At 38.0% G+C, this 121,902-nt stretch overlaps 17 protein-coding genes across 44 annotated transcripts; 6 read left to right on the top strand and 11 right to left on the bottom strand.

Moving 5' to 3' along the window:
* Window positions 1-1,531: 1,531 nt before the first annotated feature.
* LOC103996289 (endoglucanase 11) lies at window positions 1,532-4,666 on the top strand. The gene is made up of 5 exons (XM_018830891.2): window positions 1,532-2,213; window positions 2,296-2,508; window positions 2,593-2,793; window positions 2,887-3,141; window positions 4,025-4,666. Exons 1-5 carry the CDS (start codon window positions 1,977-1,979, stop codon window positions 4,664-4,666), a joined length of 1,548 nt encoding a protein of 515 aa, XP_018686436.2. The 5' UTR covers window positions 1,532-1,976.
* Window positions 4,667-4,713: 47 nt separating this feature from the next.
* Window positions 4,714-7,356, bottom strand: LOC135619863 (protein EDS1L-like). 2 transcript variants are annotated; one of them, XM_065122283.1, is made up of 3 exons: window positions 6,942-7,356; window positions 5,834-6,625; window positions 4,714-5,690 (listed from the first exon to the last, which is right to left on the bottom strand). In XM_065122283.1, the coding sequence occupies exons 1-3, from the start codon at window positions 7,257-7,259 to the stop codon at window positions 4,923-4,925; spliced, it is 1,878 nt and encodes a 625-aa protein (XP_064978355.1). In that variant the 5' UTR covers window positions 7,260-7,356; the 3' UTR covers window positions 4,714-4,922. The 2 variants fall into 2 exon arrangements, with proteins under 2 accessions (XP_064978355.1, XP_064978356.1); XM_065122284.1 differs by having other exon boundaries at window positions 4,714-5,672; window positions 6,942-7,355.
* A 5,578-nt stretch (window positions 7,357-12,934) lies between these two features.
* LOC135619865 (H/ACA ribonucleoprotein complex subunit 2-like protein) lies at window positions 12,935-17,415 on the top strand. Its single transcript, XM_065122287.1, has 4 exons — window positions 12,935-13,189; window positions 13,817-13,886; window positions 15,638-15,743; window positions 16,845-17,415. The coding sequence occupies exons 1-4, from the start codon at window positions 13,063-13,065 to the stop codon at window positions 17,004-17,006; spliced, it is 465 nt and encodes a 154-aa protein (XP_064978359.1). The 5' UTR covers window positions 12,935-13,062; the 3' UTR covers window positions 17,007-17,415.
* Window positions 17,416-18,579: 1,164 nt separating this feature from the next.
* Window positions 18,580-24,504, top strand: LOC135619866 (uncharacterized). The gene is made up of 6 exons (XM_065122288.1): window positions 18,580-18,882; window positions 19,255-19,397; window positions 20,709-20,852; window positions 22,183-22,368; window positions 22,869-22,993; window positions 24,109-24,504. Exons 1-6 carry the CDS (start codon window positions 18,678-18,680, stop codon window positions 24,332-24,334), a joined length of 1,029 nt encoding a protein of 342 aa, XP_064978360.1. The 5' UTR covers window positions 18,580-18,677; the 3' UTR covers window positions 24,335-24,504.
* Window positions 24,505-24,994: 490 nt separating this feature from the next.
* On the top strand, window positions 24,995-36,101 carry LOC135619868 (biogenesis of lysosome-related organelles complex 1 subunit 2-like). Of its 19 annotated transcripts, none has more exons than XM_065122305.1 (6): window positions 24,995-25,184; window positions 27,492-27,725; window positions 30,222-30,354; window positions 30,800-34,019; window positions 35,120-35,239; window positions 35,867-36,101. In XM_065122305.1, exons 1-3 carry the CDS (start codon window positions 25,047-25,049, stop codon window positions 30,252-30,254), a joined length of 405 nt encoding a protein of 134 aa, XP_064978377.1. In that variant the 5' UTR covers window positions 24,995-25,046; the 3' UTR covers window positions 30,255-30,354; window positions 30,800-34,019; window positions 35,120-35,239; window positions 35,867-36,101. The 19 variants fall into 19 exon arrangements, with proteins under 19 accessions (XP_064978377.1, XP_064978378.1, XP_064978374.1 ...); XM_065122306.1 differs by having other exon boundaries at window positions 31,571-34,019; XM_065122302.1 differs by lacking the exon at window positions 30,222-30,354 and having other exon boundaries at window positions 31,571-31,692; window positions 31,773-34,019.
* LOC135620426 (proline-rich receptor-like protein kinase PERK2) lies at window positions 31,951-33,399 on the bottom strand. The gene is made up of 2 exons (XM_065123352.1): window positions 32,365-33,399; window positions 31,951-32,070 (listed from the first exon to the last, which is right to left on the bottom strand). The coding sequence occupies exons 1-2, from the start codon at window positions 33,397-33,399 to the stop codon at window positions 31,951-31,953; spliced, it is 1,155 nt and encodes a 384-aa protein (XP_064979424.1).
* Window positions 36,102-36,421: 320 nt separating the features above from the next.
* On the bottom strand, window positions 36,422-37,976 carry LOC135619867 (fasciclin-like arabinogalactan protein 2). Its single transcript, XM_065122289.1, has one exon. It carries the CDS (start codon window positions 37,781-37,783, stop codon window positions 36,560-36,562), a length of 1,224 nt encoding a protein of 407 aa, XP_064978361.1. The 5' UTR covers window positions 37,784-37,976; the 3' UTR covers window positions 36,422-36,559.
* A 3,726-nt stretch (window positions 37,977-41,702) lies between these two features.
* LOC135619870 (serine/threonine-protein phosphatase 2A 65 kDa regulatory subunit A beta isoform-like) lies at window positions 41,703-51,105 on the bottom strand. 2 transcript variants are annotated; one of them, XM_065122309.1, is made up of 13 exons: window positions 50,951-51,105; window positions 48,625-49,035; window positions 47,367-47,613; window positions 46,880-46,992; window positions 46,645-46,724; window positions 46,265-46,406; window positions 46,072-46,152; window positions 44,886-44,990; window positions 43,658-43,840; window positions 43,396-43,488; window positions 42,333-42,472; window positions 42,190-42,256; window positions 41,703-42,085 (listed from the first exon to the last, which is right to left on the bottom strand). In XM_065122309.1, the coding sequence occupies exons 2-13, from the start codon at window positions 49,015-49,017 to the stop codon at window positions 41,966-41,968; spliced, it is 1,764 nt and encodes a 587-aa protein (XP_064978381.1). In that variant the 5' UTR covers window positions 49,018-49,035; window positions 50,951-51,105; the 3' UTR covers window positions 41,703-41,965. The 2 variants fall into 2 exon arrangements, 1 of the variants encoding a protein (XP_064978381.1); XR_010489514.1 differs by lacking the exons at window positions 41,703-42,085; window positions 42,190-42,256 and having other exon boundaries at window positions 42,348-42,472; window positions 43,329-43,488; window positions 50,951-51,089.
* An 837-nt stretch (window positions 51,106-51,942) lies between these two features.
* LOC135620427 (putative UDP-rhamnose:rhamnosyltransferase 1) lies at window positions 51,943-54,048 on the top strand. The gene has a single exon (XM_065123353.1). The coding sequence runs from the start codon at window positions 52,129-52,131 to the stop codon at window positions 53,509-53,511; it is 1,383 nt and encodes a 460-aa protein (XP_064979425.1). The 5' UTR covers window positions 51,943-52,128; the 3' UTR covers window positions 53,512-54,048.
* Window positions 53,807-60,714, bottom strand: LOC103996282 (serine/threonine-protein kinase D6PK). Its single transcript, XM_009417170.3, has 3 exons — window positions 60,392-60,714; window positions 58,598-59,707; window positions 53,807-54,857 (listed from the first exon to the last, which is right to left on the bottom strand). Exons 2-3 carry the CDS (start codon window positions 59,593-59,595, stop codon window positions 53,990-53,992), a joined length of 1,866 nt encoding a protein of 621 aa, XP_009415445.1. The 5' UTR covers window positions 59,596-59,707; window positions 60,392-60,714; the 3' UTR covers window positions 53,807-53,989.
* Window positions 60,715-62,393: 1,679 nt separating this feature from the next.
* LOC135619872 (uncharacterized) lies at window positions 62,394-68,595 on the bottom strand. Of its 7 annotated transcripts, none has more exons than XR_010489518.1 (14): window positions 68,437-68,595; window positions 68,196-68,297; window positions 67,970-68,056; window positions 67,322-67,455; window positions 66,902-66,960; window positions 66,774-66,828; window positions 66,603-66,650; window positions 66,148-66,187; window positions 65,894-65,940; window positions 65,712-65,825; window positions 65,575-65,622; window positions 65,346-65,465; window positions 64,640-64,763; window positions 62,394-62,412 (listed from the first exon to the last, which is right to left on the bottom strand). XR_010489518.1 is itself a non-coding variant. In XM_065122313.1 (13 exons), the coding sequence occupies exons 2-13, from the start codon at window positions 68,242-68,244 to the stop codon at window positions 64,701-64,703; spliced, it is 864 nt and encodes a 287-aa protein (XP_064978385.1). In that variant the 5' UTR covers window positions 68,245-68,297; window positions 68,437-68,595; the 3' UTR covers window positions 64,073-64,700. The 7 variants fall into 7 exon arrangements, 3 of the variants coding, with proteins under 3 accessions (XP_064978385.1, XP_064978386.1, XP_064978387.1); XR_010489517.1 differs by lacking the exon at window positions 62,394-62,412 and adding an exon at window positions 63,220-63,470; XR_010489515.1 differs by lacking the exon at window positions 62,394-62,412 and adding an exon at window positions 63,220-63,478.
* A 495-nt stretch (window positions 68,596-69,090) lies between these two features.
* On the bottom strand, window positions 69,091-73,749 carry LOC135619871 (uncharacterized). Its single transcript, XM_065122312.1, has 6 exons — window positions 73,583-73,749; window positions 73,422-73,462; window positions 70,934-71,097; window positions 70,344-70,443; window positions 70,077-70,249; window positions 69,091-69,855 (listed from the first exon to the last, which is right to left on the bottom strand). Exons 1-6 carry the CDS (start codon window positions 73,741-73,743, stop codon window positions 69,346-69,348), a joined length of 1,149 nt encoding a protein of 382 aa, XP_064978384.1. The 5' UTR covers window positions 73,744-73,749; the 3' UTR covers window positions 69,091-69,345.
* Window positions 73,750-74,816: 1,067 nt separating this feature from the next.
* Window positions 74,817-79,186, bottom strand: LOC135619873 (uncharacterized protein At3g52155, chloroplastic-like). The gene is made up of 5 exons (XM_065122316.1): window positions 78,868-79,186; window positions 78,284-78,383; window positions 76,887-77,066; window positions 76,642-76,759; window positions 74,817-75,104 (listed from the first exon to the last, which is right to left on the bottom strand). Exons 1-5 carry the CDS (start codon window positions 79,127-79,129, stop codon window positions 75,048-75,050), a joined length of 717 nt encoding a protein of 238 aa, XP_064978388.1. The 5' UTR covers window positions 79,130-79,186; the 3' UTR covers window positions 74,817-75,047.
* A 1,435-nt stretch (window positions 79,187-80,621) lies between these two features.
* LOC135585446 (cytochrome P450 93A3-like) lies at window positions 80,622-82,853 on the bottom strand. The gene is made up of 2 exons (XM_065119133.1): window positions 81,940-82,853; window positions 80,622-81,398 (listed from the first exon to the last, which is right to left on the bottom strand). Exons 1-2 carry the CDS (start codon window positions 82,843-82,845, stop codon window positions 80,739-80,741), a joined length of 1,566 nt encoding a protein of 521 aa, XP_064975205.1. The 5' UTR covers window positions 82,846-82,853; the 3' UTR covers window positions 80,622-80,738.
* A 10,510-nt stretch (window positions 82,854-93,363) lies between these two features.
* LOC135620428 (uncharacterized) lies at window positions 93,364-93,822 on the bottom strand. The gene has a single exon (XM_065123354.1). The coding sequence runs from the start codon at window positions 93,820-93,822 to the stop codon at window positions 93,364-93,366; it is 459 nt and encodes a 152-aa protein (XP_064979426.1).
* A 2,951-nt stretch (window positions 93,823-96,773) lies between these two features.
* LOC135619874 (chaperone protein dnaJ 10-like) lies at window positions 96,774-111,923 on the top strand. The gene is made up of 10 exons (XM_065122318.1): window positions 96,774-97,138; window positions 99,946-100,005; window positions 102,956-103,038; window positions 103,245-103,404; window positions 104,592-104,721; window positions 106,353-106,511; window positions 106,666-106,844; window positions 106,937-107,017; window positions 111,085-111,246; window positions 111,462-111,923. Exons 1-10 carry the CDS (start codon window positions 97,052-97,054, stop codon window positions 111,549-111,551), a joined length of 1,191 nt encoding a protein of 396 aa, XP_064978390.1. The 5' UTR covers window positions 96,774-97,051; the 3' UTR covers window positions 111,552-111,923.
* Window positions 111,924-113,173: 1,250 nt separating this feature from the next.
* Window positions 113,174-121,380, bottom strand: LOC135619875 (chloride channel protein CLC-e-like). 2 transcript variants are annotated; one of them, XM_065122320.1, is made up of 8 exons: window positions 120,770-121,380; window positions 118,140-118,527; window positions 116,936-117,136; window positions 116,161-116,627; window positions 115,651-115,675; window positions 115,121-115,560; window positions 113,619-113,833; window positions 113,174-113,467 (listed from the first exon to the last, which is right to left on the bottom strand). In XM_065122320.1, exons 1-8 carry the CDS (start codon window positions 121,214-121,216, stop codon window positions 113,407-113,409), a joined length of 2,244 nt encoding a protein of 747 aa, XP_064978392.1. In that variant the 5' UTR covers window positions 121,217-121,380; the 3' UTR covers window positions 113,174-113,406. The 2 variants fall into 2 exon arrangements, with proteins under 2 accessions (XP_064978392.1, XP_064978391.1); XM_065122319.1 differs by having other exon boundaries at window positions 115,121-115,675.
* Between the last annotated feature and the right edge of the window lie 522 nt (window positions 121,381-121,902).

A 121,902-nucleotide genomic window follows, 5' to 3' on the forward strand; every position in this document is an offset into this window, starting at 1 on the left:
ATCTAATTAATTTTTTTTATAATGATATGTCATTAGCCAATTAAATTCTTAAGAATATTGAACCCGATGCTTCATCAACCATACAAATATAAAATTGCTTTTATCTCCACCATAAAAGTGATTCATACTGGAGCTAATCATGTTATTCTCTTTCTACACCAACTTTGCCCTGTCTCGTTTGACTTGCATGCTGTTCCTTGTGGGCTCCAATCAAGCACCGTTGACTATTCTCAAAAAGACCAGGTTTGTTCACCAACTACTCTATACAACAACATCCGATATCTTAGTTTCTTATGCAGCTCTCGATTCACCTTTTACCGCTGCATCTTTCACTCTCTTCCATCAGTCACTTGAAGTGAGAAAGTCCACGACAAGTCCAGAGAGGCCAAACTTCAATTCTCCTTGCTACATCTTTTTCTTTGCAGACAAGTATTTCTCCGTCTTTTTTGGGATATCTCTTGCAACAACAGCTCTTGACAGTAGCCGTGTGATCAACAACTGGTGCGCCCATCTCCAATAAAGACAAAGAGGATATTGCCCAGCTATGGAGATGCTTTTAGCCCCACTCGAACGATCAGGTAAAGTCAACTCAGCCGAAGAAGTTTGTTTCTTGGGTGCGTCAACAGATGGTGCAAAGTCGTATTTTATTTCTTTTCAGGAACATAGCTCCATTATTCAATGTGGTTTTCTAATCTTGACTCCAAGAACCAGAAAGAAGACAAGATCGCAAGCTTGGAACTGCTGTCGCCGACGCAGCAGAGGCGCAAAGTAGTCGCTACCATGGTTGACGAGAGAGCTCGGGTTAGTTCCATGTCGAGCAGAATTCCATGCGTGTTTGTGTCAGGGCAAGCAGTCGCTTCTTAACCAATCAGACAAGTTGCCGAGCAAGAGTCAAAGAAGGAATCACTCTGGAATTCCTATTTTATTGTTCTGCGTCCTGCTCTAAGAACAGTGCCGATAGATCTATCTACCAAGGACTTTTCTCATAGACCTCACCGGTTACAATAGCATGTCCCAAGGAACAGTTCATTTTCAATCCAAGAGTTTGATCTGGTTCGACACTCTGTTCCAGTTATTATGATGGATTCATATTGGTTTTGAGAAGTGAGAAATCTACTTATTCTTCTAAGATAATTAGGGATGAGATGATGTCTTGATGCAGTTTGTACTGCCATTTTAATTACCTGCACAAGAAAATTACAGCCAAAGCAGACATAATGTACCCCAAAACAGAGCTGGGAATGAAATTAGAAGATTAAGACTACAGGAAAGCAGCATACATGAAAGATATTACATGATTGCAGTTTACGTAAGGAAATTTTGTGATGACCGATGATAGATCGGTAATGGAACAACGCAGCTTCTAAGAAGTTGTCATGTGCTCGGATTCCTTCTTATTATGTAGATCGCATGCAAGATCTTCCTAACCACTCTGTGGAAGTGAAATAGACTAAAGGGAAGATGAACTAATTCACCGACTGACCGATCCAATGATCACAAAGTTGCATGCCAATAAAATGTGGGTTCGGTGTGTCAAGGGATTCTCATTTGGAGTCAAGAAAGAATCGTCGATAGTGCATTTTGTCTGAGGACACTGTAGATGATTTCTCTGAGCATGCAAACACCTAGTTGACGTTCCTTTTGATACTGTAACAGAGACTTCTCTGCTTTCTCGGTGAGTCGCCCTCTCTCACTTGCCAGAGAAAGAGGCACCAACTCGAGACTTGGAAGGGTTCTCGGAAGGCAGCGCAGGGTGGGTGGCTCCCTCATTTCCGGATGCATCATCCTCATGATTGCAAAGATTAATGCACTGATATGTAGTTGTTCACCTTCTTAGATTCATAAACCGTGTCAAGGAAGGTGAGACTGGCTTTCCATTGACTGCCGCATGTGTATTAGTAGCAGGTCTTTCTAAGCTCCCAAATGAACCAACAGTACCCTCTCTCTCTCTCTCTCTCTCTCTCTCTCTCTCTCATATGTTTGTAGGAATGGAGAGAGACGAGGACAGAAGGAAGATCCTGGAAAGCTTGATCCCGCTGATTTCATTCATCTTTCTCCTGCTTCCTACCTTCAACCAGGCTGCATTCGACTACGGGGACGCCCTTTCAAAGAGTTTGCTTTACCTCGAGGCGCAGCGATCCGGCCACCTTCCTCATGGCCAGCGCATCACCTGGCGGGGACACTCCGGCCTCACCGATGGGCTCGAACAAGGGGTCAGCCCTTCAACTTCTGCATCCATTAATGACGCAGACATGATTCTTTCTTCATAATCTCATCGAGTTTGTGATGTTGCAGGTTGATCTGGTCGGAGGGTACTACGACGCCGGAGATCACGTAAAGTTCGGCCTACCCATGGCTTTTACCGTGACTATGTTGTCATGGAGCGTTGTCGAATACGGGCATGCGATCGCATCGGCCGGGGAGCTCGAGCACGCACTGGAGGCGATAAAGTGGGGGACTGATTACTTCATCAAAGCCCACACTCACCACGATGTTCTGTGGGCTGAGGTATACTGATTGCCATTAATCCTGCATGGCATAGCTGCTCAATGTATGTAGACCATCGATTACCCTTTCTTCTTCTTGGATTAGGTTGGAGACGGTGACACCGATCACTACTGTTGGCAGAGACCGGAGGACATGACGACATCGAGGAAAGCGTATAAGATCGACCCGGATCGACCGGGTTCGGAGGTAGCAGGAGAGACAGCAGCAGCAATGGCAGCCGCGTCTCTTGTGTTCAGGGAGACCAACCCGCACTACTCTCACCTCCTCCTGCATCACGCTCAACAGGTTGCGACCTCTGACACAAGCATACACACATCGCAACGTCTACCGTGCACTCTTGCATTCCTAAACAGGACCATCATTTGTTTGGGGATGCAGTTGTTTGCGTTCGGGGACAAGTACAGAGGCAAATACGATACCAGCATCCCGGCGGTGAAGAGCTACTACCCGTCGTTGAGCGGCTACGGCGACGAGCTGCTGTGGGCGGCTCTGTGGCTTCACCGTGCGACGGGGAGGGAGGATTACTTGCGGTACGCGATCGATAACGCTCATGAGTTGGGTGGGACGGGATGGGACGTCTCAGAGTTCAGCTGGGACATCAAATATGCCGGCGTCCAAATTCTCGCTTCCAAGGTAGACTTCCACTTCTTCTTCTTCTTCTTCTTCTTTGTCTTCTTACTTACGTTACTGCTGACAACAGTATGGATGATAAAGATGAAATGATTTGTAGATTAACAAATGTCTAGATGCTAATATATCGATAAATTATAGCACTTTTTTGCGATATTATATGAGATCTGATCGTCTTGAACTAAAATCTTCGGAAAAAAAGGGAAGGGGCAGAAGTCAGAACAGTGTTTCCGATGTGGTCCACGGTGTTTGACTCAGTTGCATGCACAAAGAGAATTAAACTGGGAGACTTGTAAGCTATGTATAAATGGTAGGAAGGGGTGGCAGCCTACAACTGACTTGTACTTTGACTTTGGCAACCCCATCCTAGTGGTAGTTTGGTAGGATATGGGGCCTCTGATGTAGAACATGTGGACTTCGGTTGGTCAGAACTCGAAGCATAAGTAGGTTTGAATCTATCGTTATTATGATTCTTAGCTCACCAATATATAGACTTGAGGTGATGACAGAGAACGAGAGATTGGTATGCTTCAATCTTCCAATGGACGCAGTTCTTCTCGAACCGTGCGTTGACTTATCATCATCATCATTCATGATCGCTTGGAATGTACCCTTTAATTGCTTGGGCTTGCTTTCCGACGTAGAAAGTGATGGAGTTGTGTGGAAAGATTAGGCACAACAAGACTTGAAATCTTCTCCTTGTTAGAATTGACCCCAGCAAACTTCGTTTGGCCCGTGCCGAGTTAGGTCTAGATCGAGTCCGACCACGCCAAACTCCAAACTGAGTCATGACAGTACGTGAACAGTCCATGCCGTCCTCGGGAGAACTTGCTCTTACTGTTGATAATTTAGGTCATGGTGACAAATGTTTAGGGTTTTTTGTCAGCTGTTGATGGAAGGGGGAAGACATCAACTACAAGACGAGCAAATCAGCATATTAGAGCAGTACAGATCGAGAGGCCAACACTACGTGTGCTCCTGCCTCGGCCTGAACACCAACGGCAGCAACGTCCGCCGCACCCCCGGCGGCCTCCTCTTCGTCCGGCAGTGGAACAACATGCAGTACGTGGCCAGCGCCAGCTTCCTCCTCACCGTCTTCGCCGACCACCTAGCCATGTCCTCCGGCGAGCCGGAGCTCCACTGCCCCCGGGGATCATTGAGCCCCCAAGACATGTTATCCTTCGTGAAGGCTCAGGTGGACTACATTCTGGGGTCCAACCCATTGCGGTTTAGCTACCTGGTGGGGTTTGGGCCCAAGTATCCCACCAGGGTGCACCACAGGGCGGCTTCCACCGTCTCCTACAAGGTGGACAGGTCCTTCATCGGCTGTGCCCAGGGCTACGACAAGTGGTTCGGCCGGCGGAGGAAGAACCCGAACGTGCTCGTCGGCGCCCTCGTCGGCGGCCCGGACGCCAAGGACGAGTTCAGGGACGTGAGAGGGAATTACATGCAGACGGAGGCGTGCACGTACAACACGGCGCCTATGGTCGGAGTATTCGCAAGGTTTTATCGGCCGATACACAAGTAATTTTGTTTCTATGACTTGTTTTTGTCCTCGGTCGTACACCTTCGGGGTCAAGATACATTCTGTAAGATACAAAAGAAATGGGAAACAGTGGAGAAAAGAAAGAAAGCTACAAGTACAAATCGAACCACTTAAAGATGTGGTCGTGTCGAATGGTTTGAGTGATGATAATAGCTGTTAGATTTCTGCGCATCCAATATGGAGTTCGTGCTGATTCAGGTTTGACTTGAGCTTTTTTTGATGTTACTGAATCCTGCAATCATATGGAAGCTTCCATCGTCTCCAACATGTCTTCGCCATTCACGAACCTAGCAATGCAGGAGTCTGCTCTGTGCTGCCTCGGAAGCGTCACCCACCACCTCGCGAAGGTAGACTCGCTAACAAACACATCTCTTCCCAGGCTCCCCTTGGTTACCCACCGCAGCACCTCCCTTTCGAGGTCCACCACCCTGGATCTCACTTCCAGGAAGGGCTTGCCATCGCCGGTGTCGATGCAGAGCTCCTCCACCAACGCCCAGAAACATGACTCCGTGCAGGAACCCGCAGGCGATCGCTCGGCGTGCTCAAGCCACCTCTGCGTGTATCTGTACCGCCTGGGTCTGCCCTTCACCATGTACGGCCCCGTGTCCTCGTTCTTGGAGTGCCGGTAGTAGTTGGCGATGTCCAGCGGCTCCACCAACCAGCGGTACTGCGTGCCCAGCTTCACCCACTCTTGCTTTCCCTCGAAGCCATCAGGGAGCTCGTACCGGCTCAGCATCTCGACTATCTCGTCCCACAGCCCTGCAAGCTCCAGTCTCTTCACGTTGGCGTTGAAGTCTTCCACGTCCTTTTGGAGCTTGAAGGTGTCGTAGTAACCGAGTCCTCGCACCTCGCATGTCGCCCGGTAGTCGCTGAGAAAGCTGAGGGCTTCTTTTATCTTGCTGTAGTTGTCGTCGATCTTGGCCTGGTTCCTCAGTCTCTGCTTCTCCCACTCTGCTGCTGCTCGTAGACATAGCCTAGCTTCCAGGCTCTGAAATGCCAATGGACACTGTGCTCATTTAGACGAAGAAGATGAGGCTCAAAATCGAATGATCACGCTGATCTGAAACTAAATTGCTTGTCCGACAGCAAACAATTTGGAATACTAGGAGACAATAACACGTTCAAAGAACTACATCGATAAGAGCTTACCAAATCAAGATCTTTCAACAGAGTTTTGACTGGTTGCGCCTTGTCGTCAAATCCATTGGTGAAGGTGAGAGGGATTGAATCTGAAGAATCCACTGACACTATGTTCTGCACATTCAAATGATCTCTTGTCATTGCTTCATAAAGACGGTGCGCCTCTAAACTTCTGTGAGCAACCTCCTCTACATCGGCACCACGAACATCTTGGAATAAGTAGAACAGCATATGCAAGATGGAATTCGAGTTTCTGAGACAGAGCAGCCTGCCATCGCGGCTACAGAGAACATATGCTCCGACTGGTCTGTAAGGAGTCAGCTTCACAAAGCCAGTTAGAACTTCCAGCAATGGGTTTGTGCATCCCATGAGCAAACAGGCTTGGTGGTTCGATACGGAAAGAGCATGCCCAAGCACTTTCCTGTAGAAGGTGACCGGAGAGCTCATGACGGTGTTGGGACTGAAAAGTAGCGGCTTTGGACATAAGAAACCGAGAGTGGCCTCGAGTTCATCCTTGAAAGATGACAGAGGTGCCAGCAAACAGCGGGGGATGATGTCGGCCGCCATGACAAAATGTAGGAAGCAGCGAGCCCAGTTTTCTCGCTGGAGAGCGTGAACAAAGACACCGTCTCCCACAAGAGGAGACCCAAAAGTGACACAGAAAGGATCGACCTGACCACCCCTGCCTTCAAAGTTCTGGCGTTGTTCGAGGAACCAGATGGCAGCAAGGACCGCGATTGAGCCTCCCGACGAGTGCCCGGTGAACACGATTTGCTTCTTGTCTGCTACAGCTGCATGCACCTGTAAATTGAAAGATCATTTGTGGGTTACCAATTCTACGAAGTTACAGTAACATTCTCGATGTTCCAGCTGAAAATCGCGATTGAACCACAAAACGCTAATTTTCTGATGCAAACACATCTAATCGGGGGTTTTAACTTCGTAAGATGGAGTCCAACCATCTACGTGATTGATCCTAAGAGATATAACATGATTCCCCATTCTTTATCCGTTCTTCGATCTATATACTGTCACTCTGAAAAGCACAGAATAACAAGAAAGTGATCGAAAGAGAGCCAAAGAAGGAACAGAAGCAAGAATTTGATGTATCGCCTACCTCAGCTTGAAGCCGAGAAGTGTCGAGCACTTTCTTGAAGGAACGGAGGAAGGCCCCGTTGACTGCAGCAGTGGTGTCATTGCCGACGCTCTTGATCCAGGGGAAGAGGGCGGCATCGATCTCCCGCTCGCCGAACGGTGACCCAGCGCCGGCGAGCAGCCAATCGTCGGCGGACCAGGAGGCGCGGAAGGCGAAGATGGCCGCGGAAGGGGCAGAGTTGTCGTGGCGGAGGAAAGGGGATGAAGGGGAAAGGTGGGCTGCCATGGAGAGGGAGCAGCAGAGGGGGATGAGAGCCATCCTTCCGTCGTCACACAACATGGCTCAGATGAACGCTACTATCACCACTCCTCTTCCCCTAATCAGTTTCTTCTTGATCTGTTACAGCTGGAGGCCGTCACGGAGTGGCCAAGACGAGGGCGTGGGCGGCGTCCAGAGAGAGGAGGAGTTGGTAATCTAAGCATGGGGCCCGCAGGATGTTGACTTTGACGTCTCGGCCATTGACGGACTGCTCGCCCGCCACAGACTTGAGATGGGTTCTCACAAAATTACCCATGCCCAATACCCGCCTCGTGTTTGGATGGAGGCCACGAGGTTCTCGTGGGACCCATGACTCCTTCCGTGCTCCCAGTCAGGAGGCATCGAACGTGAGGAAAACGATACGGTGAACTCCACCTAGTACAAGATGCATCCAAGGATGACAGGTTTGGATTTCCCCGAATCTTATTGCAGCAAGATTTGGTGGAGGATCCCCTCCACTTATCCTCTCATTTGGACCCAGTCAACTGGCCATTCTGGTCAACATTTATCAAGTTCTTCATCATTTATCAATGAAACATTTTGGCGAGATAGGGATGGTAAATTCGTCTTCCAATTATAATTTATGTCTCAGCTATAAGACAGAACCCTTCAGATGATTAGTCCCAACACAATCTTTCACTAGACTTGTCATTTTGTTCCGATTACATTGCACGGAAACTTCTCTTACAAAACTTCTGCTTGGATCTTTATTCCCTCTATATCCAGCTCGAGAGGGTATCAGATCTCAATGTAGGGTTCCACCAGGCACTCCCCAGTGGCAGATCGACACTGATCCAGATCGCGTACTTGTACTGACAGAATAATTTGATGGCCATAAGCATAGGCCTCGCCTAACAAGCAAAATCTCCTTTCATGATTAAGATTCTGCATCTGTGAATATAATAAACAATGTGATTACAGCAATCAACATTAAAGATATGTTGCTGTGATTTTTTCTGCTAGTTGGGTAAGCCAAACAAGGACTGCATGCAGACGAATAGAAGCCAGACAGCTTCCAGCACTTGAACGAAACAAGGAAGATGATGTCGTGACCACTCTTCTTTTACTTGGAATCACAGCAGGCAATGCCACTAATATTGCAGCTAATTATGCCAATCCAACAACAGAGTGGCGAAGCTAATATCTCCTGATCGTGACAGCTTATTATATTGATTAGCGGAGCACTTTGACTTGGTTTATGGGTTCTTCATGGTGGTGGAATCAACTCAGAACCATTCCAGATCTTGTATTCTCTATACACATACCTATTCATATATGGCTTTTCGGATTCGCAGCTGCTATAGTCGTCTCAGCTTCTATTGCTTTATCTTCTCTTGATCAAAGCATCTAATGCTTTATCTTATTGACTCGAGAAGAAGTATACGCTATCCTTCATCTAGAGGTTGGAAGATAATTCTTTTCTCTGTAAAACTAAACTGGAGTGCAGACGAGGAGAGAAATGAGTTTTCTGGACTACTTTTAAGGCCAAATCATTGCTAACCAATCTCCTAAGTGCAGAATAGTTTCTCAAAAAATATTATATTGTCATTATGGATGATAGTTTCACGGAAAGGTTCATGCGCCAGCGACTAATTCCAGCTGAGTGGTTGTCAGAGAAAGCAAGTATTTGACAGAGTAGGAGAAGATAGTGAATCATATCGGTGTCTCTCTCAAATGTGAAGCACACATAGTGCGGCCAACTTGCACCGTTCATCTGGTTATCATCGCCACTGGAGTCCTTCAAAGGTTCCCATCGCCACCATTAGCTCAAGGCCTCCCAACCCTATATAAATGGAGGCAGCTCTCTTCTCCCGAGCTAAGAAGCTCCCGTTACCTTTACCTCACAGTGTTCCTCCAAGGAGTAGTGTGCGGTAGCAAGGTATAGAGAGAGAGAGAGAGAGAGAGAGAGATGGGGGGAAGTCAGTCATCCTCCAAATCCTCTTCTTGTCTCTTCTTCAAACCAAAGTACATGGTGGAAGAGGCCGAACATGAGCCCAGGTACGTCTCCAGGAAGATCCGACCCAGCGATGAAGACCGGACGAGATGGGTCGGTGATCCAGACGTCGACAGCAAGGCTTCTGCATTCATAGCCAACTTCAAAAAGAGCCGTTTCATGGATCCTCAAAGTCATACGAGCAGCGTCGTGAATCCTCAAAGCCATACGAGCAGCGTCGTGAATCCTCAAAGCTATGAATGAGACCTGCTTCACCGATGCTGAAGGGCAAAAGGCTGCCGTGTAGCTTCTTTGTACCCATCCGTTATTCAGCCTAGTAGTTGATCTTCCCTTTGGTATGTGCTTTCTTGTCCCGTTATATTTCCCCGGTAGCTTGTCGTGCGTGTGCCTTGGAGTTTGTAATCAGCAATCGTACATTCTAGTGTAAGGATCATGAGAATAAGTTGCTATCCATCCTTGTGTTGTTGAGTTAAAAGCATTTGCTGTCAAAGTTTGTATGAAGTATGGCCTCATTAATGACCCTAGCAGTGAGATGATTCATCAGGGAAGTGAACACATCAAATGCTATCGAGTAATGTCTTATCTGCAGCATCTTTCATTTGATTTCACAGTCGAGTAGTCAGAACCAAGCAGATTTGGTTCATCAGCTACATCTTTCAGCAATATTTTAGATTCAATATTTCAACAGAAACCAAGTTGGCTAAATCCAAGTTACACAATAGTGGAGATATGTGAAGATTAATACTGACTGTACAACACACATCACTCTATGCCATACAACATATATTACAGTGTGATTTGTAGAGATAGGACTTGGCCAAAGAAAAGCTCGGGGAACACTTCACATCTTATTCTTCCCTCTAAGTTCATTCTTATCATGATTCACTGCTTCATTAGCTAAGAGCCAATAGCCAATGACAATTAAGCTATGGTTTAACTGCAAGCATGCATGGGTGGTGCATACAGCAGAAGTTCCTTCCCAGTTTCTCTTGCATCACAATCATGATCTCTGTCATCTGAATGCATGCATGATTCAGCAGTGCCAACACAACTCTGGACGTGATGTCTCAAAACAGTTTCTTTTCTGTACCATTCAGATTTTTTATGGAGCGAGCACTGGGATCATCTCCAGCTTCTTTTAGAAAAGATCGCATCAACGCTATGATGCTGATATGTTGGAGTCCAAAGGTAGAGACTGTGGCGAAAAAGATCGGCCATCTTTATATCTTCGGACCATCTCGGAAAAATTTTCACCATTGATTAACCGCAGAGACTCTCAGTGCTGTCTCTTCCACTTTCTTTCGTAGGCCTAACTCAGGGTTTCACCTGTCTCCATGGCTGCCACTGTAATGTAGATGGAGGATGCTCTCTTTCTTTAGTGGCCCAAGCACTTCTTCTTCTACTTCTCTCTTTTTGCCGGCTATCGGAAGCTACACCATGTGCGGCTTAAACCCACCTATGCTCTTATGTTTCACCTAAATATAAATATATATATAAATATATATTCCATATTCCTTGTAATTTGTATTTGCTTTGCTTGCAATGTAAACTAAATATCAGCTGTGATGACCAAAGAGACATAGCCACTGAGACAAGGAATGGATACACCACCACAGCTTAAGAGGTCAAACTGTTGCATTTGTAGGCTATGTCGAAGAATAACGTAGGAAATAAAGCATTCATTGAACTGGCTCTTTTGCAGAATCTAGGCTAGTTTGAAAGAACAGAATTCCCCATTTGTTTATTCTATCTAATCAAATGTACATAAGGAGCATCACCTTCAATGAGCTCTTAGTTGGGAAGAAACCATAGATTTGATGGAAGAAAGAAATATTTTATTGCATTGAACAATACTGTCAATAGCCAATTATAATCAAATTAGAGTTATTTAAATATCTCTTTTATTATTTTTAGTAATGTGCTTACAGTGTTTGCTATCTTTTCTAGCACCACTAATCTTCAATATATAAATGATTTTTATGCTTAACTTTGCGATATATTTTACCATATCTAAACATAGATATAATGTATTGATACTAGATAATCACGATCTACTCCATCCTTTTTACCTTATGTCTCAACAAGAATAATTTAAATTTATACTCATGAGATCTAACGAATTTTTTCATCCGTATTCATGATGATACCGAGAGTGACATGATAAATCCATAAAAGTATTATAGTACTTAACTATTATTATAATCAATCAAATGATTTGGTTATCTTTGGAAGAAATATGTGGCTGTTTCATCCTTATCACTCTAAAATCTCTCCACTTTTAGTAGCATCAGCATCCAATTCAGAGCGAAGATATTGTTAGTGCCAGAAACTGGCACTTTGATGTGAAGATATGATGCTTAGGCTTAGCCACAACCATAGCTATTTAGCTTGACATACAAAAAAGAAGTAGACTAGATAAGCATTCGAGTTTATCTCAATCTCCTCTTTGGGTGTCACTGCAGCCATTCATTCTCTCCATCATTTTACCTGCAGATCAACTGAACCTTCTTTTCAAAAGGTAACAATGATATTTCCTTGATGGGACATATTTACATTCGTAGTAATCCCTCCTCCTTTATGACATAGTTAATCTGCTACGGTTCTCTCTTTTCAGAACCTACATGCATCCTCTAGACCTTTATCAAGCCACCAAAGAAGGATCACAATGTAATCAAATCACTCTTACTGTTGAGTTAACATGTAATTCTGAAATTAGATTATTTCTACTATAAGAACTTCAAATATACGAAGACTTGTAGGGTTTGATTGTTTGATGAAAATCCTATGTATTCAGAGGTTTTAATGGAGGAATTTTAAGTTTCTTTTAGAGAGGATGAATTCTTCAATGTTTATAATAAGAAACTTGAAGTTAGATTAACTCAAGGAAACTTATAGTTTATTGTCATATGAAAAATGATTTGACTTTTTCACTATAAATATAAATAAGAACTGCAGAATCATATAAACTACAGCTTTTTTACAATAGAAAGAGCCTTTTTTAATCTACTAAAAGCATATGATATGACCTGTGAAGGTGATCATAAAAAAATGGACTCGACAATCCTTTGGAAAGCAGCCTTTCTCAAAAAAATATATTGGACTGAGAAACTCTTCCACTCTCAGCAGCAGCACAGATAAATACGGTAATCAAGTCTCGAATGTCCTTTATAATGTCCCAAATCTCTCACGATGGTGTTGATCTCGAGTTTACAGCTTCATTAATGATCATTTAGTCTGTTTCCAGCTTGATATGTGTAATGCCTTATTTCTAGCTATCTGCAATGCCTCCTTAATAGTCATAGCCATAGTTTAATAGTTGTCTTCTTAATTTTCTCTCTAACGGATTTAAAGAGGATGAAAGTAAAAAGAAATATATATAAAAAATTATTTAAGATTTATGTGATAGAATATATGAGAGATTTATGTCTATTTTGTATCTAACTCAAGCGAACTTATAATTATTTTTAATGATAAAAAATTAATTAATTTTTATTGATTTCGATAACTATTAATTTGAGTCCAAATTTTCGATTAATTTAAGCTTTCTTATGTTTTACGCATTTTATTTAAAGAATAAATTTAGTCATACTCGTTGACTTTTCCTTCCGTCAACTCAGAGTTGGGTTTGATGCCAAACTCGGAGATTTCGGGACCGAGTCATGTCCGAGTCAATGACCAGGTCAGGTTTGATTGAGGCTGTGACCCGATGGAGCCACAGCACAACGGCAATATAAAACCCTTGCGCTCTCTCGCTCCTAAAACCTTAGCCGCCCCACCTCCTCCTCTGCCTCTCCCGTCTCCGCCGTCCGTTGTTCTTCTTCGCTCCGCTCGATCTTTTACGAACCCGTCGGTAGACCGAGAGCGAGAGGGATGGGGAGCGACAGCGAGGTTGAAAAGTCTGTGAAAGAGAGGAAGAAGATGATGGCCGTTGCCCCCATCGCCAAACCCCTCGCCGGCAAGAAGCTCTGCAAACGCACCCTCAAGCTCGTCCGACGAGGTACTGGCCTTCGTAACCTTCTACTGGGCTTGCCTATGTGCTTGCAGGACTCTCTTTTGATCGAGAAAGACGGTTCCTTTTCTTTTGGTGTGTTGGATTTTTAGGGGTTTTTAATGTAAAGGCGGTTCATTTTCTTTCTTCTTTGCGAAGATCATTACTTTGTTGCTGTCTAGAAAGAGGTACAATCGTAACAGCTTTAATCGTTTGATTGATGTAGTGTTTGCTTAAGTGATGTGGTTTCTGATGTCGTTCTCTTCATTTCACCTTGTTTCTCTGTAATTTATAGTTTCCTTTGTGGGGAGCTTAGCTTCTTTCATGGTGGGTTGGTTTCCGTTGGTCCTTGTATTCTCTCAAGTGAAGATATTTTTACTTGTCATGTATGGATGTTTCCTCCATTCTACAGGCAATATTTTTATTTTTTGTATTTATATTTCGAGCATAAATCACTTTAGTTGATTATGATTGTTCAGAACATAAGGAAGAAATGGAATTGTCTGTTCTAACAAAAGAATTCTTTTCCCCATCAAACCTAGATTGAACCAAGATTTGTTCCTTTCTTGCTCTTATTTGGTTTTAATATCTTGTGTTATTATTCATCAACATTTTATCTTTCTATTCAAATACCAGCTGCTGAGGCGAAGTGCTTGAAACGGGGAGTGAAGGAAGTAGTAAAGAGTGTCCGCCGTGGCCAGAAAGGGTTTGCTTTCTTCTGGATCTACTCTTGGCTTTAGCTAACAGTGAATCTCTAGTTGGTAGAAAAAGTTCATGTTTTGAAGATTTCCCAATTAACTCACGCATATTAAAGATGAAAAGTAGCATGAAAAGCCGTGTATTCATGGCTTCAATGCCTTTGACGGTGATGTAGTGAGGAGGCTCTAGATTCTTGTCGATAATTTCTTATTTCCCTCTTTTGTTGTTTTCTTTGGAGATATCTTCATGAAATGTTAAGAAATTCCATATTCTAGATAACTTGGATTAGTATTAAACAAAGATTGTTTAGTATACTACACTCTGACTATTTTTCTGCCATACAATTATTCGCATTAATCAATAAAGTTTTCCTTTCAATTTATTTTTCTTCTTTGCTTTCCCAGTGTGTAATTCTTCTTGTATTTTCTATCTGATGAGCCTTTATAACTATCTTTTTAAACATTCTTTTGCCACTTTTTTTTCTTCCAAAAGGTCTTTTTGATGCTGTTTCTTTCTTAAGTATTTAATTTGCTTTTAAATAGTATGACAGGCAAAGGATTCAAAGCTGTTCATGGATGATCTCAGACATTTATTAAGCAGTGCATGAAAGAGTTAATGCACCCCGAACCTGTTAAAGTTTTAGCTGAAATTGTGTTTTTTTTTCTTTCAGCTAACTGGTGCCCCATAATAAGTGGAAAGCCACTAATATTCTCAATGATGCATATAAACTTTTTAAGGGGCATTTTGTTTTTGATATGTTCCATTTAAAGTTATATTTCATATATGCACTTTGAACCTCTAAAAGAACTTTGACCTGTTGAGTTGGACCTGAAGCAGTGTTTTTTTTTTAGTTCATTGGTGCCTCATAGTTAGAGAAAGTAGTATTTTGTTAAAGTTATTAATTGTAGTTTGCTTTGGATATTTGGATGTACTTGGCTTCTACTTACAGTGTGACTGGAAGTTATGCCAAATTTTACTAAAGATCAATATTTTAGTTGAATTAAAATGTGAATCAAATCAGATCAGTTGGATTGAACGATACGGATCAGAGGGCGTGGTTTTAAGAAAATCTTTTTAATTTTATAGTTCAACTGTTTATTATTGATCAATTTATAATTGATGTTTTTTTTACTATTCTGTGTTATTGATGGTGTGGTTGCTACATAAATTTGATCTATTTATATATGTGGTATCTCATGATTTTGTTATATGCAATGAATCATCCTATTTATCGTTTGTATTTTACAACTTGTATTAGTTATCATATGCAGTCTTATATATGTACTATTTCTTTTTATCATATGCTATGAATAATGCTATTTATCACTTGTATTTTACAATCTATATTAGTTATTATGTACAATTGTGTAGTGTACATTTGTTACTGTTAGTATTGTGTTACCATACATACTTTTATGTAATATTCAGTTTGTCTTGCACAATGTTATGTATCATAATTTAATAGCTGATAAAAAATTGGTGACTTGAGGCTTATTTCACTTTTTACCCTGGTTGATCGCATATCTGATTAGATGATATTTAAAACCACGCTGATATCTGATGCACACTGTATTCCTTACTGCACATGTTCTGCAATTGCCTTCTAATTGTTATCATCAAAATGCATAGCAATCTTTCTTTTGTTACCCTTACAAAATAAATCATGGTTTTATCCAGAGTATAAATTTATCAGTGGAGAATTTCTTCGTTAATTCTGGAAGCAAGATATCTTTCATGATTTGAATTTGTTGGATGCAGATTGTGTGTTATTGCTGGTAACATTTCCCCTATTGATGTGATTACTCATGTGCCCATCTTATTGGAGGAAGCTGATATTCCCTACATATATGTTCCTTCGAAGGAGGTTTGTTGGACTCATCTTTGTCCTTTTATCTCTGTTAAACTTCATTCTTAGGATGTCCATTCGGGGGAGAAACATGTCGAATTAGAATTATTAAGTAATTTGAATATGCAAGGTTGTTATCCCAGCCTTTTCAAGCTGTCTTCATTTGTCTAAGCACTGTCTTGATCTTTTAGTCTTCATATTTGTGCATCCTCTTTTGAAATATTCCAGTGGGATTGTTTGGATAAAATAGTAATATTTTTAGCTTTGGAATTAATGAAACCAAGATTTACTGATGTTGAAATTTCTTCTTCTTAGCTATAAACAGCTAATCTGGTGTCCTTTGTAAATTACCCTGTTTTACTTGGCTGCAATTATGTAGCCTCAGTCAATGATGATATGCAATTATGCAGTTCTTCCATGTAATCTCTTGTAACATACTCTTAGTTCATTCTTATTAATCACCCTGTATGCCATTTGCTGATTAAAAAAGGGTTTTCGTCCTCTATCGAGAAATTGTTTGACTCCTATGTGGACATTGAATTGCTTTCAATGCTCTGGTTAGTTCTACAATTAGAAGTTGCTTTCCTAAATAAGTAGATATTCACAAAATCAATGGAGGTGTCTCTGGAGGCCCATTAACTTGCAAGTGTGGCACATAAGTCTTCACTGATCTTTAGTTCATCTTATTAATCACTCTGTATTGCATTTGCTGATTAAAAAAGGGTTTTCGTCCTCTATCGAGGAATTGTTTGACTCCTATGTAGACATTGAATTGCTTTCAATGCTCTGGTTAGTTCTACAATTAGAGGTTGCTTTTCTAAATAAGTAGATATTCACAAAATCAATGGAGGTGTCTCTGGAGGCCCATTAACTTGCAAGTGTGGCACATAAGTCTTCACTGATCTTTACTTTCACATTTGTTCCCAGCTATAGTTACTTGTTTACATGTTAGTAGAGTCTAAACAAGAAAAGGTCATATACTCATAAATCAAGCAACTGCTTGGTATAGTGTGAAGTTTTCGGCAATGTTCTGAAAGAAAGAAATAGATTCTCCGGACGATGCTTATTTTTCATTCTTTTTTAGCCTTATATTTCTTCTTTTTCCTCTCCTATTCTTAGGATCTTGCAGTTGCTGGGGTCACCAAGAGGCCAACATGCTGTGTACTGGTCATGACCAAGCCAACCAAAGGGGAGCTGGCCCAGGAGGTGCAAGAGAAGTTGCAGGGAGACTTCAACCAGGTCGCAGCAGATGTGAAAGAGATGGCATCCTCCCTCTTCTGAGATCGGGGAACGTTTAAGCTCACCTTACGAGCCATCTATGCTTCTTGGTTGTTCCGTATAATCTGACTTGCCAACATGCTCAGTGTTGTGTTTATGAGTCACCATCACATAATGGTGGTGTATCATTAGCAGTGTTTTAAATATTTGCAGTAGTCGATCTAAATACCTGTGCATGAGCTTTATCTACCCCTTTCGTTACTAGTCTTACTCTTCCCTCAGCTGTGCAGTGATTGTAGAAGCTTGATGTTGCGGATACAGATGGAGAAATGGGTCGATTGCTATGCAGGGTAGTTGAAAGTGGTGGAATTCTGGTTCATTGTCAGGTTTTGTTGTTAGTCTATTGACTGGTAACGTCATGTCAGTCCAAGAATTCGAGATATCAATCTAAAGTTTGCCTTCGTTTAGAACACTTACTGAATGGTTGTCTGATTTGATTTGATCCTAACGAACAAGTGTATGTCCACAAGTTATGATCATTATTCTTCACCTTATGAAGATTTGATTATGCGCAGGGCAACTTATCAAAATGCCAAAAAATTATTCTTCTAGTCGAGGATAATTTGATGAAATTAAAATAATTCTGAGTTGGATAATTCTGAAGATAGTTTCATGTTAAAAATAAGGGTTAGGGTTCCTCTTGGTATGGTTTAGTTTTTCTTTTCTATTCCAATTTTTTAAACATTTTATCTTGATCATTTATCCACCTTTAACGATAGTTATTTGGATTAATGAAGGATTTGTGTCTTGTTTATCGAAGGAAATGAGTTGATTAACGAAGGAATTGTGTCGACAAAAAATCGATACGAACGATACATTAGTATATTGGTCAAATTGATATGTATCGTTCATATCGATTTTTTGTCGGATTAATATATATCATCCGATGAATATCTCTTATAAGATTTTTTTTGTCAGATTAATATATATCGTACGATGAATATTGCTTATAAGATTTTTTTTGTTAGCATCATCTTCTTATAATTTGTGTTATTAATTTTAATTTTAACTCACGGTGAGATTTGAAAGATAGCTCATAATAGATTGTCTCCATATATATATATATATATATATATATATATATATATATATATGTATATATATATATATATATAGTATACCAATTTTCTTCACCAAATATATGGAATATTCGAAAAGTAGTTGTTGATCATTGAAGATTTCATGATGCAAAGTCACTCATCAGGAGCTGTACAGTGTCCTCATTGACGTGGCACACTTTTGTCAGGCTTTACGTATGACATGGCATGATAGATGGGGGCCACATGGGATCGGTGGGGTTCATCGACAAATCAAGTAGAGTTTACTGAATGAACCCTGTCCAACTCAAGAGAGCATCACGCGCCGCGTTTAATAGCTGCTTGTGGCTCAAGGGAATGAAGTCGGATGTTTTCCGAAACAAATGCTTGAAAACATGTCCGATTTGATTCTCTTAACAAAAACTTGGGAGTTAATTTCACTACCATGTTTTACGTTGACCTAATAACATCTGCTTTCGAGGACAGATCTGTTTCCGCAAACCACAACATTTTCTCCATTAAAGATTCCAAGATTCGAGACTGGTAGAAGGAGACGCTTCTCCCCCATTAGTAGCCAACGCGAGGACCGACGCACAAGTTTCATAAGGGAATAGGCAGGGGAGAGAGAAAGAAAGAGATGGGGTGCTCGTTCTCGGGGCTGAACTCCTTCTATGACGCCGTCAACGGGGCCGGGGACGTTTGGATCAACGAGAATCGTTTCCGGATCGTGAGGCAGCTCGGAGAGGGGGGTTTCGCCTTCGTGTTCCTCGTTAAAGAGGTGGTCGCCGATGGCGCCGCTGGCCTCGCCCGCAAGAAGTCCATCAATCCTTCCCACGTCTCAGGTAATCGCCCTCTATATGCGATCTGGCTGCTCTAACTAAATCGCGATTCTGACGTAGTGCAATTGGTCTTCAGATTCTGATTTTTTTTTGGATCTATGTTGATGAATTGCATTGCTAATGTCTTGCTTTGTGTAAAAAAAAAAGAAGAGTTCTTTTTGCAAACGTATCTATTGATCAGGTGCAAGCGTGAAGCCGTGATGGCTCAACAAATAAATTGGAAGGCACTCCATTGAAATTTCTGATAATATTTCTCCAGTAGTGCTTTTTTGACCAATTTATACTGCTAAAAAACCCGAGAGAAAAAGTTATTTGTTTTTATGCTATTTGAGGTTAGTATTGACTAATGTTATATGATTTACTGCATATCTTTAGATGATGGAACTTATGCCATGAAGAAAGTCATCATTCAAACAGAGGAGCAGCTGGAGATGGTTAAGCAGGAGATCCGTGTCTCGTCCCTCTTCAGTCATCCTAATCTGCTTCCCCTACTCGATCATGCGATCATTCCCGTAAAGGTACTTCTTTTGTATTTAGGTTGAACTTCTTGTTCAAATTTCTAGGTGTTCTTTGGTGTTAGGAAATCAGTATGCTTGGTTATAACTTTATCTAGATATCTAAACTGCCTTGGGACTAGGGACAGATGAAGTCGTTCATAATCGGTCTTTACCTTCATAACTCTGGGTGTGAACTCGTTCTACAAATTGCATTAATGGGAACTGTTATTGTAAGACATATACTGAAAATTAATATGCTCGGTGAACTCAACTAATTACTTCAAAATTAGACATGATATAATTAATTTATTTTGTAGATGTCGGAAAAGATTCAGAAATAGAGAATGGAACTAATTTGCCATTATATATCCAACAAGATGATGATCGTTTTTGCACTATATATATATATTGTTCTATCATTTTTTGGGGCTTTAGACACACATGTTTGGTCAACATATAAGGTTAATAACCGTGACTTTGACCAGTGAATTCCACCCCTATTTGAGCATTTTAGGATCCTAGTTTCTATTCTGCTGATAACTAAAAGCAATCTGCAAATTTTTTTTGTCAAGTCTTTCTTAAGCATGTTTACTGGATGGTTCCTTGAAGTTGTACCGATTTCTGAGACTTGTACCAAGGTCTTTTATAAAAGTGGACAAATTGATCTATTTAATGGTGCGACTACGTGTTCACCTTGTTTTTGGATCATTTATGTGGGGACACTTCTACACTGCTTGCACTGCTGTTGACCACAATTATTGGCCATGCTGTCAAGAAAAGTTTATTAGTATTGTCATCATTATCTAATCTTTCTTTGCAACACGGCTTTTAGTTATTGGTTTAGTCTTGAGTCTTGACGCTAAATTGACAAGTTCTGGATGAAGGTAATTTAGTGTAGTATCACTACATTGTGAACATATAGCTTCTAAGATTCTTGAGTTAAAGAAATGATTTTGGATCATTTGAGAAATGACTTATGGCTGGGTCATGATGAAGTTCCACTGTTCTGTCAGAAAAACATCGATGCCATTATCTGCTTACGTAATGCACAAAAATGCGTACTTTTCTGATTGTCAGGTAAAGTGCTGAGTGTTCACGTACTTGAAATTTTAACTTGTTTTTGAAGCCAAAACATGAGTCACATATGGTGTTGGAAATATAGTTTTAGTTGTAAATTATTTTTTTTTCAAATATTATCATTGAAACCTCATAGGATCCCATATATTTGTGGTTCAGGAAAGACAATTGTTGCTGTTTTAGATGGTATCATCGCAAAATAGGAGAGGTGATTTGTCTTCAACAAGTTGTAATAGTTCAGTGATCTGTTTGTAGGGCACACATGATATATCACGGAAGCATGAAGCCTACTTATTGTTCCCGGTTCACTTGGATGGAACTTTACTTGACATTGCTACCATTATGCAATCAAAGAAGGAAAGCTTTACAACAACAACTGTTCTTCAGATTTTCAGACAGGTACTATTACATCTTCCTGTCTTCTTTTTGTATTTTGTTCTTTGATTCTGACTTTATGTAACTTGCAGAGACTATTAACACTATGGCAGAATTGATTTTCAATTAGCATTATCTTGATCAGATATCTTAATCTTGGTGCAGTCTTAAATTCTTAGATGTCTATCTTGTTCCTTCTATATTGTTTCTATTATGATTTGATTTATAATGGGTTGAAGTATCCCAATTCCCCAGATCATTTAGCCAGTGAAAACCATATGGAAACAGGGGCTGTTGCCTCCTTTCTATTCATGCTTAGTAGTATTGACAGTAAAAAATAGGACTTCATCATGCTTTAGAATTATTTAATTTCACAATAATAAAAATAGGAAATTTTAAAAGTTTAAGGAGAGCCATGGGATAGTAATTATGAGAACAAAATTGAAACAAATGAAAATTATTTAAGTTGCCCAAGGAAGGGTTTTTTTTTTCCATCTGCACCGACTGCTGTCAAAAAAGAAAGGTCGAAATCATGATGGATATGTTTCATAAGATAGAAGAGTTAATAAGAACTATTTGTATGTTTGATATTTACAAACTATTCAAATGTAACATCAGCTTGAAAGGAAGTAGTGTTAGAAAATCACTCGTCCTCTGGTACTGACTTGCTTTGATTGAGATTCAAATTATATTCACAGACCCACAAGGACTTACCAATTTCTTCTACAAGCTGGTTTTCAAGTTTTTGCACTTCTTTATCTTCCTTTCTCTTATGTTATAAGAAAGCATTCAGTTTGTTGAAGTGGACACATTGGCTTGCAATCATTTGAGGCTGTTTCTACCTCATATATTCTAATTATAATATAGTGTCATAACTGCCACCAAGTGGACCTTTATTTGTCCCTACACCCACCTGGATTGTCTTGATACTGTGGTTGAAAGGGAGAAATTGATGTTCTATGATTCTACATTATTAACTCCGCATTTGCTCCCAGCTATATGTTCAGTGAAACATAGTACAACAATTTCTTTTGACTGGAATGTCATTCCCGACAAAGCATTTTAGTATCTACTGCAAAAGATCTGTAATCACTTGTTCTGCATTGAAAAACTGTTGTCATTCTTGTAAATTTACACAGATTTATGTTAAGAGAACTATTGGTCGATTTATCGTTGTAATGTTTGTCTGGTTTCATTTAAAGTATGGTGTCCAGGAGTTAAATTTGTTGTCATTTAAACATGCCTATATTGTCTCTTATGTTCAGTTCCTCTTCAGTCTCTATTTCTTGATAAATTTACCATTCACATCATATTTAATTACGACACTGACATCCTGCATTCTGTTTGCATACAGCTTTGTGCTGGTCTGAAGCACATGCACAGCTTTGATCCTCCATATGCTCATAATGATGTGAAACCTGGTAATGTTCTCATAACTCACAGGAAGGGACAACCTCCTCTTGCTATTTTAATGGATTTTGGAAGTGCACGCCCTGCAAGGAAAGAAATTCGTTCGAGATCAGAGGCTTTACAGTTACAGGTATGGGTCTCTTCTATAGAAAATTTTGGTAAATAAAAAAAGATATATTGTTATATATGTACTGATTGTCGTAGTCTCAAAAAGGTTTGAATCATCAAGATCATAAGAGAGACACTAGACTGATTTCAAACTGAATTTTCTTTTGCTTCTGTAGTTTATCAATTATGTTTGAAGAGCTAAGTTGGAATTGAACCACTGAAATATCCAAAAGGAAACTACAAAGTATTGAGAATGGGAACAGTTTCGAAATTAAAAAAAGCACACTGTATCGTTTTATGTGTTGGTGCCTTCCTTGATAATTCTTCAAATTTTCTCAAATTGTTCTAGTAATCTAGCAGCAATATACACAGGCCTTTACCAACTACTTTTGGCAGTCACAGTATCTACTTCCATCTTCTACTACATTAACCTGGTTAACATAAAAAGAAATGTTGCCGTTCAACAAGCTGATGGAGTCTTTAACATGCTTCCACCGGTTTATTTAATGAATTTCTGTATAGGAATGGGCCAGTGAGCACTGTTCTGCACCCTTCCGTGCTCCTGAGCTGTGGGACTGTCCAAGCCATGCTGATATTGATGAGAGGACAGATATCTGGTCGCTCGGTTGTACCCTGTATGCGATAATGTGAGTATTTATATGCCTTGTATTATATGCTTGAACGGTATGCAATTTTCTTGTTGATTATTATGTCATCCTTGTATTTTGCTCGCATTTAGTGTCATTTTCATTCTGTTGTGTTTTACATATGTTATTTGTTGTACTTCATTCTTCAAAATTTGTACATGCAAAATGACCAGATAATCACTTTCGCTTAACAAGATAGACCGCTTTAAACCAAAAAATAGTATTGCATTGGCAAATATGGATGATGGATGCTGGCTATCTATGTGTTCTAAGTTAATGTCAAACTAAGTTTTTTTTTTTTTGAAATTTACTCTTTCCATTCAGACAATACATAACACGCGCACATGATGTTCATTGGACTTAAAACACGACTTTCTCACTGCACACACACTGTGCCTTAACCATATATCCTCAGTGATAATATCAATTCTAAAGTGAATCCACTACTTTTCATCTAGAAGTAACTATTCTCTGCTATTATCACTTGAATCCCTTGATGTTTGGAGTTAAATATTCACATCAGTGTGAAAAGAGAACAATACAGCACGATGCTGCTGATATAATTGAATGCCAAGATGAAGTCAAAAGTCGTACAACTAATATGATACTTTGGTACCGTACAGGTTGCAATGTGAAAATTCACGATTTAAAATCATAAAACATTCCACGGTCAGTAATATATATTGTAGGATTTCTGATGCCTGACATTTGTATCGTACTATATTCTCTATATAGTTAAAATGACCTTTTCTTCACTTTGTTCATTTTCCCTTACAGAACACATAGGGAGTACAGTATTGTTGATTATATTTACGAGGAACCTTAATCATTGTTATAGGAAAAATGTTTTAACTGAAAAATGTTGCTGAGGGTGGAGATTGTAGGACGCAGAACAGCTGCTTCATTTTGGTGAAAACAACACGGGGCTGATGGGCATATTAGTATTTCGATTTTTCCCTATGGAGAGATCAATTAAGTTTGGTGATTCTCATTGGTAGAAACATTCAAATCCTTCACAAACTAGTCTTTCACCAAATTCCACTGATCGAGCAGAATAATTTCTTCTTACTGATACCCTTGACATCTCTCCTGTTATCTTTTGTTGGATCTTGCAGGTACGGAACATCACCATTTGAGTATGCACTCGGTGAATCCGGAGGAAGCTTACAGTTAGCTGTCATGAATGCACAGATTAAATGGCCATCTGGACACAACCCTCCTTATCCTGAGAACCTCCACCAGTTTGTGCTCTGGATGTTACAGCCCCAACCTGCGATGCGGCCGAACATCGATGATATAATCATTCATGTCGACAAGCTCATATTGAAATTCTCATCTTAAATACGAAAAAAAATTGTTAAAAGGATTGTTCTTTGTAACTTACTGTTAGTTGTTTTCTATGCCATAAGATAGACAATATATTCGTTGACAGCCGGTAAGTGATGTTGTAATTTCAAGATACATTGTTAATTCTGGTGTTTGTGAAAATTCCTTGTGGTATGTTCTTTTAAGCATTTGGCAAGCATTCACGAGTACCTCTCGGTGGATTCAGTTCTGTACCTGTTGAAGCCAATAGACACTGAGAAATAAATAAATCTTTTTTTTTCTTTTGGCAAAGGTAAATATATACCAATGTTTTTCTATGTAAAAAAGATTGACAGGTGATGTTTTAAATCCTCAATTGGATGAATTAATATTTTAAATATAAAATTTATCGAATGAAATTGCATAATGAAAGCAATTGTTTATTGGAATAATGAAATTGCATAAATATTTCAAATAGAGTGGCTCAGCCATTACATATTTACTGGGAACAGTTCTTACTGATCCTTCGTGTACTTACACAAAAGCACGGACGTATGCACGTCACTTTGACACTTGTACAAAAATACGTATACGAGAAGACTCGATACTCTTATGGCCGATGGTTTCGGATCCGGACCGGCTATCCTGAACCGACCCGGAAAGAACACCGGTTATTGGGTCTAGTTTGGCGTCCCCCGAACCGGACGACGCATAGGGATTTCTGGAGTCGATCGAAGGGAGGGCGGTGATGGCGGAGGCGGAGAAGAAGAGGGAGGCGGTGATGGCGGAGGAGGAGAAGAGGAGGGAGGCGGGGAGACACGAGCTTGCGGAATCCTTGGCCGATCTCTTCACCAGTATATCCGCCATGATCAAAGGCGAACTCGAGGTCCACCATTGAATCTTCTCTTCGATTCGTTTCCGTGATTTCATATGTTGTTATCTTGTGACAAGTAGTTACCTAATTTTATTGAAAATTGTGGATTGTTGTCATTTATTTCTATCAAAATTGCTTCGTTCGGACTCGTCTTCAGGATTTAGAGGTTCTTCTGCAGAGTCATTTTGGGAATTCGGTTTATTGTGACAGAAGGGTATATTTTGTGTTGCTTGTCCTATTGGTATGAACTCGCATCGACTATGAAAGAGTTCAAACAAAAATCTCTTCAGATCAAACTATGTACAGTTTTTTAATTGCTTGCAGACCAAAACTGTTGATCCTCAAATCATGCTCTCACCTTAATTTGTTTCTTTTTATTACCTTTATGATGATTACTCTTTATCAAGATTATTAACTTCCATCATTATAGTTCAGTTATCTGTTCTCGTCAGTCATGCTTTAACATTGTTCCTCTTCTCTCCGTGTCTGAAAGAAATTCTTGTGAGTGAAGACATTTGGTTGTCACACCATTCCTGAATTGGCACCTAGTTGACATGTTTAGTTAACTTCCACAAAGAGTAAAATAAACTTATCATTATTTTGGACAACCATACAATAGTGGTGTACTTATTCTGCATCTTGTGGCAAAAGGCCTAGCCCATTCGGTCTGAATGTAGTTCATATGAAATAACCTTATGTTAACAATAAGCGCTATTGTCTCCGTTGAGATATCTGAGTTTGTTAGTGCATTGTTGCATTAGTGATAGGTCTCAAGTTTGAATCTACGTGTAAGCGTCATGTATGCCATTTGATGTAATGGAATATACAAAACAAAAGAAGCACTATTAGAGCCAACAATAGCATACTTTTTAGAAATTACAGAAGAGAGGTAGGCTGCATTAATGCAAGATGGAGGTAACACCTCTCGAGAGTAACATCATAGATTGCATACGAGATATTGGCATTCAACACAATAGTGCCAACTGTCTCTGTTTAGCAGGAAATAACCCTCAATAGGGTAAGCGATGTGAAGGATTAATTCGGACATAAACTAGTTGGGATTTGAAAGACCTATGGGCTCCTCCTTTTTCTTTAGCTATGTGTTCGAACATAATTTTTCTTGTAGCGCTTTCTACTCTTCTCTTTTTATGATTAGGTATGTTATTCATATCATTTGTGAATGCAGAAGATCAATGACGACGACGCCTGAGTTGCCAGTATTGGCACTTAATGATGTGTATGATGGCAGAGTAGCATCAAATGCTATCACATTCATGATTAATTAATTGCTATATTTTTACAAGGGAAAGCCCCATTCTATCTACAATAATGTTGAACCGACCAAGAGGGCCTTGCTCATGCATTGGCTACAGTTATGATTATTGAACTGATGACACTGGGGAAACCAAGCATTTCTGAGTATTTTCCCTTCTGTTTACAATATCTGATTTGGACTTGAATCTTAAATTGTATTAAATGGATCTTAATTTCTAAATTTAGTAGGAAAATTTTGAAGAATGTCCTGATATTAAGCATTTTGGTACTGGAAACACAGGTTCCTTTTCTAGCTATATTCCATTGTAAATTTAGGAAGCACCTCTAAGATGTTTGCATGTGTGTGATGCAAAAGAACTATCCAGTAGATTGTTAAAAAAAAATGTTATTATTATCTTCTATTACAGTTTGCCTAAATGCAATTCTCGTGTCAATCTATATATCAACAACAACAACAACAAGAAGCTGCAGTGTCCCCTATGTGTTCATTCAGTTAATGGAGCAACATTTTTTCACTCATATACTCCTAGTGGAATATGTTCTAAAAAATGAGTCAACACGCTAGGCATTATAATTGTTTACTTTTCCTTTATCCACCAAACAGGGAAAGAAATTTATGTTCATGATTCATGATAAATTATGATAGAGGGTAAAATGAGGAAGAATCCTTTATGTTATTGATATATGCTCAAGATATCTACTGTAAGAAGAGGTGGAATAATTATTATAGTGGTATGAGGAGAGGTAGAGGGACATGAAAAAAGATTTTAATAGAAACTAGACTCTTAACTGATGTTGTTGTTGATTCATGATGAATTTGTTAGCACTTTACGACCTTGTTGTTGATTCATGACGAATTTGTTTTGTAAATGATCCATATGTTTCCTGCCTAAAAAATGTGTGTATGCTAGATGATGCAAGCATGATCCCATTTCATCTTTTTCTGCCTGTGAACTTTTATTATAAATAAATTTCTATCCATCTGATACTTCTGTGGGAACAACCACAATTTTCTCATTATAATGAAGATTTTTTCCATTTCAGGGAACAAATAATCAACTATTGCTTCTGGAAAAAATGAACCAGAGAGTAGCTGAGGAATACAATGGATATGGAGATGTCGCAGCTGGCCTGAGAGTCTTTGTTGAGCAACTATGTGAGAAAAATCATGGATTTGAAGAGTATGTCCAGCAAATTGAGAAGATAGACCAGCAACTTACTGAATTTGAAGCTGTTGTATCAATGCTTGATAAATATGTTTCTTTACTTGAAAAGAAGGTACAATCTACACATCATAATATTCCTACTTAAACTTTGATTTGCAAGTTTAAGTAATCATATTTTTCCTTTCTGAATCAGTCATTAAAATTGATGCTTGTTTGGAGCCTTTGGGCTGTCTCTTGTTTACCAGTGGTAATACTAATGACAAAGAACGTTTTCTTTTTGCTGTAACATATTGTGTTTTAGATGGTTGACAAAGTGTATCACACTAATTATATATAACCTTTTTGACCTTTAATCAGAGAAGGGAAGGTTTGTGAACTTATGGTGATGTGAACCAGAAATTTAGTTTTTCATTCTCAGCTAGCAAGTCTTCAAGCAGTCTATTGAGAAAGCACATAAGAACATTAGAATGGAGTGGATCTTTTTTTCGTTGGAGCTACTGTAATAATATGATACTGTTGTGAAATTCTGCATCAATCGAAATAGAAAATATTTTTCGTATCAATAATAATTATAAAAATATTTTTAATCATAAGTAGCTAATAAAAGTTCAGTTTATTGTCTTTTTCTTCGCTATTGCTACTTGAATTATCCTACTTATTTTTGAGCATCGAAGGATCAAAATTAAGTAGACACGGTTTAAATTAAACTTAATCTTATGAATAAAGAGTTTAATTTTTTTATGAATAAAATAGATATCATCTAAAAAGTTAAAAAGACTTGTTAATTTTTATCTTTCTTTTATGAATATAATATTATATTCTTATTTTCTATAATTTGACCAGAAAATATAGATCAGAGTGATTGAGTGGTAAACGAATGCTAACGAAAAAGTATTTGGATAAAAGGTAATGTGTATATAAGTAGTATCTTAGCTGGAAAACGTTGTTATATTGATATACTTCCTATACCAAATACATCACATAGTTACCTCATCAGCCTCCTCGTCGATATGTAACTCTTCCGTGTATCATAGCATACATCCTTGTCGATATATAGCAACCCGAAGAGGAGAGGACTCCAACTAATATGGAATGTAGCTACTACTTCGCTAAATTACTTATCGATGGAGGAGGAAGGCGATTAAATGGAGTCGGCCTCAAGATCTAACGGGGACGAAGACGAGCCTGGGAGATCTCTGGGATCATCTCAAAGAGGTTTGCTTGAGACAAAAATAGTCTATTCACGGCTCAAATCTATTCTGCTAAACAGTTCTAAAGAGGGAAGATGGGGGAAGGAGAGGGCGGCGGACTAAACTGCAGCTGCTAACGGATGAAACTACAGCAGCAGACGACGTTGTCGACGGCGACAAACGGAGCTGTAACATCGGACGGAACGAACGACGGCGGTGGGCGGAGCGAACGAAGGCGACGACGTAGGGTTTCATTTTCACCTCTGCTTTCTTTCAGTGGGTCGGGTTGGGGCTGTCAGGTCACAGCGTTAGTTGGTTCCATTGAACCAACTTATCAAGTCCAATCGAACGCTCGAGGCGCCGAACGCCTGGGTTCAGGCGAGCGCCGGAGCAGCACTTCAAGGGGTTGCGCGAGGCGCTCAGGCCTCACCTCACCTTGCCCGACATAATTGGCAAAGGTTGACGAAGCATGTGATTTCAGAGACTTGAGCTTCACAATTCCAACAAAAGGTGTGAAAGAGAATAATCCATCAGCATTTCAATCAGAGAGAGGAGAAACTTTTTACTGCCTGACGATTTAGCCTTTAGTGTCTTTCCTACCAATAGCATCTCCAGGTGATTGTGCAGGTGTATGTAAGTTTTAGAGACAGAGGTGATTGTGCACAATAAATTACCTGTGATCTCTGACATAGATGGCATTGATGGAAGTAGACCTTGTTCCCCCCTTGGTTTGAAGAAGTAACTGTAACATAAGCCGAGACGTAGAATCGGGATATGTCTGAACAAGTGACTGAGAATCAGAGACATACACATGAGTAATTGTAAATTGTATGTCTGGATAAGTTTAGAGTTTAAATGCTAGTCTTAGATACAGCTATGGATTGACCCAGTGGCCGGAGCTATTGGTACTTTGAATGCCACCTTCAGTTCTGCATGAAAATTACTTGGCAAGGGCCTCAGGCATTCCGACTGTAAACAGGTTGATAAACGTTGAAAGGCCTATGGATCCTTTGATCATTTTGTCGCTTTTGTTCTCTGTTGTTGTAGGGTGATGATTTGGGTGATTGAAGTTAGCGTCATCTTTTTCTGATTTATTTTCTGATTTTTTTAAAATGTGATTGCCAATTTACATGTTAAGTTAGCGTCATCTTTTCTTATTGACCTATGTAAGTGCATACAAGACGAATGTCCAGTTGTTGTCTGGGAACCCCTCACAATTTCCTGCCAAGGTGCATAGGTCATGTAAATTTGCATTTAGTTATTTTGGATCTTCAAGTTAATACTCCCCAGATCATATCTGGCTTGACTTTTTGAGAAAGCTATAGTCAATTTTGGTTGTTGTCAAGGCCTTCTTCGTGGGTAGATTATATCTTGTTCCTAAATGTGGAATTAGCTCCTTATGTGTTACCTGCAAACAGGTTTCTGACCATAATTTCACAAGTAGTAGCTAGTATGGGATTAGATCAGTATGAAGCTAGCATTTCTGTGCAAATTAGCCTCAGTAGACGTGCAATCAGAAGACCTACCGGTACTAACATGCTGAACACAAAGGTATGTTTTAATCTACTTGTTCTTTGTCATTTGTCTAGAAACTGAATTAGAGAACACGATCACGAAATATGCTGAACGTGCATATATGTGACTCTCTTCTAATTTTCCATGGTATTCAATGCTACTGGGCAAATGCACCACAGATTTACGTGTTCTATATGTAAATTATTTTTCATATTTTTAATGGATTATAATTGTTGACTTTGGATGAATAATATCATACAGAATAATTGGCTTGTGTTAGATGAATAATTGGCTTATGTTCATTAAATAATTAACTTCATTTATTATTTTGAATGGAAATGGTTTTACTATTTTACACCAAGACTCCTCGTGATAACAAATTGGGTTTAGAGCACTCCTAAGTCCGCTTAAATGTCTGGGACCTCACTTTTTTTCCATCCACCATTGATCACCGTGATGAAAGATCCTATCTGGCAATCAGGTGGCAGAAAATTGCTTAGTCAGCTTCAAGGTAGCACAGGAGATGACATGTCTGACAAGTTATCCAAGAAAATTGGAAGGATACCTCTTGTGTGTTGATTCTTTTGCACGATGACTCCTTGCAAGTTACTCCTGAAGAACTCCTGGTTCATTGGAATTTCCTCTGACCTCTTTGTGTTCATCCACCATGATCGTAGACTCATGTAAGATCAGTTAATTGCATCATAATGTTTATGGCCTGAAAACCTATAACTGATTGACGTGATATATTTTAGTTTCTCACTATAATTTGTTAATCAATATTTAGTATCATACTGCAAGTATTATTATTGATAGATATAACAAGACAATAATTACAGTCATGTATTTTACTGCATTGTTAGCTTCCTGGAGAATTATCTGAGATATCATTGTTACTTGTGCTCTTGGTGTTGTTACCTCTCATTTAGAGACACGGAGATAACAAGATGAAACCTAAGCTTTTCTTGTTCAACCCCACCCGTTTCTCCTGGACATTGTTGCTTTCCCTAAATTTAGTTGAGATGTGTTAGGTTTCTGGCCTAATTAGTTTCATATTGGACCTACCATGTTAGGTTTTGTGTAAAAGGTCGAAAGGTAAGTGATGAAAGTAGGATTCGAGCCTAGAACTTTTGCGATATATTGTTGAAGTCTTGCACTTTCTATTATGTCAAATGTTGCTAAAAGAAACATGCTTGGGTGTACAAGAAAGAATCTATGCTTGTTTAATCACTAGTTCCTCATCTCATTGTAGGATTACATTGTCCAGTCACCTGTGCTGAGAGAGCAAAACTGGGGAGTCTGAACAAGCTGGAAAGAGGTGAAAGGTCGATACCAGCTATGCCGGTGATGCTCTAAGAGCCTCTTTGTTCTTTGGTATTTGCATATTCCTTAAAGAGTTTTATAATGACATGTCTGAGTTCTTGTAGCCTTTCACCATGAATCTTTTGTCGTAGGTGGAAGTCTGTGGGTGTGAATTGCACTCATCAAGACACGGCAACGGTTTTCATTTTTTTCTTCGTGATATGTTTGCCGAAGCTGTAAATTAGCCAATTGTGGTAGAACTCGATGTCATGGAATGGAGTGAAATGCTAGCTGGCCAAGATAGAGGGATAAGTAAGAGGGGTAATGTCTTCACAATCTTCCAGTAATTTTCCAGTATGTTGTTAACCTCAGTCCGTACTGTGTTATAACAGCAAAACTAGTGTGTTTCAGGATCACCATCTCCACTCCATCGTGTCCGTCTGACCAATCCTGCAAATGTACACAATATATTCAGCTCAAATGTCTCTTAAAATTACCAAATAAAAGAGCGTCTATATGTACTACACTAAATTATAGTGGAATAAATATGACATGTGCAGCATAAAGTAATAAAAGTATTTATTGTAGCTTAACTTGTTTTCCGGTGGAAGGATTGTCTCACTTTGCTGAGGGTGAGAGGGTTCCCGATCCCTTTCGGGCATCTTCTCGTCATCCTTCTTCCCATGGCTACCTTCTCCCTGCTGCAGACCAACCCGATGACTGTGACGGTCGGCATGCCTGTACCCAGCGCCGTGCCGATCCCTTTCGGGCATCTTCTCGCCTTCCCCCGTCGCTCTCCTCCCTACGTCTCTCCCGCGGCGTTTCGTCCCTCTCCACTTCCCGGCTCCTGCTCTGCCCCGTTTCTGTATCACGCTGTGTCTCCCGATCTGTTTCCGGCTTCGCCCTACCCTTCTTCTCGTTGCTCGCTTCTCCCTGCTGCACAGAATCTTCCCCTTTGCTCGGCTGCTCTTCAACTCCCCACCGCGCCCCAATTCCAGGATTTGGCCACATCTCAGCCGCTCCAGCAGACGTCGTTTCCGACCCGAGGAAAGCCGGGTTCACAGTAGGAAGCATCGATACAAAGAAACCCGGGTTCACAGTAAGAGGAGCAGCCGAAACCGGGGGGCATGGAGCAGCCGGGTTCACAGTAGGAGGGGAAAGAGGAGCCGCAGACGAAACTGAGGGCCATTGAAGCATCGATCCAAAGAATGCCGGGTTCACAGTAGGAGAAAGAGGAGCAGCCCAAACTGGGGGACATGTAGTAGCCGGGTTCACAATAGGAGAAAGAAGAGGAGCAGCCGAGAATGGGGGACATTGAAGCATCGATCCAAAGAAAGACGGGTTCACAGGAGGAGGAAGAGCCACAACTGGGGAACATGGAAGCATCGACCCAAAGGAAGCCTGGTTCATAGAAGGAGGAGGAGGAAGAGGAGCCGCAAGTGGGGGAGATGGAGGAGGAGCCGTAACTAGGAGACCTGGAAGCATCGAAGCCAGGTTCACAGGAGGAGGGGGAGTTCCAAAGAAAACCAGGTTCACAGGAGCCGCCGCAGGTGGAGGAGGAGCCGCGGCGGGACGAGGAGGAGGAGGAGGAGGACGAGGAGGAGCCGCCGCAACTCGGGGACAGGGAAGCATCGACCCATCTCCTCCTCCGCTCCCTCGTGGTTGTGCCGGCATTGCCAACGTCCGGGGAACTATAGGCGGCGGCGCCCACTCAACGACGCACGGTCGGTCGTTAAAAACGTGCCCGTTCATGCCATCCCTGCAGGCAGCCGCGGCCATGGGGTCGTAGAAATCGACGATGCACATGCCATTCGATTTCCCGTTGTCCCACACATCGAATTTTATTTCCTTCACACGCCCATACTTGCAGAGCTCCGCCTCTATTTCGGCATCGGTGGTCCACCAATGGAGTTCGCCGACTAACAGAGACGTATCGCCGGGTTGTTCGCCGCCTTCATCAAGAAGCCCTCCGGTTTCTTCACTACCTCCGGCGCTACCAGCACCTCGGCTTGGGGAACCCAAACGCTCATTTCCCTGAGGCGGCGTCGGCGGCACCGTGGAGGGGTCGGTCCGCCTCACATTTCCGTCCCGGATACCCACGGCTTCTTCGCTCCGGTTGAAGTCCTCGCCGATGTTGAGGTCGCCGTAATGTTCGTCGTACTCCACCGAACGGGACTGGTCGTGCGGAGACGTAAGGGATGGCGGTGGCGTGGAGGGGTCGACCCGCCTCTCATTGCCGTCGCGGGGACGTACGGCTTCTTCGCTCCGCTGGAAGTCATCGCCATGCGGTTGGTCGTCACCGTTGGCGGTACTTTCCCTCCGGTGCATTGTGGCTTATTCCGGGGGACGAGTATTTCCGGCAAAGATTCTCAAGAAAGAAGGCGGCAGAGTCTTGAACGGTAAGTTGTCTTTTCTCTCTTTTTATTTTGTGGTTTGGTACATATATATAGTCCCTAACTATTTATAAGATGCCCTTAATCCTCTTCTTATAATGATTATGACTTTAATCCTCTTGGTTTAATTATCATTAAGCCAATAGCGCCTAAGATTAGGATTTAGGACCAAGATTAGAAGTTAAACTATAAAAACAAGAATGGTAATTATTTTCTCTCTGCAAGTTGAGTATCACTAGATGGGTTAATCTCGAGTCTATAGAGAATAAATTCTTAATTACTGTAGCTGCACTGATTTTTAATTATGTTTATTTTAGCTCTCAAAGTGATAATCTTTGCAATTTTTAATGTCAAATGTAATTTGACCACTCGACATGCTTAATGCTGTAATGTAATCTTGGACTTTTTCTGTGCACGAAAACCTAATATATGATTGTGGAAAGATCATTTTAATGGATGGTAGGAGTATCTTTTGGATTGTTTTTAGAGTTAGTATTGTTAGGAGGATAAGAAATTTAAGTTGTATAAAAATAGTTAAAATATCTTGTAAATTGTATAAAAATTAGCATATCAGAATATGCTATAATGTCTCGAGTAGCTTTCCATTTTGATAGGGAAGGATGCGAAAGAACACTAATAAGTGAGAGAAAAAAAAAGTAAGAAATTTTTTGACATATTTATATGTATATATATATATATATATATATATATATATATATATATATATATATATATATATATATATGAGAGAATGTACAATAGTATGATCTCATATAATGAAAACTTTAATTTTTTTAATGGAAAATAACACTTAAAAGTGATATTATGTTTTTTATTAATCTTTAATTTTTTTAAAAAATATTTTTTTAAAAAATATTTTATATTTAAATATTTAAATATTTTATAAATATCACATATATATCTTTAAGTATAGGGTGGAAAGATGTGATAAAACATTTGAGTTCTTCTACATTTTTTTCTCTAGTGGATGATTATGTGAAAGTATATTAAAAAAAAGAAGCTTGAATTGGGGTTTATTTTAAAAAATTTATGTTTTGAGTTTTATTCTTTCTTAATGGGATACTGTTAAAGTCACTATGCTGTAGGTGCTCTAACGAGACGAGACGGGACTCGACCACTTCAACTATGCATAGATCAAGCATCATCGAGCGAAAGCTTTCGGATTACTATCGTTGGACAGTAAGAAAAAGGAAGTCTTGCTCAAGGTAAGATCACTCTAATATCATGATAGATTTTTAAAACGTGATGAGAAAGACTAATTAAGTTTAACATGAACCTTTTGTCATTTTCTTATCTTCGAAAACAACAATCTTTGCCCATAATTATCTCTCGATTCCAATAACCACAACATGATGCAAGAATGCTAATATTAATACCAACTAGACTACACCTAACAAAGATGAAAAGCGTAGAGAGAGAGTCTCGTATTCACAAAAGCTAAGCCACCAGCAATATGACAACAAGAGGAGATAAAAGGCTACGGAACAAATCAGAAAAAGATACCACCATTTAATAGAAAAAGAATCATAAATGTTGTGTTAATACTGTCATATTTAGTTTCACGTTAAAAGTTCAAAAACTGTAGGAAAAAAGAAATGTCATATTTTTTAAGTCGCTGTCATTTTGGTGCCTTCACAATATTTATTTACCCAAATTGCCCTCTTTTTACATAAACCCATTAGTACTTTAGTCAACTAATAATTATAATAATATCTACAAAGAGAGGAGTCTGTTTAACTTTTGTTCCGCGGCGGAGAAACCGCCAACACAACAGCTGTCTGTCTTCTGCGTACCATCTCATCTTCTATTATTTGTCTGTCTTGTTGGCACAGTGGACGCCACCAAACGCAGCAGAACCGACCGTCCGAGACTGAGTGCGGTCGTCGAAAGAAGGGAGGGAATTCTTTGAGAAAAGATAGGAGCTGCGTCGGTGGAGAATAATGTGCAATCACCGGCAGCGACGCAAACTCATCTCTTCGTCATGTCCGATTGGATAGTGACTTCCATTTGTATTCTCGTTAGGCTACGGAAATGTTACCATGGGAGTTGTGTGAGGTTCGACGAGCACACCACGTGCCCTTCTCATCGCTTTGTCATGTGTCTCTCACAGCACAGCTCAGCTACAGCTGGCATCGAGCATCCACTCAATTTTTTTACTTTTGCGTTGGGGGGGGGGGGGGATATAATTAAAGTGCATTTCTCCTTTATTATTAATATAAGATGGAAGACAAGAAGAATATAAACCATGTGATGTGGTCTCAAAAATTAGATTGTGCTGCAGTCTAAGAGACTAGTGAAATCATCACTCAAAGCACACATCTTACAGCGTATATTTACCCACCAAAGAGAAAGAGAAAGAGAGAGAGAGAGAGAGACTCCGTGGAATATGTGATCGAATATACATCTCACTCCTTAATTATTACCCTCTCACGAATCATCAAATTACAACAGAAACGGAAGAAATGCAAAACAACTGTAACGGACTGAAAGAGAGAGAGAGAGAGAGAGAGAGAGAGCTTCGTTCACTAGACGACGACTATGACCGCCGCCGCCAGAGAAGCTGCGGCTGTGACGAGCCACCGTCCTGCAGAGCCGGCCCTGAAGGCGGCGTTGTCAGCCGCCGCCTGATCCGCGGGGGCTTCCTCGGGACCGGCAGGGGCGGGCGGCGACGCGTGCTTGGCCCCGTGCTTGGCCTTCTTGGATCCGGCGGGGGCCGGGGAGGGGGCGTCGACGACCTCAGCGAGCTTGAACAGCTCCCGGGGCTGGAGCACCTTGTCGATGGCGTAGACGGCGTCGGGGTCCTGATCGATGAGAGTAGAGGTGATGGTGGCAGTGACGATGCGGGTCTTCAGCGTGATGTCCGTGCCGTCGGTCTGCACGGTGTAGTTGAAGTTCTTGTTGGAGCCGTCGGTGGCGAGGGTGTTGACGACGCCGTTGTTGGCCTTGAGGAGCTGCGGGGAGTAGTACACCGGCATGCCGTGGTAGAGAAGGAGGGAGGCCTTGCCGTCGGCGGTGAGGTTCTTGTACTTGGGAGCGAACGCCTTGACGGCAGCGTCGTCGGGGCAGAAGACGGTGAGCCCGCTGTCGAGGTTGTCCTGGAAGATCTGGAGGACGTCCGGGCGGGCGAGCAGCAGGTCGGCGAAGGCCTTGCAGCCCTTCTTAGCCATGAGCGCGGTGAGGTTGACAGGGGCGGGGGCCGCCACGGGGGCCTCCGCCTCGGGGGAGCTAAGGATGGTGCTCACCTGCAGCACGGAAATGTTGTAGGGCATCTCCTTCACGGCCTTGACGAAGGAGACCGGAGGTGCGCCACCGGAGTCCTCGGCGGCAAAGGTGACCTTGCCGGCGCGGTGGTCGGTAATGTTGATGTAGCCGGTGGTTCCGGGGGCGTGGCCGGAGGACTGGAAGACGGAGGAGGCCAGGGTGGAGCCGCCAGTGAGCTGGTGGAGCTTCTTGGCGCCGTAATAGTCAGTGAGGATGTGGAGGGCGAGGACGTTGCGGAGTGTGAGGACGGAGAGGTGCTTGGCGAGGAGGACGGCCATGCCAGAGTTGTCGACCGCAAGCACGGTGATGGTGAGGCGGCGGTTGATCTCGGACGCCAGGTGGGTGACGGTAAGGTAGTGGTTGAAAGTGGAGAACTCAGGGTTCGCCGCCAGAATCTTGGTTATGTTGTAGCCTTGCGCCACCGGGGCGCTGGCGGCCGCCAACAACAGGAGAAGCGAAGCGGCGAGAAGAGGAAAAACTCGCCGCATTGCGAATGCTAGTTAGTGGCGGAACAGTGAGGAGGGGGGAGAGAGAGCGATGAGGAAGGAAGGAGTAGGGCGATAAAGGTCTAAAGTAGCGGTGGAGATAGCCACGGTGGGGGTATAAATGCCTTCGGCATTGCATTTATCTACAAGCAATGCCACGATGTGGGCAGTGTCAGAAGCGTGGTTAAAGGAAAAGCGGAGGGGTACAAGTACAAGGGCGAATGAAACGGGCGCCAGGCTGTCATGAACTGTCGCTGGCAGTCTCGCCACGTTTGCGGTGCAGGCAGAGGTGAAGGAAAAGGAGTTGCCGCTGCGTCCACCGACGACGCTTCTCGTGGCGAGACGGGGAGGCGCCGTATTATTCGTTCGTCCGTTTCTGTTCCGTGACGGTGGCGGACACCGCAGAGCCGTTCATTGTCGCTGATTGGAGTGGGTGTTCGGTCAGCCGTCCCCATAACCCCGCGTCTGATCTATTCTTCCATTTCGCCTCCCTCCTGTTTTCTTATATCTATTTGACAGCGTAATTCTAACTTGCTATGTGATATATATATATATATATATATATATATATATATATATATATATATATATATATATATATATATATATATATATATATATATATATATATTGATGAGGGCAATAATGATGATGGGACGCGGGTTAACGTCAGATGCGCTCGGATGACGCCTCGCGCCTCGGTTGACCTAACAGTGCCGGGCCAAAACAAACTGGAACGCCGACCGAGGCACATTAACATCTTGCACGAGCAAGGTCCTTCACGCCACGCCAACATCGGTGTCAGATGTTACCAAGAGTACAATCCTACTCCCTATAAACGAGCACATCAGGCAACGGTAACCTTCCCTATAAAAACCCTCGCGCTCAGAAAGAGGGGGGGAGAAAAACAAAGATAAAAACCCCCTGTGACTATCAACTGACTTGATCGTCGGAGGGGTCGGGTCAAACCTCCCGACCCGACCTGTGTGCAAGGACGAAGACGGAGCGTCTCCCATCGCGTGCCCAGGCGAGGAGTTCCCTTCCAGAGGAAACGACTGTCCTGTCACGATCGAACCATCGCAGTCGGCCACCTCAATAATCTCAAGGGTCGATCAGGAAGATCCGAACCCAACACGCGACACCAACATATATAATCCCCACATGTCAGTATTTATGTCGGCATGAGTCAATATATTACAATGATATTCCAACAGAGATCAACGTTCCTTGTTGATTGCCATCATCATTATCATCATCATCACCATCAACCACATCTCTCGGGCCACGGATTTCTTCCGGTGCTGTTGTCTTGTCCCCCTCGATTCGATCCTGATAGACTTCATCTCCATCGTCATTGTCATGATCTCCGCTTCTTCTTGTGGCGTCCAACTCTATTACACCTAACCACTTGTGTTTCATGTTGCATGCCAACAAGATGCAATGGTGAGGGTATGGTATGAGAGAATTAGAAATTAGACATGCACTTGACTGCGGCTGCAGTCCAGTGAGGATGAGATGGAGGTATTATTGGTCGATGACAGATTTCCTCCATGTAGAAAAGGTCAAGGTGCAAAGAAGTGAGGTTGGTGACTGCATGTCCATCGATGGCTGTGGCTGTCCTTTATTTGCTAGTGAGAAGCAATGGTATGACAAGGCGGAGGAAACATGACTAATTGGCAGCTCCCTAACAAGTGGCCTTACCAACCCTAATAAATGCAGGGGTGGAAGGTTGTAGCATCATATATTTTTCACTTGATCTATCATACGAGAAGAGTATTCATATAATATATTAAAGATTTAGGTGTGTGTGTAATGATGCATACACTTTATCTTGCATCATATAATAATGCATCCGCATCCACTTGTGGATTAGTAGGTGTGCACATTTATCTTTTCCGATTGATCAATCAGTGGGATGATGATTAAAATATCAGAATTTTCTTTAGTATAGGTTTGTTTTTATATGAACGTTAGGAAGAACAAATGGAGGAGATTCTCACGTTTGTAGTTGACACTTCACCTTCCTTCCAAACAATCTAAATAAGTTGTATATTAACAAGGTTTTGTTCGATATGCTTGATTGAGATAAATCATTTTAAAACCTAATATTACAATTTAATTTGTTACATATATAATATTTTTTTTTCCTTTTAACCTGAATGTTACACGATGTAGTGGTTAGCTCATTCTTTATCGTCCCTCGGAAGTCCTTGCCCTACTTTTATTCCATTGAGCGATAGAAAATAATAGCATAGACGATTGAAATAATGATTTTTTGGTCTCAAATTTATGAAGATAATTTTATTATTAATCATGTAGTAATCGAAGAGGGCCTTTCATATTGGGATAATAATAATTATTTTGAGTTCATTTAAGAAAGTTACGATGATTTCATTATGATAGGTCAAATCACTCCCGTGCAATCTAATGTCTATTCATCCGAAACAACTTAAGAAGGATTAAAAAAAGCAACCCACATTCTATCCAAGTCTATTTGTGATGTGCACTCAGGTATCAGACGATAATTTTAACTTAGTTGCGATCATACTAGTACTACATATGAGTCTATTATCCATTTTGATACATTATTTCTTCCTCCCTCTTTTTTTATCCAATAATAAAGATCATGGTGCATTATGATTTACTAAAATAAGGTATGTCAGAATGAACCAGATCGGAATTGATCTAAGTCATGGATCCATTGATCATTGAATTATTGCTTGCGTATTGAACATATATTTTATATGTAATCCGATATGATGAATAGAGACAATTATAGAAGTATATATATATATTTTTTGAAAATATCAATTAATTTAGTTGGTAAAAACTTAAATAATATATTGTAAAGTCCTGAGTTCAAACGTCGCATTCGTCATATCACATGTGAAACGACATCGGATGCCTTTCCACGGCTTAACATTCTGTCATCTTTGAGTTTAGAATTCAGAGACATTTTTTCTTATTAAATAAAAATGAATTTATCGATTGCAATTAAAATTATCCTTTTTCGTTAGATGCGAGGAAAGACTAAATTCATAAAGAAAAGGAAATCTAAGTGAAAACAGGCTGGCAATCATTTTTCTAACATGCTCTCTGATGAATGCTTTTATGACTTTGAACTGAACGATGTGGACAGTGATATCTTCTAACATGTTTCTTTAAATATATGCATGCCGTGGGTGATTCCACGTTGTGTGCCCTCTTTCCAAGATAAAAAGAACAGAAGCCACGAAGTTTGTGCTGCACTTGTATTCTTCTTCTTCTTCTTCTTCTTCTTCTTAATTCATGTGTTACGTAGTAGACAGAGTAACTTCTTCTGGCAATACTTCCTCTGAAGCAAAACGTCAAACACCGGACAGGGATGGCGTACCAAAGCCTCAAGAGGAGTTGAGTGTGAAAGATTTGGTTTGCTACACTCATCTCACACCCAAAAGGTCTTCCGAGTCCTTTTTAATGACTGACTTTGATGATGTTCGACTATTTTTGTCATAAGAAAATGTATACTGACTGAGGTCTAAGAAACAAAGCAGGTTGCTCTACTCGCAGCAATAGATGGTCGGTCTTTCGGGACTCGAGAAGGTCTCCAAAGACTGCATGCATCACCAACAACCATGCCTGCCCGCTGCGATTCCAAACAGCTTCTGCAATTCTTGTACCACCCAAACATGATCGATCCCACAGATACTCACCAACTTAGAACTGCAACACCAGACATGATCCTATGGAGACACCCACCGACGACTACCAAAAAACACATACCAAATATGTATGACTTTTGTGGATTAGTGTGATCCCCATGAAGGCCTGAAAGGAGGTGACAGCCCCCACGAGGGTTAAAATTTGACGTACGTATAGCAATCATAATCATTTTTATTTAGGATGCTGCACTATAGTTAGTATATAAGCATAAAACAAGGCATCAAAATTTTCAATCATAGACTGGTTTGCTTATTCGTTTTCAACAGAAACAAGAAACTAACAAGAAGCTTGCTTGAAGAAAAATAAAAAACAAAACACAAAATCTCCATCTATAACAAGTAAAGCAGAGACTGGTAAAAATAATAGTAGTAATTTTCCTATGGTCACAATTGAGAACTAAGGGAACCTAGACAGAGAATAAGTTGCCAGGTAATGATGTGGATATAAAAGATCCAGGTGTATCAGGAGGCATCAAATGCAATCCTAGCCTGATACCATAACCTGGTCGCACGCCTGTAGTGCTTGGCCTGCGAAGTATCTGACATCCACATCTGGATCCTCACTGAGCTCGACCAGACACGGACGAATTGTTGCCTCCACCCCCTGCAGGAGGATTTTGAGCACAACTCAAATAAATCACGACAGCAGCAGAACAGTGAAGATTGACTTTTAAGATAATAGAACCACATGAATCTACTACTACTCACAGATTGGCCAACGATGGGTACAAGTGACTGCAAAACCTTTGCGACATTGAACTTGATGTTGGGCACCCTGTCAATTGGAATTTCCCAACAGATTCTTAGATGGTTGTACATGATAAATGAACCGAATGCAATTGCCAATTTACCTGTCCTTCGATAAAGAAATTACTACGGGCAATAGCTTTTGGCATGTGATGTCGGCACCCATGACAGGGGCCAGCAGAGAAATCGCTTGTAGAATGGTCATACGATACAAGTAATGTGGATTATTGATCTTCTCCAGCACCTGCAAAGCAAACAATCATGCTTTTCAAATCACAGATTTACAGTGCTTCAGAACCTGATGAACCTCTGTCTCCTCCACAAAAATTATAAGAAAATTTCAATTTCATAAATTACAAATGCTGAAAGCCTCTGAACTTTGCATTAGCGGCCAACATAGACCAATTACTTTGCATTAGTCGGTGACATGCCTCAGACAAGATCACAATGTTTATGTTGGACAAAGATCAAGTATCATAACACTCGGAGACAATGATAAGCTAGTGCTGTAACATTCTAGTAATGAAGCATGGTCTAATGTAGCTTTGTAGAGATATAGGTTCCACAAAGACCAATTAATTATAGAAATGAGAAGATACTCGAAACTTCAAATCAGTTTAAAGCATCTTTTCAGTGGTTCAATAATAAATACAATGCCATTCTTGCCAAGGGACAAGGAAAGAGAACTTATGCCTCCAGTCATTGTTCAGTCTTTTTTTTTCATTCAATATGCTGTGTATGACTTGTTTAGAAAGATCTTAAAATTAGTTGTCTTTTGCAAAGTGGAGCATCACCAGCAAGCAACTCTTTTTGTATAAATTCTCAAATATGCCTGACAAGGCCATTGATTTTTACCTTTGCAAAATTATAATGGAATGATGCATTGGTGGAATGCATAAGCAAGGGGGATGATTGTAGATGCACAAAACCTTGATTACATCAAGATCAAGGAGTAATTATATCATATAACAGAAGCTTTTAATTTTCCAACATTTTCGGCTGCTGTAATATATCAGCCAATTACCAGAAGCAATTCATATGCCCAGTGCCACATAAGCACATTGCCATACAATACTGGTTTGATGAAATAAGTAACAAACCATGCCAAACTGCACAGTAGGCTGGCACATGCAGTCCTCGTATATAAACTGACTTTCAAAAGCAAACCTGTGGAATTATGTGCTGCATTGCCCATTCTGGGCCAAACTCTTCTGCAAGGCGTTTCAAGTTGTTAGCAGCTGCTTCTCTTATGGAGAAGACCTGCAGCATGATTAAAGTTCATGTAAACCAATTCATAAATAATACCTTTCTAGTCAGATCTACCTTGCAGATAGTATAGAATGATAAAGAATCATTGCACTATGAAGAAAGAGTTTGCAATAAGATAGATTACGTCTCAATGTAAGTTAATAAAATAAAACTTGCATACCTTATCTTCCAACCATTGCATGCAAAGAGAACCAAGTTTATCATCAAAAAATCCAACACCTAATTGACTTGCCAGCAAAGGGATATATTCAATTATGGCGAGCCGAACTCGCCAATGTCTATCCTCTGCAAGCTCAACAATGGCAGGTAACAGAGATTGCGACAGCAAATCAATTCCAATAACCTGCAAACCAATTTGACCACAATTTCTAGGACAATCCCAAAAATGAAATAGTATCTGGTGATATTACACAGCTTAAATTTGGCCAACGCCACTCATTATATAAATTATGTGCCATAGCTTCAATAGGGACTAGAAATCATGTCATTTGTCAGTTGCACCAATGTATAAAGGAGTAACCACATCAATATATCAATATAAGTAAGAAATCAACTTTTTTTTATGTTTAAGCAATAGAATTTTTTTTCTCCTTATAGTAATAAACAAGAACCTCAAAAAATCGATTAAGTAAAATTACATGGTCACAAGTGTCTTTATCCTTTAACAACTATTGATCAGCTTTAGTGGTTGTGAGTCCAAAAATGATGTTTTAAAAGGGTACCAACATGCTCCATGGTGACCTGTGCTACCGGTACTGACATGGACTTTAGAATCAACATGCTTATTGGCAATCCTTGACTCTTTTATCATAGTAAATGGTTATTTGTTCAAAAAATAAGCAACTCCATTTGAACACATCGTTCATTCTAAAATTGATGTTGTCAGATATGGATCTGTATTTGGTTGATGCTGAATTTTAGTGACCCTGGCCTTTCATCAATGAACAGAAATTTGCACGCAAAAAGAAATTGGTATGAGAAAGGATGCCCTGGTTCATATCAGATCTGACCTCTCTTGTTTATCAGTTAAGTTGGGAAAAATCAATATTATTACAAGCACCTAACAATGCATGTAGGCCTGTGAAGAGTAGCTAAAAGCACAATTGTGCATTTGTTTTTGTCTTGCTGCACATCGACATCAAAAGAAAAACACAAAAAGGCAACTAAAGTAAAATCGAAAAGCAAAGGCTATGCAAGTTCTTTACCCCAATACCATAAAAGAGATTTGTGGTATATATTAACAAAAATATCTCAGAAGAATGCAGTGTTGTACTATGTACAGTAAACAAATAGGTTGACATAAAAAAACCAAGGCATATAAAACTGTGTGAAAAATAAACAATGGCAGGAGGATGTACTTGCAAACAGATTACCACGGAAAAGTTTACCTGATTTACTTGATCTAGTTTGCTGATTATATTGAGCCGGACATCTGGAAACTCATCTTTTAAAAGGGAAAGAAAAATTGGAAGAAGTTGTTCAATAGTTGCATCCTACAGAGAAAATAAAGCGCTGGTAAGCTTGCCAATAAGCCACAATAAGGGTGATAATGAACCTCATCCTGTACTATCAGACACATAATACAACACCAGATGTCAGACATGGTACCCTAATAATAGATAGATACATATATTTGAACTAGCTGAGATGCTTGGAACATTTACATATATATGTCGACACACAAAACCTTATTATTCACTTGTGAAACATAGGAACTCAAGCATAATGCAATGCTTGAAGACTTGAAGTATCATACACAGAAAGTAATTAAAAGGAAGCTACTTAAAGGACTGATATTTGGAAATTTAAGAGCTACAAAATAAATGGTGTACAGGTGTAGAAATAATCAAATATTTGGGTCATCCTTACACTCCATGACCAGCATATATATGAATAATACTAACACCAGGAAAAACAACAAAAGAACTAATATAATGTAAAACCAACAGACGATGTATAACTTCTAACTTCATGACTTTCCATGACCATCCAATAAATAAGGTCATCAACCTAGTAAACAGAGCATCAGCAAAACTTGTAGAAAAATCAAAACACTTAAAAAACAAATAAATGCAGGAAATAATCTAATATGGTAACAGAATATATATATTTTTTAATATGCAAACACAGGTGACAAGTAAATCGACCGTAACTTGTGAAGTAAGCGTATTTCTAATGGTTGTGATCATTTATGGTACAAACAAATCATGCTTTCTAAGGCATACATTTGCATTGCCCTCATACACTATAGCAACAGGACAGCAAAAATGATATTCGCAACACCAAATCACTATTTAAGACAGAATAATTTAGCACAATCTATAGCAAAGTAAGAAAAAAAATTGTAAAATGCAAAAATAAAGTCAGAAAACTATATTATTGTGTGGAAAAAATTATAGCTGGTGGAAAACCACATGGAAAATCAAGCTCCAGAGAACAATTTCCAAGGTTTGTAACTGCTATGGAGTAACTCACTATCATGATCTACTAACTTGCAAAACATATGAAATTAAAAGATCCTGCTTATGGTTGTTTGTTAAAGAACAAGCCATAAAGGTCGCATTGTTGCCATACCTTTCCTAAGATCGGTGCCATCCCCATAATTACTGAAGCTAAAGCTGAGCGAACATGCTGTGAAGAATCTGATGACAATTCCTGGGGACATCACATTGTTAAATTAAAGTTCATATCAGGGAAAGAAGTACATAAGACATATAAGAGATTCATTGCAGCAGTCAGTTATAACCAATAGGTAAATAAAGTGCACCTTTACACATGGAATAATATGCTGAATTGCAAGTTCTGGACTTAAAATCTGACAAAATTTTGTCACCTTCCCGGCAGCTGCTATGCGCACTTCAGCCTCATTATCACGAAGAAGCCGAACATATGCTGGTACAAGATCAATCCTTATTTAAGGGGAGGAAAAATTAGTCAGGTAACAAAATATCTCCAATAAGTTCAATGTATGTGAAAAAATTGCAGTTTAGGAAAAACCACAGTTTCAGACTTAAATGCTAGAGATGGGTTTTGACTAGGAAAACTGATCATAATTACTATAACATTATGCTAACCTTGACAGACTAACTTTAAGCAGAAGTCCACATCAAGAAACAGAAAACTAATACATTATAACAAAGGTATCACCTGGTAGCTTCAGGGCCAACAGCCTCACAAAGCTCATATAATTGATTCGCAACCATATAGCGGACACGCCATGATTTATCCTGGTCAAGAAAATTAGGCACATAAATCATATACCAGAATACATAAAAAGAAAAGCATAGATTTTTTTTCTGTACCTCTGTGTATATACTACAATGACAAAATTACAATGATCAGAAGATTTTCTTGTTATAGAAGTAGCATGCAGCTTGCTTACCTGTGAGAAATTGACAATGACTGGAAGGATATGTGCAATGCATTCCTGGGATTCCAGCAATTTTCCAAGTGCTGCACAACCCTCAACAGCCAACAGGCGCACAGAATCTTGATCTGAATCATAAAAGTTCAGTGGGAGTAGCTCTTTAGAAGCAGAATAAAGACTAGGAGAAAAATTATGAAAAAGAAAGAGGGTTAATTTATAAAACTTCATACTGTAGGACAAATCATGAGATTTAGGAATGAATGATAATAATGATATCCAATCATGATTCCCAAATGAAAAAACAATTGTTGTTATGAATGTTTTGTCACTACAAAAAGTATAAAGATGACAAAGCAGCCAACTTACATCATCTAATCATTTCAAGTGCCAATAAAAGTCAACAAAATGCAGGTCCTTCGGTGTAGAAACTAGTGACAGGTAAAAATAGACCTCATGGAAGAATGATAATAGATTATAGAATATATTGGTCGGAAAAGATTACCATCTTGTGTTAGATCCTCAAACATTGACATGATGTCAGTCTTCAAATGGCTTGGTTCAACAGTAGCAGCAAATTTGCCTAAATTTGATGCAGCAGCTCTTCTCACCATAGGCGTGTCGTCTTGGCACAGCTGACCATATATGGACCTTAGTTCAACCTTCAACTGATCTGGTGCACTCGGGTAAGCAATATGAAAGAGACCACACGAGGAAACCCGAGAAGTAAACCACTCACCAGTTGCTAGCCTCTGGAAATAGAAGGCACAGCATCACAACCCAAACAAGATATACAAACATATTAAACTGGTGAAACAAAATTAGGAGTTTCCAAATCTACACAAAGCATAAGTTGGCAGTACCAGGATCTGTCATTAGCATGAGATCCTACAATATGGTGGGCATGTTTATTTAATACCCCTGTTGCTTAGTGACAAAGTGCTTCACATGATCTTAAATATATTCAGCCCAAGATGTTTAAGCACATGCATATGTTATCCACAAGCAAATCTTAAAGTTAGATATCCAATTTACCTTTTTTATCTCTGCATTTTTATCAACTGAAGAGTGCTTTTTAGCATTAAAGTTGCTATAGCTTTTATTTACCATTTAAATATGATACAGCAACAACATAAATCAAATTATCTCTGGATAAAATGAGATTTTATGCCTTGTAGAAAGATTTTATGCTCGTATTTTAACTAGAGATACCACCTTGTGGAGAGCTCCATGATGGGAAAAGATCCATATGGTCAACCCATATAGCTTGGACATTACGGTGTATTATTGTTGTTGTTCTTGTAAACTATGTGAAAAGTAGATAATGGTTGCACAATATAAAGATATTCATTTGTACCGTAGATGATCTCAGTGAGGATCTTAACAGACTTCTCTAAGCAATAAGCTAGTTGCCAATAAATCTGTAAATTCTAGCAAGCACTAAAATGAATTTCCTCGAAAGAGGCACAACTGTAGTATATATCAGTTTTATGAATCTTTTAGTATCAAGTTCTCTGCAACTTCTATGATCCTATAGATCCAAAACAAAAAACAGAAGGAATGAAAATCCTTGCTAGACATTTGATGAAGAAAGAGCTTTCCTTGCTTGACAACATCTCATGAATGCTGAAAATATGCCAACAGAAGAATATGGTACCACACTTAGAAAAATAGTTGACATCAAAGGCGATATTGGGAGCAGGCACTTATCAAATATAGGAAGAAAATCAGTAGTCTCACAAAAGTTAATTAAATTATCTTACCTTTACCAAAGGGGCAAACCAACCCACCAAATCGCTTTCCTTCATTTGCGCTCCAATACGACAAAGTGACTCAACAGCCTTGTCTCTAACACAAGTTTCCTCTACAGTACACAATGTCTCTAGTGGAGGAAGCAAAACATGAGCATAGCCCACACCACCAACATATGGAATGAACACACCCAACTCTTCTGCCATTGCGAGAAGAACTTCATCATCATCATCATTGTTTTCACTAAGAAATGGAATTAATTCTTTTCTGGTCCTCTCCTCGCCAAGTGCCCGTGCAATAGTAGAAAGTTTCCGGATAGAGTTTAGCCGTAGTTGAATATCTTCATTCTTTAATTCATCTATCAGCACAGCTATTGGGTACAGCGGCTCATCAGTTGCAGCCATCAGAATAAACTAAATTCCCTGTAACTCCCAAAAACCAGAAAAGAAAAACGTAATTATAAGGATATATTACTAAGAGAAATAGAGTAAAATGTGGGCACAAATAGGCTGAATATTACTGAGAACAACATCTGCATGCGTACAGTGAGCATTTAAGTTGGCTCCCTGAATTAAAAACTGGTATAACCAATGTATCATTTGCTAAATGTTTCTCCTGAAGTCCATACTCTAGTATTTATCCTATTATGATGTTTAAATTAGTAAGAGTCACACTGTGCAAGGAAATGAACCCATATTAACCCCTTTGTCAGACCAACTCATCAGATAGATTGAATTCAAAACATCACCACAATAAAGAAAAACACCTAGCTGACACCGCAAATTTAAACGATCAACCAACATCTGTCAAAAATTACAATGCAGCACTTTGTCTAGTGAATTAGATTGTCACATTCTAATCCGCTGACCTCTTTTTATGTTATACAGCAACATCCACTGTGACGAATTTTTACCTAAAACCATTAATAGCCAGTGGAAAAAAAATCTTAACCTGTTGCCTACTGCCTAATGTCACTTCTCCTTTATAACAAACTTCACTTTCCCCGCTCCTAGTCTCCTAAGAACCAATTCATAAAATTATTAGCAAGTGTTTATTTGAGAAATTAACTGGAATTACTATACAATTTGTCATCTCCTTTCTTGTTCTGGACAAGTGGCTTGGTTCACCTAATACACCGTTTTATTTTCCTTTACAAACAATATGCAATGAAAGAAGCAAGATAAGTATTTCACAAAAGTGATGTAATCACAGGGTTGATTTATCAGAGAAATGTGTGACTGATCCTTTACCCAGATGCATGCATTTATCTGGTCTAGCATTAACTTGTTGGTGCTCCGATGATCTTTTTGGACCACCAGAGCACCATATGGCAGATATAACACAATTTTCCATCAAGATCTATGTTTCATATGTAGAATATATAGGTGGCCCATATTATCGACATGCATAATTCTCTTATATTACCTCAACCAACAAAGCATCAGCTGAAAATTTTTCAATTTATACTGCATAGGCCTAGTTTGACACTTGGTCCCTTGCTTAGCATTCAATTGAGTATAAAACTTATCAGGTCTGACATACCAAGTTTACCAGGTCTGACTAATGAAAAACCCATATAATGCAGCGATACATCTTGAAAAATCTAAAATCAGAATACATTTAAAAGACACCATCTTGGCCAACTAACTTGGTCGGTGAATTAGACCTCTTTTAAAAGGATCAATGACAGAAGACCTACCTCTGGCTGCAGGTTCCATTATATATACTCACGATTGTGTTTCCCCTCTATAGTTGCATCTATCAGGATCCAATTTTATCAGTCTTATCACATTCCAGAAAAAGCTTATACTATAGTGATCTTAGCATCATTTAATCGAGATCCAAAAAGAGGAAACAAATATTAAAGCAAACTTTGACTAGAATAAGCTGATTCCCTATTTTGCCATCCCCGGCCCACCTAAACAAAAATGCCGCCTCCCTTCCTCTTTTATGGCCCGTTTTGCAATTATAATCACCCACATCTTCTCGAATCAAATCACAAGATGACAATCCATGTTGAGTACTCAGCATTGAGGTATTCACCGACACTATGTAGCGATGACATTAATCCAAGTACATGGACATTTATAGTCTAGTTCATAGAAACCAGCACGATTCAAGAGGCGAAACCTTCCTAATCAAGAATTCCTAGTTTCGTTACCCAATTGGTTAGCGGGCATAAACAATCTAAAGACAAATAACTGGATCGAAAGCACTGTATCGAAGAAGCCACTCCCAACATTGCCTGGAAAAACAGCCCGCAAAAAATCTAGAGAATGGATCTTTGAGATTTGGAAAGACGAAGGGAGATCGAGAGATCCAACCGAGGGGTCGTACCGAAAAGAGGAAGAACAAGAAAGATCGATTGCCCTCTCGCGTTTGGAGGCGGCGATTTGGATTGGCTTCGGCGAAGGACGCGGACGAGTCGGCAGTGCCCTCTGTGATTCGTTACGGTGAAGGAAAAGTATACGCAGGTAACAGAGACTGGCGTGGCGAGGAGGGACAGAGAGCACACACAGTGAGGCCCTAAAGGACCGGGCCGTGGCCCATTTATGTCCTGCCCGCTTATGGAGTGAAATGAAATGAACTTGAAATGCAAAAGTAGCCATGAACAGAGATTACAAGTGTTCTCAACCACACTCAAAAGGACTTGCTCGTTTTATTATTCTTCATATTTTCTTGAATTCTTCCTTTTTCTTTCATAGTCATTTGCACTCCTTTTATTATTTTCATAAAAGAATACTTCAAAAATGAGCTTACATTAAATTTTTTTATAAAAAATAAATGATGAAGATATCTTTTTTTGATCTATGAAAATGGCTAGCACGTTATAAAAATATATCGGATGAAGTTATGTAATTATTTTTTAAGTAAGCGACGAAAGTGAGAGTCGAGCTTAAGATCTTACGATAAACTATTAAGATATCTATACTAATCAAGCTAATCAGTAGCTTAAAAAATATGATTTACACTAATAAATTAATTTTTAGTTGTAAAATATGTTAGATAAGATTTTAAATAAGCGACTATCAATCGCATCAATATTTAATATATATATAATATATATTTATATAATGATTCTTGTGTAATTTTCATGCATCCAAATTCCGTGACTGGTTTTTCTGAGTGCAAACATCAGCATAGTGGTAATGAAGGAAGCTTTTGTCATTCAGAAACGACGCATTGGATGTTTTGGTTTTGCCAACATTCTCAGAATACGGATTGCAGGACCTGTGGGCGTATCATTCGCAGTCGTAAGCGGTGAAGGACAGATGGCAGGAGCGTTCCCTCCATTGATGGAGAGAGGGTGCTTCCGTATGTTACGGTCATTTAGCAGCACCACGGCAGATCTTGTGTTGCCTTCGATTCTGAATCCCAGAAGCCAAAGCAATCGATTCCGATTCCAACACGTCTCCGTGTGGTGCAGAAACCACTGCTCTATCACTCGTGGTGTGTGATATAGATTTCTGCGAGGCTCGTCTTATTTGAGATCGGTTCAGAGAGCTGCTGTGATCATGGCGGAGAGCAGTCTCCACGTTGTTCTGTTCCCATGGCTGGCCTTTGGCCACTTGATACGCTTCCTCGAGCTCTCCAAGTCGTTAGCCAAAAGATGCCACCATGTCTTCTTCCTATCGACCCCAAGAAACATCAGCAGGCTCCCCAAACTCCCTCCCTCTTTAGCTCCATCCATAGACTTCGTCCGCATCCCTTTGCCGCCATGCGAGGGCCTCCCCGACGGCGCAGAGGCCACCAGCGACCTCCCACAGGAGAAGGTCAAATACCTCAACAAGGCCTTCGATGGCCTCGAGCAGTCCGTGGCCGAGTTCCTCGTGCAGACGTCTCCGAAGCCCAGCTGGATCATCCATGACTACGCTCCATATTGGCTGCCTCTGATTGCAACCAGGGTGGGCGTCCCGTGCATCTTCTTCAACACGTTCCCGTCCTTCGTCAGCGCGTTCTTCACGGGACCAGGTGGAAGAGGGATGCAGCGGCCCGTCGAGGCGTTCACTACGCCGCCGGAGTGGATCCCCTTTCCGACCAAACTGGCTTATCGAGCGTACGAGGCCCGCAGCCTTAGCGACCACGTGAAGCGAGACGACGTCTCGGGAGTGTCGCTGGTGCGTCGAATCGAGATGGTTGGCAAGGGATGCGAGCTCATGGCCGTACGCGCGTGCACCGAGTTCGAACGTGAATGGTTAAGCCTTCTTCGAGAGCACAACGAGAAGCCGGTGATTCCAGTAGGCCTACTTCCTCCTTCGATCAAGGACCGGAGTGGCGAGGCGAACCAGGGTGCCAACACAGGGGACATCTTCCTCTGGCTGCGCGATCAAGCTCCTGGATCTGTTCTTTACATTGCCTTGGGGAGCGAGGTCGCGCTAAGCGCGGAGCTGCTGCGCGAGCTGGCCTTTGGAGTGGAACAGGGCGGCCTGCCATTCCTCTGGGCTCTCAGGAGGCCGGACGACATGGAAGCGTTGCCGGAAGGGTTCGAGGAGCGACTCAAGGGGCGCGGTGTCGTCGCCTTTGGGTGGATTCCTCAGCTCCAGGTTCTGGCGCACGAATACGTGGGCGGATTCCTGACGCACTGCGGCTGGGGATCTCTCATCGAAGGCCTCGCCTTCGGCCGCCCGCTCGTCCTCCTACCCATTGCTTTTGACCAAGGCCTTAATGCGCGACTCATGGAGGAGAAATCGTTGGGTGTGGAGATAGGCAGAGACGAGGAAGACGGGTCTTTCACAAGGGAAGCAGTGGCGCACGCAATTGGACTGGTTATGGCGGAGGAAGCAGGGAAGAAAATTAGAGACGCCGCCAAGGAGATGAAAGATGTGTTTGGCGATACAGAATGCCATGAAAAGTACGTGGATGAGTTTGTTCAGTATCTGCAACATCATAATAATTAGATGTAAAGCAATCTTGGACTTGTTTAATTCAGGTCAAAGCTCGACCGACATCCGACGCAAACTAATTGAATCTTTTGAGCTGTGATATCACACAGGACGAGGAGCTGTGTTCCAAGTATAAAGAGAAGCAGATGAGATGACAAGCGTCATTCTGTGCGCAGACAACAAATGGCTAAAGAGAAGCTTTAATTTGCACTCGAGAAAAGAACCAGAAATGCAACGAGCAGATACAGTAGCGTCAGAGGTCAGTTTGACAGATGGAAAGGCTTCCAGAGATCGATCACCTTCACAGAAATGTAGGAACTCTAGCATCCATTGCTTACAGATGTAGAACCCATACAGTCGAGTTGAGAAAACAACAATAGAAATACAAGCAGAATCACAACATGTATAGAAGAAGATCACTGAGATTCTAAACAGCATTCAGAAGCTCTACACTTGCCCTAAATACGATAAGAATTCCAGTTTTGAAAGCTCACTAGAAGAAATCAAATTCCAGGTAGTTATCAGAACCTTTCTCAGAGGTGAGGCTGGCCTTCTGGCTTGCTGATGCTGCAGTCCCTAGGGGCCGAGCGATTTCGAAGGGCTTGGGGATCTCGGGAGGACTTGCACATCTTATCAAGGCCCAGTTGATACCCTCAAAGAACGGGTGTTGCTTTATCTCTGTAGCCCCACGTTTATAAGCAAGCCGGTGTTGCGGATCTTTGACAAGCAATCCCCTAATGAGATCCCTGGCAGCGAAGCTTACGACTGGAAACTCTGAAAATCGCAATGGTTGACCCACCACATTGAACAGTGTAGCACGGTTGCCTGAGCCCTTGAAGGGTGTCTTCCCGAACAAAAGCTCGTACAGGAAGATGCCAAACGTCCACCAATCCACTGCACTACCATGCCCCTCTCCCTTGATGATCTCAGGGGCCAAGTACTCATGGGTACCAACGAATGACATAGACCTTGCATCTGTAGGCTCTGCAACGAGTTCAGGGAGTGCACTGACCTGGTTTCCAGTATCACACTTCTGTTTCTGTTGTTTCTTGGACTTTGAGGAAAAAAGCCGAGGGGAGAAGCATGTTGTTGGGACCACACAAGAAGGTTGGACACAGGATGGTTCGATACAAGCAGGCTGAACACAGTAAACAGGGTTGTTTCTTCTGAAGGACTCAGAGTTGGGGTTGGAGGATTTGACGAGGGTGGGGTTAACAGCACAACGGAGGGAGAGGTCAAAGTCAGAGAGCATGATGTGGCCATCTTCTCGGACAAGGACATTCTCTGGCTTCAGGTCACGATAGATAATGCCCAGCATGTGCAGGTATTCTAGAGCAAGGAGGACCTCCGCTATGTAAATCCTGCATTTGTAAGAAAACAAACAGAAAACGGTCATAGATCACAGGTATGGTCAATATGCGTTCAGGACTTCATGAAAAGTATGAGACGGTTACATTTAAAGCATAGCAATACTATATATCTGGTTTACAGCTACATTGGAGAACATACAGATCAATCATGTCTCAAAAAGTTAGGACGTCCGCAAATTCAACCTCAATAAAGAAAATAAGGTATCATAAGATTGTTAGCTCTAGTCATTTAAGATGTTAGCCACAAATACAAAAAGTTGCATGAACAAGCAAAAGAAAGAGAAAGAGAGAGAATTATACTAAACCCACCAGTTGATCATGCAAAGATGCAATGGAACAAATAACAAATGCACATGTAGCAAATAGCATTGGTGTACACCAGTTACGGAATGCCACTAGATGAAAAAGACGGCACAACTTGGTTTTAAGAAACTGAGATTAGATTGCACTCCCTAACTGGTGCTTCTCTACTTTGACAAAAAGAAGAAGCCTCCCAAAGAGAATTTAAGGGAAAATAAAAGAGATCTCATTGCTGGAATTTCCAGACAAATACGACAAAAAGGATCCCAAAGAGGCTACTATGCCTATATATTCAGGCTAGTATTGCCTATTCCTTGTCTTAGTAGGCTAACTATGATTTAAGGCTAGAAATAACTAGAAGAGATAGTTCATATGCTGAATAACTGCTGTTGTCCATCTGTGATGAGGCTTTCATAGCTATCAAATGTTGCTCTCCTAGAATAGAGAGAGCTGCAGGCCCTGTTGGGAGTCCAAACAGAATTCAGAAACTGGAGTTTACTCCAAACAAGGGCCTCATACACCTGTCCGGCTGCTGCTAGGAGTCAAAGACCCCATGTCGGACAAGGAAAAAAGAGCTTGTACTGGTCCAGACTGGGCCCTTTAGCTCCTGCTGACTGCAAGTAGGACCTGACTGTTCACCAAAATGGTCACTGTTTCATTGGATATCTTCTTGTGTCAATTAAATTGAACCGTTCTCGGGGCTGATCAGATGGGAGTGGATTAGCTGGTGTGGGTCGTTGCTGATATGGACATTGCCCTTTGTCACACTAGCGAAATTAGAATGTGATATCTTCTGTGCAACTAAGTTTTATGCTTCTTTGATGGAACAAAATATTAATATACTATACACTAATTACATAAGGATGTTATGGCTGTCTAGATTCTTAAAAGCAACAGCAATATGATTCCCAATCTAGCTACATACCAACTAGCCAAGTTGGCTACTTACTGGACCAGTTCAATGTATATGGTATGCCAGCTCAAACCAGACAGCCTGTTTATTTGTCAAATGAGGACCAGGACGTACCAACCTAGTTCCTTAGTACAATCACTACACGATATTAGAATCATGGCCAAAGCCACTGTATCTTTTCCTATGTTTTGTAGCCAAGTACATTATAACTTGAATCAAGGCTCCTTGCCAATGCAAGGTTTGAAGAGGGTTAGTGTATGCAGTCCTAGGATTATTTCTATAACTTGAACCATGGTCTCCCAGATCGCAGAGGAGCAACAATGATCACTCCTCCCACTATTTGACTCTATGTAATGCAATGTCTCTAGTTAACTCATATATGAATTTTCACTATGGTTTTATCCTTCCTAAAAAGTTCAGTTTCACCTCAAGTAATATGTGCAGTTGTGCACTTTCAGATTTTTTTTGTATGTCCAAACCATCTAAGATAACTTTTCTCATTTTTGTCCTCCATTAATCTCATCTCTTCTTTTCAACAAATGCATATTTCTCATACCACCCTATCTACTATATTTTGCAACACCAGGTATCAATCTTGTCTCAGCAATCCCATCTTGACTACGCTAACCCTTCGGATAGGATATGTTATGTTCAAAAAACCAGTATACTATGTAATCTACTGCATGACATCATTATGCATATACTAAATGGTCTGATCTTTGTCACTTTACAGTCAATTGTTATGCAGCTACTTGTCCATTTTGTTTGGTGCATGATCTCTTAGATGGTCTGCTACAGGAGAGTTAAAGTATTAAATTTAATCAGAAGTGATATCAAAGATATGCTTCTGGCAGGCTTCATCTAAGTTACTCTAGGCAAAAGCCTCGTGCCCTCTCGAAAGCCCAAGCAACTAAAAAGCCTGCATATAAAATTTTGAACATTTCTTTGTCAATAATTTGTAAGATCTATGGGACATGAGATCAAATTTAATGAAATCCTAAAAGATGAATGGGAAGTCCTTTTTTCTCTGAGAAAGTAAAGGACCAACTGGTCAATATTCTAAAAAGCAATCACATTGTGGATGGTTTAATCACCACATAGCATGTAGGCAATACTCACACACATATGCAATAGATAATACTATATTGAAACTTTTAATCGAGTACCAACCCAAATAAGAAACATTCTAAGTTTAAAAGAAATTGGTTTACAATAAATGATGATCAAACTAAGAATTGATGTGTGTGATCACATTCGTACTTAATGAGAACTACTTAAGTCATAAGAACCACGAAATAGGTATATTATGAGAGAATGTAGCATTAACATGATTCATGTATGGTAAGAGGAAAAAGCAGTAGCATAAGCAGTTGAACTCCCAGAAATACCTTTGTGCACTCCATCTACTCGTATTGTATATTCATGGAATTGTATATGTGATCCTACATATAAATATAAATAAGTGCTGCATAAGCCTAACGAATCGGTTGCAAGACCCATGCTGCCAAATTAAGCATAGCCGGAGAATTATAACTGATACTGCAGAAATATGCCACTACTAAGAAAAGGAGATCAGAGTGACTAATTTTCACACTATCAGATAAACAGTCGTCCTCTTCTTTTCTCCTTTCTATTACGTTTTCTTCTTCCTCTTCCCTTGTTACCATTACTTTTTTTCCTTTACATTTGTGTTATTATCATTCGAGCTATTAAGATAAAACCAATATTTGGATTAATTATAAAAGTGAATGGTGGGAACAACTTTATTTTATTTGTTTTAATTTAATTTTTTTTTTACATAGTTCTTATGCCAGCTGTGCCTCTCCTCATCCCTTCCATCTATTTGACCCTTATTTTCCCTTCAGCCTTCATAATTTTTAGTTTCCAGTTTGGCCATCCTTTAAGCAGTCTAAAAGCTGAGGCAGAAGGTTTTCTGTACTCATGATAATTCCACAATACAGACCAACTTCAAGAATAAGACACCGCAGATCCACCATAGCATGCATAAAATTCTATCATGGACCTAATTGAACTAATGATGCTATATTCAGTTGTCATGAATTCCACAAATATTCAGTGTGTACATTCAATATATCCAATAAGATATTTAAATTGGCTAGATTAATGTCAATTTGTAATCAAGTTTCTTTTATGATGTCAGATTGCAAACAGTGTTTATAATAGAGTGATCCAATAAGGTACAAAAGAATGATTTGATAAGTTAATCAAATGAAAATTTCATAGTATATTTGATATATTCTTATTCTTACAAGTATGTTCATAAAATTCAACTTCTGTCAATCATATGACAACCGTCTGCACAAAGTTACACCCTTAATCAAATAAAACTAAAGGTCAAGAAAAAACATAATGAGATTATTTCACATTATCAGAAAAAGCCAAGTTTATCATAAGTGAACATTAAATGAGTCACAAGTTTTTGATAAGAGGGCATAATTATCCATGCAACAGATGTCTAAATAGAAAGAACAAGAAGAAAAGGGAGCTAGATCCATACTTGGCAGCTTGTTCTGAGAAATATTTTCCAGGCTGCCTCTGTCTAAGTGTGTGCAGATCCCCTCCTGGACAGAACTCCATTACCAAACATGAAAACTTGTCTGTCTCAAAGTGAGTATACAATGTTGGAAGAAATGGGTGATCAAGACATTGCAATATCTCCCTTTCTGTCTGGGCTCTATGCAGCTTCTTACGACTTGCTAGAGATTGTTTATCCATAACCTTCATTGCGAAATAACATTTTGTCCCGCTCAACTCTGACAAATAGACACTACCTATGTCTCCACAACCCAACTTCTTCAGTAGCCTGAAATGATTCAAACCAAGAATTCCATCTCTAGCCCTTATCGTTTTGATCGCTTCCCATCTTGAATCATTTGATTTGTGAGGCTTGTTGATGCTGCTGCTTATGCTGCTACAAGTGCTATCGTCGCTAACATCACTGCTTGTACTGCCCCTGCACATACTACTCTTGCCGCTATCAATCCGGTCACTTATTTTAGCACTTCCACTAGTCTTTGTCAGACTGCTGGTTCCATCACTAACTTTAGCAGAAGCTGAGCTATATTTCTCACTGCCCTGCCCAGAGTTTTTCTTTTCTTCGTATCTGTTGGTTTCCAAACTCACCGTCCCGTTCAACTGAAGCAGCTCGTTGACATCACCTTGTTGGACGGATTGCTTCATAGTATTGGAAGATGTATCCAAGGAAATATGCTCTAGAGATCTGGCAACCTTTTGAGTGGTTTCGTTCGTTGAAAGGTTAGCAGCTTCCTTTTGTTGGTGATCCAAATTTTGGCCCTCCAAAACTTGTTCAGTTTTAGGCTTTTGTGTGCTCTGCTGCATAGATTTTGGCAACCTTGTTGGTGTATCAGACTCCAGTTTGCTTGGATCAGGTAACTGTAGAGGTGAAGGTTGCAACGAAGCCTTTTCAACTACTTGGCTACCAGGTACCTTGTGTTGCTGTTCTGAGAGAGGTTTGGAAAGTGTCTTTGAAGCCATTAATCCAAACACTCAGTTTTATACTTATTCAACAAATACCATGGAATATGTACTTCATAAAGCTGAAGAAGCTCTTCAACTTTAACCCATCAATAGGTACACCAGAGGATGTCTTGCCAGCCAAAAACAAGTTTTAAATTTAGGATTCATAGCAGAATAATGAAAATGTTGGCAAAGAAAACTGCATTTTTCATAAAATTATAGAACATTGAAGCAACATATCTACTGCACACGAATGATCATATACATAAGCAGAGCAAGACCAGATAAAATCTTTTCAGGTAATTTAGAAAAAAATTATCTACTAAATTCACCAGATAAAATCTTGGTGTGCCATCCGAAAGTGCTACATCCAAGGACAAGAGTGAAGGAAATCAACCGTCTATCCTTTATAAGGACACATAAGGGATAAAGCTTGAAGCACAAACAGCAATAGCATATGGATCAAATGCCACCCAAGGAAACCAATTAACCAACCAATTCGCTCAAGATCAAGCCGTGAGATTACCGGGGAATCCTCACAGACAAGATTACGAAGAATTCCAAGGGAAACAAACGAGGAACAAGAGGAATCAAGCAACACAGTTTCAGGTAGACTGCGAGAGCAAACAAGCCACAACAAGATCCCATCTTTTGCGTAACCGAAACCAAGAACGAGTCGAAAGATGCTTTCCTAGCACGAATCGTGGCAGCGAGTGCGATCAAAGAGGACGCCCATCCTCCAGAGATTCGACCCGCTCGACGATTAAAAACAAGCAAAGAAGTGGGGGGGGGCAAAGAAGGCCGACGGGAGTACCTAATTCCCCAAGATCGCGGTCGTTAGGGTTCCTCCTGGCTAATGAGATGCTGCTGTACCAGCACGACTCCTAGTTTCCAAAGATTTCAGCTTTAGGGCTCCTCTTGGCTGCTCGGATGGGAGATCTACCTGTCCATTCCCCCAATCCTCAGTCAACAGTATCCACAAAGAGAGAGAGAGAGAGAGAGAGAGAGAGAGGGGAAAGGTGATAAGAAAGTCGAGTGATGTGAGAGGAGTGTGAGAATTGGCGCATCAGTAGTAAGTAGCCGTGAAGGGCTGCAGCCAATACCAAAAATGTGCAGTTCGCACCACCCCCCAAAAACCCATCAGCGATCACCGATCGTTGAAGGGAGGAGATGGAAGGATACAGTCTCATCGGCATTGCATGTGCATTGATGATTGATGTCCATTTATTGCTTTTTGATGCAATCTGGAATGGGTTTCCCACTAACTCACTCACTCGCCTGTGAGCCAACTCATTTGGTGGGACTCATTCCCTTTGGTGCCAACTATCCTATCCATTGGTTTGAAGCAATAGTTTCTTAGCTTGTCCTCCTTAAATAAGCTCCCATTGGAGCTGACATTTACATATGAGAATTTGTTGTGGAGAAGTTTGAGAATTAAAGATGCTAATTTCCCACTCAGATGTGTTCCTCTTATAAGTTTTTAGACTAAAAAAATGAAATCTTGAACTTGCCATATTTTTTGATTTTAAATTACCATTCAACTTGAAATGAGAATCCAAAATCAAAAGAGAAATCTCATAGATTAATAACCAAAATAATAAATCATAAAGTTGATTTATGTATATATATATATATATATATATATATATATATATATATACATATATATATATATACATATATATACATATATATATATATACATATATATATATATATATATATATATATATATATAAACTCAAGAATAAATTGAGTTATGTATCCTCTTACATAAATTCTGAAGAATTTATATAATCTTTTCTCTCGTTATTTTTAAATTTATTAGAAATAAAAAACCCTCTCGTCGAAATATAAAGTGATGTGTGATATTTATAGTAATAAATTCTGATATATAAAGGACTTGTTGATTTAAATAATTTGAATCCTAGTAGGATTTCTAAAATACTTATATAATATTTTATAGATTAGTAAATCGAAAGTACATGAAGAGTGATTCCATTTGTCATCCTTGGAACATGGGAAGCATGAATATCTAAATTCTTTACGAACAAATATAGTTGGAAGAAGGTATTCAATTTATGCATATTTTTTATCCTCAGATAAAAGTTCCATATCATCTCACTAAGATGCAAATCTTAATATGAATCTTCGATTGTTTTTTGTTTATCTATCTTTTTATTATTAATATATGAGATTTTCTTTCTTTTCCTTCTCGATAAGATGGTATCAAGATCTATAATAGATATTCAATAAGGATGTCTCAAGTTGTTTTGTATGTTTTATTATAAAAAAATAATTCTATCATGTGGCAAAGGAGAAATAGTAAAAATATTAAAAGACGAATTGGAAGGAGTATAAATTGAAGTATTTTTTTTATAAAAAGATTAAAAAAACTCAGAAATTATCGAGTTAACAAGCATTTTTAAATTTCATAAACCCGAGTATATATGAAGGATAAAAATTTAAAATCTTCGATGTGTCAGCAACTCGAAGCTGCATTAAAGGATAGAAATCGGAGCTCAGAGTTGGGATTTCTGTTGGGACATGATATTTTTATGCATGGAGGAGATATTTGAGGTTGGAAGGCGTGCGTGCTCTACGGCCAAGTAAACATTCGATGATGGTCATGATGGACACTACTAGTGACGACCACCAGCTGGTCTCTGAGATCTGAAACCAGTGTGTCATGCACTGGCACGTAGCTGTTCCAGTCCTTTGATGGAAGGAAATAGCTCTCTGCGAAGTCTCAGATATTACCATCACGCCACACCCTTATTATTGCACCGGATGATGCTGGCGATGATGCAACATAGGTAGGCAAATCAGACACTCCTGCCAGCCATTACAAGCTTGTCATGAGAGAGCGTGGAAGTAAGCACTCACAGCCACAGAGGGAAAGAGTTTTAGTTAATGAGAGTAATGATTGAAGTATTGTTCTAAGTAAATGGATTCTCTCGCATCCTCCTAGTGTAACATTAGATGTCAGCTTCAAGTGGCACAAAAATAAAGACTTTTTTTATTTAATTTTATTTTTAATATTTTATTCTTTCAAAAAATATATTAAAATCTTTATACTTACGAAAGTTAAACATTTAACCTCGTTGTTCTAACAATTTTTTTTTAAAAAATTAATCCTATAAAATTATCTTTTTTTAATCATATATAGAGATCTTAATATTTTATTTTTATAAATATAAAAATTTTAAAAATTAAAATTAAAATACTAAAGATAACGAATTATAAGAGAATAATAAATATAATTAACATGCAACTACTAGCATCTTGTCTCTTATTTATTTTGTGAGGATAAAGTTTCATGATTGTGAATTGTTTTGTAAAAATATCCAGTGACTAGATTCTCTCTTAATCAAGTGATCTTAAATGGAGTAGAAAGAGAAAAGAAGGGAGGGGCTTCAAAATGTATGGGTCAAATCTGATGATGAGGCACATGGCTATCAATTTTTAAATGGTACCTCAAGATCCTGCTAAAAATGCTCTCCATAAAGTTTTAGTAGGTGTTCTTTCGTCACGAACGCTTATTCTCTCAACAGAGAAATTTTGACACCACTATTTTTCTATGGCTATAATTATACATCTTTAACTCCTTGATAAATAGTGATAGGTATTCTAATGGCAATCTTGAAAAATGATCTTTTTAGATGTTGATAATGACAAGCAATTCTGCACAAAATGTTGTTGGCGTAACACAAAGCATATTCATATTCATATGCGTATCTTCCAATGGAGATAAAGAGTCACCATCCTCGGCAGCAACTGCCTAATGAATGATGTGAAAACACTGGTTGGATATGCCCAACCACATTATTGTGGAATAACTCGTCACCGTCTGAGCCAATACACGACGTCCTTCTGGTCGGTCCAGCCCAAGACTACGTCGCTATCGCGATCAATTAGACTTTAGAATCACACACACGCACACACACAGTAAATTTACTTGAGTGAGGCGAAATCAATTGCAAAGGTCATCAAGTTAAATTAAACTAGGCCTTCAAAGTCACCATCCCTTTCAGACTTTCAAAAGTTAAATAAAGTAACTAAAAAAAAGGTAAGCGAATTATCAAGAAAAGGTTCTTTCATTTTCTTTTTACTTTTTTCTCAACAGCTGTTCTTTTTTCACATTTTCAAATGAAATGGCATTCCCTATTTGGATTAATCTCTCAAATGTCCAGATAAATTAGAGGGACAATTTATTGCATGTTATGTTATGGACTGGTCCATAGGATGAATTGGTTCACTCTCCTATGTACAAGATTATAATATTATTTTTGAGTAGTCTTGTAATATTTTTAGCACCTTCATCAAGACACTAACAAGTCTATTCAAAAATAAACTCAAGGCCTAATAGAAATCAACTAATGAAGTATGATTTTAAATAAGTATCCTTATTGATTTAGGATTAAAAAAAAAACAAATAAAAAAAATTATTTCACATATATTATTTTTGAATAGAACTACAGCGTGTAAGCATCACTAAATACTCTAACTAAACAATTAGATTAGTTCACTCTATAAATCGATCCATAGGCTGTGTCATACTCCTACAGTTGTACCGTCAAAGGAGATTATAACATATAAGGGACATCCTTTCAAAAAGATAAAAAAATGAGACAATTCATAGAAAAGAAATCAGAAAAGACTTTGTTGAACCAAGTAATTCTTTCATGATTTTTTTATTAATCACATCATTTTCCTTTGGTCATAACTCGTTTTCTGCACCTCCAAAACCCTAGCCTTCTTGTCAAATGTTCCTAGGTGCCAGATCACAGAATAGACTCTTTCTATCAGTATGGATTTTGTTCTCGTCGTCTATCTATGGCTCAAATATTTGTATGAATTTCAAGTCAAATCTATTCTATGACAATTTATTGAACAACCTAATTTGTTCTTGAGCTCTGCTTTCTTGTAAACAAGCTCACAGGACACTAATCTAAATGTTCATGTATGTCCTATATGCCGTTACACCATCATCGAGCAGTATTAAGTTCAACTGCCTTCTCCTTTGCTAGAGAAACCGAAGGGAAAAAGAAATTCTACATACCTATATATTCTCACTCTCCAGTGCTGAGACCATGAAACTGCTTCGGATGCAAGCCACAGCTTCAACTCACCAGCTCCACATTGTACTCCTTTCCACATCGACATTTGATGATATGTGAGATGTTCTGTGAAACACAATGTCAAAAAAATGTATAGAAAAAACAATGTGAAAGATGACAAATCAGAGAATCATCATTCAGCATCATGATCCAGGAAATTTATGTTACCAAAATTTGATAAAGCTACTGTAAGATGCCCAAGATCGTTTGAATCCCTTATTTTTAAGCCAAAGGAGTAACCACCATAGGCCAAGTCGGACTCATTTCAATGCAGATTGCAAGTTTCACTCTTGATTATTTGCATAGAGTAAGGATCCAATAAAATTGCCAGATTAAACCATACATCATATGCAATCGCCTTCATCAAAATCCCTATTCCTAATGATAGTGCTTATATTAAGTGGAGGAGAAAGAGGTGGCTCTACTAATGAGAAAGAGTGGTTCTGTTATAAGAAACAAATTGAAAAGTTGGAAACTCAAAAGTACAAAATCTCGGCCAGCCAGGAACTGGAGAAGAAAAAACTTTCTTCCCGATATGAGATTCGGTAACCCTTAATACTAAGGGATAGCAGAAAACAACTTGTCTTCCCCGACTTGAAAAGATGCAGTCATTGTTATGAGATTGTATACAAAAGAAAACCTTATTACCTTCAGTTGTTTAATCCGTTCCTTTAGAGACTGCAAGTACTCCAGCTCCCCAGCTTTATCAGCCACCAAAGATCTGTGTTCCTCTTCCAAGGCTTTGACATCCATTTCCCTCAGTGCAGGCTCCATGCAGTAATGTTAGTTCATGAATACATATTAGACAAGAAATTTGGCAATACTTGAACATGGAAAACAGTGATGAGTAACCTAATGTGTCATTTGATGTACTCACAGGGGCTGCCTGCAATTTGTAACTCATTTCCTCAAGCAGCTGCTTGGACTGATATGAAAAGAAACCGCACCACTTGATTCTGTAAGTTGTACCCTAGAATATGTCTTGATACTGTCAATTGTGATAAAAGTGTATACCTTAATGCTATCTCTAGCAACTTCAGATTTTTTTGCCTCTATTTCTGCAAGTTTGGTTTTTGCAGACTCCAATTCAATTTCCAAATCCTTATTTCTCCCACTGGTGTCATTACCCTGTAAACAATGGACAATAACCACATTGAAATCTGCAAAAGATGAAAAAGAAACCAAAATTTTCAAACCGTATTCCCCAAATTTGCTCCCATGGAGGGCACAGCATTCCCACTCCCTGCATATAGGAGATCAAGTCGATTGGTGCATCAATCAAAGATCAGAAATATTGCTTTAGAAAGGGGCTACCTAATTTATGTGGTTGCTAACATTTATGCCGTGTAACACAAGGATCCAAGGTTGAAAGTTATTGGAGGAATAAGAAACAAAATCATTAAAAGCAACTTACTGATGGCAAAAAATCCAAGAAAAGATAATTAATTACCTTTGGTCTGAACAATTTCTTTATCTACATTATCATCAACCTGTATTAGTAACACATTCATTTAGTTGCTAAAATATGTCAAATTCTATTCTGCAAATTATAGATTCTGCTATAAGGTCAATTTTCTTGACACTATAAAAACAATCTGGTTGTCTACAGGAGGATAAATTCAAGGAAAAAGTAATTACAAGTGGACTCTGGGGGGTCATAGTCTTATATTGAACTGTGGAAGAAATCTCAAAATTTTTCGGAAGAGGATAATGATATAGTTTAAATGCCAGGTTAGGTTGTTAAAACTGAATCATGTGCAAACGATGCAGAAACAAGCTTAATAATATCTAATCGGCAATTGATTATTTTCTCTTGAAGAAAAGTAAATAAGATATTCTTCCCTTCCCTAAAACTAAAAGATCAGATACAATTCCCTAAACATCTTAAAATAATGATAAACTTACTGATGCAGCATCTGCTTTCATCTTCTGCCTTTTTGAGTTGTACCACTCCTAAAAGCAGGAGGAAAAAAATATCTTTAGTTTCATTCTTTAAATTATTGATAACTCAAAAATACAAAGCTGCAGGAAATATAGTAGACTACATGAGCTCTGGAAGACAGTAGTCAAGCCTACCTGTTGTTCCCGTAATTTGAGATTCAAGTCTTCGGTAACCCTTGCATAGTATGATCTATGGAAAGTGGACAACATTTCTTGGGCAATGCCTAGAAACAACCAAAGAAAGATTTCAACTGAATATAAACCTCTTTTCTTTATGTTTCAGCGTTGTGGTGGTCATTTCTTGTTGGAGAAGCTCCAAAGTCTGCAATTCAAGCATATAGGGAAAACAAAAATTAAGCATTCAGTTACAATGTTAATGGTAGAACAGTGAATCTTCCTGTAAAGATATATCCTTGTTTTATGAAGTTCTCTTAATTTTTCCCAGACAACATAATGATGGATAATGCAGAGCACGACACCATCTAATCATACATGTTAAGTATGGCAGATTACAGGTATCGAGAGTAGTAGCCTCAGGTACGAGAATTATACAGAGGAACCATATCCAAGAGCTCATTGCTAATGGTTAGACTAGATCTACACTATATAGGACATATACATACAACAACAAAGAGATGTATTTTAACAAAAAGAAACTTGGTCTCGAGGATACAGTGAATGACCTGAGAGAGGGTGCAAGACTCCGTCTCCAGTGAGGACATCTTCTTTTGCTTCTCTGCTATCTCGGAGCTGGTCTGGGCTTGCGCTTTGAGCATCTCCGCTGCCTCCTCGTTCAAACGCTTTATTTCCGTCCTCACTACCAACAGAAACAGTCGTCAGGGCTCGTTCGCGAGTTATGTACAGACTGTTGCCGGTATCATAACAGACAACAGTTTGTTGCTAAGGAGACAGCGCCGAAAAGGAATGACACAAAACGGGGCACGGATCAAACCATGAAGCATGAAGCATGAAGCATGATGCACTACGGACTCGCAGCGCGAGCCTTAGTAGTGGATCAGTTGACCGTCAAGGCGACAGACTTAGCGGCGCCCATGCGCGGGTAAATGGACATGGAGAGATCAGGCGGCTAACATACGCATGATCATTATTCTTCTAATTTTATTTTTTTTAATTTCTTTCTTTCTTTCTTTCTTTTTTGTTGTTGTTGTTGTTGTTGGAATTCAATTTCCTGGTAAAGTACGCATGGAGAAGATGGTCGGTGAAAGAAATCATAGAGACGAAACACGACAACCTAAGGGGCAAAAAGGCAAAAGAAACCGCAGAGGAGAAGAAGAGGCGGAGAGAAGCGAAGAGAAGTGAAGAAGGCAGACCGAGATTGAGATCGGTTTGCAAGGCGCCGATCGCGGTCTTCTGCTTCTGCTCCTCTACCGATCTCTTCGCCGCAGCCTCCTCGATGTCTATGTCAAACCACAAGTCAGAAATCGAATATCCCATGCGATATAAAAAAGGATGAAAAGAGAAAAAGGAAATGGTGCTTCCATTCAAAACCAGAGGAGAAGGGATGGATGGTATGGATATAAACTACTTGCAACTCACCGTTTATCTGAGTTCGCAATCTCTTTACGTTCTCCATGTATTCCTCCATCTCCGATCCTCGCACCGTCCGACCCCCCCTTACTTCCTCGGTCGACTTCGTCCCTACGAGTAAGGATCAAAAGACGCAAGAACTGATAGAGACGGATGAAAAGCTTACGAAATGAATACACAAAAGGAGATTCAAATGGGAGAGGAACAAAAGGAAGAAGAGAGGCGGCGGCGTGTGAAGCGAATAGGATACCTGAAAGCAGTCCGACGCGGGGGGTTTCCAAAGCGCCGCTGGGAACTGCCTCACAAGAAATGTGTTGGTGTGGCTGGGGATCTCAACCAAGCAAAGAAGTGTTTATTTTAAAGGTGACAGACGGTTGATTTCAATCCCGATGATCTGATAAAACATTTATCACTTAAAACCAAAGATAATTTTTTTATTGAAAGCTATCTTAAAACCTCATCTTTTAATGGGTGATGATGACGTAATTATTGAAAGAGATAATAAACCCCCTTTTAAAGATCTATCAGTGAAAACATACCCAATCATACTAATATTTCAGGTGGATGTAAAGATCTATCAGTGAAAACACAGATTCCAAAATACCATAATCGACGAAAAAGAAATTAATTACACAACTTTGAAGAATCCAAACACATTATTTTACATCGAAATCCCAAAATTTTCTCATATCAGAAGTCTTCGGAAACCTGAGAGTAGCTACCCACTAGAAAAATGAGGCAAAGACTGAGTGGGTTATTGAAAATGATACACCAAAAACACTCGATCTATACCCAAAAGCCAAAAAGAAGCCTTAAGACGGCAACTGAGGAATTTAAATTGAGATGACACACCACAGAGAAACATCATTAATTAAACTAGAAAATGATGCTTTTGACAGGCCTCTCACGACAATAACCTAAGGATCATTAGTAATGATGCCACGGTGATATGGATTACAGTCAAAAAAATTTAAATAACAATCATATTTAAGTGCAAAACATTTAATGTTACAGGTTCCTGACAAAAGTCCACACATCACCCAACATGAACTCAACCCTTGAGGCGCATTCTCAGTTGTACTAGGATGTCTATACTCCCCCGAATCTAGTACTAGCTGATCTGATGACATAGAACCAAGCTGAATAGCATCATGCCATCCTATCTCCCATATGGGTGGTATCGGCCAGCACCACCACCACCACCACCACTATAGGCACCTCTACTGCCATAGAGTCCTGAGCTATAACCAGCTGGGGAATCATAACCACCTCCATAGCTAGAACCACCGTAGCCCCCTGCTTCACGGCCAAAGCCACCGTAACCACCCTCATATCCACCACCAAATCCTCCACCATATGAGCCAAAACGACTAGAATAACCAAGTGACGATTCTGCACGGTAGTCTCCTAAGCCACCAGCATAACCAGCATATCCACCACCATAATCACCAGCAACATTCCCATAACCACCATAGCCTCCGGGTCGAGGACCAAAACTTCCTGGTGTCCGGTAGGATGATGGGCCATAACCACCAGCACTACCAAAGCCACCATATGAACCACCATATCTGCCAACACTATCCCCAAAATGACGAGCCCTAGGTTCACCGTCAAAAGCAGAAGATGGGGCATTGGAAGGTTTCCTTGGTTCAGCCTTCTTAATTTCCACCTACAGTGAAACAACGAAGTCAATCATGGCCCTGCATGATAAACCTATTTAGGACATGTCACAGGCAAATACGAACAACTGCAGTACACCTAGCCCAAAATTGAAACAAACTAACTAATCAGCACGGTGAATCTGGTAATCTAGTCAGCTTAAGCTCTAACTGATGCAAAACCATGCCAATGCAATTTTAGACTTCTCACCAAGCACTGCACTAGACTCACCTTTGTACCAGCTAGATCAATCATATTTCCCTTTTTCGCCAATAAGTCATCTACATCTTTTTCCTTCTCAAAGAGTATAAAGCCAAATCCACGAGATCTGTTGGTTGTATGGTCACGAATAATTTCATGATCCTCCACCCTCCCAAACTCAGAAAAGAAGTTCTTGAATTCATCTGTTTGGATTAAAGCAAAAGGTCAAGCCCCACTGCTGTCAACATGTCTGGCCAAATAGTTACAAAGCATACAAAGATAAGGACATATTATTACCTTCTGAAAGAGTTGTTGGTATTCCACCAACAAATATTTTCCTTGTCTTAAAATCCTTCAAAGGAGCAGCACCTTTTGGAATAGTTCTTTTTATTTCCACCTGAAAAGTCAAGATCATGGGGAGTCAGATTTCACAAATCGGCATATTAAGTGTTAAGAAACAAATACTGTAACAGACATTATGTATGAAAAATGGTACTCGAAGATGATTTACCAAAAAAAATAATGAACCAGTAAAGAAATGATCTTATACAAAACTTTAGCATCAAAGAATAGGTATTGGTCTCATTCAAATAAACAAATTCTTTAGTACTACAAAGAAATCTCACACCACAAATCCATAATATATATTGTAAGAGGGAGAGAGGGAGAAAAAAGGTAAAAGAATCAAACAAGATAAAAATTCATAATAAATGGGACCATATGAGACCAGATGAAGGCCAACATATGAGACAATGTACATGTCAAGCCAACAAAAGCAAATGACCCCAGTAAAGCAGTTAGATATTTACATAGGTACAAAACAAAACAAATAACCACCCCGAAAGGTAAATAAAACAATAGACTACAATCACCACAATAGAACATACCGTTTTTCCACTGAAGACATGTGTGTCATCAATAACTCTGTCAACAACAGAAGCATCTTTATAGGTGATAAACCCAAAGCCTCTTGGCTTGTTTGTAATACGATCTTTCATTATCACCGAATCTACTATCTCTCCATATATCTCAAAGTGCTTCACAAACGTTTCTGCCATATCACCACAGGATTAAAAATAAATAGGACCAGAAAAACAAACTAACAAACATTCATAAATCTTGTTATGTAATGATGTCCAACATTCAAAGCCTTGGGCATTTTCCAAAAAACAAGATAAAGAAGAGTCTAAATGAAAACATGTATCTCAGAAAAGACTTTAAAAGAAAATAGTATCAGCTCTAGGTAAGATTTTGGCATCACGAAAGATCAGATGGCAATAAATTGTGAAATACAGTGCATCAATCACCAATTGGACAAATTTATAGATTGATATTGGTACAATGCCATTTTATTTTATTTTATTGTTGTTTTGTTAAATGATATAAGGTGGTACTGGTCAGGATACCAATACTATATTAATCCATAGGTTATTGAAACCAGACCAAGAATTAAATCTTTGTGCTTGACAACTCTAACTTCAAGCAGGTTATCCACAGAAAATAGAAAACCACATTGGAACAAAAATAAAACAAAATGATCGAAATACCAGTGTCTATTACATCTATATGATGGATCATATTAATTGAATTACCAAAATTCCAACTTAGATTCAGATTAGGTTCCAGTGATGATGTGATAACATCACTATCACTTCAAATTAATACTGGAACAAGAAATTTAATTACTTTGGACTTAAAGGTCAAGTAGAGGGCCAGAAGCATGGCCCTTAGACTGAGTTTTAGAAGGCCACAAACCACAAAATAAAGAATAGGACACCTACAAAAGGTGAGACACATTGAATCCCAAGATACGACGAGGTTCAATGTTCAAGATAAGCACATTAAACATGACCAACATATGGTAACAAGTGCTCATAGAATCAAACTAGAAAAGGTTCGAGATGCATCTCATAATAGTATTTGACGTAATCAAACAAAACTGTGTAGGAAGTTCTAGACCAATATTTATCCACTCAGACAAGAACTAGGCATGTTATCGTGTTGCCACATCCAGTAATTAGGATAGCCATACAATTCTTTGTCATGCTAATTGCACAAAATTGATCCTCCCTCAAAAGGCAAAATTTAGCAACATCTCTAAGGATACTTCCAGCAGTTGTGCCATTCAGACATCCATTCCCATTATGTGGATCTTCCTTCAATAAGCTTTCTCAACCTTCCAGCAGTATCTTTTGATTGCTGATGGTAACCCCAGAATTACAGATAAAATGCAACTATATGGAATAGTGACTAATCATCTGTAATGCTTTCAACATATGATCTAACATGCACATCATAAGGGCTAGCATCGTTACGTCGCCATAGCATAGAGAAACAACATAATCGTTTCTGTCACAAACTAAGCCAAATTGACCTACAGATTGCCTACATCAGATGTCCTTGGGGGTGCAATTGCCTCACACAACCAAACTTGTGAAGCACTTAGATCCTAGTGTCCTAGCTTGACAAGAACCAAGTTCTGATCTTGCAAGAGATATATATAAGACACACAGAGGGAAGTACTTAAAAATTTTTGATATGGAAATGAAATCCAGTAAAAATGTTGTGAACAACATAAAGAAAAAACACATTACATGTCTCCCAAAAATGGCTTCCTGATGATTCTTAAAAGCAATGACGCCAAAACAAATAAAACGCTGAGAATGATAGATTAAATAAGAGGTTAGATCCAATGAAGTGGCTTTCCCAAAACGCAACCACATTCATTATGAAAAGCCCAAACAAGCCACTAAAAGTGGAGAAAATTACACATGTCCCAAATGGATTTGTGAATAATGATGCGATGAAATGAGTCAAGGGTAAACAGAAAAGATTAGACATTGGGTAGAAACATACAGGACGTCTAGACCAAACATAAACAGCTTCAGATAAGTGCAACCTGACCCGGTACAGCAATTTATAGGATTTTTATCCGCCTTTGGAAAGGTAAAAATAATGATAGGAGAGAGGAAAAGAGGAGTTGGAAATTTCTTCTAACCAACGTTTCTATCCTAAAATCGGATGCTGATAGTATGAAGAGAAATAATAAAAAACTTAGGTTTAATTATCTTCTTCCATCCACGACGTAGGCAAACAGAAACAGCAAAAAGAAAAAAAAAGAAAAAAAAAAGACTCCTCTTTTCTTTTCTTACTCAAATGCGTTTATGTGATCGATTTTAGCTATATATATTTAGTGGATAAGTGGATCTTAAGAGAGCATGCATCAAAATAAAGCTCCAGCTTTAAACACACCGATTTAAATCTCCAACTAAAGCTACAAGGAGAAAAATAATGAATGGAATAGAAACAAGCAATTCCGAGACCAATCGATCAGGTTTCATCACTGATCACAAAAAAAAAAAAAAAAAAACTCACCAAGCGTCGTATCCTTCGGAAGCCCTCCGACAAAGATCTTCCTGCAGGAAAATAAAAGATAAACGAAATAAACACGAAAGCCTCCGTATAAGAGCGGAAGAAGAAGACCCGACGAGACGAAGAAGAGGAAGAGAACGCGGTCGATAAAAAAGGAAACTTACGCGGGACTCGCACCGTCGTGCTCTTGCATCCTGGAGCCCATGGCGAAGGACTCGCAAATATCTCCGATCCTGGTGTTAGGGTTTCTTTGAGGAGGTCGCTGCGGAAAGGAGGCCGATGGCCAGCGATCGCGAAGACTTTTAGGGTACGGCATCGGGGACATAAAAGGTGGGTTTAATCAGACCAGTGAAGAAACCAACCACATGTACGACTCGAGTTCGATTCGGGTTCGGGTTCGGGTTCGGATCTCGTTCGGATCTGAGTTAAGCGACTAAGATTAAAGTTGAATATTCTATGGTATCAGGAGAAGAAATAAAAATATAATTATAAAAATACACATAAGGGGATTCCTTCAATATCAATCAACTCTATGAGTATATTATTTATGAATTAAAAGCGAAGAAGTAACCTCTAAATAAATAGAGGCTAATTATATATTACCTCTTGTAATTAGATATTTTTAAATTTTATATTAATTTTTTATAAAATATTTAACTCTACTGTTTCAATAAATTTTTTTTAATCATATGAAATTATCTTTTTAGCTGAATCTTAATATTTCACTTTCATAAATATAGAAATTTTAATATAATTTTTAAAATTATAAATATCGAGATACTAAAAATAGTTAATTATAAAAATAATTTATAATTAACCTAAATAATAATTATTTATGAATTCCAATTTGATAGTCAGAAATAATAATAGCTATATATATATATATATATATATGGCAGATATTATTGACTAATTACAATTAATTTACAGTAAAAAACATTAGTAAAGAATCACCCATAAACACTGGAAGTAATCCTCGTGAAAAGTTAATGAATCTGATTTGATCACACACAGTCAAAAGCAATCACAACCTTCCTTCTTAGGAAGATGCATAGAGTTGGATTACCTCGGCCTTTCTTGGTTCGCTTCCTGCGTCCCTCGTCTTTCAAAGCATAGGTTTCAAAAGGCTATATCCATTTTGATTGGGAGAGACAAAAATAAGACACATAAAGAATATACCACTCTAATATTTCAATTAATAACTTCATGGAATCTTGTTAAGCTCAATGCAAATTGTCCTGCCGTAGCAAGACATCAGCATGGTTTATGGATATATGAGCAAGAACCTTGGTGATTAATATGAGTCATCAACCACACGACAGAAGAAAGAAAGAAAGAAAGAAAGAAAGAAAGAAATGATCAGAAAATAATGCACGAGAAGAAAACAAAAGCCAGAGATGAAAGAGATTAAAGGCCTCAGCTATTATTCTGCAACTCACAAGAATTCCTCTTTATAGATCTACATTTAGTCTTCGATGAATTCAAAGTGGAATATGAAACAGGATAGGGAAGCATTGTGCACCAGATTTCTGGGTAATGCTCAATTGGAAAGCCCATGCAGTCATAATCTTCTCCGGGAAGAATAATCTCCGAAGCATACCAAACATAACGCTCCCTTGTGGCAATAGATTAAGGCTTGACTACTCCATGCAGCTTCCACCCCCCAAGGCCAGCCAGTGTAAAAGCCTGCATTTAGAGAACACCAACAAGTTGATCATTCTGAGACAAGTGTAGTTTTCTTCACTGTATTTTTAACAAGTGCAAATAAAAAAATAAAAAAAAGGTACTCAAAACTCAGAAGGTCAGAGTACCAAATTTGCAAATTTCTGAAAGCATGACAACAATTGCCTCTTGGTACTGTAATTTCAGGCAGAGAAAAAAATTAGTGCTGGCATGATACATACGATGATATTATAGTAATTTAGAATAAAACAAATACGGTGCTTCAACTGATGCATTTTATGAGAGAAAAAGAGAGTGAGAACCCATTCTAAAGTTTTGCTATGCCAAGAAGTTTAAACCATTTTGTTTTCACATCACATCAAAGGAGAGCTTGCAAAGTGTAAAAGTTAACCATATAAAATGCAAAAAATATTGAATCATTTCTGGAAAAATTAAAGTCACTCAACCTCTTGAGTACGTAAAACCACTGTGCCAGGGACCTAAAACTACATGAGGTAATCTTCAACTTCCTCTGTACACTCAATGACAACGAAAGTTTAATATATCACCATCCAAGATAAAATCAGAACCATTATTCCAGATCTCTGTCTGAGGACAAACTGAATAAGCATTCTCACAAAATGAAATACCGATCCTCTTTGTCAAGAATGTAGTTTGCTTTAAGTTTCCTTCTATATAATGACAATGTCCTCCCAAGAGCTAAAGGATAATACATGCAAATGAAATTCCATTAAGAAATTTGGTGGCTGATTGTAACACAGAAAAAAAATCTAGCAGATAACTGGTTCATATAAGTTGCTTTAAAACAAATAAAATATCTAACGTCATTCTTTTCTGCTACATTTTTTAAGAGAGTCAAGAAGGGTCTACCTAGGATAGTGATTTTGTCTAGCCAGGAAGCAGAGGCAGATCACGATGCAAGAACTTGAAAAGCTTTGGAGAAACAGAAACCAATAGCTTTTTATCTTCTAATAAGCATCTTTCTATCCATCAAAAGAAAACTTCCCCCAGAAAAGCTTATCCAGTAATGTTATATGTACTAATGGACAGAAGCAGTAAAAGTTGCTAATTTTCTTTCTTCACATTATAACAATTACTGCTAGACAAAACCTGATTCCTTGTTTCTCAATCTTAGGAATGTAAAATTTATTCCTGTTTTCCCATAAAAATTTCACTGACATCAAATCCCAACCTAATTTTATCCCTTTTTACCTTATACCCTACAGTAACTCGAAACACTTTTTGATCTTTTACCAATGTTTTTTCCTTGACAACTAGGAGATCATATAAGACAGATAACAACTCCCATCTCCAGAAACCTACTTGTTAATCTAATTCACTTGACTTTCTACCATAAGATTCTCTCTCAGTAAATCTTTGACAAGCTTAATACAATAACCAAGATCTTAGACATCATCACCGTCATCATATTCTATTTTTTTTTAAATATGGAATATTTACATCCACCTCTTGTGAGCAATTATGTTGCTATTCTAGTTAAAAATATGACAAATAACTTCCAACTGAGATATGAGCTGACCTCATCCCATGAGTTCCCAGTGGCTTCAAGCAAAGCTGCATTACACGTCTTTAGCTCTACTGTAGCACCAGAAAGCATTGATGCTGCTTCTTCCCACCCCCTATTATGCCCCATGCACCTGTAGAGTGGTCCTAACAATGAGAAGCTTGCAAGACATAGTTTGGGAATATAGATCTAATAAATAATGGATTATGTCAAAAGTCTAATATTACTAAACAGAAAAACTACAAAACTTGTTGACTCACATCACTGTGAGGATCTCATCTCTTGAATACTCACAAATAGCCTTTTGAAGGTGCTCAGCAGTCTGACCATCCATTGCTGCAATAGAATAAAAGCTTGGCACAAAATATACCTCCGCTTCAGAAAATCCCTGTGCATGCTCTTGCATGATTTGAAGAGTTTCCTTTGTTCGGGTGGAATCACTGTAAAAAAATAGCAGAGCAAAATTTGAGATACACAAGTCAGAAAACTACTGGATATCATATCCTTTTCACCATTGCCAATAAAGGAAGCACTCCAATGATGACAAAGATCAACAAGCTTCGGAGGATTTCATGGTCAGCAAGAAAATTAGTTAAAAGCATGAAAATGAATCTGTAGCAGTATAGTACCAGAATATTCCAGATAAAAATGGCAACCCACACATAAAAGACTAATAGCAACATCAATGGGTTGCTATTAGTAAGTATGTTGTAAAAGTTTGATGGTAAAAATTTTCGAAAGCTGTAGTAAGTATGATGTAAAAATATGTAGGTGCCGATGCTCAACTAATAGCAACATCAGGCACCACTTGTACAATGTCAGCTTCATCAATTTGAAAGCCCCACTACCAACAATGATATTAGATGAGCTTTAAAACACAATCTATTTTCCAAAGAAGCATCAACGGGTCAATAATTCTTTTGTAATTGGATCTAGGTCAATAATTTGCAACTGTCTGAGAGATAAGCAGAATAATTAAAACCTCTATGACTTCAGGTTTGTAAGTAGCTGACTCATATTTCAAGCAAGACTATTAATGATAGGCAAAGATAATGCTCTTTCATATTCACTCCCTTTATCTTTCAAATCCTTCCCTTGGTTCCTGTACCAGTAGAGTTTCTAATTATATTTCTTTATGAAAATCTTGTTCCACCTTCTATGTATTTACTATGTCCAACTTTAATTCAGTAGTTCGTATTGCAAGGTTGCCTCTTTACAACCTAGGTTACCGAGGTTCTAGTGATGGAAAAGTCTTCCTACTTGCAAGGGTAAGACTGCAAACATTTAAGCTTCCCAAATTCTACAACTTTTGTTTTGCCAAAACCTCGATCTATCTTGTACTAAATTAAGATAATTTAATAGTTCACTAGAACTTGCAAGTTTGCAATTTTCAGCAACCACTTTGCTAGTGAGGTAAGGCTGCCACATTAGCAGGAGTCTTTCAGATCACAAAAATTTGCAAGGGGTCCCTTACATGTCATTATCCTTGTTTTCTTTTTGTTCAATTTCAGTTCTTGCACATCATTTTAGTGACACTAGAAAACGTTGTAATTACAAATCATCAGGAGATTATTTGCATGTGCACATAGACATATAGAGCGTACAAACAACAGGCAATGCAAGGATTTAAGGGCAACTAGATATTAAGAAAAAAAACCTGGACAAAACGAGCTCAGGTATCCAGCCCAGTTGCTGAAGCTTGCTGGAGATACTGATTGCATCTTTTCGGCCAACTTTACTTATTGGGCGATCATGGTCTGTAAAATATTAGAAAATTTTCAAGTCACAAATCCATTCTTCCAAATCTGAAAACAAAAAATACTTCCAAATTCTTATCATTTTAAATTTCCAACTGGTATGAGGGAAAACAATTCAAATGACTTATCCTAAAGTAGATATTCAGAAAACCACAGTTCCTACAAAAAATACTTCTTTTCCATGATACATGAGTCCTCTTCTGTATTTTATATCCAATTCATCCTTCAGTGTTGGCATTCTTATGGTCCTTTAGTATGTAACATTTTGCATTGGAAAAAGTTGGATATTGAGATTACTCAGTAACCAGCGAGCCAAATTAAGAAACAGATGGATTACTGACAACCCGAAACCACATCAAACGGATGAAATCAGCAGGAAGGCAGTATTTTGATACCACTATAAAGGGAAATGGTACCGAGATCCAATCTTGGGTTCCAACAAACAATTAATGGAGGAGGAGAGAAGGAAGAGACATGTTGGTACCTTTAGTGAAGCGATCACCAATCCTGCTATCGGCGTGACGGAGGAGGATGAGGCGGCGGCGGCGGGTGAGAGGCGCAGTGGAGGCCTCGTCGCGGACCTCCGGGTCGGCGGTGGAGACGGAGATGGATTGGGCGCGGCGTAGGGAGGGGCTTCTCGGGGATGCGGATGGGACGAAGAGGGAGGGCGTAGGGAGGGCTGTGCCTACGCCACTGCCGCCGCCTCGGCAGCAGCAGCAGACGACGCTGCCTCTCATCGTCATCATCTCGTGGCAGCAACACGCAGAAGAGACCAGAAGTGAAGCGTCAAAAACACACTATTGTCTAACGATAGCACCCTAGCAATAAAAATAAAAAATAAAAAAAGAAAAGAAATCAATCACTTTAGCACAAAAATTGATGGAAAAATAGTCGGAAAAAGTCTTAAGAAATTTTTTATTAGCACTTCATTTTTAAAATATTAGAGTCGTTTCTTTTTACTATTGATAATTTTGTATTATTCATAACCTCTTAAAAATTTAATTAAAAAAATTTTATTTATAATTTCTTTGATTCTTAATTTTTTTTCCTTTTCCATATCCTATCACCTATCCTTTGGTTAGTAATCCCTAACCCATGATCCAAACCAATTGTCATTCTCTCATACTATCCTCCTCAGAGGAGGAGAAGGATAAAGAACAAAAAGAATAAGAGGGGCGACGAAGAAAAAAAATATTTATGTTCATTTATGAAAGGATAGATGATTATATATTAAAAAAAATTAAATATATTTATAAATAGTAATCATATTTTTCAAAAAAATAGAATATATTAAAAAAAATAATATTACATTTGCTTCTATCCAATTCGTTTTTGTCTCCCCCTCACATCATCGTCCGTCGTCCTCACCTCTCCTATTCCTCTATTATTGTTATTGAAATGTGGTAAACAAAGGGTGAGAGCTATAGCTATGAGCAAGGATAAACGTGTGCAACCACAAATTAAGGAGTGGGTTGCAAGTGAGGATAATAAAGATGAGAGTGTATAGATTGTTATCGATAATAGCAAAGAGGGTGGGATACGGTGGAAGGAATCATCATTAGATTAAAAATAGATGGTGGATAATTCATCGTAAGCTTCGAGGGAGTAGGTGAGGTAAGGTTATCGAAGTCCATTTACGAGCCAAAGTACGATGAAAAGAAAATAAAGATGATTTGGGAGTAAGCTTGAGAGATGAACTCATACCATAACTATGTTGCACTTGTTGCAAAGGCATTGGTACCTCTCAATGAGAATTTCTCAAAATTAAGGGTTTTTCTCAAGAATTTTCCCAAATTTGATTAGTAAATATATTTGAAAATATTTTTTAAAAAGTCTCACAATTTAATTTTTTTGAATCAGATTTTTTTTCCCCCTCTTGCATATGAAAGGTCCCTATCTCATAAAAATAAATATTTATGGGAGTTTAAGTAGTGTCTTAGATGGAAATTAGGATAATTTTGAGACATGTCAAAAAAAATTAATAAAATATAATAAATCCTTTTTTGTCCACTTAGTTTTAAATATATGTTTATATTTATAAAAAAAATTCATCTATTGCATACGAACGACAATAAAAAGGGGTGAGATATAAAGTTATAGTGCACTTAAAATTATAAATCATAAATACTAATTATTTTGGATCGATTATATATATATATATATCTTTTGATGTCATTGAAATATGTAAAAAGCCTGAATCCAAAAACAATATGATAAAATGTTTATACAAATACAACGGAAAGTAATGTCTCGGTTTCTTCCTGACTCGATTTACTGCAGGTGGGATTCATACAACTGCAACTTTATGACCCTCCCTCGAGCAAATAAAGATGTTCTTTTTTTCCTGTTGATTCATCAAGAACACAGTGAAGTAGCAGCAGGAATCGAGGGCAATGGCAGCGGATTCAGGCGTGACAGCGGCGTGCACCGCAATGGTTTCGCCCTCGGAAGCGTCAAGCCTGGCCCTTCCGCCATATCCACCACCGTTCCACCGTCACCAACCTTCCACTCGAAGCACTGTATCATCGCTCCTACCGTAGACTGGACGAGTTGCAAGGCCAAAGAAGCCCCAGGACAGCCTCTCCTTCCGCTTCCAAACGGTATTAGCTCGAAATGCTGCCCTCTGACATCCATGGCCTCTCCCCCCTTCTTCTCCATGAATCGTTCTGGGTAGAACTCGAGTGGATCCGACCAGCGCTCGGGGTCCCTTCCGATGGCCCACACGTTGACGAACACCGTAGTGTTCGCCGGTACATCGTACCCGTCGATCTTGCTGTCGTTGTTGGATCGTCGTAAGATGAGTGGGCCTGTAGGGTGCAGCCTCAGCGTTTCCTTGACGATGGATTGGAGGTAAGGCAGGTTGGGTATGTCGGACTCCTCCATCAGCCTGTTCTTGCCGACGACTGCGTCCAACTCTTCTCTTGCCTTGTGCAGTATCTCCGGGTGGTTGATGAGCTCTGCCAGCGCCCATTCCATTGTGATCGCCGATGTGTCGGTGCCAGCAACGAAGATATCCTAACAAATGGCTCAATTACTTCATTTCTAACGAGGCTTTTTGTGAGAGAATTAAATAGCCGTTAAATGAGGAGACAATTAAAAATAATAATATATATAGTTTTACTAAATATAACTCATCAATCAATCATACTCCTATTTTCTCAAAAATATCATATTATCTTTTGGGCTATTATAAAAATACCAAAAATTATCATCTTCTTCTGTAATCCAACATCTTAAATCTTAAAAATATATAAATTAATCTAAAAAATATATAAAAAAATATTTCTCAACTATTTTTAATCTTTAGATAATATATTTTTATTATTTAATATAAATGATAATGAAATATGATCCGAACAAGAAATAAAATAATGAGTGAAAAAATGGGTTGCTGGAAAGAGTTTGTTGGAATTAAGTGATAAATTGATAGTATTTATGTTTTATATACATATAAATATCTAAAAATATTTTTAAAAAAATAAAATGAGTTGATAAATAGTAAAGAAATTGTTAATAGAAATCACCCATTTATGTTGCAAAATTAGGATAGTCGTACCAAAATAAAAGCTTTGATGTTGTCTCTGGTCAACCTCGCCTCTGCACTCGCATCCTCAGATATATCAATCAACATATCCAACAAATCCTTCGCTCCACCTCCTATTTCCGTCCTTTTTGCCCTCGCCGCCTCCTTGTCCTTTAAGATCTTCTCCATCATGCCGTCGAACCTCCGGCGGACGTCCTCAAGCCTCCTGTCAAAACCTTGCAAGTCCAAGTTCTTGCAGAGTCCGATGTAATCAGCCAAGTTAAACTTGCCCGTCAGCTCGGAGATCTCCTCAACCAGCCTTCTGACCTCCCCAGACTCCCCTTCCGAGCCCGAACACCTGCGGCTCATCGTCATCCGGGAGATGACATTGTTTGTGAACCTTATGAGTTCGCCTCCCACGTCAATAGCTCGCCTTTCCTGGGACTTGTCATGCAAGGTTTGCACGAGGGCCACGACCTCTTCGCGCCTGATGGGAAGGAGTTGGTCGAGGGTTCGGCCACCGAGGAGCTCAGACACGCACAGTTTCTTCATGAACCTCCAGTACGCGCCATAGGGCGCGAAGGAGAAATCAGATAAGCCATAGGTGAGGTAGCTCACGGCCTTGGAAGGAGGGCGGTCGGAGAATGACAAGTCATGCGTTCTGAGGAGCTCTTTGGCGGTCGCGGCGGATGAGGCCACCACGCAGCGGACGGATCCAAGTCGGAGGTGGATCAGGGGGCCATGGCGAGTGGAGAGCTTGTGGAGAGCTTGGTGTGGGATCGGTGCAAGGAGATGAAGGTGGCCAATGATGGGCAGGCCGAATGGGCTTGGCGGGAGGCGAAGTCGCCTACGGGGCCTGACGAAGATGAGGAGGAAGGAGAGGACAAGGATGAGGAAGAGACCGGTGATGGGCTTGATGAGCTCCTCCTCTCCTTCCATGGCACACACCATGGGAGAAGACTTCAAAGATGGTACATTCTTATAGGCACGGCACCACTTTGAGCTTTGGAGTCGACGAATGAAATCATAATATATCATACGTATAATAAATAATATTAGGACGGCTGAAATGATTGGATGACGAAAGAATTATTTATTAGTTGGTTTGAATGGGTGCAATAACAAAAGAATAGTCAATCCACATCGAAAGATGTTAGTATAAGTTTCTATCTATAATCTAATTAGGACGGTCGAAAATTACTGGACGACGGAACAAAAAAGTCAATTGAGCTCTTAGAACACATTGAAAAAGATAATTTCAACAACTCATGTATTAGAAAAGAAGGGATATTAAAATTATCTTTTTGCTCATCAATTTTACGTCGATCTAAGACATGATGTCGTGTGTTGTATTTTCCGTAAATGTAATTGACGACATTATGACAAATGAGATTTTTTATTTTACTTTCAATATAATTTTTTTAAATATAAAAATTATAAAATGATTAGGGTCTAATTATAAAGATAATATATAATTAGCTCATTTTTACGGACGGGGATGCCATTGGAACCCTTCCGACAAGTTCGACTTCTGCGCATCCATTGGTCTTTCGTCGTTGGAATACATACAAACAGACCAAGAAAAGGAATGACTGAGAAAGGCTAATGAAAAGCTATTCAAACTTTCTTCAGCGTCGACTGTTACCATATTTATTTGTTGTTGTATGCTCTGCGAAGAAGATGTTCTTTATAGCGTCAAGGTGACATCTACACCACCAGCGCGCAGGCTCAGCTCCAAATCGACATCGTCATCATCATAATCATCTTCTTCATCGACAACTAGTCCAGTCCCTTCCGGCGACCGCAAGTTCGCAACATCTTCGTCTATATAACATGTAACTCCTCCTGTATCATCTGCAACACCTTCTTCGACATCATCCATGTCATGAGCAATCCGATGCACGCCCAGCTCCTGCGACCTTGTGAAAATTTTCTTACAAGCCAAGCATACAAGTGCCTGTCGGAGCCTGAGCTCGGTGTCGACGGGAGGTACGTAAACGCTAGCATCGTCGGCGTATCGTAGCCATCCGAGCCTAAGTTCGGTATCAACGAGGGGAGCATTGTCATCGTGACAGTCACTAAGAACGCTCTCTTGGCTGCTCATCTTCTGCGGTATCTGTAGATATTAGTGAACGCGATCGATTGTTTCTCTGAGCTCGAGAAGAGGGTTTATTTATGGTATCTCCAATGGAAACGGACTATCGTTAGGAGGGACCGATGGTATCACTTGCGTTCACTGAACTTGGTGGGACTTGCACTCAGTTCAATGTTAGGGAAATGTGAGATAACTATATTGGAATTGGTATGATGTCAAAATGTGATAAATAATTGCCAAAAATAATCCACCATATCAAACGAAAGAAAATTCCAACCGTGGGTGATATGAATCTAAAAATAGCACTATAAAGAGTTAATCGAAGGAACTATAAAAACACCAACTTCATGTCGGGTGATCCGAGGTGGGACCCACAAGAGTTGATCGAAAAAAAATTCTAATATAATTATTATATGAGTCAGATGGTGAAAAAAAAAAAAAGCTAAAAGGTGATCGTGAAGAAAATAGCTTTCATCTCGAGAAGAAAAATTCAACTATTGGTTAGTCAAATTGGTTCTGATTGTTGTCATGATTTGTTTTTGCTATGTTAGATCTTCGAGATTTTTTTCTTCTACTCTAGTTTGTCTTCGTGATTTCTTGAAACTCATTTGAGTGCTTAGATTTTATATGATATTTGATATCCTTTAGTTAGTCTATAGAACATGAACTTTGTAGTCATATCGTTTTATAGTAAAAGATTGATTTGATTACTCGTAATTTTTTTCCTACATGTTAAAGAGATTTTTCATATAAATCTTGTCTCATGATTTGCTTAGTATTCTATCATTGATTTGATTAGTTATAATATATTTGATATTAAATTATATCTTATTTGATTCTAATATTTTTCCGACAAAGTAGTAAGATTCTTTGGACTGTTCTTGTATGAATCAAATTGATAAATATTTATATGATCCCATTGAAGGGCAGAAGCCCAAACAAAGTGACAAAACTAGTGAGAATGGATAAATAAATAAATAAATAAAAATATTGATTTGATTAGATAATAGATTGACAATAGTGTATTGAATCATGTATATCATGAAACAAATGCATATTCATTGTGGATGAAATTGGTAAATTTGTGTAAGAGGAAAACAAAATAGAACAAAGTTTTCTTAATTAAAAGACTTGTTCATCTGAGATATAAAAATGGAAATAGTATGGCTAAGCACATGAATAAGTTGCAGGCACCCTATTTAATAGTTGAAATTTTTTTATAGTAGCTCTTAATAATTTTGCTTCTAATAATAAGTTGTTTATAAGTGCAGTAAAAAAAAAAAAAACTATTCAATTAAGAAATTAAAAGAAAGGGTGAGTGATAACACTATAAACTCTTAAATTAAAAAAAAAAAAAAAGGCAAATCAAGAAGAAGGTCCAAAATTAAGAATAAAATGCTATCATTATGGTAAGTTGGGGCACATCAAAAGAGAGTGTAGAATATTAAAAAAGGGAACAATCAAAATAACACAATGAAGCAAAGGGAGATGAAAAAGATATAACTGCAATTGCATTTGATGGTGATGTTATTAATTATTACATGCTTGATTGTTATTATTACATGAAATGATGTAATGACAAAAAATATGAGAATGATAAAAATCTATGTGAAACCAACATTGGATGCAAAATTATATTAAACAATGTGAAAGTTATGTGTCTTAACTTAATTTCTACTACATGTATACTTAATGATGAAAGTTATGTTGATATCATTGGTAATGAAAGATGGAAGCTTACTCCTATATGACACAAGTGAAATTAATTCAAGAAGAAGTTAATACATAAAAGACTTGGTCACAATAGCAAGAAGAGACTTCCTATTCTTGTTAGTAAGAATCTTATTCCTATTCTTATTAGAAAGAATCGCATTCCTATTCTTGTTAGAAAGAATCTTATTACTATTCTTGTTAGATAGAATCTCATAAGTCAACATAATATAATGGAGTTGTCAAGAAAAAATGAACCACACAATTGATGAAAAAAATAAGATGTATACTCTGAAACTTTCAAAATCCTTTTAGGGTGAAGCTATGAGAATTATATTGGACTTAATCAACCATTCTCCTTCGGTACAACTTGATGGAGATCAAAGCTTGATGATATATCTAAATAATATATCTTTTTGGGTTATGCACTTTGATGATAAATTTAATAATATATTAAATCTAAATAATATTTAATAGTTTGTTCACGAAGAACTTGGTTATAGTTTATGAGATCATGAAAATAAAAAAAAAGTCACTAGATGTGATATTTTTTAAAGATCATACTATTAAATATTTTGAGAAAAATTTAAAAGCCAAATATTCTATAGATCTGAGTCCAATGCTTCCTCCCATGATAGTCAACGAAGATGGTGACGATGAATAGGAAGACCGTGGTGATATGCTCTCAAATAATGATGCACTTGAATCCGTTGAGCAAGGCTTTCCAAAACTATAAATTAAACATCAATTGAGAAAATATTAGAGAGCATAGACCTTCTCAAAGGTTTTCTCCTCATGAATATATACTATTTACTAATAACGAGGAAGAATCAAAATGTTATTAAGAGATTATGTTATGAGTAAAAAGATAGATGGTTAAGTGCTATATAATAAAAGATGAAATTTTGGCTTAGTAAAATTACCTAATGGGAAAAAAAATCAAGAACAAATGGGTATTGAGATTGAAAATGGAAAAAAAAAAAAATCTCAATTGTGAAATGATTTAGTTAAACGAAAGTTGTTGATTTTGAAAAAAAATTCTTTAAGATATCTTCTATTTGAGTTGTTCTTGGGTTGGTTACTAGTTTAAATTTAGAGATCCAATAACTTGATGCAAAAACGGGTTTCTTTCACGGTGACTTAGAGGAGAAAATATATAAAAAATAACCTAAAGTGTTTAAAGTTAAAGATAAAGCAAGTCTAATATGAATAGTTTGTATAGTATTAAACAGGTACGAGATACGAAGACAATGATATAAAAAGTTTGATATTTTTTTATAATAATTTTATTATTTTCTTATATATGTGGATGACATATTAATTATTGATTATGAAATTAAGAAAAATTATAGATCTAAAAGGAGAGCAAGACTTGTGTTGTAACTGACATGGGTCTAGCTAGACATAATTCTTAGTATGCGAATTATTTAGGATAAAAAAAATGATAAATTTTAGTTATCTCAAAAAGAGATATATTTGAAATGATTCTTAGACATATTTAACATGAACAAGTCAAAACCTATTTGTTGTCCACTTACATATCATTTGGTCAAAATAATATCATATAAGTAACAAAAATAAAAAATTATAAATAGAGTACCTTATGTCTCAATAGCTAGTAATTTGATATATAAAGGCTAGAGATTTTTCATGTAGTTTATGTAGTTAATTGGTTTTTTCAATCTCGGAAAATAACACTAGGTAATAGTTAAATGAATATTCAGGTATTTAGAGGCACTTCTAGATTATATTTGTGCTTTGGTACCTAAAAATTTATATTAGTGGCTATATAGATATAAATATCGCTAGCGATATTGATTCTAGAAAGTCTATCTCTGGTTACTTGATGTCATTTTCAGGGAGAGCAATATCTTAGCAGTCAAAACTATAAAAATATTTTTTTTCTTTGTTTTCTGTTCAAGATGAGTATATAGTTATAATAGAAGCTTGTAAATAATTCTTATAAATGAAAAAGTACTTAGAAGAGTTGAGACTGAAGCAAGATAAGTTTATTTTATATTGTTCATCTCAGTAAAAAAAAATCTAATTTTTTATTTATGATATAAGCATATTGATGTCAATATCATTATAGTCTGAGATATACTAGAGGCGAAGTTATTGCATCTTGAAAAAAATCTATACCGATAAGAATGGACCATATATGATGACCGAATCATTACCTTCAGAAAACTTACTATAAGATCTGGGTTTAAATCCCATCTTTTTCGATTATCCATAAAAAATAAAATAAAATAGGTGAACAGATTTTATCAAATGAAGGTAAACATAAAAGAAGGGGCTGTGATAGTATTGATTTTGTCGAAATAGATGATTTTATTTTATTCGTAGCATAAAAGTATTTCTATCTTTTTAAGCAAAAGAAGAATTTATAAAGTTATTCAAGTTAGTTGTTGAAGATCTCGAAGATGATGTTGCTAATCTTGGCACGAAGAGCATCAGCATTCAAAATGTACAAGTTATGAAACCTAATGAATAATCTATGATGAAAAAGTTAGATATTTGTATAGATGATCATTTTGATAAGATTAATTTCATATTGGAAGATTAGTTCAAGAAATCTAACATAATTGATTTAAGACAGATTCAAAGTTTTACGATCGATTGAGGCAAATATAGTTCATAATTCAAAGTATTCTTTCTTTTCCATGGAGGACGATACCGCAAGAGCTCATTCCAATAAGTTCAATTGAGAGAATACATGAACGAATGAATGAATGTGTTGAGGACTACAACTCATGAGAAAGGGTAACAAAACGCTATTCAACTTCCTCGACAACAACTGTTACCATATAAACGATTGATCGATCGATCGATCGATCGATCCTATGCAGCCGGAGAGATGGTGAAGAACCTCCTCAGAGCCTCAAGGTGAGGTCCAAACCACCACCGCATAACGTCAGTTCCAGATCGACAGAACCATCTTCTTCATCTTGAGCGAGTTGCTTCTCTCTCGGCGGCTGCAACTTTGTCGTACCTTTATCTTCAGCATGATCCGAAGACATTCCGGCGACGATGGGCGATGTCGTCATGATGGCCTTGTGTTGTCGCCGCATTTGCTCCATCTCCTTCCTATGAGCAGTTTGATGGCCGCCCAATGCCTGTAAGCTTGTAAAAGATTTGGTACAAAGTGAGCATGCATGGCCGTAACATGGTGGCCTCCGAGCGTCATCATCGTGTTGCCATCCGAGCTTAAGCTCTGCATCGATAGTAGAAGAAGCATAACTATTAGAACGACTACAGATGACATGGGCTTTGTAGTTCATCGTGTAGATGTTTGTAGATATTGGTGTTAAGAGGGGTGTCAAGAAATAGTGGCCGAATGCAAATTGCTTCTTTGAGATCAATGGAAAAGGGTCTTTATGGTGTCCCCAATGGACGATTGTATCTCGAGGGGGGCTTGATGATATCATTTAGATTTACTCAGCTTCGTGAGACAGTGTGTCAGTTCAATGTTTGAAATTTTGGGGTAATTATAATGGAATTGGTGCATTAAAGAGTATGATAAATGATTTGGAGCCAAGTCCGTTCTTTCAATAATAGATGTTAATATCGTGCGGCATTTTCGCTTATACATTTGAAATATAATAAGCCAATACCACCTAATTAGATTCAAATTACTTGGATGAATCAATTCAAATTATTTATAAATTAGGATTAAAAATTCAGATAGAAATATGAGTCCTTAGTAAATTATGAATTCTTGCTATAAATAGACTATGTATCTCATGAATTTGGTGAGAGGAGAGGCATAGAGAAAGACATTTTGAGTCCTTCTAAGGTTTTCTCTAGTAAATCTAGAGAGGGGTGAGGGATGATTTCAATCTTGAGTTTAAGTTAGCTAAAGAGATATATCACTTATATTGATTTTTTTTCATATAGTTAAGAATTTTATTTTATTTTCTGTAAACATAAGTAATGAGTGTCAAACTATATAAATGTTCTCCTACAATATTTCTTTTATATTTGTCTTCATTTATTAGGACCTTTGGATGTCATACCCTTGATCTATCTCTCACGACATATGGTCTGAACTCACTAGTTGGGGTATTCATGATAATGCTCACCCGCATCTTATTACCTCTTTCGCTATTATTGAAATTTGGAATGCATTTTTGTATGTGTAAATCTCTTGATCCTAAATGTTATGATATCGAGTACTATAGGATCTATTGAGATATAGTTTCTCCTTCCTTCCAATAACTTTCAACAATTTTAGTGATAGAGAATATAATATTAGTTAGCTATCATTCATCTAACCACTACCATGTTAGGCTAACACCTTCCGGTCCATAAAAATAAGAGCCCAAAAAATAGCTTGGGTCAATTACCAAGTTGTTGAGCTACCTTTATTGCAAAATATTCTCATAAGCCTAGAAGGTAATTTGGATTGGTTATGAACCAACCCCTGAATAAAATATTTATAAGAATGTTCTCAAAAGCCCAAAAGGTAATTCGAGTCGATTATGAATCAGCTTATTAATAAAATATTCATTGAAATATTCTTGGAAGCTTAGAAGATAGTTTAGGTCGAACCGATCCCCCCAACAGAATATTCATAGGAATATTTTTAGAAGTCTAGAAGGTAATTCGGGTTAGTTATGAATGGGCTTCCCCACAAGATTATTATGATATATTCTTTATTTTTGACCTTAGTATAAAAATATGTATTTTATCTCTAGATCAAGGGGGAAAAAATAATATGAAACTTAGTGCTAAGTTAAGCATCAAAGGGATCGACTTAGGAGACCCCCTTGACCTCAATATTTATGCAGGAAATGGGTGTGAAGAAATCACACTCTATCCTGGATGAGTCATCACATATGGATTAGGGCTATGTTGTGCTGATATAGACATCAATAATATTTTTTCCTAATAATCATTATGATATACTTCCTCATGAATGGGTTAAAACATTCATCATTTTTATTCTCAAATGCTCTAATTTGCTTGAGGTTAAGAACTTTTATCTCTTTATGTAATGTGAACTATTATATCTTAGCAAAAGTTCTTGCTAGTAGGTTTAAAAGCCATTTGACTCATTTTATTTCTAAAGCGTAATATGTGTTCATCTCTAGATGTAGCATTCATGATAACATCCTTGTGGGCTAAGATTTCTTAGTATGCTCCGTGATTACTGGATTTTTAATACTCTTCTCACTTTCAAATCGACTTTTTAAAATATGGATGCATGATAGTAAAGGTTTTTCATCTACTAAATCTGTTTTCTTATGACTTCTCAATCAGGACATGCTCGCTCCCCTTTGGTGGGGATTTGTAATGTCATTTATGGTATCTCTTAGTGATTCACTAAATCAAAAATTTTTCTTGAAAATTATCGCATCGTCGCCTTCTTGCCTTGGATGGACTTATCACACTTAGTATCTCCAACTTTAATTTGTACTCTTAATATCTTACAATCGATAAAGACTTTTATCCATTAAAACAAAACTTCATATCTCGTTTTCCTCCTTTGGCATGATGGTTCCTAACTTTATAAAGGGCTTTAAAGCCTCTTTCAACTCTAAGAGCCTTGATTATAACTTGCTTTTGGTGGATTTGAAGGGCAAAAATGATTATATTTTTAAGTAACTCAAAACTTCTAACATCATCTTCCTTTGGATAATTTATTCTATTTTTCATTACGAGGAGCCATTCTCTAAAAGTTTATATGAAAAGATCTCACTTTGATATTTCTTAAATTAGGCCTTAATCTAGGTGGCTAAAACTAAACTATGATAGCTCTTTCAATCAAGATGGTAAAGGGATTACTGGTTTTATTATGTTCCAATATTGATTATATCTTTTTGTTGGTTGATATTGGAGGATACATAGCATTCTCTTCTTAGAAGTAGCTGTCATTGATGATGGCCCCTCTAAAGCCTGACTCAATGGTGCCAATCATATTCATGTTGATATTGATTCTAGGTATATTGTGGACATCCTAAATGGCATATCCCAATCTCCTTGGAACATTCTTACTATCACTAATAAAATTTCTCTTGAGATGTTTTAACTTTTTCTTGATCACGCATATATATCGTGAAGAGGATAATACAGTTGTCGATTAGCTAATAAATAATAATAGAGTACATCTAGCTACTATTTTTTTGGTGAGAGGAGTGGCCTTAGAACATTTCTTTATTATTATCTCGGATCTTACGAGTGACTTTTGTATCTAGACTATCTAATAAATAACTATTTTCTTTCTTATAAAAAAATAAAATTCTCTTTTGGTTTTAAGCAAACAAAAAATAAAAAAATTAGTTTATGACAATAATAGAGGAGATAAGATAGTGAGAATTATGAGACACATGAAAGGAGAAAATAATAAAATAATAAAAATAAGCAGAATAAGGAGAAAAAAATAAAATGAGACAAAGTTTAATAGTGCTCAGAGCATAAGAAAAAAGAAACCAAAAGAAAAAATATATAAATATTAGATGCAAAGGGAAAAGATAAAGAAGAAGATAGTACACCTTAAATATTGATTTAATAGTATGAAAGGTTGAGAGTTTGAAACTTCATTCAACATATTTTTGAAGACTTTGATAATTCAATGCAAGATTCTATGATCAAATCTTATATTTGTCATTTATTATTTATAAAAAATATTAGGAGCAGAATAATTGATACATTAATTTAATAAATTTTAAATAGTATAATAAAATATGTCTAAACCCACCTACATCCATCTAGCATTTGTCAACTTAATTGACAAAACCTATGTTGTTATAGGTTCTCTCACCTAAGCCTTGAACTTCTCATTAAGATATATTCTGTAGAACCAAACTTTCCCATAGTGTACCTAAGGCTCATCATATAGTGTATAGTATGTGAGACCCATCTGGCTCTGACAATTAATATTATAATATTTTTTGATATAAATATTATAATCATGATAGGATGTCCATATTGCATAGCTTACAATTAATATTATATGGAAAGTACATCTTTAACATTTGTGTCCATGCCTCATAGCTCCTAAGAATGAAATTTAACTTACATCTCGCATAGGGAGTAAATGAAACTAAAAAAAATTGGATTAGAAAGATAAAGATAAAGAGAAAGAATAATGTTCTCTAGAATAATTAAGAGATGAGATAAGCCAGACAAAAGACACGAAAATAGAGGATAATATAAGCAAGAAAATAAAAAGGAAGGAAGAGAAGAATAAAAAGGAAGAATCGAAGACAAAGGATCAAATGTGTCAAAAGCAAATAATAATATATACAAGTGATAGGTTTCAAATCCATATGTGTGTGTCTGTGTGTGTGTTTGGCTTACTCTAAATATTCCAACAGTTTCAACTCAATTATCACACAGGTTGAGAAAACTATTATTACCTCGAAAGATAGATATTGGATGATCTATGTAACATTCACTATAAGATTACTTCGCTCTGCTTTGATGGTTGGCTTCAACTCAATCATAACGTAGGTTGAGAGCTAATACATTTGACAAGGAAGAAAAAGAACGAAAGACTTCGCCTCATGAGAGAATCTAATGGAATCAAAACTACTCAGCTTCTTCAGCAATGATCAATTATTACCAATATAAACGAAAAGAAAGCATCGCTGGATCCATCCATGTTCTCTTGATTGATGTTGTAAGAGGTTGGTTGAAGAGCTTCTTTAGAGCCTCAAGCAAAGGTCTAAACCACCAACGCGTAACTTGAGTTCCAGATCGACAGAACCATATTCTTCCTCTTCTTCTTCTTCTTCTTCTTCTTCTTCATCATCATCATCTTCTTCTTCCTCGTCATCATCATCATCTACAGCAAGTTGCTTCTTCTCTCTCGGCGGCTGCAAGTTTGTAGTACTAGCATTTTCCTTGACCCGATCAAGCGACCTCACAGCCGCAACCGACCGTGCCAAGAAAGCCTGGTGCTTCCGTCGCAGTTTCTCCACCTCCCATCTGTGCACCATTTGGTGTCCGGCCAACGTCTGCAAGCTCGTGAAAGGTTTTGTGCAAAATGAGCACAAGTATGGCTGCTGAGCCTCACACTGTTGCGATCCGAGCCTGAGCTCGGTATCGATGGCGGCAGCATTGCCATTTGCACGGCCACTGAGGAAACGGTCGGTGCTGTTCATCGTGTTGGAGGGAGATATCAACAACTAACAACGGGATGGAAATTGTCTGTCGGAGCTCGAGGAGATGGTTCTTTATGGTATCGACGATGGGGAGTGGCTATCTTTAGGAGGGACTGATGATATCATTTAGATTCAGTTCAATATTAGAACATTTGTGGGTAACCATAATGGAATCGATACAGTGAAGGACACGATAAATGGTTGCCAAAAATAATCCACCATATCAAGGAAAAAGACCATTTTATGAATCTAAAAACAAGAGTAGAAGAAGAACAAGTTTTGGAATAATGAGATGGTTGAAGGGGCTACAAACCACCAAATCCAACCAGTAAGAAGTTACACGCTCTGGTCGATCAAAACAGTGATGATTCTTTCGGCATGAACACGGCAAATATAGAACTCATCAGTGGAAGGAGAGATCGATAATATATTTATGTATGCTGAAAATAATCGTATTCCATTCTTCTTTTAAGAAAGGTGGTAACATCATGCAGCATTTCAATGATACATTATTACCAAGCGAATTATTAGAGAAGATCTAAGGAGAAAATTAGGAAGTGTTTTGAGAAGAAAAAGGATTGGAGAGAAGGTCAAAGTCAAATGGATACTAAAGTTGAGACGATCATGTTGAAAATATCATTTGACATTAATCTTCTTATAGGTGGATACTAAAACGAGCATTTGAGACCCTCTCGACCATGACTCTCATGATCGTGATGTTTTTGATCGTATCCCAAAGATCTCTTACTAATATAAGTCTCGATCAAATCGAACTGATCCGATTATTACACATCCATCTCTAATAATATTCGTGATAATCAAACTGATCTTTATATTATAGTGTAGTTCGAATTTGAACTTTCAACCTATCTTCACCATACTTCATGCAAGCCTGACGTCAACGATGTCCGTGCAATTTGAACTTTGACTTTAACATTTTATTTATGGGTGAAGTAACTTTTGTGTATTAATATTTGAGTCCATGCATCATAGCATGGTTGATTTGAGAAGGTATCTCTGAAATATGCACACATCAATAAGATAAATCAAAAGAATTGATTATGCAAAATTAAAAACTCTTTATCAAATGGAGGTAAAAAAAAAAAACAATATGGATAGTATCAATCTTATTAGATCGTATAATTTTATTCTTACTACAAGTGTAATATGTTAGGACTTAGTCCTAATTGAGAAGAACATTCATGTAAAACCTACCTAAGTCGATCCCTATTAAAGAGATGAAGAGGCCGACTAGGGTTGGGAGGTTTTTTCTTAGAGATAAATTTTTTCTGCAGCCTTTGAGCAGCAACTTAGAGGGAGGAACCCCTATAGAGTTCCAAAGAGGCCGATCCCCTAAAGAGATCAACCCCAAGTTTAGAATCTGCAAGGGTTCTATCGTAATAATATTATATTAATAAAAATTACTTATAATTTACGATCCGATGTCATTGCTCATATGATTATTATCACGTAGAAATTAGATATTTGTGTATATGATTGTATTGATAAGATTGATTTCAAATTTAAAGATTCATTTTTGTATAATTAATCAGGATAGATGATATAAATTGATTTGCATGGCTCACATCTCACAGAGAATTCAGAAAATGCTACCTATCAAAACAACATCAAAGAAAATTGAATCAAATTAAAAATTTTCATAATAATTTTTACAAGTTTAAATTCAAGAGAGGATGTTGAATATTATCTTAAACCTACTAAGATCAATTTAAAGGTCTCAACTGGAGTCAAAAATCTTGACTGTAAAAAGGAGGTAATGCAACAAATTTGGTAACACAAGGAAAAAAAAAAAAGGAAAGATGAAGTTTCCACAATTGAGAAATTATAAGTTATTATTAGACTCTTTAGTTGCTTTCTCTAATTGTTTTATTAATTTATCCAGTTAGTACTATGTATCAAACATAAAACATTGATGATGTTTAATTAAAGCTTGTATGAGGACCTTCTTCTTAATTGGCCTGTACAATGTATTGGATTAAATTTCATGAGAGAAAGCTATTTATAATATATTTTTATTATTTATAATTTCATATTCAGAACTTTAAGTATTTCTAAGTTATTTATGCGTAAATAAATGTATATGTTTCTAATTTCTAATTTAATTTTACTCTTTATTTATAATCTTTTCATTCTTATCATTTTTTCTTCTTCTTATTCTTCTTCTTCTCCTCTTCCTCACTAGAGATAATATAAAATAAATAAATAAAGATGATGAAATAAGATGAACTGAAAATTAAGGAGGAAGAAATAAGAAATAATTATTAACATTTGTTACAATAATTTAAGATCATGTATATTAAGTAATAGTCCAGAAGATATTATATTTTGAAGAGCTACGAGGAGAGTTGATTATCCAAGGATGGACAGACGAAGAGTATAAGAAATGAATAAAAATAAAAAATTATAAATAATAAAATATCATTTTATTAATTTTTTAGGAAACTAAGAATAATAAGAGAGATGCGAATATTAAGAAAGGATTTTTTAAATAGGAATAATATCCATTTCAGGTATCAAATTCAAATCAATTTAATTAATATTTATGTTAAGATATTTTCATTAATTGGCTTCCATCTGAAACTTCAATTTAATTTTACATAGCAAGTCAATATTTTAGAATTACCGGTCAACTCCCGCAGCAATTCCACCAACGAAGCCCGCATTGCATTTTGACGCCGGAATCGTCGAAGGGTGTACAGAAGCGTAATTTTCCGGTGGAGTGGGTGGGGGGTGGGGAGGTGACGGCAGGGAATACGAAAGATGGGAAGGCGTGGGGGCCACCCCACAGCCAAGGGAGCGTCAGAAGAATCTGACGTCAGCGACGAGTTGGACGGAGTCATTTAGAATCCGATTAATTTTGAAGTCTGCATACAGTCAAAGGTGACACGTTTGCTTCGTTTGCTTTTTCTCTCGCTTTGTTTCCACAGCCGCCCTGCCTTCCCATCCCTCGCCCCCTCCCTCCCTCCCTACGGCCCCCGTCGCCCCCTTTTTAGGTCACGAAGAAGCCCCCCTGCACCGCTGGTTTGTGGCAGTGACTACGCGGAGAGATATATTACGGGAATATTCTATTTCGATTGATTGAAGGGAGATTTTGAGTCCAAGCAGATCGGATCGTCCTAACCAATCCACCTGCTACTTCGACTGCTAGAGTTCGGAGCGGGAGGAGGAGGGGAGCGTCACAGCGGCGGCGGCGGCGGCGTCAGCGGAGATGGTTAAGGAAACCGATTACTATGACGTGTTAGGTGTCAGCCCGTCGGCCACAGAGGCCGAGATCAAGAAGGCCTATTACACAAAGGTCAGATCCTCCTTCTAATGCCTAGGTCATTAGACAATTTGCGTTCGTCAATCAATCATGCTACTTATTCGATTCATCCCACGAGGTAGTCGGATCTTCCGATATTCCTGTTACCCTAACGCTGTAGATTCAGAAGGTAAGCTTTGCCCCATCCTCGATTTCATGGCTTCCTCCAAATTGTCATGGATCGAAACCCCTGAATTCTTTTCCCTTTTTTCCAAGTTATTATTTTGTATTGATGGAAAACTAGCAATGGATAGTTCTTTTTATTCCTTATTTATGAGCTGGTTTCTTGGCTTGCCACCAAATGAAGAAATCTTCGAATTTGTAAGCAGCCTTTTACCCCTAGTCGTAGTGCCACTTTGTTTGTTTTGCTGTCACTGGAAGTGGGTGCTCCTCTTCTCTTGGTTTCAGCTTTTTGTGGAGCGCAGTGTTCTAGATTGATCTGTCCTTGAAGCATTCTGGAGTTCGCAAATCTACAATTTCGGCAGAAACGCTGTACCATTCTGTTGAAGTTTGACATTGTTAAGTTGTTATTTTGTTGTGGTGTTATCCATCAAATGTATGGATTTTGTGCTACAACGGCACACGTCACTCTCAAGAATGAGGACATTTTGTAATAGCATCATCGTTTTTTTGTGCACTGTCAAAGTTACTTCCATGCAACCATTATATATATATATATATATATATATATATATATATATATATATATATATATATATATATATATATATATATATATATATATATATATATAATATTACATGTACGTTATATATGTTACATTCGTTATCTTCTTTGCTTTCCTTGAGAATTCCTTAAAACTGTCAGAGAAGGCCGATGGGGTCTCTTCATCCATAAGATTCCTCTTGCAAATAAAAGGTTTTTAGGATTTCTTCCACTTCCTGGACCATGTCAAGTAGTTGTTTGTTCAGTGGAAGCCTCTTCAGGAGTGTCATGATAAAAATGAATCCAAATAATTAGCACAGTGTCCTTATCATGTCAATAGTTACTGTGAGATGCAGACCAAATTAAAATTATTGAATAAAATGAAAATATTCACTTTTTGATCGACAGGTACGAAAGAGCGACAATGGGTCATTTAGTTGCTTTTATGTGTGTGATTTTATAGCTGTTATGTATAGATGCCAATCCATCTATTCTTGGAGAGCATGATCCACATGATGATTGTTACCAGTCAGCCTTTCCATTATGATGGAACCATATGATATTGCTCTTTATAAATAGCATTGATACTATCTTCATTCCATGCTACCATTATACCCATGTATCGGAGAAGTCGATAAACTTCTTATGCTGTTGACATGTGTAAGAATTGTTTTTAAGATCTGAAATTGCCCCTTGTAACCCCTAATGCAGATGGCCTTTTTTGTTTCTTGCTACTAGCTGTTGCTGGTTTTTTCCTTTTATTAACATACTGTACTTGCTCCCTGTAAAATGTTAGATTTTCTTGCATATGGAAATGCATAAGTTAAGGCTCCTGTTTCCTTGGGAAGGGTCTATTTAAACAAGGGATGTTTGTAACATCTTTAAAGTAATTAATTTAGGTATGACTAAGACCTAATTGTTTGAAGATAAACTTATTCAACATCAAGAAAAGAGTTGAAAGCATAGACAAGAAGTTTCTATAATTACCATGATCCTATTAGTCAATAGGAAAAAGTGATCAATGAAGATACTACATGTAGAGTTAAAACAAAAGACTAAAATGGAGAAGGGTTTCTAGAGTGCTGTACAATGGTTATGTGCTTTTGAGTCAAAGGTTTTTTTTTTTTTTGTGTGACAATTGTAAGAACAAGTATGCTTTATGGATCAGAAGTAGGTTGGTTGCAGCAAAAGTGTTCCAAAGATGTCATAGGATGAGGATGCTGAGATTGATATATGGTGTTACTACAAAAAAGGGAATAGAACAAGATTTATATTTTATATTCATGAACAATGATGGGATATCCCAACTGAGGATAAAACACAAGGTGGCTTGTCATCTCGAAAAAGGACATATAGATGCATTGATCGGGTTATAGAAGTTTGAATTATTGGTGAGGAGTGCTATAAGATCGACTTTTAGTTTGAATAGTCAATGCCCTCAAATGAGCTTAAGAGTGAGAAAAAATCCATAATCAACCCCAAAAAGTTGGGACCTCATTGCAAAGTTTCATGACTTTGATGGATAAGTAAGAGGCATGGAACTTTTGGGATCCTTTGTTAAATTAATACAAGCCACACCAATAATCTTCATAATTTTCATTCACATCCTTCATCCATTATGTAATGTTGTTCAAATGAACTTAAACCGGTCAAGGATCTCTGAACGGGGTAGCAGTCCTAATATAAAGTGCTCTGGCATCTAGCAAGAACCTAAGACGACTTTCTTATGCTACCCAGATTGCTAGCAAGATGTCCATTATTATTGATTTAATAATTTCTTGCATCTTTGACAACATAATCAAGTATAGTTTGTATATCTGTACTCTGCACAATAATTCACTGATAACAAGCGTACATCTTGAGCTCTTTTTCTTAGTTTAGTAGGCCAATCTTGAAATTCATTGAAGTTGAAGGTTAATATATCTATGGTCCTTCTCGGTGCTTGCACTTTAGGGGGATGGAAAGTTTGCATTTATTTTTTGCTGTTTCTTGTGATTATAGTTCTGCACATGGTATAATAAATTTTTCCTCTCATATCTACTGGACTTATTTGTCCCAAGTGTTGTATGCTATATCTGTAAAATAGTGCACAACATTCTAATGCTAACTTCTTAATTTGTTTATTCTATTTGTAGGCAAGACAGGTGCATCCTGATAAGAACCCAAATGATCCCCGTGCAGCCCAAAATTTTCAGGCAAGTGATTGATTATCACCAAGATAGGTGATGTCGTTTAGTTTAAATGTAATTGCTTTTATTAATAAACACATAACTGTTTGGTTTTCCCAGATTTGGTTGCTAGAGACATCTGGGAATATATTTTTTTCTTTCTTTTACTAGTTAAGTTTGCCTCTTTAATTTATTTATCAAGATATCCAAACACTTAATGCTATACTTCTTGCTTTCTCATATAATGGCTATTCTTTGCTGTTTGACTAATGGCTACTCTAATTTTGTTTAAGCAAGCTCTTGAAGAGATGCTTTTTAGCCTGTATGGTATATATATATGTGTGTAAATTAAAGGTTAGCAAATGATCTAGGTGTTTCTACAAATTGAGATTCGGTTGAAGAGGTGAAGGAAATGGGTTTAAATATGGTCGTTATGGGTGAAGATGGATCCGGTAATTGTATGCTTACCAGTATGCCAACTCCAATGATTGAAAAGTGGGCAATATGCCTGGTTTGATAATTGTATCAGGCTGTACACTCGATTTCCTAGTGATTTGGATCGGTAAGTACCAAGTTGCATTGGGTGGTACAATTGAGATCAGAAACACTGCTAGGAAGTTCATACTAATCCCAATAGGGCCCGACAACTATTGCATATGATTATCACACCATGTAGGCCCCACTTTTTAGAAGACGTAAATCTAACTTCTAATCTCCTCGACCTTCTCATCAAGATAGGAGATTGCACATGGGATCGATGGTGGACACCATGATAAGCCGTAAGGACCTCAAGCTACATTAGCAGGGATGCACTTGAAATTAAATCATTTTGCATTTGTGTATTCTACATTTCTCCTCTTCTTTTTTTGTCTTAGCATATGCATAATCTTCTCAGGCATTGACTATGTCATAAAAGCTCCTTTGGTTTAGCAATTTTGAAGGTCTGGCCTGCATGAGAGTTCATAAACCATGGAAGAGGAATTTAATGGTTCTGCTTGTATCATTATAAAGGCAAAAGTTGTTGAGCTTACCTTTCATTTCATATTCGTTTTAGGAGATGTCATAATCCGGAAAATGTTCTTTATCATTTCACTTTAATTTTTATAATCAACAAAAGCTTCTTCTCAGTCCTCCTCACCATTTCTTGGTAATTTTTGTTTACTCTTATTGATATTATCTCTATGTGAAGTTGTCATTTCATTTTGCCACCATCACATGTTGGGCATTTTTCACAAAGATTCTACTTTATAAGAATTTTTCATAAGTAACTTATAATGTTTTGACCAATGCGAAATGCCATGTGTGTATTAGGCAAGTTCCCAGTACCCGTCAAAACTCAGAAATTGGAAAATATCGCAAGAGAAACATGTCTTATCTAAATCATTAATTGATTGTATCATGAAGAGATCAGATGATGATGCATAACAGCAACCAAAAGACATACCATGAAATGGGACTCCCATAGTTAAGAATATGGAAGGGCACTCTCATCAAAGGACATATTAGTTTAATTGAAACAAGAGGGGAGCATGCACAGGATGATACAGAGTAGAGGCTGATCACTTATTCATGTTGATGTATGACCATGGATATCGAGAAGACTAGAGGGCTAGGTCATCCAGATGATTAAGGGTAGATGGTTGTCATGTTCAATTTTAAATGGTTATGGATTTGCAATCTTCCATCTCATGTTGTCACCCCACGGAGCATATTGTCTCTTTAGTGGCTAAAACTGGAGCAGAAATAGTGGTGTATCAGTGGTGAACCATTTTCTGAAGCTGATTAGTCATATTTAAATGGCTTTTTCATTCTATATGAAAGCCAAAAGATATAATTGAGTTTGAATTAAGACCAAATTCTAGATTAAATAGATAGTAATTAAATTATGTGCAAACCATGAATTTGATCAAGTACATGATGTCATTTATAACCTTTTGTCAATGGGAAATGTACATAGATTGGGTACCATCATGACACAGATACTAAAGCTATTGGCAATTTCAAAGAATGGTAGAAATAAAAGATGAAGACATAAAGGGCCTCTTACCACATCACTGTATATTCCATCCTTTTGAACTGCTATGGGATATTGTACACATTTATGATGTTTACAATGAACAAGTAATCATACTGCATATTAAGGCAAGACAAGCTTATGCGATACAGCTGCATGACTTATATGGGCAATGCTGCTAGAGGACTTTCATCACAACATCTGCAGTGGCATGAATCACAATTTAGACAAATTTTTATTACTTGTGACTAATGCAATTGGAGACGGCATAAACTTCAGCCGGATGACTAGAACAATCTTAAAATGTTTGTCCCCGGTTTTAAAACTTTTCCTTATTATACATTATTTTTTACTTAATTAGAGTAAAAATATTAGTTTTCTTCAAGGTTTCACACTTCTGACGTTCCGTAAGAACTAAATATCTTCATTGTCATTGGGCATCTTAGCTTAGTGATTTACATCAAAGCTGAAAACTCATTCAAAATATCTGTCTCTTTAAAAATATATGATTTTGGATCAAGATTGAAGCACCAAGTAACCAAAATTGTTTGACATTAGATTGATTAAAATTTTTTTTCCCTTATAAGCTTTTCTTGTCAAGCTGCATTGTGAAGATTAAACTTGTAAGTTTGCACACATGACAATTTCACAGCAACAATCCTTGCTATGTTTATTCTATTACTGTGTATCTGAAGGCATTTATATGTTTTCCAATTCTTGGAAAAATGGTAATCAACATGGCTAGTTTTTGGAAAGAAGCATAAAGGTTTTTTGCTCAAGAAGTGTACAAGCATAAATAAAAGTGGAACTTTTTCTGGCATGTCAAAGAACTTGCAACAAGTTTGAATAGTTCTTGTGGTACACTCGATTACTTGAATAGCATATGTTACTTCTGAGAGCTTTTTTTTTGAAAAATTACTTCTTGTTTCACAACCAGTCTTGCTAACTCCTAGAGTTATTCAGGTTTTGGGTGAGGCATACCAAGTGCTAAGTGATCCAACACAACGTGAAGCTTATGATGCTAATGGAAAATCTGGCATTTCCAGGTAGGTTCCCATTTTTTCACAATATTATTCAATACAATACAAGTGAACATGATTTTATTGAATAATTCGAGAATAAATGTCAGACATAACACATTTTTATCTTGCTTTGAAGCAGATAAATGCTAAATTTCTTGTGCCATTTCTTTTAAAATAAACAAATCCCACATGCAGAATGGAGTAATCTTTGCTTATTTATTCATATACAGGGAAGCAATTATTGACCCTGCAGCGATCTTTGCAATGCTTTTTGGGAGTGAATTATTTGAGGATTATATTGGCCAACTAGCCATGGCATCAATGGCTTCACTTGATAATTTCACTGAAGGGGAACAAGTCGATGCCAGAAAGTTACAAGAAAAAATGAGGGTATCTATAGTTATCTATTTTTAATTGGTTTTCAAATGGAATTCCATATGTTGTGTAAAACGAGACATAAATGGTAAAAGAAGAGGATGAAGTGCATTTGCATGTATGAAGAATTCAAGAATGCTCAAGAGAGAATAAAGTTCATTGACCTTATACTTCTTTTCATCACTTTGTCTAAAATACCTCTGTGGACATCACTAATTAGAAATATTGGCTTATATACCAAACAATTTAGAATAGGTACGATTTTTCAGCTTAGGATTTCTAATTTTCATTTTGAAATTATTCAATCCTCTAAACTTTGCTAAGGGACATAAAATCATGCTAAAAATCTGCAAATCTGCAGGCTGAACACTGACACGTGAGATAATATCACTCAGAATTTTTTTGAAAAAAAACTAACACTCTGATTATACATGATTTATGTCGATATATGAGTTCAATTTCTCATAGCTTTCATAGTCCAGATGGATAAGGGATGAAGAATTTGGAAAAGCTTGCATTGCAGATTTTGATCTGGTGCTTGCAACATTCATCGGTGAGAAAAGTGAATAAAGTTAATGAAGTTCATATTATATACCAAGTTTAATTTGTTCCTACACAATCTTGCATTCATGTTCGCACAAGCATAAATTCATGTAGATTATGATTGATGCAAAAAAAAGTTCCTGATTTCAAGTTCATATGAATCTATCCCTTCTTCTGACATGATGGAACCATCTAATTCTTTTCTTTTTCTGTTAATAACATGCATCATGTACATTACTGTTAGATTGAATTGCAATGATTTGTGCTACACATTTCTTAATGTTTGTCGTATCACTCAAGCTTGGTAGCCTGATACTTCTTTTTAATCTTTTGAGTATGATTAGTTTTGTTGGTTTTGGGCCAATGCTGAATTCTTTCAGACAAGCCAGCTGAAATATGTAAAGGAAAAAGTGTTATGTTATACCTTGAAAGTGTTAATAATATTTCTTTGTGAAGGATTATATGCTAGAAAAACTTGTTCATTGTTCGTCTAAATCTTTTGCTTCCATTTGAAGTCTTTTTTATTATTTGTTCTTGAACTTGTCTCGATTGTCTTTTGTTTCCTTTTTTGGTATAGTCATTTCTTGAGCCAATAGATATTTTGTTACTAGCCATTTCATTGTGTAAGTTCTGTACATGAATCTTCAAGTCAACTACAGGTCATTCAAAAGGAAAGAGAGGAGAAACTTGCAGAGATACTGAAAGACCGACTCCACCAATATGTGCAAGGAAACAATGATGAGTTCATTAGACATGCTGAAGCTGAGGTCACAAGGCTTTCTAATGCAGGCAAGTCTATTTGTCATTATGCTGCTTGCTGTTTTCTTTGAGACCAATTTTTTTTATTTGTAACAAGTATCTGGAGAAGTTGTTCTTTGAACTGAACACTAATATATTGTATCCATGTAAGACTAGCATGAGCCACATAAAGAAATCATTTTGTCAATGCAAAACAAACAGCTATAGAATTTATCGCTATAACATTAAAAGCATAATAGCTAAGGCAATTTTGAAAATATTTTGATGAAAAACTAGCAAGGTAGGACAAAAAGAATTTCAAATTCTAGCACTATCCAGATCAGCAGCTAATATTTGTTGATTTAATTTTGAGTTTTAGGATCATAGTCTCTAGTCAAATGTTGGAGAAGAGCACCCAATGGACGATATGGAAAAGAGTAAACATGACTATGCTATAAGGATTTAGATATTGTGATAACAGGAAATAGAAACAGAAATGTTTAAAAGATTTGTCATGAGAAGTTTTGTTGGTATAATTAAAATTAATGAAAGAGATGATGTTTCTCCTTTAGTATTCCCTTATATCTGCTCTTCGGGTGGGCATGTGCATGTTGATAGTTGGCATACTAGCCCATTAATGATCTAGTCATCCATATTCAACTTTTGTTTAATGAAGCAAAATCAAAGATAACTATGATCAAAGCAACAGGAGTAATAATCTCTACAAAAAGGAGTAATAATCTAGCTTAATTGTTGATAATAAATTACCATAATCAAGTCATTATAGGGTTATCAAAGGGTTCATCCAAAAGAACAAGGCGTAGATTGGCCTAGATTCAATTTTCAGTTCTAAGCCCAAAGTGAGCAAATTAAGTTTGAGTCATATACTGGCTTCCTTAAAGGACCATTAAGCTAGATTTGTTCCTGATTAGGTAAATTTTGACACAAAAAATGTCCAAGTCAGAGCCTAGAACAGTTGGAACTTGTTTGGCCATTGTATAGAAATGGCCCAACATAGCCTCTACACGACAGTATGCAGGACTGCTAGGACTTTATTACTATATAAAATAGATTTGAAGTAAATGATGACTGAAGCAATTTGCAGGAACTTGATTTCAGAGAAACATATATTCTTGCAGATTATTCAAGAGCTCCATCACGTTTTGTATAAATAACAAGTGTACTAATCAAAAGATGATTATCAAATGAGTAATCTAACTTATTTCTCTTCAATGTTAATCATAATATGATCTTGTTGATTAACAAACTAGAATTAAATTACTAATTTTTATCTATGATTAGAGCAGAACTCATACTCTAAAAGAAAAGGTTGCTTCAGTGAACCCTGTATGCCTATATAACTGTCTAAGCTTAAATTTGATGACAGTTTTATTGACCGGATTTAGCTAAAAAAAAATATGAATGCTGTAAATTAGCACATAGTCTCAGTAATGATTTGACTTCTTGTGGCTAATTTTGTATGCTTAACTCATGTATAGGAAACAGGATCTTGACCTGGGTTCTCTTGATCTGATGAAGCATCAGTATGTTGTTCAGATGTTTCTCTGGACAACTTTATGCTTTCAGCATCTTTAAGTTGAATTTCTGTGTATATGTATAAAATGTTAGACCTTTTATGCACCTTCAAATATGTTAACCATCATTTCTGTATCTTGTTTCAGCTTATGGAGTAGATATCCTGAATACTATAGGCTACATCTATGTAAGACAGGCAGCAAAAGAGCTTGGAAAAAAGGCTATATATTTAGGTGTGCCATTTATTGCTGAATGGTTTAGAAACAAAGGCCATTTTATCAAGTCACAAGTAACTGCTGCAACAGGTGAATTATCACTTTTATCACCAAGGTTGACACATGCATGTCTCACTATAAATTGCACAGTGTGCACCCATCTGGGTGATTCTTCATTCAATTTTCATGCATAAATGTGGTTCATTTTCATAATAAAGTTCTGAGGTTAATCTTGGATTTGTAGGTGCCATTGCACTAATGCAGCTACAGGAGGACCTTAAGAAGCAACTTAGTGCAGAGGGCAACTATACAGAGGAAGAACTTGAAGAATACATGCAGAATCATAAAAAAGTGATGATTGATTCGTTATGGAAGCTTAATGTTGCTGATATTGAAGCCACCCTGTCCCGTGTTTGTCAGATGGTCTGTTTTCTTGATTGTCTCTATTATTTTGAGATGTTATTATTTGTCTGCTTTGTTATCTCATTCACTAATTGTGCTAACTTTGACTTCAGGTGCTTCAAGATAACAATGTTAGGAGAGAGGAACTCCGTGCTCGAGCCAAAGGTTTGAAAGCCCTTGGGAAAATATTTCAGGTATCTTTCAAGATCACCTTAAATTATTGAATGTATCTTTTTAGTTTTGACATCACTGCTAGTTTTCAACTTTTCATATTCTGTTTTCTACTTTCTTCAAATGCTTCTCTTCAAATTTGCAGAATAAGGGGAAGTTACCTGTTAATCGTTCCTTTGCAAACATGGAGCAAATGTAACTTGTAGTACTCGTGATCACTATTAGAAAAGTTGGTAGTTCCATCCTAATGCAATTTTGAGCCTACCTACCTTATAGAGAGCAGATGCATTTTAGGAGGTTGGGTTCTTTACTTAAACTTGCTTGTTGTGGATAATCTTACTAGCAATACTAGATAACGCTTGCTGGTCAAAGATAAAGAGATAAAGAGAAGGTGGATCTTCATGTCTGATGCTCTTCTACTATGAAACCAATTGAACATCCATTGACAAGACAAAGAACAATGAAGAAGAGACACAAGAATAAATCCACTTAATATATTTGGAAGAAAAATTCATACTCTTAAGGGTTTTTTACTTTTTGAATGGCATTCCTAGATGAGTCACCATACACTTTAGAAATGTTCACCTTAAGCGAAGTCAGGGATTTTTGTCTTAGCATTAAGCGTGGTATGGGCTTATTAATTGGTAATTAAAATGTTATTATGGATATTTTGCTTGGAACTACAAATTGCTCCTAAATTATAAAGCTATTTAGATAACATTTAACATAATTGACAAGACTCTTAGTAAAAATTTTATATAAGACAATGTAGAGGGCTACAGGCCTATAATCCTGCACCTTAGAGTTGTAGATTTTTTTTTAAAGAATGAACACTGGAAGTTTTACCTAGGTAAGCATGCTATCCAAATAAAGTTTAGAAAAAGGTGCCTTAAGACACTTAACTAAATTTTTTTTATAAATTTCACTGTGTACCCAACAGAACTAGGGCTTTTCTCATATCCCATTTGGTTCATGGCAAAAAAAAGAAAAGAAAAAAAGAAAAGATCCTTAATAGAGAAAGGTTGAGCCAGTTTCTATCACTACCAGAGATTTTGGATAATGTAAGACATTTCAACCAATTGGATTGATCAGAGATGTTCCAAACCAGGGTTTGCTATATTGATGCGTATCGCCTGGTATGGGCGGTACGTACCGGTCCGAGAGGATACCGGTACACGGACCGTCCTCTACCGGGTGGTACTAGTCATTTGACCCAATATCAGATGATACGGGGATTGTACTAACGGTAACGGTCAATATCCAATCATTGCCGATTTGTACTGGTCGATACGCTCATATTTCGACCGTTATCAATCAAGGGCTGAGATTGCCTTATTTCAAATAGTTAATTTGACCGTTTGAGGCTTAAAAAAGGGTTTTTAAATCCTTTCCTCCCTCTCTTTTAACTTATTTCACCCTCTTAATCTCTTAAACCCTTTCAAACACTTATTCACTCACATCTCTTTTTTATTCTCATATTCTCACTCTCCTAAACTCAATAAGGTTACGATTTCTGAATTAGATCAAATTTAGGAGGCCAATTTGGGAGGATTAAGAGGAAGAATACTCTAATCAAGAGGTATGTATTCTCTTTCTAGATTTTTATTGATTTATGATATCATTAAGCCTATTCCATGTGGTGTATGACTTAATGTTTAATATGTTATTTGGTATATTTTTAATGGTAGAATAGTGTTAGTTAGGGAGTAATTAAGATCTTTAATATTGTGATTAGTGTGTTTAATATTAATAGTTTCAAAATTAGACACTTAATAGGTCAAATCTTCATATTTCATGCATATTAAGGATTAGATCATATGTTTATGATGGTTTAATTATGTTTTAATTATTTTTTTAATACTATGATTAGTGGTTTTAATGATGATTTAATTAAAATTTGATCGATATTGGATCAATTTATATTATTTTTGCTAAAATTATACTAAATTTATATTTATTTCTAACTTAAAAATCCTAATCTAACTTTTTTTTAAAAAATTTTTAGGATTTTTTTTGAGTTTTTTAGGCGTGCCATCATTACACCTCGATGTACCGTCGGTATGCCTTGGTATGTACTATACTGAGTAGGGCTCAGTACACTGGTATGGATCAAAATTGTAATCCTTGTTCCAAATATCCAAATACTGTGAAATCAATTAACAAATATAGTCGCAATGGCAAGTTTTTCATAAAGGATAGATCCATCTCCTTGAGTAATCATCTAGATGGTGTTTTGTCTTCTCCTAACTTAACCATTTTATGAAAGAATTTCATATTCTTATATTCTCCAATTTAATTGTTTTTAGCCTTGGTCCACCAAAATAAGTGATACTGACAATTTAATATACTAAGCTTATTGTTAAGACCTTGAAGAGAGATAATTATTTTCATTCAGGGCTCCACAAGCATCCTAAGCCTCATGAAGAGTTATTTTATCGAATGTATCTTTAAATATTAAGGTCAAGGTCAGCCCTAACAGAAGCTTCCCAATTGACAAAAGATGGTTTAGTTCTGTCAGATTGTTATAAAAGAGGACATAGTATTACTATCAAAATTCCTATCATCCCACCTTTTATTATTGATAAAGGAGTTCCTAAAAGGTAAATTATTCAAGGGTCAACATTTGAAACTATACCCAAGCAAGAGCTGGAAGGTCCTTAAGGAAAACAGTCATAGAGCTTGTCCCTTTATGTAATATGGTCTTCACTCTAAAACTTCTCTTCTTCCAAAGAGAATTTAAAACAAAATTAAAGCCTCCCGCTAGGTTTATAGTGTTGAGTTCAAAAGAAAGTTCCAAGTTCACGATGAAAAGCTTTAACTAATTTAAGAGATGGGGTCTTCCCCAAAAACTCGCTGTAGAGACTGATTTGCTAGTGTTCTCTAGTGCACTTATCTCCACAAAATCTAGTTTGAGAAAAATTAGAGAGAATCCCATAACTTTTTCAGTTTTTCCTCTAGAATGTTGTCAGCTTTCCAATTCCAATGCATTCCCCAAGAACTTTAGGGTATGAATTCAAGTTCCGTTTCAAGAACTGTACTGGGTCCTGGCCCTACTGGTATGGTTTTAGTATGTACTAGTATACAGACACATGGTGTGTCAATGTACCGATCAGCATTGAATGGGTACTGGTTCAGTGTAAATTGGCAAACCTACAGATGGTATGTTGATATATCGATTATCACAGACCAAAGAGGAAGTGAAGGGAGGAGTTGAAGGAGAGGAGGAGAAGCAGAATAGGAGGATGAGGAAGAGAAGGGGGAGTAGGAGATGGAGGATGTGAAGATGCAGAGTAGGAGGGAAAAGACAAGAAGGTGGAGGAGGCAAGTATCAGAGACGGAGGAAGAAGCAGCAGAGAGAGGAAAGTAAAGTAAAAGAAAAAGATAGTTTTTGTTGGTAAAATAAATAAGAAATAAATTTGTATGTGTACTGGGCGGTAAGCCTGGTATCCCTGGTTTTAACCCTTTAAAAGCTGGCGATACATCAGATAGGAAAGGGTTACTAGGCGGTCTGTCCAGTTTCAACTTAGACAGGGAGAAATTGCTGGTACAGTGTCACATCCTGGTCGGACAGGTAAATACTAGACGGTACAAACCAGTATGACTGGTTTTTAAAATCTTGCTGGGATTTCCATATGAAGTTGAAGACCAAGCAGTGTAAGGATTTCGAGGTCTACCTGGGTTAATAGTTAGTTGAGGTTTAGGATGAGAGAATATGCTGGGAAAGATGGTGAAGAAAACACTTAAGGTGGTGGCTGGAGGAAGCCAGGGGGATGCTCATCTCTAGAGAGATTTGACCAGCTGTTCCTGAGGGAAAGTTCTGTTGTATCCTTGTTTTTGGTATAACAGAACAGACAAAATGTTGTGCCCAACCAACCCACTTTTGCTAATGGTTACGTTTCTGGTCATGCTTGTGTATTGGTTGGAAAAATAAAAACCTTTACTATGAAAACTGTTGGGTTGTGCTGCACACTTTTGCATAGTTATATTGTTTGAAGTGTGGAAATTTCCTGTCACTGTATCATGTTCTTTCAAGTTGTAGTGATCATTATTAAATTCCTGAAAAAACACCATGTTATGTGCTTTGATCTAGAGGGTTAAACTGGGCAATGGAAGTGAGAGTGAAACATCATTTGCTAGTGGGGCACAGAACAAGTTGAGTGGCAATGATGAATGCAATGATGGCAGTTCACCTGATGCATCACCAAAATCCCCTGTGGAGCATCTGTCTTATGCAAGCCTGGCTGCTACCCAGGTATTGTTGCCATTCCCATGAATTATCAAGCTAAGTTATGTCTGTGAATAAGTAATCCTGCTCAAGCGGACACTCAAATCTGTGTTATTCTCAAGTGGTTAACTTGAACATTGTGGGGGCTCTCCGTGGGTTCTTCATTCTACCTCTGTTTTTGCTCATTAAAATTCAACAGAGAAGATGTTCGAAGAAGTAAAAAAACTTTTTTCATGTGGCAGAGCCCATACGTGGAGGCTCCTCCGTTTGGGGATGTTAACTACGACTTCCCGATGCCTACCGCACCACCTGGCGCTCAGAGGCACGCTTGATCAACGGGCGTCTGAAGTAAACCGGATGATCCTTACCTTGTGTTTTAGTGTTAGGTGTACCAGGGAAGCATCTGCTGGGTGTATTATGGTTGGTAAGTGTCAACTTTAGGTTTGTGGCATTTGTTCTTTCATCATCAGGTTGCAAAATATCATATTCTGAAGATTGGTGTTGGTGGTCAGTTTATGTGCGCCCCCTTTGTGCCTACTTTGTATTTGAAGAATTGGTTCTGCATCCATGTCTTTTGTCTTTTGAGCCAGCCCCAGTCGGGCGTTGTACATCAGAGACATATTTCATGTGTGGCTAGTTTTTATTTGTGATATTGTAGAGAGAAGATGCTATGTATGTATATATATGCTTTGCTTTGATCCTAATTGTGTTATGGACTCTGCCAATTTGAGTTCATGGTTTAGTTCCCAACATACTTGATAGCTAAAAGAATTAATTAGCAACGGTAGAGGAATCAACAGTTGTAAGCTGCAGGTTGAAGGTGGTTTGCATGGGTACAATCTTTAGAAGCTAATAAGATTTGATCCCCATTTGAGGTAGCTACATGCTTCATGCTCTTCATCATCCGACATCAATTATTCGTAAATCTGATTTCGGATGCACACAGTAGTTTACCTCTGTCTGGAATTGTCCAAAATAAAATTAAAAATAATAATTATTTTTTATTAAAATAATAAAAATCAAGCTATGATTTATTCTATATTTTTGTGTGAATTTAAGCTTTTTTTTAATTCAAGTTTGGTATATTTTTTATGATGTTTATTCATGAGTGTAAGAATATAAGAATTGAATGTTGTTGTTATTTGTTTGTGTAAGAATACAAGTGTTATCTCTTTTACACCAGATGGCAATATCAAAATATGTTTTCTATTTTTTCTTTTATGAATCCAGGGGTATTTTATATTCAGATTAGGAGGTATATTTTTAGAATGATTCTGAAATTGAGTGTAAAGATGTTTATTCACAGAGTAGTGTCATAAACTTCTTACAAAGTTTCATACCAGCAGGGCAATGATGTTTGTTCGGAGATGGCAAGGGGTTGTCCACAAAGGAGGTCATGATCGTTGGTGGAAGTGGACGGGGGGCAATAGAGGAAGCCACGAACAACGCCAAGAGGATTATTCGAGGGAGGAGTCGAGATGGTTGATGGGAATGGCCGAGGCCAATGCGAAAGGATCATCTCCAAGAGAGGAGGCAGTGTAACTGAGGAAGAATGGGGGCCAGCGGAAGGAGTGAGACTGTGTCGATGGAGGCGAGGAAATTAGTAAGGGCACGGTCGATAAGATTGATAGACAGGTTTGCTTGATGAGTATGAGAACATTGCTTTCTTGTGGTCGGGGAGAATCAACGTTTACACATTAGCAACTAACTATTCTACTGTCTCGCGTTGCATAATAGCTAAACACGCGGGAAGACAGACGGCGTCTGCACAATTATATCTCCATCCACTTGCATCAATTTTACATGGTCCAATGTCGGATCATCAATTCATATGCAGACAATTCTTTATACTTTCATTCCAGATTAAGAATTATATAGCTCAACGCACCATGCAAAAATAAAAGGAAAAAAGAAGACCCACAACAATCCCCAACATACATTATGAGCCCAAATATGAAACAGTAGCTCTAATCGTGCTTTCATCGGTATAAAGGCATTGGCATCTGTTAGTATACAAGTTTTCGGTAAATTAACTGTAAGAACAGTAGGAACATATGGATGACAACTTTTAATGGCACAGCTACAAAATGACACTGTTTCTCTACTTGTAAAACTTGCTAATTAGCGTTTGGCAACATAAATCCAGAATCACAAAGGATCACATGAATCTGCAGAAATGCTTCTAGCTTAAGACTCGAGCCTTCTGGTGACCGTGTAAAGGCTGAGATATTCTTTAGCTGCTACAGCACTGTATCAATAAATACAATGTAAACAAAATGATCACCAATATATTAGGAATAACAGGTTTCTTGGAAGTGCTAGATGTGCAAAGACTGTAATTTCTTTATTGCTAAGCTTATAGCGATTGGAATAGTACGATGGTCGTGCAGAATAATTACCTGCAGGCAATGCTAATACATTCTCTATCGAGTAGACCAACCAATTGCCCACTTTCTTGTCCATCAATATGCTGTGAAACAACAGGGAGATGATTCGCCCCATGTGAGTCCATGATACTTTCGGCAGTTACAAGTTTCATTTCGGGTGTAGCTGTCCACACCTTGCGCTTGCCTCCTTCCAGGTGACAGATATCAGATACCAGAATTTTTTCTGCCTGCGAGACAATAATGAAAATCTGGAATGTTAATTAATGCGAAATATTGGTAGATGTGCTAAATAATCCATTTTTTTGGGACTCAAGTTCCTCCTTTGAGGGGAAAATAAGTTTTACTACCGACTAAGCCACACCTGTTAGATTGAACTTATGCGCATATCATATGATGTAGGAATTGACACCCCTCGCATTAGCACCGAGTCTTGTTGCACCAAGGAAAACAGATTAACTAGAAGTTCTGGTTCATATAGGTTAAACAAGGAGAAATAGGGGTGCTACATCTTAATGCCTGAGTAGGGGTCATCAATTTCTTGTCCATGCCTACTGTGTGGTCGACTGTAGTAGTTGCTTGTCTGACTTGGTTATTTAGAGTTATAACGTATTTACTGATTGCTTTTCTTTCGAACTCCCGTTACTTATAGAATATGTCTACGCTGGTTCCCTTGCTTGGTATGGAGTCAAAGATGAATTTCTTTTATTGATCACCAAGGCCGAGCCAACTCACATTGCCATTTTCTCTTTCTTGAGCTGAAGCAACAAATCATTAGTTTCATCTATTATCAAGCACAGAAGCGGAAATCAATTGAACTGACTCTGATTAGAACACCAGTCAGCATCAAATCTACTTTCATACTAGTGATACCACCTGAAATTGCCATAGGTATTGAGCTGTACAATATGTAAACTGGTAACCTCATTCCCTTTTCTCCTCTTCCTTACCCGATTCTCTCTTTCCTCCTACTTTTTCTCCACCAACAACTACTTTCCGTTTTTTGTGTTATTTCTTGATTTCTTCTCCAAATTGAACACTTTTTTCATCAAAATTCCCAAATGTCTTGGAACTGGAGCTTTTCTCTTGCTTCATGATAAATTACTTGAGAGAAAGCTTGGTTTTTCTTCATAACAATTAACAAGGTAAATCCAAATCTTGCCACCATGTTTTATAATTTTTTTGGCTTACAAGTGCCTTTTTTAGTTGTATTATAACTATAATTTGCCATTTCAAGCATGTATTATTGTTTAATTAAGGATGTCATTTGAATGTACTCTAGATCCGTGTGGATGTGACTTGGGTCCTTGTGACCCATATCCATGAAGATTCGGTCTAGATCCATGTCAGTCTTTCCTATGCTCCTATCGTTCAATAATTTTTCACTGCAGTAGTTTAATTTACTTATGTACATAGATAAGGTGAAAATATTCCTAGCAAGAGGGGACTATGTTGATCTCAGTACAACCAAGGAAACCGAATCATTTGCAAAAAATATTGGAGGGTTTCTTTCATACCTCAATTTCAACGCCTCTTGTTGTTGCCACTTTGCTAAAATTTTGGATATCCTCGAGCAATAGCAATCCTACCAAGAAACCAGTGCTATCAATTATAACTGCACAGGATTGCTTCTCCACTTGCATGAGAGTGACTGCCTCAATTACTGAAGTATTCATTGAGATAGTCAGGAATTTAGTTCTCATAGCCTGAGAAACAGTAAGCTTGTCTGCCAAACTGCTAACTTCAGCACTGACATCAAAAACACAGAGAGAATTCTCAAGCTCACATAAGCCAATACCACCACTTTCAGCAGAAGCAGCTGCATAATAAGTGTCCTGGTCTTCATAGATTGAGCCTGTAGGTTGTGAACCATTTTTGTCATTTACTTTCAACTCATCCAACTTCCTTGGAACATTTCTTTTAAGATTCTGGCTGGATGATATCCATGATGATAACCCTACAGCTCCAAGCAGTGGTAGAACAATTCGGTAGTCTTGCGTTAGCTCAAAAAGAAGCAAAACCGATGTTAGAGGTACTTGGCACACACCTGCAAGAGTAGCAGCCATGCCCACCTGCAAGGATTAGTTAAAACTTAGTGATGAGTTCATCATGGAAAGAAGAAACAATAACAGGTACGATAACACAACCAGTTGAATGAACTGAATTTTAGAAATTTAGCAAATGCATTATTACTACATGAAAAACTAAGTAGCAATTTTAAGATCTTAATAGTTGTACTCAGGTAATTAAGTGAAATAAGATAGGAACTGTAACTGACTTATGCCAATGAGCACAAACTTACGAATGATAAAAGGAAAAGAAAATTCATCACAGTGGTGACCTTGATTAAAGGAATTCAAGTTTTCTTGTAAAGAAAGCACAACCTACAAATTAAGTGCAACTTTTATGATGTCTATCAATATGAATCATTTGCATAAAGCCCAAGTCAGTGATATGTTTTCAGGTACCATTCTATTTAAAGCTTCCAGAGGGATCAAACAAATTGCAAGGAAATTCAAGATTGACTAACTATATAGCTTTGTAGCAAAAAAGTTACCAGACCGTATGCTTGAGGTGATGCCACTTCCAAGAGAGGGAGATGAATCATTGGACTGGGGCCACATAGTGTAGAGCTCATGAATTTTCCATAAGCCATCCCTGTTGCTGCACCAATAAAAAGGGATGGCGCATAGTAGCCTCCCACCAATCCAGAAGCACGACTCAAGGATGTTGCAAGTATTTTCATTCCAACTAACTGAAATAAAATATTAGCAGGGAGACCATTTACAAAAGGTCGTGATTCAAGTAGAATGTCCACATTCTCAAAGCCCCAGTACAAAACTTCAGGATATGATAAAGCTATCAAACCAACAGTGAGTCCACCCAATGCAGGAAATATGGCCTTTGTTACACCTGTGGTCCGTTGAAGGTAGTTAACTGTTTCCAGAGCTAAAGATGTGCATCCTGATAAGGTTATAGAAACCATGCCACAAAGGACTCCCAGCAAAAGATACAGAGGTAGTTCTGAAAATTTATTGAATGACAAACACCTTCAGATTTTGTCAAGCTCTGTAGCACATAAGAAAATAGCTTAAAAGATAGAATCTTTCACTTAATTCTTTATCCACTGTGGAAAACTACAGCTAAATAAAATCAGATCCTGAGAACAAACATAGTAATGGCAAAATTAAAATTGAAAAGGCCTGACTTAAAGTTAATCAATAAATTAATGCATCTCTTTAACACTTTTGAAAAGCTAATGCTGAATACTTTGATACCTTCTACAAATAACATTTTAATCTCCAATTGAAAAAAGTAGGAATGGAATGTACCACTTGGTGAGCGAAAATCATATTCTGGAACGGTAAAAGCCGGATCAGAACCAAGACCGACCTCTGAAACTATGGATGCTATGACAGAACTGAGTATCACCATTGATGTTGAATTTGAAAGGGACAAGAATGGATCTGCTGTTGAAGGCCATAGGACAGACTCCACAGCAAAGAAGCATCCAGCAACAGCAGCATTAAAACCTATAGGCCAGTGTAGACACATTGGAAGTTCAAATCATGAGCAGAAGAATGAAGTAAGAAAGTTGTTCTAAACACAGCAATATAGCCATCCATTCTACTTCTTTGAAAAACCCTAACCTTGTTTATAATAGATAAAAAAATGAAAAACTTACTAGGGTGGGGTTGCTTTGAGGCCAAACATAACAAATAAACAAGCCATGTCCTTAGATATGGTTTGAAAAAGACCTAAAATTATAGGGCTCACTTTATACTTTATAGTGTTTTTTGTTGTCAATAGTTTCTAGCTATCATGAACTTTCATAACTGGCAAAACTTCTTGCTCTAGTTTGTTTATTCACCCATGAGCAAGTTAGGAGCCAACATGACATATAGATCTTTCTCTCTGAAAGGATCACATAGATTTAAAGAAGCTCTTTGGTCCATCTATAGGGAACTTTGTTGAAATTAGTCATGAATGTTAACATGACATTCCAGATCAACAGCGACCAAAGTCTCAAAGAAAGTGTTACCTCCGTGAGCCAGTCAGGAGTCAATATGACATTATATAAATCTCTCTCCGGAAGTATCACAAAAATTTAAAGATCATCTTTGGTCTATCTATAGGTCGCTAATGTGTAAAATTAATCATGAACTTCAACAAGCACCCCCGATCATTAGCGATTCAAGTCCCAAAAAAAGTGTTAACTTTTGTACATTTGACTGCTAGGTCATAGGTGAACTTCCCTTTGGAAGAATGAAGATCAGTGTCATGCGTATAAGAGAAAATTGAATAGCAAAACAAAGAAATTGTATCCAATTTGAAAGGTGATGCCTATTTATTTTAATAGATGATATGAAAACAAGGACTTAGAATGCTTCATCCATGACACATAAATCAACAAGTAAGCATTTTTTATGCCTCCAAGATGCATCTTCTGTGGTATGTCAAGGGGTGCACAATGTAAAATTACAAATTTTACCTCAGCATCAATCTAGCAACAGATCCAATAATTGAAAGTAAGACCTGATGAAATTCCAGCGGCTGATCCAGCTGCTACAAGAGACAAACTCTTTCCACCACGCCACTCAAAAACATGACTGATTCCTTTAGCTATGGCTGAACCTATTTCGACACTAGGACCCTCAGGCCCTAATGAATTCCCTGTTCCAAGGGTGACAGAAGCAGCTATGGTCTTCAAAATTGGTCTTATTGCTTCCTTTACATCTGATACCATTCTGCCTGATGGGTCTTTTAAAGAATCCTGCAGACTATTCAAGATGCCAACTATAACACCCCCACAAACAGGAACTAGAATAATTCTTTGCCAAATTTCCTCAAGAGGCTTCTCCCTTAACCATGAGGCACCTCGCAATGGTAATCCATCCCAAAAGAAGTCACGTATTTCGTGCACCTAATTAATGAAAAGAACTATAAAAGAAAATATCATAGAATATGTAACTTAATAACAGATAAGATCCACAAACAAAATTTCAAAATTAAACAAAACTTTAGATATAAAAGATATGATGGAGACTAACATTGTCATATCACTGTTGGGGATAGAGGAGCAAGGAAATAGAAACAGAATACTACGATGCAATTAAAAGAGAATACTTTCAATCAGGAAAACCAAAGTAATATTAAACAAGAGATGAGACTAAGAACACCTACAAAACATTCCCAAGTGCTCACACACTTGCTTTATGAACCATGACTCTATTTATAGGATCTAGTGGTAATTACCTCACTCCATCATATCCCTCATGATTAAGTTAAGTGTAGGAACTATCCCCATAACTTCTTAAATCATGGCTCACTTAGGTAGAACTACTTAAAACACGCCTATAACTATCTAAAACATGACAACTACCTAGATAACTACTTATGAATCAGTTCTCAACAATGACTTCATGCCTACTAAGAAAGATGAGCTACTGCAAATCAGAGACGATAGAATAGGAAGAGGAAGACCAACAAAACTGGTTAGATATAATTTATAAATATACAAATGGTGACTCTTTGGGTTATTTGGGAACTTTGCTCTTACAAAAAGAAATGATCTATATAGCAAATTTCAACTTAGATATCCAATACTTGAAGAATTTCATCATTTTATCTGGAGTTTTCTATTATGGAATCTCTAGTATCTTCAACTCTTTTTTACCAGCACCACCAATTTTTCTGAACTTGATTGTTTCATCATTCCGTTTTTCCTACTACACATCTCTCCCTTTACTGCTCTTATAGTATTGCTGCACATCCAGATGACTATCTCTATCTGGCAGTAGGCACAACAATCAGATGCATATTGAGCCTCACCGGTTGCTAATTTAATAAATGACACAAGAGCTCAGTTTGTAATTTTATGTTTACTTGCTTGCTTTTCTCTGTCTCCTTTGCCATGTTATTTGTTCTAGCTCAAACTATTTTCTGATGCGACCATTCTCCAAAAAGAGAAGGGCTTCATTAATGTCTTGTCGATTGTTTCAAGCCAGGAGAAGAATGCCCTTGTTTATGTTTTTCAAATAGTCCCAGCAACAAAGCTTTCATAATTGTATAAGTTGAAGGTACAATTTGGGCAAGAGGAGAAAATGTAACCATGGGTCAATTAGACTCATATATTGCCTTTCATGAAGTCCTACTTGTTTTTTAATGTAAAATCCTGTTCTTGATGTGATGATCATAGTCTCAAAGTTAAACAAGCTGCATAGGTCATCCTGTCATGAATATATCATTTTTTTCTCCTAAATGTTATACTTTATATATTAATATAATATAATCATCCTTTCAGAAGCAAAAGGGAACTTGTGAAAATAAGAATTTTGATTAGGAAAGTGACTTGAGGCCTTGAGAGCCACCATAGTGTGTTTCAGTAAGTTCATAACAATCATTAGAGGCATTATTGTTTTTAAGATGAATAATAATCAGGTTTTTGATGGAATATTTGAAAATGGGCTCAACATAATAAGTGAATCCATTACAGGAAACTTATGGGAATCCAATATACTGTAATAGATGATTGTTTTCGGGGGCTATATACAACTACGTGAAAGGTTTATAATGGACACGCAGGCTTCAATTAGTATATCTACCGTAATCTGAAGTTGATTAGAGGATTTTGTTATAAAGTGGGTTACAGTGCTATGCAATGTGACTTGTGGAATACATCAATTTGCAAACACAGTGATGTACCAATTAAGCTGAAATTCATCTTTAACATAAAGAGCAGGTAAAATGAATAAAGTTATACTTTAGTTCATATTTCATGTCAAGCTTAGCTTAATAATCCATCAACAGATTGTTCAGCAACCTTGACTTTGACAAAACATTTAGTCAAATACTCAAAAGAGCATCATACTTTTATCTACTTCCCACACTAAACAAAATTTCTACAATATCTACTAGCTAATTACTGCTACTGATAATTAAAAATGTAATGCAAGTGTCAGTTATCCAGTGTTGAAAGAATCTGACACAGGAACCTTAAAAAATCAAGATGCTGTGACGCAACCCAACCTCAGATGTATCTGGATGTAGAATTTTAACTCATTGCTTCATATTTTTGATAGAGATATAGAACTTTGCATTTTATATCAGGCATAAAATATTGCAAAGAATCGGTTGTAAGATTAAGAAAGAGCCAGTCCACTCACCGCATTGTTAAAGAGGACGACGCAAACACCGGTGAGAAGGCCAACCACACAGGCGGCTATGGTAACAAAATCCTTGGTTGGCATTGCTTCTCCCACGGCAGTGGCCATCCTGGTACCGAGCTGCTGCTCCTTCCCGAGACGATGGTCCGCAGTCTCCTCCTTCACTTGCTTGGCATCCCTGCCTGCTCCGCCTCCAAGATCGCGAGGGGATTCATCGGAATCAGTTGGTCCAGGAAAGCTGGAAGAGCACCTGATTACTGAAATAGACCTTGGACGGGTGGAATTACGACGGCGAAGACTTAGCGGCATAGAAAAGAAACCAGAACATGATGATGATGAGGAGGAGGAGAAGGTGATGGATATTATTGTGATAACAGGGCGACGGGAGACGTTGCTTCGACGACGAACAGTATGATGACGGCCTCCGAAGCAGGAGACAGAGGCCATGTACCGGCCAGGCTTCTGCACTCGATTTGGTGGTTTGACTTTATGCCGCGGAAGGGCGAGCTACGATGTCGACGGCGCAATTGCAGGAGACAGGACGGCAGCGGCCGCGCGGCAACGGCAGATGTCTCGAGAGAAGGGAATAGGAGGAAGTCAATGAGAATAACAAGAAAATAAAATGATTGGATGAGATTGGGAATATGGGTTCCACCGGATAAGGGCGCAAGGAAGATGGACGATGGAGACAACGAGCTGAGCAGAGCAATTCACATCCATATCCAATCGGATTTCGATTTGACTTTAATTGAAATATGTTACTTCATAAAATTTAATTCAATTTAATCTTTAATTGCGGTAATTAAGCAAGTGAGAGCGTAAATTTCTTTCTTTCGCTCAAAGATCGTGATTCATGTCTTCCAACTCGAGTGGTTTGGCTTCGTTTGACTGCCAGACCAAAGCATTCCGGCACGAATGCAACATTAGCCAGCTCAAGTCACGTTGAATCTTCCACTCTTAACTTCCATTAGAGGGGTGCAATGGAGCCCATACTTTTGCCATAATGCTCAGTTGGTAGCGCAGAAAAATATGCACAAGTTTGAGGAGGGCCATATGCACCACAGCCAGTAGACCGTCGCTACGTGTTCACCACCCGCCAAAGGAGTCCCTTGCTCTCTGGATCTCTGAACAGC

This window comes from Musa acuminata, chromosome BXJ2-8, assembly GCF_036884655.1.
Source record: "Musa acuminata AAA Group cultivar baxijiao chromosome BXJ2-8, Cavendish_Baxijiao_AAA, whole genome shotgun sequence".
NCBI classification, from domain to species: Eukaryota; Viridiplantae; Streptophyta; class Magnoliopsida; order Zingiberales; family Musaceae; genus Musa; species Musa acuminata.

Excerpts from the sequence above, each read along its gene's own strand:
- LOC103996289 (XM_018830891.2), top strand. The coding sequence starts at position 1,977 with ATGTTTGTAGGAATGGAGAGAGACGAGGACAGAAGGAAGATCCTGGAA. Across the intron at positions 2,214-2,295 it reads CCGATGGGCTCGAACAAGGG|GTTGATCTGGTCGGAGGGTA; the intron begins GTCAGCCCTTCA and ends GTGATGTTGCAG. Across the intron at positions 3,142-4,024 it reads TCCAAATTCTCGCTTCCAAG|CTGTTGATGGAAGGGGGAAG; the intron begins GTAGACTTCCAC and ends GTTTTTTGTCAG.
- LOC135619863 (XM_065122283.1), bottom strand. The coding sequence starts at position 7,259 with ATGTTGTGTGACGACGGAAGGATGGCTCTCATCCCCCTCTGCTGCTCC. Across the intron at positions 6,626-6,941 it reads CTTCTCGGCTTCAAGCTGAG|GTGCATGCAGCTGTAGCAGA; the intron begins GTAGGCGATACA and ends TTCAATTTACAG. Across the intron at positions 5,691-5,833 it reads TGTTGAAAGATCTTGATTTG|TGTCCATTGGCATTTCAGAG; the intron begins GTAAGCTCTTAT and ends AAATGAGCACAG.
- LOC135619865 (XM_065122287.1), top strand. The coding sequence starts at position 13,063 with ATGGGGAGCGACAGCGAGGTTGAAAAGTCTGTGAAAGAGAGGAAGAAG. Across the intron at positions 13,190-13,816 it reads CCTCAAGCTCGTCCGACGAG|CTGCTGAGGCGAAGTGCTTG; the intron begins GTACTGGCCTTC and ends TTCAAATACCAG. Across the intron at positions 15,744-16,844 it reads TATATGTTCCTTCGAAGGAG|GATCTTGCAGTTGCTGGGGT; the intron begins GTTTGTTGGACT and ends TCCTATTCTTAG.
- LOC135619866 (XM_065122288.1), top strand. The coding sequence starts at position 18,678 with ATGGGGTGCTCGTTCTCGGGGCTGAACTCCTTCTATGACGCCGTCAAC. Across the intron at positions 18,883-19,254 it reads CAATCCTTCCCACGTCTCAG|ATGATGGAACTTATGCCATG; the intron begins GTAATCGCCCTC and ends GCATATCTTTAG. Across the intron at positions 22,369-22,868 it reads CAGAGGCTTTACAGTTACAG|GAATGGGCCAGTGAGCACTG; the intron begins GTATGGGTCTCT and ends ATTTCTGTATAG.
- LOC135620426 (XM_065123352.1), bottom strand. The coding sequence starts at position 33,399 with ATGGCCGCGGCTGCCTGCAGGGATGGCATGAACGGGCACGTTTTTAAC. Across the intron at positions 32,071-32,364 it reads AGGGATCGGCACGGCGCTGG|GATTGGTCAGACGGACACGA; the intron begins GTACAGGCATGC and ends GTACATTTGCAG.
- LOC135619868 (XM_065122290.1), top strand. The coding sequence starts at position 33,769 with ATGTTCGTCGTACTCCACCGAACGGGACTGGTCGTGCGGAGACGTAAG. Across the intron at positions 34,020-35,119 it reads AGGCGGCAGAGTCTTGAACG|GTGCTCTAACGAGACGAGAC; the intron begins GTAAGTTGTCTT and ends ACTATGCTGTAG. Across the intron at positions 35,240-35,866 it reads AAAAGGAAGTCTTGCTCAAG|TGGACGCCACCAAACGCAGC; the intron begins GTAAGATCACTC and ends TTGTTGGCACAG.
- LOC135619867 (XM_065122289.1), bottom strand. The coding sequence starts at position 37,783 with ATGCGGCGAGTTTTTCCTCTTCTCGCCGCTTCGCTTCTCCTGTTGTTG.
- LOC135619870 (XM_065122309.1), bottom strand. The coding sequence starts at position 49,017 with ATGGCTGCAACTGATGAGCCGCTGTACCCAATAGCTGTGCTGATAGAT. Across the intron at positions 46,993-47,366 it reads TGAGGATCTAACACAAGATG|ATCAAGATTCTGTGCGCCTG; the intron begins GTAATCTTTTCC and ends TTTATGATTCAG. Across the intron at positions 46,725-46,879 it reads TCATTGTCAATTTCTCACAG|GATAAATCATGGCGTGTCCG; the intron begins GTAAGCAAGCTG and ends TTTCTTGACCAG.
- LOC135620427 (XM_065123353.1), top strand. The coding sequence starts at position 52,129 with ATGGCGGAGAGCAGTCTCCACGTTGTTCTGTTCCCATGGCTGGCCTTT.
- LOC103996282 (XM_009417170.3), bottom strand. The coding sequence starts at position 59,595 with ATGGCTTCAAAGACACTTTCCAAACCTCTCTCAGAACAGCAACACAAG. Across the intron at positions 54,858-58,597 it reads TTCTCAGAACAAGCTGCCAA|GATTTACATAGCGGAGGTCC; the intron begins GTATGGATCTAG and ends TTACAAATGCAG.
- LOC135619872 (XM_065122313.1), bottom strand. The coding sequence starts at position 68,244 with ATGGAGGAATACATGGAGAACGTAAAGAGATTGCGAACTCAGATAAAC. Across the intron at positions 66,188-66,602 it reads TGAAAGCAGATGCTGCATCA|GTTGATGATAATGTAGATAA; the intron begins GTAAGTTTATCA and ends TTACTAATACAG. Across the intron at positions 65,623-65,711 it reads TTGCTAGAGATAGCATTAAG|TCCAAGCAGCTGCTTGAGGA; the intron begins GTATACACTTTT and ends TTTTCATATCAG.
- LOC135619871 (XM_065122312.1), bottom strand. The coding sequence starts at position 73,743 with ATGTCCCCGATGCCGTACCCTAAAAGTCTTCGCGATCGCTGGCCATCG. Across the intron at positions 70,444-70,933 it reads ATGTCTTCAGTGGAAAAACG|GTGGAAATAAAAAGAACTAT; the intron begins GTATGTTCTATT and ends TTGACTTTTCAG. Across the intron at positions 69,856-70,076 it reads TTGATCTAGCTGGTACAAAG|GTGGAAATTAAGAAGGCTGA; the intron begins GTGAGTCTAGTG and ends GTTTCACTGTAG.
- LOC135619873 (XM_065122316.1), bottom strand. The coding sequence starts at position 79,129 with ATGATGACGATGAGAGGCAGCGTCGTCTGCTGCTGCTGCCGAGGCGGC. Across the intron at positions 76,760-76,886 it reads GATGAGATCCTCACAGTGAT|GTGCATGGGGCATAATAGGG; the intron begins GTGAGTCAACAA and ends ACCACTCTACAG. Across the intron at positions 75,105-76,641 it reads CTGGGAACTCATGGGATGAG|GCTTTTACACTGGCTGGCCT; the intron begins GTCAGCTCATAT and ends CTCTAAATGCAG.
- LOC135585446 (XM_065119133.1), bottom strand. The coding sequence starts at position 82,845 with ATGGAAGGAGAGGAGGAGCTCATCAAGCCCATCACCGGTCTCTTCCTC. Across the intron at positions 81,399-81,939 it reads ACATCAAAGCTTTTATTTTG|GATATCTTCGTTGCTGGCAC; the intron begins GTACGACTATCC and ends GCCATTTGTTAG.
- LOC135620428 (XM_065123354.1), bottom strand. The coding sequence starts at position 93,822 with ATGAACAGCACCGACCGTTTCCTCAGTGGCCGTGCAAATGGCAATGCT.
- LOC135619874 (XM_065122318.1), top strand. The coding sequence starts at position 97,052 with ATGGTTAAGGAAACCGATTACTATGACGTGTTAGGTGTCAGCCCGTCG. Across the intron at positions 97,139-99,945 it reads AGAAGGCCTATTACACAAAG|GCAAGACAGGTGCATCCTGA; the intron begins GTCAGATCCTCC and ends TTCTATTTGTAG. Across the intron at positions 100,006-102,955 it reads GTGCAGCCCAAAATTTTCAG|GTTTTGGGTGAGGCATACCA; the intron begins GCAAGTGATTGA and ends AGAGTTATTCAG.
- LOC135619875 (XM_065122319.1), bottom strand. The coding sequence starts at position 121,216 with ATGGCCTCTGTCTCCTGCTTCGGAGGCCGTCATCATACTGTTCGTCGT. Across the intron at positions 116,628-116,935 it reads TGATTTTCGCTCACCAAGTG|AACTACCTCTGTATCTTTTG; the intron begins GTACATTCCATT and ends ATAAATTTTCAG. Across the intron at positions 113,468-113,618 it reads TGTATTAGCATTGCCTGCAG|TGCTGTAGCAGCTAAAGAAT; the intron begins GTAATTATTCTG and ends TTATTGATACAG.